The 140,783-nt window shown below is 38.3% G+C and overlaps 5 protein-coding genes across 7 annotated transcripts in view; 4 read left to right on the top strand and 1 right to left on the bottom strand.

Moving 5' to 3' along the window:
* cdon (cell adhesion associated, oncogene regulated) overlaps window positions 1-2,165 on the top strand; it is a 37,236-nt gene extending 35,071 nt beyond the window's left edge. The window contains exons 18-19 of the mRNA XM_043216789.1: window positions 996-1,258; window positions 1,459-2,165. Coding sequence (XP_043072724.1) covers window positions 996-1,258; window positions 1,459-1,613 — 418 coding nt within the window. The 3' untranslated portion in view covers window positions 1,614-2,165. The remainder of the gene's footprint in view (window positions 1-995; window positions 1,259-1,458) is intronic.
* Window positions 2,166-25,735: 23,570 nt separating this feature from the next.
* Window positions 25,736-66,800, top strand: bcl9l (bcl9 like). Of its 3 annotated transcripts, none has more exons than XM_043264213.1 (9): window positions 25,736-25,921; window positions 51,534-51,598; window positions 52,356-52,760; window positions 57,970-58,095; window positions 61,250-61,415; window positions 61,690-61,774; window positions 62,113-64,537; window positions 64,667-64,924; window positions 65,087-66,800. In XM_043264213.1, the coding sequence occupies exons 3-9, from the start codon at window positions 52,445-52,447 to the stop codon at window positions 66,316-66,318; spliced, it is 4,608 nt and encodes a 1,535-aa protein (XP_043120148.1). In that variant the 5' UTR covers window positions 25,736-25,921; window positions 51,534-51,598; window positions 52,356-52,444; the 3' UTR covers window positions 66,319-66,800. The 3 variants fall into 3 exon arrangements, with proteins under 3 accessions (XP_043120148.1, XP_043120149.1, XP_043120146.1); XM_043264214.1 differs by lacking the exon at window positions 25,736-25,921 and adding an exon at window positions 26,591-27,136 and having other exon boundaries at window positions 65,090-66,800; XM_043264211.1 differs by lacking the exon at window positions 25,736-25,921 and adding an exon at window positions 26,593-27,136.
* A 99-nt stretch (window positions 66,801-66,899) lies between these two features.
* On the bottom strand, window positions 66,900-70,222 carry LOC122362670 (C-X-C chemokine receptor type 5). The gene is made up of 2 exons (XM_043264215.1): window positions 68,817-70,222; window positions 66,900-68,254 (listed from the first exon to the last, which is right to left on the bottom strand). Exons 1-2 carry the CDS (start codon window positions 68,847-68,849, stop codon window positions 67,172-67,174), a joined length of 1,116 nt encoding a protein of 371 aa, XP_043120150.1. The 5' UTR covers window positions 68,850-70,222; the 3' UTR covers window positions 66,900-67,171.
* A 33-nt stretch (window positions 70,223-70,255) lies between these two features.
* On the top strand, window positions 70,256-78,923 carry ddx6 (DEAD (Asp-Glu-Ala-Asp) box helicase 6). The gene is made up of 14 exons (XM_043264216.1): window positions 70,256-70,649; window positions 73,138-73,775; window positions 73,859-73,922; window positions 74,016-74,120; window positions 76,283-76,412; window positions 76,525-76,671; window positions 76,767-76,861; window positions 76,952-77,074; window positions 77,621-77,749; window positions 77,874-77,990; window positions 78,198-78,261; window positions 78,346-78,447; window positions 78,565-78,749; window positions 78,832-78,923. The coding sequence occupies exons 2-13, from the start codon at window positions 73,573-73,575 to the stop codon at window positions 78,738-78,740; spliced, it is 1,455 nt and encodes a 484-aa protein (XP_043120151.1). The 5' UTR covers window positions 70,256-70,649; window positions 73,138-73,572; the 3' UTR covers window positions 78,741-78,749; window positions 78,832-78,923.
* A 3,941-nt stretch (window positions 78,924-82,864) lies between these two features.
* On the top strand, window positions 82,865-93,644 carry treh (trehalase (brush-border membrane glycoprotein)). The gene is made up of 15 exons (XM_043264210.1): window positions 82,865-83,015; window positions 83,476-83,576; window positions 83,673-83,820; window positions 83,997-84,084; window positions 84,159-84,259; window positions 87,000-87,092; window positions 87,227-87,343; window positions 87,455-87,577; window positions 87,729-87,778; window positions 88,544-88,744; window positions 89,536-89,753; window positions 90,183-90,294; window positions 91,458-91,570; window positions 92,346-92,399; window positions 92,827-93,644. Exons 1-15 carry the CDS (start codon window positions 82,936-82,938, stop codon window positions 92,968-92,970), a joined length of 1,743 nt encoding a protein of 580 aa, XP_043120145.1. The 5' UTR covers window positions 82,865-82,935; the 3' UTR covers window positions 92,971-93,644.
* Window positions 93,645-140,783: the final 47,139 nt, after the last annotated feature.

Below are 140,783 nucleotides of genomic sequence, written 5' to 3'. Positions count from 1 at the left end.
AATTCTACTATCGTTTACACACCCTTATATCCCTCTGTGACTTCCTTTTGGTAAAACACAAAAGCAGAAACTTTGAAGAATGTTCACGTTGCACAGTACACTAGAGGTAGATTGCGAGAAGGGATGTAAAGGTCACGCTTTATTTTAGGGTTCAGTTCCTGCTAATAACAAACCAATAACTGACTTTTTCATCTATAACCTCCTAATCTGCTGCTTATTTTTACTGCAGTATTTAAGTTTAGGTATTGGATAGGATTAGGGATGTAGAACATGATCATGTGAAATATTTAATTTATAATTACTAATAAAAAGTCAATATGTTCATAATAGGCATGCTAATAAGCAACTAGTGAGAATTGGTCACTATACTACTTACCCTTTGTGTTTCTAATAAATAATAAAACAAAAACGTTATAGATACGACCAGATGGACAAAAAATGACAATATAAAAGCACAAGCACAACATAAAAATAAAAAAAAATACACAAAGTATTACAAAATCTTTAACAAAAATAAAAATGGAAAATAGCAAAATAAACCTAATTTAAACTGTTGATAAAAACCGTAATAATATATTTGACACTGAAATAAGTAGTCTAGATTTAAAATACGTTCATAAGTTCATATATTTCATATGATAGATTGAAATATATTTATATGCCACAATTTTACAATGCTTTTTTGGTTGTTTTTTGTTTTCTGGAAAATGCTTAGTTGGTCACACTTTACAGTGTAAAGTTTTATTAGTTAACATTAGTTGACTACATTAGTTAACATGAACTAAGAATGAACAATACTTTTTATTTATTAATAGTGTGTGAACATGAACTAACAATGAATGACTGCATTTTAACATGAACAAATATTAATAAAGATTGTAATAAATGTAAATGTAACAAATGACAACTTAGTTTGAAATGTGGTTCAAAGATGTTTCAGCCTCGGCACGTGTGGCGGCCATTATTTACGTCCTGCGTTTGTGTTTTGCGAACAGGTGTTACACAAAAACCAATGGCACTTTCACGGGCGGCACTCTCCCTCTAATGCACCGCGTGGCAGCGCGCCAACCCGACGGGCTGGAAATGATGCCCCTCAACCCTGTTTTGTCTCGCTGCCATGGACGTGACAGCCCACAGCTCAACGGCTCCCAGGAGAGAGATCCAGCCGAAGAGGCTGAGGAGGGCAAGGCTCCACCCCTTTCCCAGAATTCCCCTTGTCTGCCAGTGGAAACAAAGTCCACCCTCGAGCAGCAGAGAGGTGAGAGAGTTTCAATTCTATAAAGAGCTCTCTGATTCACTCCGCACTCCCTCTGAATGAGGAAAGTCAGTGTTTCTTCTTGCTCTTCAGGAAATTACTGCATTGGCAAACTGTAAATTACCCATCATGCGATATTATTTTACCTGACTAGACTGCTGCATACTGGACTGCATAAATCTGTTTGTGCGTGTGTGCAACAGGGGTTCAGCCCATGCAGCTTGAAGACTCGGAGGGTCCTGTGGTGTGTTGGGAACGGCTGGGACTGCCCGATCTGGACTGTAAGGAAAAAACAGCCTGGATCTCTACTGGAAGCCTGACTGGAGATCTCATCCAGCCTAGCATACAAGAGATCTGAACACGTCTAAACCAGAAAACACTTCTGCATCAAATACACTTAACACAAGAAAGAGGACGTGAGCAATTGGGAATAGGAACATGAACAATAATAAAATCTGTAAAAACGAAACGGCCAGTGATGGATTGGTCAGAGACATTGCGTGACTTGAAATGGACACTAAACTGACTGCTTGCAGAGCTGGAGAAGACTGACAAGAGAAAGCAGAACGGAAGAGACTTTTAGGCAAAAATGATGGAAGACTCAAAGGCTGAAATGATCCCACTTGTGAGAGGACTTTTAAAAGTAAAAGCAAAAACTCTTTAGATTACTTATTTATTTTTTGTAGTAGTAAAATATTATTTCATATGAATGTATCTGTTGTAAGAAAAAAGTTTGTCTTTTATATTATTTATGCTTTTTTTTTTTTTTTGATGATGATGATGATGAGAAACTTTTTATTTTTTGTTGTTTATTTGACTTGTTTTTTTTTGTTTTTTTTCCACACAGTGTGGAGTTTAGCCATTGTATGTGTAAAGTTTTGTAATAATATAAAGAGAAGATTAAGTATTACACCTATCTATTTCCTCCTTTGAAGTTTTAATGCTATACCATACGCTCTCAAACTGCCAAATTTTGACAAATATTAACAGTTTCATATGGCCCCTCAACATGGTTTATTTCACCCATAAAACACATATGTTATCCACATCTGGAACTTGGGAAGCCTGCAAGCTCTCAACGTTTGGTTTTGTGGTCTTCACCTAGTCTAAAATTAGTTTGCTCCCACTATAATCAATAAAGCAGTCTGCACTGTCAGTGCCTGAGGGATATCAGAAATATCTGCTCAAGTATCCGGTAATTGCAACAGCTCTTTGAAGTTTCCCACAGTCAATCCCAGCAGCCTCCCAGCCACACCTCCTCGCTGCTCTCTACAACTCTTTGTTAACCATAAACAAACATTTGAGTGCTTGAATGACCTTTGACCTTCCCAGACTGCTTTGAAAGGCACTGGTCTTGTAGACACCACGTGAGTGTTTTTGTTTGTTGCTTAGTGGTCTGCTTATTCCAGTTTCAGATGTGGTTTGTACTCAAGCTGACTGTCTACATGAGCAGATTCACAAAGGGCGGATTGTGCATTGTCATTGTCACTTTAATGGCTGATTTCAGACTGGCCGGATTAAGAAGATGTGCTTTCATAATTTCATGGGATATGGCCGATGAAATTATGAAAACACATCCTCTTGATGTGCTATGGAAGCATACAGTAACTTTCAGACGCCAAACATCCTCCACCATCATCCATAAAGAGCATTTACTGATACCGGGCTTCAAAACTCCTGAACTTTTGCACTGATCACTGACAACTGCAGTGATGATAAAAATGAATGCTCCCTATTCAAACAGAGACTCCTGGCTACACCTTTCCTGTAAAAGCACATAGAAAGTCAAATGCTCTCCAAACACAGCTCTGATAGGTACAAACCCCATCTATAGCTCAACCAAAGCCAAGATTTAAAAGAAAACAGATAAGCTCATATTCCTGATATAAAATGCATCCACTAGCTATTTTTGGTTATTAAAGAAAACGCTTTCATGTCAACAGTACGAGTTAGAAGTTTTCAGTATTTCCACAAGGGGCAGTATAGAAGTGTAAATTATTTTATTTTCAGTTTTCACTGTTGTCATGGTGGAGAAACAGTCAGGGGAGAATCTTGCTAAACAAATTAAAGTCAGTGTTTATAGCCATGTTCCTAAATATTAATGCAGACTTTTGAATGCTATTTTATCGCACCCTAGAGTACTGAGGCTTGTTGCTGCCGAAATATGCAAAAATACAGAAAGTATTCTACGCTACACTCTAAAAGTTGTTTAGAATTTAATTGATTAAATGTTGTCATTATTTCTCTTATTTTAGCTTAAAAAAATAGTGAGGTTTATTGTACTTGGTCTAACTTGATATCCTTGAACTAAGCCTTTGTCATGTTATAACATTATAACTTGCTTAACCATGACTGGGATGTTGAACCTGTGTATATTTCTAAGTAAAGTAGGCTGGTTGGAGTAGATATTGGCTAACAGAGCTGTCAGCTTTTAGTCTCATAGTCCTCAGTAAACCCAGTCAGTGTCCTTCAATTATAGTGCCAGCACTGCCACCAGACACTCAGACCTGCTGGTTATTCCCTACAAACCCATTGACATCATGACACTTCCATCTGTCATTTTTGGTTGGAAAGAATAATGAAGATGGAACAAAGACAGCAGGTCTTGCTGTTGCCAGATTGTGGTGAACCGTTTAGCGCACAATCCAGGCCACTTCAAGGTAGTTTCCTGATTTCTGGCTGGGCTTACGGTGTCTGGATTTTAAAATTTCCCTTCTGTTCCACTGGGCTTCATTTGGAAAACCAAAGCCAGGATCTAAACAACAGGCAAAGGTAGGCTTAGAAACCTGAAGCATATCAGATCACACAATGATATCAAAGCTTATCCTCCCGGACCTGTGAATTTTGCTTCAGTATTGTGAAGATGACTTTTAGAGCGGTGACAAAGTATAGCTTTAGCCACAAAGGCATTCCTGTTGCTCAAATAATAGAGCAGGATTGTAGTAGCGCCAAGGTCAAGGGTTCAATTCCCAGGGAATGCTAAAACTGATCAAATGGATGCCTTAAATGAAGTGCTCTTAGGTTAAAAATGATCGCAAAATGAAAAAATGTGCCCAAGAGAATCAGAACTTTTTGGCAAGGTACTAAAGCCATTTAGATCAGGTGCTAAAACCATACTCTACTACCTGGATTGGCAACTTAGACAAAACTGCAGAGTTTAGTGCCCTAATACAACATACATGCCTGTAATTCTTTTTTTGTAATTATGAAAACATGAAAATGTACAAAAAAATGTACAAAATCAGTTACTGGTGTGGTACCTTTTAGGTACCAGTTAGGTGCAAATGTCTACCGTATAAAAGAAACTCTGGCAGTTATAATTTCTGCACCTTTATTTCTGAGAATGCAGGTAAGATTGTTGATTAGGTATGGAACTAAACTCTGTAGGTCAGTGGCCCTCCAGGACTAGAACTGCCAAACCCCTCTATTGAGAAAGAGTCCAGGAACAATAGATGGGAAAAGGATACTGAAAAAGAATAAAGTTACTGTGGCACAGAGAGAAAGAAGAGAGATGTTGACAGAGGTCTCAGGTCATTTGATGAAATGAAGATAAGGTTGTGGACCTCCTGATGAAGACCTGCTTCTGTATGAAGTTGCTCTCTACTTACCCAGCCTCAACCCTGTTCTTTAGCCTCCTGCGCAGCACTCAGACCCCTTATTAAGGGCACCATGGGAACAAATGTGCCCATTGTCCACCCCAAAAATTCCTCCTTCAGTCTCTGAGAGGACCTGTTAGCGCCCTTTCCAACCCCCTCCTCCGCCCACCATTCTTCGCCTGTCTCTTTGGCACACCCTGAATGAATGTAACACTCATGAATTAGGCCCTGATTCTTTCTTTTTTCTCGTCTCTTGTTCTGAGAGTGGCCTGATTTGACTTGGCTTCCAAGCCATTTATCCACGAGAGGTTACAAAACCGCATAAAGACTCTGGGACTCTGGCCCTCCCCCAGATTTCTATTATTTTAAGCAAATTTCAGCCCCATAATCAGTGTTGTACAAATAAACTACCATTTTCTTGACCAAGATCTCCACAGCCGACAGGAAATGTATGCAAGACTTAGCAGATCAGCTGATGATTGGGTTGTTATTCCATATGGGGTTTGAATTACGGATGGCTATCACTATATTTCTGTTGTGTGGAAGGGATAAAGGTCTCATAATGTTAATTTACAAGCTTTCTGTTATTCCTGAGGTCTGACCTGCGTTACGCTTCTGAGTTCCGTGTGTCTGTGTTTCTACTCATAATTAGACCAATGATGACAAGTCACTTAAACATGCTGACAGCACTAGCCCTTACCTCAGTCAACCTTCACAACATTTTCCAATCTCATTTGACGATGTGTGAAAATATTTTTTTTTTCTTGCCTTGTGGTGTGGGAGAAAGAGTGCAATGATTTTACAAGGTGTAATATAATTGTTTATCCTGGAACACTATTTCTATTAGACAATCATGAATTTCAAAACGTGATACTTCATTTCTTCTGTGGAAAAGACAAATTAATTAATATTTTGATGGGTCAAATCCATATAGTGGCAGGACATAAAGCACCTAGGAGCGTCAGGAAAGCTCAATGATCATTTTCAAGTGCTCCAACTGGTTTGGGTAAAATAACCCATTATTTAGCAGTAAAATTGTTGCAGCTACCATTGCTTTCCTGCGTGTTATTTAGTATCTCACACTGTAGTCCATTAGGTGGCAAAAATACAATCTTCATTCTGCATTTTTCTTACTTTTCTTCAGGTTGTTTGGCACCAAAACCTACTGGAGTAAGCCTATGTAAAATCATCGAGTACCATTGCAAGTACCATTTTGCTGACAAAGTTGAGTGCCTTTTTAAGAATCTCAGTGTACTGCCACTGTCCCGGATTTACCCAACCACATATTTTGGAAGAGTTTAGAATGACATGATGGTGAGTAAATGATAACATAATTATCATTTCTCGGCAAACTATCTAAGGCATATCAACCTATCATTTCCTCCTGATTGTGGGTTAAGGGTTGCGGTTTGCAATAGGGTTACTACATTTGCTGTTCCAGGACCATCTCCCACAGTACCTGCCAAAATCACAGTCATCAGTATAGTGAGTCATATCAGAAGTAGCAAAAATACTGAACAATTATCCCTAAATAAATTTGTTGTTCAGAATTTATCATGTTTGATGTGCTACAATTGTGGTGCAATCCTGTTGTCTGAGCATAGCGTTTGCCAAGACTGAATTTCCCATCATAAAAATAACTGAGTTATGTGACCAATATTTATATTGGTAGTTCTGGTTTTCTGACTGATCTATTGCAGTATAGAAGCCCAGACATGGTGGTTTATGGATCCATTACTCAAGGCCAAGAGCTGTTTATTTCCCACACTAAGGGATAGTTATGTTCCTGGTGGTAACTTACAAACAAAATATTTAACTACTCAGATATTCAGAGACAGATTGACTGTTAGTGGTGCCTCAGATGGAATAATAAAAAAACTTGGAATTAAAGATATTTTGAATTACAAAATCAAAGTGACCAACACAGCATTGAACAGCAGTTTATTTGTATTCAAAACTCATTTATTTAATTGTGAATATGTTGAATCGCAGTGAATTTACACAAATGTTGTACACTGCCACATTAACTGTTCATGATAGAATACCCTGTGATTAGTTACATTGCAGTTAATTAAACCACTGCTTAATCGCTGGATGGGGGTGGGGATCCTGACCCCAGGGATCTCTCTTCCTCATCCTGCAGATGCAGCTGGGTGTAGTAAAACCTAACCTTAGGCGGTTCTTCCATGTCGTATAAGGCCTGGCAGGTGTAGACCCCCTCGGCTTCATCCGAGACCCCCTCAATCACCAGAGTGGTTGTGTTAGCGAGCAGGGAAATCTCTCCCAGGGTGCTGGCTAAGGCCAGGAGCTTGGACCCCTGGCCGTAGTTGTAGGCCAGAGGCTCATTTCTCTCTGTCCCAGGCCTGGAGAAGACCCAAATGAACAATGTGGGCACATCGGATCCACAATGAAGGTGCACAGTGCTGTTTACTGTAGCCTCCATGTGTTGCCTGATGTACTCGATTTCATCAGGGTCTGGGATATCTAGACCTAAGCAAATACAATTTAACAGTAAATTTGTCATAAATTCCAGAAATCATATTCAAGTAACTTGTTCTGTGCTGCCATGACATAAAGATTCCAAGTTTTCTTCACTGAGAATCAATCCTTAATGGGGTTTACCAAATTAAAATAAAAATCAATAGCCATGTACAATGCTTTTACCTTAATAATCCCCTATTACCAGACAATTTCGTCTTCTGAATTAATTATAATCATTGCCAATTGCAACTTTGAAAAGGATATTTGTGTATTGCCATTGTTGAGCTGTTGTGATCCCACATTGTCTCTATTAAACACAAGCCTTGATGTATCGTACAGCAAAAAACCTTAAATCTTAAACTTATACAGAAAAGTACCAGTGCCAAACTTGATATTAAATGATAGACATAAGAAAACATTTGGTTTATTTTACCAGGTTTGCAAACTTTGCATTAACTTTATCCTATTAAGATACAAGAAGGGTCCCAAAACATTTGAACTAAACCCCTTAGTGTTCTCTTTGGCTTGGTTTGATTTAATCACGAGACCTGCGCTCCTCAAGTTAATATGACCAGATTAACAGCTCAAAGGCATAATCAAAACTTCCTATTCAGCATATCTCTACTTGCACCTCTCCTTCAAACATGAACTCTTTGTCTTTTTGCTTTATATTAAGAATGTTTCTGACACACTTCTGTCCAGAAACCTAAAACAGACATTATCCTTCATCGCTGCTCCTTACCTTCTACAAAAACCAAGAGGAAGCAACAGAGTAGAGGAAAGAACCGTGCGATCCCCATGGTGCCACAAACTTCAGGAAATGCTGAAAGCAGACCTATACACAACAGGCATTTGGACAGTTTCTCTTCTGTCCCATCTAAACCAGAACCTTCTGATGAAGAGACTACTGGGACTCAGGTAACAGACAGAGTACTCCATCTCAGTTACTTTAAATAATTTATTAGTGCCTTACAGTGCCCTGGTGTGCCTCGTATGGTTTCTTTCATTCTCTGAGGCAGAGGGAGGTATAGAGTATCTGGAGGTGACACTGCATCATTCATTATTGAGCAGGTTGAGGTACAGGACTTTTTGAAATCTCATATGATTGTTACCTGCTCAAATATGAAGAAGTTCATAGAAGTTCAATGAGAAGAACAAACACTGCTACATACTATTTACTTGGATTACTAGGTTACAATCTCTTCTGTGCACATGTATTACTGGAAGTGGAGTGTTGAAACCAAGGCCTAGTGGTGATGAACACATGCAAGTGACAGAAAGGAAGTAGAATTACAATGAATTCAAATTCCAATTCATATAATAAAATCCTAATCCTTCTTGAAAAGACTTGAAAGCTTAATGTTTATAATTTAATTCCACAGAATAAAGTTCCCCAGAAAAGAATAAAACCCTACAGGTTTGGAATAATGCAAGGGGGAATATTTTTTGACTAAACATATGCCTGAAAGTTGAGTCTTTAGATGTTTAAATAAATTTTGAAGTCGGTTGGTTCTCACATATTGCCTTGAACAGAATGTTCTTTGGCAGGAATGCCATAATTCTGCAAGTTCGCATGAAAAAAAAAAGACAAAAGCAACCCCTGCCATTTTATTACCGCAGATGCTGCATCACACAACGACAATGATGAAAGGTAGATAAAAGGCAGAGATTCCAAAGCAGAGTTGATTTGTGATGAGTAGGATGAGTGGGCCTGCTTTAGATGGGGCGGACTGGTCGACCAAATTCCTTACCGGTGAAACACATCCCTTATTAAAGCAGTCTGAGACTGCGGAGGCCAGACACATCTGCTCCGGCAGACCTACAGCCCTGGGAGGGAGGGAGGGAGCGAGGGAGGGAGGGACGCTGGAAAATGTGAGCAGTAGAAAAACAAAATGTTTTGGGGGTGTTTTTTTACGTAAGGAGGGGGTGGCGATGAGAGGAGATAGGATTGGAGAGATCGGAGTGGAAGGTATTACAAGTCTCCGAGTCTTATCTGGGGCCTGTTTGCTGGGTAAAAGCTTTCAGGTGTGGCGCCCTTTCAACACAAATCCGGCTGTGCCTGGCAGGGGGGTTGGCAGCACTTTAGAGTGAGGCCCGGATTGCTATGAAGAGCACAGGTCTGTTGGACCTGCTGTCCTTTTAGAGAGAAAAAAGTTTAAAGACACAGTGTGTACACACAGCTGTACAGCAGAGACAATAATCACTTTAAAAAATATTCAATAAATGCTTTTCCATTTCATTTCTCATTCTGTTTCATTATAAAAATCTCAATCATTTGATGGAATCAGTTTAATCATATGGTTTATTAACAGCTTGTTTTAAAAGCTTTTTTTCTGCCACTGAAAAAAAAAATCAGAATTGCATGATACAAACTGATACAATTTGAACTTATTTTTCAGAATTGTGAAATGTAAACTTGCAATTCCAAATTATAAAGTCAGAATTGCGAAACAAAATGGTGCAATTGCAAGAAAAATATAGAAAGTCGCAATAGTGAGAATTGTCACTTTATATCTCTGAATTCTGACTTTATAACTCACAATTGTGTGACATAAAGTAACAATTATAACTTTTTTCTCGAAATTGTGACTATATATCTTGCAATTCTGACCTTTTCTCAGAAATGTGATATATAAACTCAATTGCAAGTTAAAAAGATTCTGACTTCACAACTTGCAATTGCTAGTTTGTATCATGCAATTCTGAATTTATATCTTACAATTGTGTGTTTATTTTTATATAATTGTGTAGTAACCTGCAGCTATGATAAGATACTATGGTAAGGAAAAACTTTTTTTTGAGTTATTTGCCTTGATGGAATGTATTAAGGCATAAAGATAGCAAGATGGATAGTACAATCTCCGCCATTGATTTCCTTTTTCGGTGATCATCACATGACTGTATAATGAATTCAACGTCTGGCCTCGGCTAAAACGATTGCAGAAAATGATTGCATCAGGATCTGTGTTTACACTGACTGAAGAATGCCATATCCTGATCAGATGGTGTTTGTGCTGTAACTGTTAAGTATGTGCAGATAGTCTGTGTATCATTAATGTATCAGGCTAAGCTCTGTGTGTAGTTAATGTGCAGCGCTGCACAGACTCCCTCTGTGTTCTTAAATATGTAACCTGGCATGTCTTCCCCTAGCCGAGAGCTCCTCTACTTTTCTATGTTTCCCCCTTCTATCTTATGTACTTTCAGTTAGGGTGGCAGTCTGCATTCACACAAATGCACACGTTTTTGTCTCCTGGTGAAGAGGTCAGGTATGTTTCATTCAAGCTCACTTTGACTCTAGGTTTCCTCTGACACCATCTCTTCTTCTAAAATTGTATTAATTTATCCTGTATTATCCTTCTTTGTCTTGTTTGTATTTTTTTTAAGTTTTATTTCTCATTATTTCAACAAATTAGAATACTTCATAAGACCAATTAAAAAAAATGGTGAATTGTTGGCTTTCTGGAAAGTATGTTCATTTACTGTACGTGCTCAATACTTGGTAGGGGCTCCTTTTACTTTAATTACTGCCTCAGTTTGGTGTGGCATGGATGTGTTCAGTTTGTGGCACTGCTGAGATGGTGTAGAAGCCCTGGTTTCTTTGACAGTGGCTTTCATCTGCATTTTTTTGGTTTCTTGTTTCTCGTTTTTCTCTTGACAATACCCCATAGATTCTTTCTGGTGAGTTTGCTGGCCAGTCAAGCACTCCAACTTCATGGTCATTTAATCAACTTTTTGGTGCTTTTCACAGTGTAGGCAGGTGCCAAATTGTCCTGGGAAAATTAAATCAGCATCTTCAAAATGCTGGTCAGCAGAAGGAAGCATGAAGTGCTTCAAAATTTCTTGGTAAACGAGTGCAGTGACTTTGGTTTTCAAAGCAGATGACATTACACACCAAATCATTACAGACTGTGGAAACTTAACACTGGACTTCAAGCAACTTGGGCTATGAGCTTCTCCAGACTGTAGGACCTTGGTTTCTAAATGAAATACAAAACTTTCTCTCATCTGAAAAAGGCACTTTGGACCACTGGGCAGCAGTCCAATTCTTCTTCTCCTTAGCCCAGGTAAGACACCTCTAATGTTGTCTGTAGTTCAGGAGTGGCTTAACACGAGGAATACGACAACTGTAGCCAAATTCCTTGACAGGTCTGTGTGGTGGATCTTGATGCCTTAACCCCAGCCTTAGTCCATTCCTTGTGAAGTTCACTCAAATTTTTAAATCGATTTTGCTTGACAATCCTCATAAGGCTGTGGTTCTTTTGGTTGGTTGTGCATCTTTTTCATCCACTTTTTCCTTCCCCTTAACTTTCTGTTAACATGCTTGGATACAGCACTCTGTTTACAGCCAGCTTCTTTGGCAATGAATGTTTGTGGTTTACCCTCCTGGTGTCAATCGTTGTCTTCTGGACAGCTGCCAGATCAGCAGTCTTCCCTATGATTGTGTAGCCTAGTGAACCAAACTGAGATACCATTTTAAAGGCTCAGGAAACCTTTGCAGGTGTTTTGAGGCACGTACCTGATTGGCATGTCACCATATTCTAATTTGTTGAATTGGTGGGGTTTTGTTAAATGTGAGTCATAATCATCACAGTTAAAAGAACTAAAGACTTATACTACTTCAGTCTGTGCACATTTTCTACTTCAGTCTCAGTTCTTCTTTTCTCATCTTATTTACTCTCCTCTTGTCTCCTCCTTACATAATCTCACACTTGTCTCTCTTTTTACTCGTCACCTCTTAATTTATTTCACATGGTCTTGTCTTATATTGGCTGACCATATCTTGTAACCTCTCCCTCATCTCATTTTCATCTAATTTATTCTCCTTGTCTCATCTCAGTGTCCGCTGATTTGCATTGTCCCCATATTGTTTCTTGTGCTCTAACTTCTCATCGCTATTTCTCAACTAATGTTTTCTTCTTTTGTGTCTTCTTTCTAATCTATTCTCCTGTTTGCCCTTTTGTCTAAATGTTTTGTCTTAGTTTATTCTTGTCTTCCTCATTGCCTCATTTTGTTTGCATTGTCATCCTGACCGGAAAGGTTTTTTTTTCTCTTTCTCATTTATACTCATATGTTTCTTTTATTTCTCTAATGTTGACTTCGTTTCATATTGTTTTGTCTCCTTCTTTCTTTTCTTTTCATCTTATCTCCTTTTCTTTTTTCATTTATTGTCTTTGCTTAATATCTGCACCTCTATTCTCATATTGTCTAATCTCACCTTGCCTCCTTCTTCTCTCCTCAGATCTCATCTTATCTCATTCTGGTTTCCTCTGTTCCTGTGCACTTTCTTCTCATCTTGTATTGCCTCCTCATTTGTTTATTTTCTTCCCTTCTTCTCTCAACTCACTTTGTTCCATCTGTTCTCTTCTTGTCTCCTGTAATCATCTAATTTAGTCTTCTCTCATCTCATATTATTTTACCTCATCTCTTCTGGCGTAGTTACAGTTGTCGGCTCTGCATTGGTTTGATCATCTCGGCCCCTGCATTTGAGGTTAGAGACAGATGACAGAAATACAAGCATGATGAGAAAGGAGAGGACGGCAAAGGATAGCAAAAGTGGACAGCATGACAAAAACAGCCTATGGGAGAAAGAAAAAAACAGCACAAATTTTCATAACTTTCAGCCACAGTAGCATTACAGTGGAGTCTGATGCCCGATGGGACATTCCAGCAACATCAGATTTATCCTGACTGGCTTCAAGGAGGGTGGCTTATTCATTCCTAATTCTTTCATTACCGTAACTGCTGACAGCTTTGCATTTAGTTTGTACTGTACACACAAACCACATTTTCCCAGGCTCCATGTTCCGAGTTACAGTATGCTGTGTAATATCTTTGGCTGCCACACCAAGGGCAATACCGTAATGGCTTCTCACAGGCCCACTCAGACTCTTAATGATGGAGAGGGGCTTGTGGCCTGTCAACAAAGTGTGTCAGGCTCTGAACGGATGAGCTTAACTGCTTCTCAAAGCGCCGTGGATGTATTTGTGGCTCTGCCAAGCGGCGGACACACTAGAGTGAGTTTTACAGCTCGGCTGACCTGCCACGGAGGGAGCGAGAGACCCGTGACACGGCGAGACCGGCCTGTGTGAGTATACGCGCGAAACCACAAAACCCTGGAGAGGGTTTGCTTGCGTTTCGGTGGAGCGCTTGCAAGGCGGAACGCAGGTTCACGTCAGGGATGGCGAACGCCGGTGTGTATATAAGACAAGGGGGGCGGTCCAGCTGACCTGGAAAGAGCCAGATGGGAAAAAGGCACCACAGAGGCCTTCTGCAAACAACATGTGGAAAGGCTTTGGCCTCTAATGTAGCGTGGAGCGTTTATGTACTGCATGCAGACCGCTCTACTGTCCATCAGAGAGAAGAAGCTTCGGCGCTGACAATGACGCCCGCGGTCGAGTGGCCGCGACGACCTCATCTTCTGTTTCCTGTTTCCTCCTAATCTTACCGACCCCCAGTCGGAGTAAAAGACTCCCTCAGGGCCATTGCCTCAGTGGCACCGCGTCAGCTGTTCAGTGTGCGGAAGTGCTTACCCACAATCCTCCCTGAGCAGGTGGCCCTTAACAGGCCTCTTTGTTTTCCTGTGTCTTGCCAAAAGAAGCTGAAGGCAGAGAGAAGTAGAAGCTTGTGAAAATTAATTTCTTTTTTTTTCCTTTTCTTCCCCCTTTGGTTTCACATCTTGGCTCTTTGCTCTTGGCTCTAGCCGGCCCGAACGTATATGAAGCATTCACGGGCTCCAAAATAGGATTTCCTGCACTTGTGTGATGTCATATTTCTCAGGGTCCAAGGAAAAACAAGAAGCTCAATTTCACTCTGTGGAGAAACGCAAAGCGGGTCCGTAGGGACGTGGGTATAAGCGTTTTGTGAGTGTGGTCGGTTTGCTTAATCTTTTATACACTTTTCTCACATTATCAGTGACCCCTTTGTGATCCCACAAGATGGGAAGAGTTTTACAATTCCTCATTTGGCCAGTAGGAAAATACAGTATCTTTGGTAAATGCGGTAAATGACTTCCTGAACTCTCTGTGATGTCTATCTTGTATCTCCTCAGCTCAGTGCAACCGGCTCTGTTTTGCTCCCAGAGCTGCTCGTTTCGGTCTCCGAGCCAGTGAGCAATTATGTGCAATTAGCCTTTACAATCCAGTGTTGCTTCTGATGATCTCATGGATAAATGCCATGGGGATAAAGAGCGGAGATTAGGCTTCACATTGAAATCTGAAGGATAGCTGGACGGAAAAGGCTTCAAAGAGATCGAGGCTGGTGCTGTCCTCTCAACACCTGGCTAGATAACTGACAAAGGACACCATAAGGAGACATCAAGGACGGTGCTGAGAACAACTGGCACAGGACTGCGGCAACTGGCCTTGAACTACTAGCCAGTGTGCATTTTCCCAGGTTAAATAGAGCGTAAGCTGTTTTTATTTCAACTGTGGTAAAGTTTCATTAGTTGTGTAATTAGTAATTCATTATTGCGGTAAAGTTCGCAAGAACCTAAAACATACTGCAATGCATGCACAATTTAAGTCTATGGGACAAGTATACAGAAGTGTGAATTAACAGTCACTTTATGCTTTATTTAATAATAATTTTGTAGAATGTGTTTATGTTTGTTCATAGATTTTAACTACGCATTATATGAAATATATGTATTTTAAATTTCATATATTAAGTTTTTTAATAGGGTATTAATACTTGACCGAAAATAATTAATACTTATGTTTAATACTTTTGTACACATACCGTTCACTTAAATGTGCAACTTAAAATGCTGTTTCTAAGGCCACAACGATTATATGATTTTTACATACATAACTGTATTATGCAGGTGGATATCCCCTGTTTTATTTTTTTTTTTATTTAAATCTTCAAAACATCCTCACATAAACACATATGTAATGTCAAAATAAAATTGTACATTATTTACTGTAAAAGTATTCTGCAGTATAGATTGTTTGTAATACATTTTTAAAACACTACAGTATGAAGAAAATCCCACCAACAGAAATCAATATGGTAAGAAAGCAGGAGTTAGCATTTCCACTTCAGAATGACCATTGAGAAAGCATTTCAGCTCAAATATGAAGCCTTTACACTGAAGAATTAAAAAAAGACTTTCCGTCCTGCACCGCTTGCCCCATTCACTTACATTGTGGGTGCATCACAAATTTGTGCTTTTACAGACTTCTGCGGTAACTTATGACAGCATAAAGCTTGCTCCAGAATGTTCCTTTAATTTAAAATTGCACAATACTTCTTAAATAATTTATGTCATACTCTAATTTTGATTCTGAATGTAATAGGCTTTTTAAAACAACATTGTAATAGATTTCTTCATAGGATTTGGAACTTCGGAATGGCTTCTTGAGACAATGTACATCAGGAGATTTGTCTTGGGGTTTTTACCACATTTGCTTGCAATTGAGGAGCGAGATTTTCACATCAGCTTCTCAGGCTGCATACATGTCATCACACACACACACACACACACACACACACACACCCCAACGGAACTGCCCTGGAAAGCCACCATCGCAAAGTTTTCTCACTGAATGAAAACCAGACCACATCGCTAACCATGACAGTGTTTGAAATGTACAAGGATAATATGCTTTCTTAACACTTAGAAGAGCAAACAAACATTGGTGCGCAAACAAATAGACCAGTAAACAAATTATCCCCAGGAATGCCGCTCAAGAACACAGCCACGAAGCAAAAGGATATCTTATTTTCTCTCGCACGCTTTCGCTCGTCCCATCTGTCCGTGGCTAGAGGTGCTCGTTCACAGACCTGCTGCTTTGTGCAGCTTTTTGTGGGAGTCAAAGACATTATAGCATTACATTTTCTGAAAAACAAACTTGAACCCTGTTGTGCCTTCTCCATCTGGAAACGGTAGAGGGCTTGTCTGAAAGATAAAAACGATATGAATCGCTTCTGGCAAAGCGAACAGACAATCTGGGATCAATTACAGGGACAGCGTTCTGAAAGTAAAATGGAGGAGGGGGAAGGAACCGAGAACAGACTTAGTGCTGCAGTCTCGTCCAGACACACACACACACACACACACACACACACACACACACACTCAACTGCTAATTCTATCTGTGACCTGTAGCTTAAATAGTGTGTCTATAGAGTCTGGCTGTGGATTGGTTTTTCTGTGGTTTTTCTCCCTGCGACACCGGTCCTCATAATGATGTTCTCAGAGCTTCAGAGCCAGGCATCACAGGCCAGCTGCATTAGTTTGTGGGATCGTTCTCGCTATTTTTCGGTGTGTCATCATCCATTTAATAATACGTACGTCTATAATTAAAAACACAAATATGTGTCTGTAAACTTGCAGATGTTCGGCGTGTGCGAACGAAAATCATTAATGCTTCGTTGAAGCGCTCGCTTTCATGCCTAAAAATTTAAGAAAACACTTACTTGCACTGATCTAATATACACTGGTGCCACAAACTGTGAAACATCTGCCAGGCAGCCCCGGGAGCAGTGCATTGTGGGAGCGGCAGCGCTTAATGAAAGGAATATGAATAGCACAAAGTAAAAATAGAGGGGAAAGGAGGAAAAGAAGAAGAAAGGAGGAAGAGAAAGAGGGAGACAAAAGATTCTAATGCGGTCCAGATTGTTAGGAGCGCTCTTTCCAGATGAGGCATACGGCGACAGCTATGTTTATAAGCGTGAAACCTGGAAACACGGCGAAGTGTTTTCAAGCACATTTGGCGCCTTGACGAAGGTTTGGTGTTGCCATATTTATTTACACATTATTTTAAAATCCGCTGAACTCTAATTTAAAACAACCGACTTTTATTTTGTTCTCGTAGGGTGCAGTGGAGATAGGAGTGACCGTTTATATCAGTCAGTTAAGTTGCCCGTCACATCTGGAAAAGTGTCAAGAATATCTTCCAGAAATGTGGCACATTGCAGCTAATCAGCAGTCTGTCGAATCGTGCCGAACAGTGCATCTTAATAGCTTTCTTGTTCTGAAAAGGATTGAGCGGTTTTAGAAAGTCTCTAGCACCATCTAGTGATAACCTATTACGTACAGGCTTACAGTAATGCGCGGGTTTCTTCCAAGGGGGGTCAGCTATGCTGGAGAAAAGTCAGACGCATTATCAAGATGAACGGGCATATTATGTCTGCAGATAATACCTTTATTTTATCCGTCTATTTATTAATGCATTTATTCCTGCTTCAATAGAAAGACGCCCATTGTCTCGTACTTTGTGCGACATGTTGTGTGATTGTTGCGATAAAGTTTGTACGGTACAGGTAGTTTGTTTTAATTAGCGGTGTATGGCTGACCAAATAATTCATAATGATGCAAAATGCTGTTACACCTCAATAATGTTTGTCAGAAAAACGTCAAATCCGTCCGCTCCGGTGTTTGGAACACAGCAGATAGTAAATCAGTAATGTAAAATAAACTTCAACACTGATAACAAGGACTATTATTAATAATTAAGCAGCTACAATAACTGATCATCCAAGTCAGAATGTTAAATGATTTCTGAAAGATCATGTGACACGCCATGTGTCATCTTTGCCTCCCAAGAATAAGTTACATTGGTCTCACTTTATATTAGGTGGCTTTAACTACTATATGCTTACATATAAATAGTGTACATTTATGTTTTTACATATTTGAAAACACCTATGCGTAATTACATTTGTAGTTAATTACTGTAACTACATTTATAATTACCCCTTAACCCACCCTTAAACCTACCCATACCACCAAAACAGTTCCTAACCTTACCCGTATCCCACCTCAATATCAACAAATATGTTTCCAAATACAATATGAACCCAATAAGAACACTGTACACTTTTTCATGTAAGTGCATAGTAGTCAAGGCCACCTCGTATAAAGTGTGACCGTTTCATTTTACAGTATATTCAACTGGAAAACAGTTGCTTTAAATAATAATAAAATTTCACAATATTATTGCTTTTACTGTGTTAAATAGATGCAGCCTTAGAGCATAAGAGACTTCTTCCAAAAAACTTTGGTCTGGCAGAGTACCTACATGTATCCGAGGTATAATACATTTCAACATTTTTTGACAATCCTAAACAAATCCTAATGTATTATTCATTACTAAAATAGCAGGCTCAGAAACTATTATGTTATTCTAGTAAACACGCTCACACGCATACGCAGGTCTATCAGAACATCTTCCACCTCCAACAACATCGGCTGCTGTGAAGTTCATGAATTATTTAGTGCCTCATTAGCCCTGCAAAACCTTACATTATCCCAATTAACACTGCGGTGCACGAGCGTGAACGCGCCAATCAACAGGTAATTTTACCAGAGCCGGACAGAGGTGAAGAACGCGAGCCACCCGTATACCGTTCAGCGCACCTGCACAGTCCACGCATCTCGTTTAGATGTACGCCGTGCATTCTGATGCAGACAGAACTCGCAGATGCTTGAAAACGCAGTTTTGCCTTTAATGTGGCAGCGGACGAGAGCGGTAGCGGGCTAATGCGGAGTGCTTTCAGAAATGAGGGTCATTCATGGCGAGGAGCAGGTTAAGATGACTTACAGACACAATGGCAGGGGTATTGTTGTCACCACGGAAACCATTAGTTGCCAGGCAACTGACCTATCAAGGCAAGACTGTGAGCGTGTCAACTAATGATGGGATTCCAGCAGCTCAGAGTGTTAAAATACATCTGCGTGATGTTGAGTGTGTGAGAGAAAGAGCGAACGAATGAAAGAAAGGAAGAAAGAAAGGTGGGTGGCAAGCTGTGGGAAGAGTAAAGTATTGCTTTGAAAATGTGAAAAGATCAGAGATTGGAGGCATTGAAACTGGAAACATGCACAGAATGTGCTTTCAGTCATTGAGGAGAATGAATTTATGGGAAGTGACTCACTTTGCCTTTAGCAAGTGTGTTATGACTAAATGTCCATTAACACCAGGCTTTGTATGAAGTGTACCTGGCCTTGGAAGTGTTCCAGCCTTGAATGAACCCTCTATCATCAGTGACACGTCCTTCGCTATTTGAGGACAAACTGCAGCGAGTGGCTGCCATTTCTCATCAAAGAAACAACCGCAGAACAAAGACAGAGTGGAAAATGTGATTAAAGCTCTGCGCCGCTAATTGATCTATACAAAGTCTTTATGGGGTCTGTGGAGTCAACACGAAGTCCAAACGGATACTTTTTAAATGCATGGATATTAATTTGTTCCCTGATTTTTCCTCTGCGACATCAAAAGAAGTAGTGGAGATGAAAGCCCATTGTGTGTTGGATTGTATTTAGTTAAATGCACATGCACACGTCATAATTAAGAATGTGAAACTCTCTTTAAAACCAAGTTGAAGTTTCCAAGTTGTAGAAGTAAACATGTCAGATGCAAAGAATGTAATTCGTAAATAAATTAAAAAACTTTATAATAATCAGGCTTCAGAAGTAGAATTGAAGAATTAGCTGAAAAATGTAGAAATGGTGCTTCACCATCTTGCTCAGACCGAACGCACATGACGCCATAATTATGACTTCCAAATGTGTAAATATGAACTTCCCAGGAGGACTTGAATGCACCATCTCCGTTCATAACAGCAGGTGGTAGTAGTCTATATTCGTCATTCATACATCATCATTTTCTTGCACTCATTCAAAGAAATACAAGGAAACTAGTCGAACAACTAGGACCAAAAATATAATGCATAAGCAAAGCAGCAGTTTATTACAATTTTAAACATGGTTCACGTCATGGTTAAACATGCTTTCATCATCATTGCTGTTTTACAAGGATATTCACCCAAAAAACGATATTCTGTCATTAATTGCTCAACCTCATGTCGTTCCAAGCTGTAAGACCTCTGCTCTTCTTCAGGCTATACTGAAGTTATTTTTGATCAAATCTGAAAGCTAAGATCCTGCATAGACAGCGATGCAACTGACACATTCAAGGCCCAGAAAGGTAGGAAGGACACTGGTAAAACATTTTTGACGTAGATCCCAGATTCACCGTGTCTTGTTAACAAGCAGAGTAATGCACACATAAAGTCCTTCTTTTTCTTTGCGCACAAAAAGTATTTTCGTAACTTCATAAAATTAAGGTTTAACCACTGATATCACATGGACTATTTTAACAATATCCTTACTCTTAGAGTTCTTCAAAAATATCTTAACCTGTGTTCCAAAGATGAATGGAACGAACATGAGGTTTGGAACAAAATGACACTAAGGCTAACCGCTAATCATTTAAATTTTTTATTAAATTTTAATTGTCATGCACAGATTAAAGTTAACAGCTGGTCTATTTGGTAAATGCATCAGTCAGGATTGGTCAACAGTCATGGCTTTTAGGTAAATCATGTACTGTTAAATACGTTTGAATAATTCAAAGATCAAGTTGTTACAGGAATTAAGTCCAGAATATACTTCAGATTTTTATACAGGGGTCACCAGGTGGAGGGGCGGTTTCCTGCAGAATTTAGGTCCAGCCCTAATCAAACACACCTGAAGCAGCTAATCAAGGTCTTGGACCTTCCAGGAAGGTTTTGTTAAGGCAAGTCAGAGCTAAACTCTGCAGGACATCGGCCCTTCAGGATCAAGTTTGACGACCCCAAGTGTCCAAACTTGTTGCAGGAGGTTTGCAGGGTTTGGCTCCAACCATAATTAACCCAACTGAACCAGCTATTCAGGGTGTTTAGACTGACTAGAAACTTCCAGGCAAGTGTGTTTCTAGCTGGTCTGAGATAAACTCTGACGGACGCAACATCAAGGTACAACATGTGATGTTTAACGGCTAAGGTGAGAACTGACGCCCTCTCTTGGGAAAGTTGGGAAAAGAAATTAGTTGTTTTGGCTACATTGTAGATTTGTTTTAGTACCTGTCTTTTTCTTGCTTTAGCTTCCCATATGCCTAAATCCTACTTCATCTGTGATAACTTGACTCTTAACATTCATGTAGAATTGATGGAAGCCAGTGATAATAGTTTAAAAAGTTTTAAACAAGGATATCTTTCTTTAAAAAACATGAATGGCACGGAGTTGTATGGATTATCTTTATGATAGATGGATGAACTTTTTGGAGATTAAAAATCTAGGGCACCATTCACTATGGAATTATTTAACATAACTTTCAAATAAAAAAAAGCATATACACAGAAGATGGCTTCAGGGTGAGTAAATTATGGGACAATTGCTATTTCTTTAAATGATGAAAATGACTCTCTGTTGGTACAGACAGTTTTTTCCTCGTGTCCGATTCCAATTCCTGGTTCTGGAATCGATGAAATAGTTTTTGATTATTTTTCGATATTTTAATTGTGTCTGCTTTGCCCATGAAATTAGTCATAGCCCACAGCTCAGCAGGGACCTGCTTTTATACCATAAATTGAACAAGACATGAAGTGTCTAAAATAAATGTGCACAAGTTTAGTTGAATAATGAAGTTTACTTTGAATGCATGCTTTCAAAGCACAAAAACTGAATCCAAATAACCTGAACATTAACACGGACAGAGCTTGTGGTTGTGGTCAATATGCTGATCTGTGCTCGTGACGTTTCCTTTTAGTTTATTTTCATGAATTTAAATGTCTGTCGCCTTCATAGGATGCAGCCTTACATTTGAGAGGAATCCATAGAGAAGCTTTGTTGAACTGAAAAATGCTCTGAATGAGGAGTCCATTCCAATTGATGGGATCAATTCCAAACTTTGGAATCGACTCTCAAATCTCAACATCTAAGAATTGATTCTTTTTAGAATGGATTCAAGCCCTACTCAGAACATTCATAGTATTTCGTCATTGGCTGCCACCTTCACGGCAACATTTAGGGCCAATCACAGCTGAGTTGAAGCAACAACACGGCTGTCAATGCTACTAGCTTTTTATGTTGGTTTGGTGTGTCAGTTTTACAGAGCTGGAAAGAGAGCAACAACAACTCTAGGAGACACAGCGACAATAGATGCCAGCCCACTTGCATAAGGGGGTTAAGAGATACTTGCAAGCTTAAATAAGTACTTATTGGTAATTTCCGGAGAGAGAGAGCGCAGAAACTAGTCAAGAGTTTGGTTATGCTATCTGGTATATATGCTAAGTGTTTATTTCAAAACGGAAGTATACTTTAGACTTTACAGACCCTTGGATATCACAAACCCCTCTCCAGCATCCGGCCCTACATTTTGCCCATTGAACACCCTGTTTTAGACAGTAATATAGACTTCAAAAAGGGATGTGACTTCTGTGTCTCGACGCACGATCCCATATTTTGACATATTTCTGTAGAAACACAAATAAGAATGACTTGGTACATTGCACGCTAATAGTATTTGTGTGAAACCTAGAATGAATAGCCAAAGTGATGAAAAAGTTTTATCTTTAAATCTTATCATCCTCCAAATGTTGCCTGTGCCAATTTCGAGTAATACTAAAAAAACACACTGGCTGATACACATAATGGAGACGCCAAAATATTAGTCTGTAACTACTTTCAGATTTTCTATGCTTAATATCTTCAGCTTTCCGTTGGGACCCGTCCAACCTGCTCTCTCTCTTCCCGCCGGTGGCTGTGTGTGATGGAGTTATTTCATTTTTCTATAAAACACTGATGTGGGGGAAGCTCCAAGTCTCCGGAGAACTCCCCACCACTAACAAGCTAAATTAAACTCGTGAAAGACAAACAAGGCAACAAAGAAACACAGTTACTCACACACACAAGCTTCTCTTTAACCCACCTTAGTTCCTCCCAAGGCTAATTAAAAGCACTTCGTAATTACTTAAGTCACTGATTTGGCTGCATAATTAGATGCTTTTTCTTCCAATTGCTCCTGTTGCACCAGCTATTCTCCTATGATTTCATATATTGGTGGCTTGTGTTGTGCAGGTTTGATTATTTTAGGTTGATCTGATTAATATGTGACTTTGACAGTCGGAACCGTTTCCTTTCTGCCTCAATCATACATCGCTCTTCCTTTTTTATCATTCCCTCACTCTTTTCCTCTCCTCTTGTTATCCAATTCCATCAGACTCGCGGAGGGTAAACCAATTTACATTCTTGTTTTGGTCTTCAGATCCTTGCCAGTTTCCATGACAACACTGCTTTCGCACTCTTTCTCCCCCTTTCTCCTCCTCAGGATCTTTCATTCCCCACTGTTTTGCTCTCCTCCTTTACTCTTGACCTTCCTCTTCTGTCTCATTTTCGTTCTCTTTATATTCTGTTTGGTTCTCGCATCTAACTCTCATTTCCTTGCCTAATTGATGCGGTTGCTGTCGTGGCACGCAGCGGCTGACGGTAACGGTGAAGAAGCGAGATGGGCAGGAGGGAGACGCATCCCAAACGTCTGTATTAACACACATCACGCTCCCTGTGTGTTAAATGATCAGCGCCGGGAGGAAATGATTTGGGCGTCTCTCTGTCTCCGTTTCAAAAGGCTGTCTGGTCTCTGATGCTTTTATTTGCAGACCGGCGATCATTTTATACGGGCGATATAATTAAATAACTGCGTGAACGGTATTAATCATCACATTCATTGGGAACGGGCGTATAAACTACTCATTACTCAGGATTAAAACAATGTTCTGTTACTGTTCCAGAAACCTCTTTCCCTTCCAAATATTTTACTGTGCTTCCATGCATTTTCCAGAAATGTGACCATGTTTATCTAACATCATTGCTCGGCTCTCTTGGAGAACTTGATTCTGATTGGCCAATCATGCATTCTGCGGTCAAATATTTGGCTGCTAAACTATTTAATTGACCGTTGTCCCAAGCAACCAATTTCCTACACAGCTAGTTTCATGTCTCTGGTAACACGCTGTGGTCTCATTCTCACATTATACAATTATTTTAAATTAAATCGATATTTCATGTCAGTTTCTGTGTTTATTTGATAAGCAGCCACGCAACAGCAAGATGATGTCCATCCAGTTGGTCATTATTGGAAAATAAACCACTTAAAGATGACACGCAAGCACTCTGTTTGTGTTTAATTTATGATAATGTCTGACTGACTGGACATTATTCCCAGTAACGCCGTTTCTGTTTAGGGTCAGTTTATCCTCAGGAACACATTAGTTGCATCCCAATTCACATGCACTACTTCCATTTTATAGACGGAATAGAGCGAGTAGTGCGTTCACACTGAAAATTTCAGCAATGCTCGAATGATGCACTTATCTGACAGGAAAAAAACGCGTGGAATGCACTTCAAGCACTCAACAGTCACAGCTTTCCTTTTAAACCTTCTAATATTCATTCGCTAGAAGGCTGAGTACATCATAGTGTACAGTATGCCATTTTGGCCACAACTACATTTTTCTTTAGTCTTACAATTTTCTTCACCTTAATACCATTCCAAACCTGCACAGAAAAACCAGTTGACTAACTTATTGTATACACACGAAAAAAAAAAGTATTATATGCACAAGACAGACGGTTATTCAAGTTTGCGACACTAGGAGGGTGACTAAATTTTCATTTGATCATTTATCTACTATAAAGCATAATGCGTAATATTTAAAGCAAAAAAGAAACCTGTATGACTTTCTTTGTTGCTTGAAACGTAAGACAGAGAGAAAAAAAAAATTAAGAATGTTAGTAAACCATTGAACCAACCATTGAATTCCAATGCATTTTTCCTATTGATTTGCAAATAATCAATGGGGAAAAATACAACGGAATTCAAATGGAACCAATATTGTTTGGGGGCTTGAATATCTAAATTTTTCTACCTTTTTTATGTTCCACAAAAGGAGAAAACTCATGCAGTTTGCATAAGGGTAAGTAAATGATGGCAGCATTTTCATTTTTGGGTGGACCAGCATTTTAAAATGTGTTTTCAAGCAAGTAGAAGGGCCTCGGGGTCTATTGGATGCCAAACCGAGCATGAGGGTTAAATTCAACGATTTTTACACAAGTTTGTATCTCTACAAAGATTCTTACTGTCTTTATTTCATTCATCTCTCTCTCTCTTTCCCACTTTCTCCTCAAGGCTTGGCACTTGAGAGTGTAATACAACACCAGATTTGGGAGACAAAGAGAAAGAGCCCAGTTCTTTTCAGGAATACACTTTAGCCAGTGCAAAATAGAATTTTTTATTTTTATATAAACCACTTTGACCATTCAGCAGTGTTTACTACATAAATTGAACAGCACAATTAGAATCCTGAATTTCTCTAGGTTTCATCATGTATACGTGATTATAACGCATTGGTTCCTCGGGGTAAAAAAATATAAACACAACCAGCTCATAAAGGAGCTATTTGTATGCGCACAATTAGATTAGCTTGCGCTTCAGTTTAGGAGGGGTTGATTTCTCCGTGGTGCAACTTTTGGTGCATTTAGTGCAAGCCTGTCGGATATGAAACTGTGGTTAATTCACTTTGGAATGCACATTTACATAATCATACTTTTTGTTTTAGAAGATTTGTCTGCTTTGACAGCCTAACAGTAAAATGCTAAATTCATCAAGGCTTCACTAAAGGGACTTTTTGGACTTTTAACAGTTTCCTGCACCACCAGAGGGAGTGCTCACCTGTGAAATGATGGCTGAACACCCAGCAACGAGGGTCTAAACGTATCAGAGGGTATCATGCCTCCCGGGGAGAGAGCGCTGATCTTGGCATATGCCAGGTAAGGAGTGATCTAAGAGGGCTGATACATCTGATACCTCTGTTGTCAGGTCAGGTTATGTGTCTGATGTCTCAGACGAAGCAGACGTGAGCTTCATTCACCCAACCGCAATTGCATAACCTTGTTCCTCAGTCTTAGTGAACCAATAAAGGAAGATATTCTGATCGTGCCTAGTCATGAGTGGCTCCTGTGTTACTGTAGATCAAAAACATGCTTTTAATAGAAGTAAGGCCACATTTAATCCGTCTTTAAATGATCACAACTATTACCTGAAAGGTATGAATACGTGGGCATAAGTGATCACATAACAAATATATAGTAATGTTTTGTTTATTAATAATAATAATAATAATAATAAATAACGCTGCATTGAATATTTTCTTTTAATTTGTACACACACATACATTATATATTATATATATATATATATATATATATATATTATTAGTATTAATAGTACATACTGTGTTCTGTATTTTTATTTCATATATATATATATATATATATATATATATATATATATATATATATATATATATATATAAAATACTAATATTTATTACACACACACATATTAAGAAATATTAGTATTAATAATACATACAGACATTGTTTTTATATGTTTGTGTGTGTGTGTGTTCTGTATTTATTTTTTATTTATATACATACACACTGTATGTATGTGTGATTTCTAAAATGGTATGATGTCGTGAATAATGTCGACTATTTTAAAGTAAAAAATGTGTGCTAATTAGACGATGGTGTATAATTATGATCTAATATGAGAGGAGCTCATTGAAACAGCAGGAAACAGTCCTGATATAGCTCTGGGTGAGTGAGCGAGCGAGCGAGCGAGCGTGTGTGTCACTCATATGTGTGTACAGTGAGTTGAGTAATGAGCGCCAGAGCTGCTGTCTGTCTGAGCGCCTTCTGCTACCTCTACACTACGGGCTGGAATATGCAGACAGCGTCTCCAACAGCGGAGTCATGATCTGCCGTCTTCCCCGAGACTCGTCTTCCGCTCGGATCCCGAGCCAAACAGCGTTTTGAAGCGTCCGATATTCAACCAGCGGCTTTCCTCCGGGGCATCGCGTCGTGTCGCTTAACACCCAGCCGAGGAGGATCTTGCGCAGTGGCGGCGGACACTTTCGGGTGATGTCGGCCGGCCGTCACTCTTGACATCGGCCTCCGCTCGCAGACGCACGGCGGAATGGGGTAGGCAAGCTCCGCGCTCACGCACCCACACAAGCCCGCCGCGGAACGCGCGCGCGCTCAGCGCCGAAGCGTCGACCTGTCAGTCGCCCGCGTGTTATCGCGCCGCGTCTGTAGCGTAGCGCTCCGGCGCTGAACTCGCAGTCACAGCAGCAGCTGTAGGGGGATCCTGGAGTTAGCCTCGCCTGCTAACCGCCTCTCTTCAATGCAACGGATGCTAATGAGGCTCGGGAGTAACGTCGGGCCCGTCTCCATGTGACCGTAAAAAAAAAGCCAGGGAAGACTTGTAGCTGCCGCTTAAGAGCGAGTTAGGGCGTTTTGATCGTCGTTTGAAGGTCTGGGTTGAGGAAAACGAGCTAGGCTGTTACAATGTCGCGACTGATTGGCGGAGAGAGGCAGGCACTTGAAGAATGTGACGGCCGCTGCTCACCATCACGTTCGTGAAGTCAGTCGTCTCTAGCGATACCGTCAGCGTTAAAGATGGGCTTTTTACGGAGTGACAGGACGTCGGTTTCTCTTTGAATTTTTGAATATTGTGCAAATGAGCGTCGTGCGCACATTCAAAACGCTCGCATGTTTGAATGCCCTTGCATCACGCAGAAAATCCGAGAGGCATTTACTGTAAACAAAGATAGCAGAAGCACGGTTTGTAAGTAAAACAGCCCAGGAAGTGTGTTTTAATGATAGAATGCACTTCGGGATTAAGAACGTGCAGATGTCAAACATTAATGAAACGTGTTTCAGGCTAAATGGGAAGTTCGTTAGCTTCACATCACAAACCTGTAGCCTACACTTGCTTACGTTGAACGGAGAAGGAGAGTTTTTGAGGAATGTACGGGTTGCACTTTTTTTTTTTCGCAGTTGGTACTAACGGCATGGCTTTCAAACTTCAGAAAGGAGGCCAAAGTATCATAGAAGTGATTCGTGTGATATTCCAAAGCCATATCGCAGCTTAGCGCGAGGAGCGGACTGAAATTTAACTCCAATGAGCTGTTAACCCGCTCTGATCGGATCATTAAGTCGGTGAGCTGAAATCAAGGACCGTGTTAGTCAAATTATTGAATGAATCATTCAAACTGGTTGTATGAAACGGATCAACAGAATGGTGGAAAATATAACGATTTCATTCATAAATCAGACATTTTTTTCAAGTGAACTTTTGCGAACGTGCAGAGGAGCCAGGACGCTGTATTACGTTTTGTTAGCTGTCATATATGGTTTCAGAAGGCCTAGTTGTATGGGCCACTTTTACGGTATATAATATACAGCTTTTTAAACGTGTATACGTCTCTTGACCACCAAAGTACTAGTTTACATTAATCATACCGAAAAGAGTGGCTAGGGCATGTTTCGTGGAAGAAAGACAGTCACATGGGTTTCCAAACGTTACCAGAAATTTGTGTTTGTTCTTCTGCTAGGAGACCTGTGTGAACTTTGGGGGAACTTGGGAACTGTCTTTAATTTTCAGAAGTAGCAACGTGATTTAGTGAAGTATAGTTCTTGTTTCGCAACAACAATAATACACTGTGTCGAATTGAGTCTAATACAATTCATAAAAACAATAATCCTGCACACTGTTAGTTCATGGTAAATATGGAAAGTTATGCTCTAATGGAGTAAAATTGCAGAAGTGTTTTAAGGGGACAAGTGTTTTTTGGCATCACTGTAGCTCGGTACATTATCAGATATTGTTGTGGAAAATCACATTATTGATTTATTGGAGAATCTAAAACAATTTGGTGACCTTTTCAAAGAAGTAGTAGTCGTATTTATCTTGACTGCAAGCGCTTTTTTGATGTTGGCGTGACTTGACTTGAAGGAATAATTCAACCATTGTCAACTTTGGAACTCAATTATTCTGCAGAGATAGACGGGCCTGCTTCGCACCAAATACAGATTTATAAGACTGGTGCGCTACATCGCCTTTTGCTTTCCAGCTACGTTCCAATTCAGAAGCGATGTACAAAACGTCAAGATAAGGTTTATTAAACCCTCATTTACTTTCAATGTGTGGAAAATGTCTTCCGTTTTATGGAAGGGCCATTTTTTTCCCCATTGATACCATAGAAGAACCATTTTTGGTTCCCTAAAGAACCTTGAACAGTGAGCGGTTCTTAAAAGGAACATTTGTTTTTTTTAGTCTGAAGAACTAAAAAAAGAACCTTTTGTCCAATGAAAAGATTCCATGGCTGTTAAAAGCTCTTCGTGGAGCTTTATTTTTCAGATTGAAGACTGTCATGCAGGATTGGGTGAGCAGGCAAACACAAAAAATTAATTTTGGGGTTGAGATATTCCCGAGCAAAATGGGTTATTTGGTGAGAAAAGTGCACTGGGTCTTGATTTAATCTATTGTGGATTGATTGGATTGCGAAAGTGGGGCTTGATGACATCACGCAAAAAACGTAGCTTCAGAGGCAGAGCGCGATGATTTTTTTGACCATTTTTCCATTTTAAATAACGTGCGTTAAGAAATAAAATGGCTTTCGTTCTTCGTATGGGTTCAAACCCGCTCGCTGAAGGGTGCTACCCATGTTCCCCTAATTCTCTTTTTCCTGTCAGATCTCCAGGGCCTCTGTGACGCAAGCTGATTAAGTTAGCGGTGTGCGTGATAGAGGCGGAGATAGCGATACTATGAGCTGACCCCGGATCGGTCGGAGCTGATAATCTTGCGGTTTCTCCTGATAGTTTTGGCACAGAGGTCTGTTTAAATTAAACGCGTCTTTTCCCGATTTTTTTTCCTCCATCATAAGAACCCGACAGACCGTCAGTAGTAGTCAGCAGTGTGAGCGGTGAGAGAGAATGTGTGAAGTGTATTCTGGCAGTGTTTGGCTGCTCTTTAGCCCACTGGCCACACAGGCCATTAGCTAGTGCTGTGAGCGTGATATCCTACCACGCTATTTTTAGAAGCTCACAGAGTTTGCAACTTGATCTGAATTGTCTTTGAGGCTCAAGGCTCACAGCGTGCTCTGCCCCACATTGGCTCAACACCTCGTAGACATCAGCGAGTGTTTCAGAGCGAAGCGCTCGAGGGATCTGGCTTTAAAATGATCTAGATAATCTATAGCGTTAAAGCTTCGGTTGTAACGTCACGGAGATGGGGGGGTAATGTGACGTCAAGCTCGAATCGAGGTGATGGTGTGCTGGTTTTGTTTAGGAAATTCGCCCACCTATGTGCGACCCTTCATCCTGCCGCCTTTGCATAGTCACAGTGCGTTGGTAGGTGTTTACTCGACATAATTCGATTTGAGACACCAGTCCTCATTTACAAATAATTCTGCAGTTACGTGACACCAATTACATCTCATTTATCCTGCAAAAATGCACACAGTGACTTGAATACACTTCATTTAAATTCGTTTTTTGATCACTTTTGAGAGCCAAAATTGTCAGGGTGGTACGACCGTCCTGATACCGTAATAAGAAAAAAAACCTTATTACAAAAAGAAAACTGTAGTAGTACCTTCATAGATGCATTTATTATTTCTTAAATGTATCACGATGTATAAATCAGGAAAGAACGCAAGGAGAACATCTGTTAAGGAGTTGCTCATTTAAGGCGGGGGAATTTAATTGTAAAATGTCATGTGGTGCAACTTGCTAAAAAAACACATACAGTATTTGATACTTTTTGAACAAATTTTCGTAAAATATATTTAAATAATATTTACAGCCTTGATTAAAATGTACGCACCCATATTATGGCAGTGTATATATTATATAATTTTTTGTAAACAAATAAAAGTATAGTAAAATGATAGGAATGCAACAGTATGTTTTAAGAGCTTAGCAAATGATAAAAAAATACATATAATTTTATATATATATATATATATATATATATATATATATATATATATATATATATATATATATATATATATAATATATATATATATAAATAATAATAATTTAATTATTGTGAACACTCCTATACAGCATGTTGCTGTCTTTGTTTCTCATGCAAACATTCGAGTGTGTATGCAAGCAAATGTTTTTCTACTACAAGCTGTGAAATCTGGATTGTACTTAATAAGAGAGGGTGTGCATACAGTTACTTAATTAGCATAACGCACGCCCATACCATTTCCACATAAGGGCTTTTTTTCGCATGACCTCTTTTGTACAGTCGCTCTGAAAAGTCTCCGCAAACAGGTTTCTGAACACTCCCCGCCTCTGTCATTGGTTAAACAAGCAGATAGTCCACTCGAACTCACACCACTGATGCAGTCAATGTTGCTGTGTCAGGCTAGTTGGGATTCTTAGATAAACAGAGCAGTGTTTACACATTTTTACAGAGCAATCGACTTAATAATTCCATATTTATAGTTGTCTTTAAGGATGAGATTAATTATTTTCAGACTCACACACACACACACACACACACACACGTATATGTATATATATATATATGTATATGTAATATGTATATGTAATATGTATATATATGTATGTGTGTATATAGTAGTATATTAGTTAACATTAGAAGTGGATCAAACCTTTCATCAATGTTCATCAAAAACAAAGCAATACCTGTTCTTGTCTTAGGACAACTTGGATCAACTTTTTTGATGTACTTCAATTGCTGACTTGTGTGTGTGTGTGTGTGTATATATATATCTCATCTCTATGAAACTTAGAAGGCTATAAATTTAGAAGGCTTTAGGCCCTGGTTTGTGTGTTACAGAAAAACGTTCTTCCTGGACACTCGTTGCTGAGGAACTGAGTGTGGTTAGAATGACCTGAGTTGACCTCAAGTTCAAACCTACAATTCAGTTCTGCTTCTGTGGAAACAGTACAGGATAAACAACTGCTTTAAGGAACTAGACCAGACTGCGTTGTGATGTCACATTTTAGCCAGAAGGAACATTTATCCGATAAAGCGCTTGAATTCTTCAGATTCTTTTTGACCATGATTTATAGAGATGAGTGGGGAAACGATGGGGGGTGTGCAGGAAGTGAGATCACTGACTGACACGAGCTGGATACTGATCGAGCACCACAAACACTAGAAAGGGGCATAGGAAAACCCAAAAAAGTAGGTGGGGAGACATTATAAATCTGAATTTACTAGTGTGACACAGATGGAAATGTCTGGTTGCCTTGGTTACTCACGTGACATATCATTTCAGAAAGGTCAGTCGCTCAACATTTTTGTAAAATGTTGAAAAATGTAATGCTACTTCTAATTATAGTCAATTATGTACACTTAATTCCATTATAATTTTAGTTTTATATCTAATTTTATATTTAATGTATAATTTAAATATGAAGAACTTTTTAATGTATAAAGGCACAGCTTTCGTTTCTAAAAATGGAAGTCATATGTGGAATATTTTGAGAGGCGAGTGTTAAAAGTATGATTTCCATGTGCTGCATACACGCAACCAGACCAACCTGTTGACAGAGATCTGATTGTTCAGCGACGCATTAAGTGCTTCTGTGTTTAACATGCTTTATGAGCTTGATGGATGCGTGTTGGTTAACGTTAATGAATGAGCCGAGGGATTAATCTTCCGAGTCTGTACGGATTGCCTTTGTGAACTTTGGATTGCGTGAGCTTTCGATGAATGGTCAGGAAACGGATTCCAGTAAAAACAAATCTTCATTCGAGAGCTTTCGTAGAGCTGGAAATCACAGTTTCGAAGTTATTGTTTCAAAGCATGCAGCCTTTCACTTCACAAGATGTTGCTGAGTGATGAACTGGGGTCGTGTGGATCGCTTGTAGATTATTGGGATGTTTTTATCAGCTGTTTTGGCTCTCATTCTGACGGCACCCATTCACTGCAGAGTGATGTAATTCTCCAAATCGTTTACATTGAAACATACTCTTCATCTAAATCTTGTATGTCCTGAGAGTAGCAGATGTTCAGATCATTTTTACAGTAAAGATTTTGGGGAAAATCTGTTTAAGTGTTAAAGTTATATGTAATAATATATAATTTTGACTTGGAAAATAGAGACCGGGTGTTCATCCACGAATGGACTTTTTGCTAATAGCACATATTTTCCTCCACTGCAGAACCGAAGCGGACCTCTTAGTTCTGGCCCGTGCAAACGCTTCACAGCCTAACATATGGCCTCTCACCTGAGACCGCGTGATGCCACACTTCAGATCACCTCTGCTAAGGGACGCCGTTTGTCCCTGTGCTACCATCTGCTTTCATGTTGTTTGAGGAGCAGCGCATCCTCTCAGGGACGCAGACAGGCGTCCAGGGAAAGTATATTTACATCGAGCACACTAAAAACATGAACCACCGCAGCTCCGCGTTACGTCACAGAACCACGAACGCACCACCACAGCATCACCTGGTCAGAAAAAAACAACGGTTTTACGAGGCAGTGACGTAATCCGTCTGATCACTGGTCGGGCAGCAGGAAAGTGAAATGTTTCATCAATCGTAGATCTGTGTTTTGGGCCGTTTGTAGCGCGTTGGAAGGACCGTAAGCTCCAGTGTTTGGAACAAAGTGTTTGTTATCTGCTCAGGTGATCTGAGCTTCCAGATGAGTTACAAGTCGCGGCGCTAAGGTGAGCTATGAAAGAATAATGTGATATCGAGAAGCTTTCAGCACGCCGAAAACAACAGCACCCAGCTGTGAGGCTCGGAACACTCCGCAGTCAACACAACAAGCCTTTTTTTTTTTTCCTTTAGTGCAAACTCTTTGGCTGGATCGAGCTAGAACTTTGCCCTACATTTAAGGTGGAATGGAAATTACTGTGTGTGTGTGTGTGTGTGTACAAGATTCCTGTTGAGTTTGCTCCTCCAGTGCTGCAATTGGCTGGAGTGCGTGTATACTGGTTTAATTTAAAACTTAAATATTTAACTTCACGGGCCAGCGATAAAGTGCAGTTTCTCTCTTAAGAGACAATTTATCGTATTCGTTCCCCTGCAATGATGATTGTCGGCACTCGCGGTGTTAAGTTAGATTCACAGGGACCTGGAATTGTGCAGCAGTTAAAAGTCTTGGTGTGCGCAATGCAACAACAACATGGGAAAACATTCATTTCAAAGCCCTTTCAAATATCAGTTTTCTTGTAAAAATAGTGAAAAACTAAATATTACTAATAATAAAATTGTCAAAGGCTTTTTGATATTGGGTCAGAGACATGACACTCTATTTTTCTTGGTATTTATTCATTTGTATTTAAAAATGCATAAAAAAACTACACCCTCAGTGACTTGAATAAACCTTTTTTTTATGATAAGCATATTTTTAATTGGCTAAAATATTGTTTTAGTTTTTTAGGCATAAACTCTGAAAACCTCGATAAGAATTTCTTTAGAAAAAAGGGTGTTATATAAACGTTTTTTGTTTGCGTAATATATCTGTGTGTATTGTGCATATTTATTATGTGTATATATACACACACATACAGCATATATTTTGAGAATATTTACATGTATATATTTATCTTCCTATAATTGACATCATATACAAATATAATTAACGTATAAACATAACGTATTTTTCTTAAATATATACATGCATGTGTATATACAAGTGATTAACCAAATCCAAAATAAAAATTTTTGTGTGCATAATATGAGTGTGTACTGTGTATTTATGTATATATAAATACACACAAATGTATGTATATATTTTTGTTTATATTTTAGATTTTATGTTTGTATATTTAATATATATATATATATATATATATATATATATATATATATATATATATATATATATATATATATATATATATATATATATGTATATACATTTATATTATTGTATATATATGGAAATAATTTCAAAATATATACTGTGTGTATACCTACATATACATAATAAATAAACACTGTTCACACACACATAATGTAAACGAAACATTTATTTTGGAAGCGATTCATCACAATTATTACTTTAACGGCACTAGTTAAAATATGAAATATTTGAATATTTAAAAATATTTATATCGTAGAGAGGACCACCTAAAATATCCGAAAATTTGACCTTTTATGTTGTAAAATGTTACATAGTTCTTTCTTTAGTTATTGACCTGATTACAGGTTTTTTTGGAGATTGAAACAAACTATTTATTTAGCATATTAGCAAACCAGAATATCATAAAAAACAGAAACATCCTGGCACTGTGGCAGTGACGTTCTTCTTCAGAGATGAACAAATCTAGTTTTCACTTGCATGTCTCGTTTTTCTCTCTCTCTCTCTCTCTCTCTGTCTCTCTCTCTTTCTCTTTCTCTCTGTCTCTCTCTTGGTCTCTCTCTCTCTCTCTGTCTCTGTGTCTCTCTGTTTCTGTCTCTCTCTCTCTCTCTCTGTCGCTCTCTTTCTCTCTCTCTCTCTCTCTCTCTCTCTCTGTCTCTATCTCTGTTTCTCTCTCTCTCTGTCTCTCTCTCTCTCTCTCTCTCTCTCTCTCTCTCTCTGTGTCTCTGTCTCTCTCTCTCTCTCTCTCTCTCTCTCTCTCTCTCTCTCTCTCTCTCTGTCTCTCTCTCTCTCTCTCTCTCTCTCTCTCTCTCTCTCTCTCTCTGTGTCTCTGTCTGTCTCTCTCTCTCTCTGTCTCTGTCTCTCTCTGTGTCTCTGTCTCTACTAGATCTACAGCACAGAGACTGTACCTCCACGTCTCTCTCTCTCTCTCTCCCCATCTCACCATCTCCTGTCTGTTTGTGCTGCCGCTGCAATTTGCTCTTTTTTTCCTTGCTCTAGTTGGCTGATGGCCCAGAGTGTGTTGGAAAAGATACAACCCTTGACCCCCGTGCGAAGCGAGCCGAGCTCTTCCCTGTCTTCACAGAGAGAGAATGAAATAGAGAAAGAGACTGCAGAGCTCACCGAGGGACTGCAGCCTCAGTCACTGCACACACTGTTCTGTGGCCATGACAATCTGTTTATGCTGTATGTACTGCCCGCCCTCTCTCGCTCTCTCTCTCTCTCCCAGCCAGTGGATCTGTTCATCCGTCCAGTAACAGACAGGGGGAGCGTTTGGTGCTCATGCGAACATTATATGAAAAAAAATTGACAATTCCGTTTGGTGTCGTTAGGGAAAGGACACTTAATACTTTACAGAGCTGTAAAATAATCCATTTATGTTTTCCGCAGAATTAACAAAAGAACTAATGCAACATTTTAATGCACGCGCACTAATATACATAAAATGACATTATTACTTATGCACATGTTTTTAAGACTATGCAAATAATGTGCACGGAAATGCATGTTATAATGCACAGTAATCTTAACAGACTTAAAATATCTTTATTATTTTATGTTTTTGGAAATATAATTAAAATGTTTCACTTGTAAACTGTCATGTCTAGTACTTAATTCACGCATACACTTGGATAGTTTCTACCATCACTGTAAACTTAAATCTTATTGCAGTAGGTTACTGTAATTTAACAGTAATTTTACGTTTTTGGTTCATTTTATCCTGCTGATTGACATTGCAAATGTAATTTATTTTGCTTGCTGGGTTTGACAAATTTCTGCTTACAAGAAACCTATTTGCTCACCTAATGCCCACATGCAGTGCCGCTCAAAGATATCGGAGCCTTGGTAAATATGATCAAAGAAGGCTGTAAAAATTAATCTGCACCGATAGTCCTATTGAATTTTTGTTATTTAGAAAAAAAAAAAATGCAGTGGTGTTTTGCAGGTGTGGAACAGTAATAGAAAATAATAAACACTTAAAAAGCCATGAAACTCTTAATAATAATATACATAACACATGTTCCAAAAAAAAAAAAAAACAAAAAATTGTTTGAATCTTTTTTTTTTTTTTTTTTTTTTTTCTTTTATGCCAATTCTTTTTAACGAATTAGTTTCGAAATGAATTCCAATGCTTTATTGTGAGAATTTGAATAATTAAAAAAAAAAAAAGAATCGGAATAAAGGACAGAATAAAAATAAAAATTCAAACCCTTTTTTCTAGTCTTCCGAGGAATACAAAAGCCGCTTCAAGATATTTAATACAAAAACATCAAAAAAACAAGTCTATAATGTACATTATAAAATATGCATATAAACCAAAATATGGTGCAGTTAGATGTGTTAAGCCAGCTGAGACATCGGATTTTGTTCTTGAGACATGCAATAAAAAAAAAAAAAATATATATATATATATATATATTATGCTATTGTTGAATATATGTGTCTCTTAAAACATGATCCTTTTATATTTCACAAGAAAATCAAGAAGCATACAGGTGTGTAAGTGACAACAAAATTTCATTTTGGATCAAACTATTCCTTGAACAGTTTCTCAGGCCGTATCTGTGAGGGTGTGTGTATTGGCTTCTTTGCCTTTGATTGCTTCACTCCTCCTCCTTTGTTTCCCTTCTTCAGTCTGCTGCAGTCTGTCCTCCCTCCCTTTTAAATAAACAGTATTCTTTCACTCTGTCGTGGCATTGTTTCTTGGCGCAGGGGCATGGCCAGTGTTTTCAAACAAGCCCGGCTGCGAGATAATTTCCCCCTGACTGCGTCCGTTCTCGGTCTCTGTGTTTGTTGTTGTGTCCTCGTCATCCAGCCCGCTTTAGGCCTCGCGTTCTTCACTCTTCTCTCACGTTGCTTTCATTTGCCAAGACCCGTGTCCTGCGTAGTTGCCACAGCAACCTGCCTAAACCCCCAACAGGCCGATTTTTATTTTTTATTTGGCTTTCACCTGCGCGAAGTCCCACAATGCACTGCACCTAGAACAAGTGCGCGTCTCTTAAGTTATGTTCATTTCGCTCTAAAGTGTCTTTTGGATCTCCTTTCTTTTTTTTTTTTTGTTTTGTAAATGCCAATCATGTTTATTACAACATGATTACGATTAGTTTGCATTTGCAAATATCCTGGCATGAGGTGCACATTTCCAGCTGATTCTCAAGAAACTGGAAGAGAAGCTTTCGGTAATTAAAGATAATTACCAAATTGGCTTTTGAGAAAAGTAATCACCTGACGCTGAATAAGAAGTTTGAAAGTGATTATAATTTGTCGTGAGCTGTTGTTGATTATGTTATTTATCGTAGTTGTTCAGCAGGGTGTCTCGGATGTTCAGTGTATACTTGGAGTCTCCTCGAAGGCCAGAAGCATACTTTGTGCTGATGCAGATGTTGGACCGAGTAGTTTCATAGGATCTATCTCACTTTCTCCCTTATACTTTCAATAAACCACAAAAATGATTATTTGCTCAAATTCGACCCACTCTCAGACTATCCGAAATCATCCGAAATCAATTAGAACTAGTGTATGAATGTAGCATTGCGTCACTTGCTCACCAATAGATCCTCTGCAGTGAATGGGTGCCGTCAGAATGAGAGTCCAGCGCATGAAAACATCACACCGATCCACTAGGTATTCACTCAACAATCAACTTTTTTTTAAGCAAAAAGCTGCATGTTTGTAATAAATGCATCATTAAGAAATGTAATCTTCTGGCTTTACTTTCTGGCTGAGATATGAGTCCTCTATCCGTAGCGCATATTACTTTGTCAAGTGAACAAGTCGCATCTTCTGAATCAGGAGATAAAAAGATGCACAGATCGAGCGAAAACTGCTTTTAACAAATATGTGGAGGGATGTTGATGTGATATCAGCTGTTTGCACTCTCATTCTGACGGCACCCATTCACTGCAGTGGATTCATTGGTGAGCAAGTCATGCTGTGCTCGATTTCTCCAAATCTTTAAAGTGACTGCACCGTGTTGATGTAGTATTTGTTCACGGTCGTGATGTCACGATATCTTAGTCTAAAGCGATTGTTCTTTAAATCTTTCAGAGCATATGTCTGTGCATCAGGTTCCTTTATTTCAAAAGAACAAGGAGAATTCTTTTTCAAGAGAATAAACATTTTAATGTGCATCTATTCACATTCAGATACGTGACTGACAGATTTTGTCCCCATGGCTTCTCTATTTTAGAGCTTTTCCTTTCTTTTTAGACAGGAAGATGATCATTTTATGGCGAAACAAATCTTCTTGTCACCTTTTTATTTATTCATGCTTTTATTTATTCAAAGACATTATAAATGTTTAATGTAACACATAAATCCTAGTACCTAACACTTTTTTGGACAGCTGTTTGACTTTGACATGTTATAAACTATTTTGAGTTGAAAAGTGAATCCCAAAATGTCAATATCAAATATTGTACATGCAGTCAAAGAGCATTTTTGGAGCTGGCCTATACTGACACAGCTGTAAAATATATTTAATTTAATTTAATTTAATTTAAAATTATTTTTAAATTAATTTTAATGTATTTTAATTTTAATATATTTAATAAAAATTTTTTATTTAATTTAATTTAATTCATTTTATTTTATTTTATAGTTCACCAAAAAAAAAAAAAAAATGTAATTACTGACCATCATTTCATACGTTTACTTTTGTTCTTCTCCATAACACAATTTATTATATTCCTGAAATATTCAGGGCGAGCGATTCAAGACTTTTCAATTTCGAGTGAACGATGATTGGAAAAGCCACCGGAATTTTTTGGTCTGTATCATCAAAAAAAAAAATTACGCTGATTAGCGTCTTCAAGATGGCTTTCTGTGACGCAAGGCTTCGGACGGTGAAACATTCAGAAGATAATTAGATCAGTGCAAACGAGAGAGCTGTTGACGCACACAGCCCGCGGTTGGCGTCCTAAAGTCTCAGCGCTTCCGAAATGCACCAAGCGTCTCCTGGAGGACGGGAGAATAAAGTCTTCTAATGAAGTCGCACGCTCTCTCACCTGGCGAACTGTAGCAGCCTTCTTGCGCATACGGTGGCTGCACTCTCGTGACCTTTTGTTCTGCTCCAAACTGCGCCGCGCTCACTCCCACGACAACAGGCGACTGAAAAACAAACGGCCCGTTGCAGCCGTGGAACAATGGACTGACTGAAGAGGGAAGGCACACGGCTGGACAGAGAGAGAAAATTACTAGATAGAAACTTCCCACTGTCGGTGTCTAGGTAAACCCTCTATTGTGACGAAAACCCCTTTTTTGCTAAAGGCTGGACTGGGAGTGTTTCGGCTCTATCGCGTTAGGCTAGTTACGCAACATTTATGTTCGAGGCATCTAAGACGCATTGCGTTCGGACGCGATTCAGCAGGAGAGAGAATTCTGTGACCTTCTGACCTCTAGCCCAGGTTTCCTCGGTGAAGGTGCTGCGCTGCTGCTTCTTCCCGGAAACTTTTCAGCTCTCCCAGCAGCTTTTCAAGGGTGTTGCTGGGAGTTTCATCCGCTTCCTTAAGCCTGGAACAGACTACGCGATTTTACAACAAGTTTTGTCATGCGTCTCCTAGCAACAAGGCGCAAGTTTGTTGAGCTTTAAAGTCTGATGGTGTCGGTACACGGTAAACGGCCTAGCGTTTTAAAAACCTTTCCGATTTTGTAAGTGTAGTGTATTCTAGCTTTGAGATGCTCAAACTTTGCAGTTAACGATCGATTGAAGGCAAATCAGACGCTAAACGTATGTAAAACTAAAGACTAAATGAATTTAACAGCAATATTTAGCTGTTATTTTCATCTGTGATCAGCATGGGGTAACACATCCTACCTGCAGAAGTCGATTGATGCAGAGATTCGGTTGAAAACGCACTCAATCCAGTGAGCCGCCCATGTTTTGTGGCTGACAGGCCGCAAAATGCCTGCAAATCGAACAGCCGAGCAAGGCTTTTTCCCGCCTCCAATAACAGTCTTTTCTAGAATGGGGCGATGATGCATTTCCATTGGCTGTTACATGGTTTTACATCACAATGAATGACAACAGAGTGGATTTAAGACTAAATGCAAATATCCTTTTTTTTTTATTTTTATTTTGGTTCTTTTCTGTTGTTGATTCGTTATCTCATTTTATTTTCTTATTGTTTTTATTTATTTCCTTTTTTTTTTTAATAGGCTTGTTCCATTCAGTTATGAATCCGATCAATAAGAAATGGTTCACGGAACTTGTTTAAATAATTAATTCACGACTTTTCTGTTTTATTTGGTTTGGTTTTATCAAACGGTTCACAGAACTTGTTTAAATTATTCATTCACATTTTTTTTACCTAATCAGATGGTTCACAGAACTTGTTTAAAAGATTCATTCACAATTTTTCATTTTTATTTAATCAGTATCAAATGGTTGACAGCACTGGTTTAAATGATTCATTCGGTTTTATTTAATTTAAATTTGTTTTGTTATTTAATTTCGTTATTTTAGTCATCAGTATGACATGATTAACATAACTCATTCATAAAAAAATTATTCACCCACTATTTTATTTTTTATTTTATTTTATTTATTAATATGAAATGGCTCCCATAACTAGTTTAAATGATTCATTCGCGATTTTAGTTTATATTATTAATGTGAAATGGTTCACAGAACTTGTTTAAACGACTCATTTATATTTTATTTTAACGTTTGCCTTTTCCTTTTTTTGAATTTTAAAATCTAAAATATTACAGACGACTTTGTTCATGAAACAAAGAATAAATCTCAAACATCGCACTGCTGAAGCTAAATGAAACTGAACTGTATTTACAAATTAATTTTGATCGAAAAATCTAAATGAAAGGAACAGTTCAACCAAAAATGAAAATTCTGTCATCATGTACTCACCCTGAAGTAGTTTCGAACCTGTATAAATTTCTTTATTCTGCCGAACGCAAATGAAGATATTAAAAAAAAAAGAAAAAAAAAAAGGAGGGGTCACCATTGACTTCCATAGTATTTTTATTTTTTTATGTACTATGGTTACAAAATGTCTTCAAAATGTCTTCCTTTTTGTGTTTGCCAGAACAAATACATTCATACAAATTTGGAACTACTTGACAAAATGGCAGAATTTTCACTTCTGGGCGAATTATTCCTTTAACTTGAGGAATTCCTAGATATGTTATGCCAGTTTCTTTGTCCCGACTCCAGTCGCTCTTCTCAACGGGCCGTACTATTACGAAGTTTAATACATAGAGTTCAGCTTTTGACGAAACCCTAAACCCTAAGTATGAGCAATAGTAATTGTAATGCTCGCCTCAGCAAGCCCCGCCAACAAGTCCTTTGTGTATCATTTATAGAGCTGTCAAACATAATTGATGCTCAGTCAAATGTCAAATGCGATCCTACAGGCAGCATGAATAATGGGTTTGAACATGGTTTAAAACGTGTTTAATGGCTCCCTCTTCACACACTTCATTAGGGAACGAGCGGAACACATACCGAGACAGAAATAGAGAGCGACGGGGAGGGGGAGCGGTCCCCTCCGCGGAGGAAGGGAAGAAATTAAGGAAAGCGAGAAAGTGTGTTAGTCACCGTTTGTGCGAGAGAGAGAGAGAGAGTGACCGCGTTAGTCAGGCGCAGAATGAAAAGCACGTTTGAGTCGGGTGCTTTCGGCTGACGTGTGGGAAATCGGGTTTCGGCTCGGCAAGTTTCATGTTCAAACAAGACACGATCCCGACTTCGAACAATTATACCTCTAAGTCTTTCTCTCGTTCTGATGAGTCGCTGTTCTGGCGAGCGCTGAGTCATCGGTTGTAATCTGGGTGTGGGGCGAGATTTTACACCGTAGCGCTATTAGCGTGCTCAATCCTGACTAATTCAGTTACTGGCGTTTTTTTTCTCGTTTTTTCTCAAAGTGAAGCTAATCGTCACTCAGTTTGTTCTAATTCAATTGTTTTAAATCACCTACATGTTTCCAGTTGTTCACGTTGATTTCGTCTGTGTAGAGTACGAAAGGAGATATTTAGAAATTTGTAATTATTCCTAATTGTTTGAATGAATTCATTATTTGGTTTTGAACGGGTTCGGGATGTGAAAGCGTGATTTAAAAGCATCACAAAAGTTTCTTTGTTCATCATTTTTGTATATATTTTTCTTCTCTAGTACAGTATTATAATATTACTTTTTCCTCTGTATTAAAAAGGAGACATTTTGTAAAATGAGTTTTTTTTTTTTTTTTTTTTTTTGTGGCTTTAGGATGCAAAAGCTTTTTTTGTGCATGTTATGTATTTCTTCAGAATCTCTAAGATAACTCTATGCAAGAAACACCAAATTTTGTGTTAAGTACATTGAAATAAAAATGCTATATAATATTTTTTTTAATTAAATGAAGCTAAAGTACATCGATTGCAATGACTTGCCTTTAAAAAATGTAAACATATGTAAACAAAAACTTTTGTTATGTAAGTGATTAATGCGCTATTTTTTGCACATTCCTAAACATCTAAAATGAATGTGTTAATGAAATGAATACTAATCTCAAACCAGCTGACTCGGTCACTGACAAGCGTACTAGTCAGTAAACTAAACATTTATTCATTTATTAATATTTAATCGAAGAAAGTGAGTTATAAAGGTTTCTTGACAGCATTTTGCAACAAATATCCGCACCCGAATTCTGAAATAATTTGATGTGACCTTTGCGCAAAACAGGTCAGCGATGACAATAATAATCCTATTTGTTTTTCTAATTAAAGATCAGATCACATTTCTAGGCTGTAAAAGGCCTGATTGGCGGCGGTGAACGCTCACTTGTGCCTGGACGCCGGTAAATGCCGGTAGCAGGTGAATGATTAGAGCTTTCAGCGTGGCCGTCGGATCGAGCGTGTTTAACTTTCCTTTATAGCACTCGTTAGCATGAGCAAAGGTCTCGCCATCAGGCGATGGAGTGGGATTAAAAGCACAGTGAGCGCTGACCATTTGAACTCTGAGCCAAATAGGAGACGGTTGACGTCGTGCATGCATGTAAACGTTCATCACATGAAGTGTGTGAGTGACAGCTCTGACGGAGTGCGTTTATTTGCACAAAACCTGCAGTTTATTTGCGGGAAGCGTAATAGTTGGCAGAAGTTGGTCAAGAACGTTTACCGGAAAATCGTGGCTTTGTTTGTTTTTCAACAGCCTTGTTAATGCCTGAAAACATTTTATGCTCCATATTTCATTTGTGCATTTTTTTTAAAGTTTAGATGACCATAAAGTATAATAATTTGCTCATTTATAAATAGAGCACAGATTTTTGTAGTAGATTTTTTTTTTATAGTAAAAATTTGTGAAACATTCTAGCAGTTTCTGAGTCTAAATAGTTTTGCGTCAAATGTATTTGTGTATAACACATGCGTGTTCATAATACTGCCACCTCGTCTTAACGTACGCTATTTATTGTCATATCGCAAAACCCGTATTATAAAGTTTATATGATTGTTGAATTGAGCTGGCGTCAAAAACTGCTTTATTGCATTTGTTTTCAAAACCCTTACCTATAATAGTATATAACAGATCGAAATGTTCAGTCATGCGTCCATACGCATGTTTTGGCGTGATCAGAAATGACGAATAATAGTGTATTTTATGACACCGTTATTTCGCATGACTGAACGTTTATAACTTTTTAACGATTGAACGGTTTCCGATCAAGTCCCATCCGTCTTTTTCAGTTGCTGAACATTACGTTTCACTCGTAAATATCGTCCCATTGCCGAAAATGTGACGCAAATGCAATTTTAAGACCGACCAAACGCGTTGTTAAAATTTGTGGTGTCACATGAGGATCTGCTCTCTAGACGTTGTTTCAATAAACACTGAAAAGAACGTCATCATCGTAGGCCCCAATCCACGCAAGCTTGTCATCCGTCTGGAGAACAACTCTCATCTCTCGCCATTTTCTCGACCGAATTAAATCCGGGCAGCGCCGTTGACGAGGTTAAGATGCGAAAGTCAAAGAGCTTGTTGTTTCGGAAACGAACAATTTGGTCCGCCGGAGAGAGCGAGTCTAAGTGGACAGCCCGGGACAGAGACGGCCGTCAGACCCTTTCATTCTTCATCTCTCTCTCCCTCTTTTTTTTTCACCCCTCCCCACATTTCCACTGGCGCCGCGCTCAAATGTAGTTTGTTAAGCCGGGGCCGATGTCATAAAGCCTTCACTGTGTGTGTCTCTGTGTGTGTGTTGTTAACGTTTAACTCCTCTGTCACACACTTTGGTCACAGTATTGACCCTGTATTGCCTACAGTACGTCTCTGTGTGCATGTGTGCGAGAGATTTATGTGTTTACGCAAGTATAAGAGGGCGAGAGGTGTGTGTGTGTCTTAGGAGAGGGCCTAGAATTTTCCTATTACTTTTCTCCTGCTCTCCTTTGGGCATTTGGAGCTATAAATATACCTCAGCATGCTAAAAATGTGCAACAGTGTAAGTTGTGTGTGTGTGTGTTGGAGACTTGCTCCTAGATTTCAAAACTACATGGGCAAGAGCGTGGGGGTTAGCATTAGGGTTTTTTTCTCTTGGTTTACGTCTGTATTCTTTTACATATGTGGAGGGAAAAGTGTATCAGGTCATAGGACACCTTTTGGGAGTTTTTGCCAAAATTTTTACCCGATTTCTTAGTAAAAATATGATCATGACAGTGGCCGCTTCTTTTATTAAGCAGAAAAGTCAAGATTTTTTTCTGAAATGGTAGCAATTCATGAAATAATCAGCAGCTGCTCATTTTTGAGAATTTAAAAAAACATGTCACACAAAGCTAATATTTGTCTCTTGACGATATTTCGAGGTCAGTTGGCCTGTGCAAGAGATTCTTCTTGTAGTCCATAGCCTCGGGGCATCTTTTTAATTTTTTTCCTACTATTATTACATTTTTGTCGTCGTTGAAAAGTTTCACTATTAAAGGTTACTCCACCCAAAAATGACAATTTTTTGCATTGATCAAAAGTTGCAAACCCGTTAAAGCTTTGTTCGTCTTCGGAACACAATTTATTTGTTGTATTTTTGATGAATAAAATTTAAACAAATTTTTACAACAAAGTCATGGTTAATTTTAAGATTTTTCCCCAAATTATGGCTAATTTGGCACACACACAAACACTTGGAAACATCCGTTCTGACTCTCATCATGTTAGCCGCCTGGGCTTTATATGTCGGTGGTCTTCTAATGACATCAGCCCCCGTCTCTTTTGTGAGAGCATCAAACACGTGCTTCAAACCCCCTCCCCAAAAAAATCAATCGTCTCAGACATTCATTTTGCTTCTTTCAAACACAAACTTGAATCTCTGGAAAGTTTCTGTAGCTGACGTCAGTTTCATGTTCTCAATCCAAATGCCATTTGTGAGAGACAAACTCCCATTTTGAGCTCTTGTTTTCTCAGATCAGTCTCTTTCTGATTTGTTCTGGACTCTGTAAATGGGATCAAAGTGCCAAGCGGTAATAGCTGAGTTTTGAGAAGAAGTGGTTGGAAAAAAAAAATCGCTCTTTTCACAGGGTTCTCTGGGTCATTCTCTTAAGATGTTGTCTGTTGTTTTTCTCTGTTTGCTTTCTCCCACATCTCACTTTCTCTCTCTCTTACTAATCTCTCTCTCTTTCACAAGCGCAGTTCATTGCTCTAAGAGGTGTGTGTTTGTGTTTTCCAAGACGGTTATTCAGATGCTCTGATGTAATGACTGCTCTGTAGACTCCATGGTTTAACACACACACAATTTGGCGAATGTAACAAAAAACGCTAAACAGGAAGTTTAGGCGGGACACACAAACGGCTCATTCCTTTTAATATTTAACAGGCGTGAAGAGTTGAGTACTCAGCCGAGTTGACTACTAGATTGCAGGTTTCGATATAAATACATCCACTGTCGAGCGTAAAGTTAACACCCGTCAAATACGGTTAAAATCAGAAGTTGTAAGTCAAGTGCAAATACTGCACTCGTGAGACATCGTGATATATTACATACAGCCTAATTTCGTAGCATATATAGCTTACTTGAACATGGCTAACCTTGACCCATCACTAACAGAGTTTCTTTTTTTTTTGGCTAGAAGAAATTATGAACGGCTGGTAACCTTAAAAGTCTAGTAGCCAAATTGGCTGGTGAGTAAAAAAAGTTGATTTCCAATCCTGATGGTAACTATAGTTAAACCATGGTAACCACTAATCTTCTGTGATTTTGCTACATCAATCATAGTTTAACCGTGGTATTTGTAGTAAAACTCCTGGTTATAAAAATGGTAATCAACGTGCCAAAAACTGGTTACTACACTTTATTATAGTAAAGTATTTTTTGGGTGGAGAGAGACGTTCTCATTTTAGAGAGCATTTGATTGGACAAAATGAATCAGTACTTCATTTTGGGGGAATCTTTAACATCTAAAAAACATGAAACACGATTTTAATTGATGTTTTTTTCAGTTGCACGTTGACGTTTACGATTGAAGTTAATTTTTATTAAAATAGGAACTCGATTAAATGCATGCTAAAGCGTAATTGTTTTTAGCTAGGGACGAGATGTATAATCATCGCTGTCGCTGGCACCAGCCATTAAAAAACCATATTGGTCAACCTCTAATGCTAATGACCATAGTTAGCTCAGTCGACCTGACCTGGCCATGCTAAATGATGAGCGCAAGGGCTGCTGCGATGCATTATCATGAGAGAATTTTCTTTGGGGGTTAATGAGTGATGAGCACTGTGTGTCTTTTAGTTAATGACTAATTGGGGTCCAGCAGGTTGTGTGTGTGAGAACTTCTCTGAAATGTCAATTTAAAGAGAAATTGTGTATTGTCTTTCTCTTCCTCTCCCTTGTCCCACATAATTTGTGCTAAAAACATAAGTAATATATATATATATATATATATATATATATACATATATATATATATACACTCAACACACCAGAAGAACACATACAATGCATAAATACTTTTTACGACTGATATATCCGACTACACCTAGAAACGGCACAATACATAAAACCCCCCCAAAACAAAACACCTTGGCAACAGCACAACAATGTCTAAAAGTAGCCCAGAACACCTTGGCAACCACATGGCATTGCATAAATTTTTTTTCCCACCAATTATGAAAACTAAAATGCTAACTAAGTTTGATAATTCTATTCGTTTTATGAAAATAGGGAAACCAACACCGCGGGTACAAGACGACCATAAAACGGCAAGTCACTGGAATCACTTTCAGAATCTTAAAGGAGTAGTTCACCCAAAAATGAAAATTATCCAATATTTCACTCACCGAAGCCACCCTAGGTTTATATGACTTTCTTTTTTCAGACGGACACAGTTTTTAAAAAAAATGTATTCTGGCTCTTCCAAGTTTGTTAATGCTGGTGGGTAGTGGCCTTTATTTTGAAACTCTTAGATAAATTAGATATATCTGTCGTAAAACTAACCTACACGTCTCGGGGGCTTACGTCATACATTGAGTCACAGGTCAGTTATCATTTTTAAAAATAGAAATAATTTGTTGCAAGAACCCATCGATCTGCTTCAGAAGATACGCGTTAACCCCTCAGAGATGCATAGGTTAGATTTAATGACCGATGTATCTGATTTATGGAGCTTCAAAATAAGGGCCCCAGCAAGCTCGGAAGAGCCAGGATACGTTTTTAAAAAAATTGATTACGTTCGTCAGAAATAAGGAAGTCATAGGATGGCTTGGGAGTGTGTAAATTAAGGGGTTATTAAAAGTTTTGGGTGAACTATTCCTTTAAAACACTTACACGCATGATAAAAACATAGACCGCCTATCAGAATCGGCAGCTTTAAAGAACTCGAGCATTTAAAGGGGCAGCAAACTGCGGCATGCGTTTGTTATCCACAGACTATTATTGTCTGTTGTGTGAACGCTAACTAAGAGTGAAGTGACTGTAAAGGTGTATTATTAACCGTAAATCACCCTCAGGCCATTTTTTTTGTTTTACTTGAGTAGAGATTTTTAGCTGAAACTGTGGTTCTGGTGATGCATACAGTCAAACAGACAAAATACCTAAATTAATACCTAAAGCTTTCCCGATGATATGTTGAGGTCTTACGAAGCGAAAAGATCCGGATGGCTTGGGGTTGAGTTAATAATGGCGCATTTTCATTTTGGGTGACCTATCCCTTTAACAGCCGTACCATCACAGCGCCGAGTTTCGCACAGGTAAACACCAACCCACGTGTTTTTCAGAAAATGTAGAAATCGAACTATTTTCGCATATCCGTTTGGTGCCGCTGTGGCACAGAAACGACACGCAGAGAAGGAGAAGGGGAAAGAGTCTGTTATTTATGACGGAGGGGAAGAAAGGGCGCAAATAACTTTGAGGAAGGAGAGGGTGTTTGTGAACGGCAGCAAGCGGAAAAAAAAAAAAAAGTTCCCCGTTGAGGAGACGGAGAGTGTGATGGAGGGGCAGAGGTGTGCTGGTGAGGGACCGATAATGTGTGTTTTTTGTTTTTGAGGTCAATAGCTTGAATGCTTCTGGGATGGAAATATGTGTGGGACACCGACACCGACACGCTTTACGTCTGACTGGAAGTGTTTATGACAATTTTAGATTTAATTGTATTGTAAAGCACAAGCTTTTAAGCCTTCGAGAATAAAACGGAATAGCGGTGTGATGAGAGATTTGATTTAATTACATAAATGTATTAGTAATTGTAATGCAAAATAAATATTGTTATTTTAATAATAAGATAATAAATGTTGTATATGTGTACTGTCAAAATGAGTAATTACTATTCATTGCATCCAAAATAAAAGCTTTTGTTTACATAATATATCGGTGTGTACTGTGTATATTCATGTATATAAAAATACATACATATATGTAAACAAACTTTTATTTTATTTTTTATATTATCTGGATTTTTTCCCAATTTATTCTGCCCTGCTAGGTTTAAGAATATGAAAAGTAAGGCCTTTTTATCATTTGCATGAACGGTGTCATTGGGTTTGTGTGCGTGCGTGCGTGCGTGCGTGCGTGCGTGCGTGCGTGCGTGTGTGTGTGTGTGTGTGTGAGAACGTCTCTTGTGCAACAGGTGTCACGGTGTCCTGTTCAGACCTGTATGTATGACATGTAACACATGCCTCTCCCACACAGTCTACATGACAGACCTGCAATGACAGCATGGGAACTCCCTCAACACACACACACACACACACACACGCACATGCAGGAGAGCTCTGCAGGTTATGGACAAAGGCAGGTGGCTGTTGGGATTGTGTGTAGTTCCTCTTCCATTCACATGAGAGAAACCCAATCCTTCGCACATTTCAGTCTTGGCAGCTGTGCCGAGGTGTGTGTGTGTGTGTGTGTGTGTGCGTGTGTTAGTTCTGGATCTACGGTAACTCTTGGAATGCGATCAGTTGGTGTCCATTGTAAATGTAGCTTCAAGAGCCCCTGAAGTGGTTTGGTGACTGGTTTTTTTCGTTCTTGTCTCGATGTTAGGGCTGCGTGATTCATCAAAATTCCATCAATGCAATTGCGTAATAGTGCGATTTATCAAAACGTCTGCGATTTAAATGTGTGCCGCATGTTTTAGACTGGAGCGCGGTACTGCGTTCGTTTACGTGTGAACAGCTTATGTTCCACCGCAGCGTCTCAGAACTCCATGTCTGCATCTGCTAAGAGTTTGGGTTACTAACGTGCATTTAGAAACTCAGCATGCACCTAGACTTGTAGTGAGAGACTCCAAAAAGCTGTAAGGGCTACTTGCAGTTGTCTTTCAAAATAAAAGTGTTGTGTAAGGAATAAAAAAGACAGACAATGTAAAATAATGTTGTTGTTGTTGTTATTATTTTATAACTTAAACTTAATTTAAAAAAACATTGTTACTGAATGAAATGTATCAATAACAAGTTATTATGATTATTATTAATAACAATAATAATTAATAATAATAATAATAACAAGTCAGCTAATCATACAATTTTGGCTTAATTGTGCAGTTTTGGCTTAATTTAAATTTATTTATTTTTAGAATTATTTTTAGAAAATTCGATTTTTTTTTAAAAATGGTAGCGTACAAAAGGGCTTCTTTTGCATTTAGTGTCTGTTTGCTTTTTTAAATATTAGATTTTAAAAAAATATTTAAAATATTTGAATATCGTGTAAATTGTTATTATAGGGAGGGATTTTTTAGACTAGAAAGCGTTTGATTGGATAAAACTGGACATGCCTCTGCATGCAAGCTGAGTCATCAGCCCGCTCTCAGAAGTGAAAGACTACATGTTAAAAGGGTTTATGCTAAAGGTTAATTTAGTCAAGAGTCCACCAGCACGTAGATGAAATCAGAGCTTGAGGAAATATGTAAATTTGCAAATATTAATAGTAGATTCAAAAATATGTAAATACCTTTTACTCATTTGCAGACACCGATATGTTTGTGACTGTATAAGCAAGAAGAAGAGGGAGTGGGAAATGATAAAGAGATAGATAGATAGATAGAGAGGAAAATAAGAACTGTGATGAAAAATGGATATTATTATTGAAGTTGGGGAGTTTTTGCGGTTTCTGCTCAATCTGGGTGGAGCAAATTAAACAGGAAACTCACTTCTGGGCATCATTTGCAGCCTCCTTCTTAAAGGGACAGTTACACCTCTAAAAGTCTCTCTGGCTCTTTTAAAGGCTTTCCAGTCATGCTAAAACGTCTCGATATTTTGAATGTTTTTGTGTGATAATGGGTCATAATGGAATGAAACGAAAGCATAGTTAAGCCTGTGTGGTGTGTGTTACAGATCGGTGCGCGTGCAGTGAGGAGACGTCGGAATGCACTTGCTTGTTGGACCTTCATCTCAGTGAGGTGCGTAAATCCACAGCAAACCTGCGGCACCCCCTTCAAACGATCCTTCAGTGTCCTGAGATTGGGTCTGGTATAAACGCGTACAAGGCCATTTACAGTTTAATAAATAAATGAATCTCCTGATGCGCTGGCTAGTTTCTCACAGTGAGTGACAGTCTTACAATCATACGGTCAGAATTATATCTATATATTTACAATTTGCATTTATAAAAATATATTCATATTTACTTGTAGACAAATGTTTATTATTTGCATTTATGCATGAAGAGTTTATTAGCAAAAAAACGATGAATGCCACTTAAAAAACGGCTTATTGCCGCGCGTTATTCTCCACATATACAGCATCCTGAGCCTTAGACACGTTTTGTCAAATGGCGATAATGCTGATTAAAATAGAAACTCCTATAACTATGATTGTCTGTAAACTTTCTATACTTAGCACTCCCAGAAACTGAAAGTGCTTTTTCTTGGTCACTTGTAATTGTCTTGCATGTTTTGAAGCTATATTTAGACCTACCTTTTGAATTCTTAACAATAATTTATTAATTATAATATAAATATATAATTTGAATCATTAACACTTTATATTAAGATTTATAGCAAAACATTCCGACTTGTAGTTATATATTCATATATCTTTGAAATACAGTTTGTTAAAAGATCAATTGGATTTGTATCATCTCTATTATGAGGTAAGAGAGTTACTGTTGGCAGTGACTTTTCAATCTCTTTCAATCACTTTTCATTCTCTTTTCAGCTGTCTGTTTGCAGTCTCACTGACAGACGGACACAACATATCGCTGCAACCCAACCCCCTCAGTTTCCTCTCCATCACCAGCCAATCAAATGCACTCTGAAAATAAACTATCCAATCATGGCAAGCAAGTGACAAGCGGGGCCCAGTCGCAGCTCCCCAATGTAAACCAAGCGCAGCAGCAAGGACCTGCTGGCAACCAAGGGTCAAAGGGCAGTGGGTCTGGGAACCATGGAGTCAAATCCAACCAGATTTCTCCTGGCAACCCTGGACTGAAGAGCCTCAACCAATCAGGCGGTGGAGTTGGTGGGATAATGAAGACCAAGGCAAAGAGGGAAAGGAGCGTCTCCATGGACACGGGAGACCAAAGAGAGTCACTCACCCCTGTTTTGGAGCCAGATGCCAAAGGTAGGCGTAATGCCGCACTCATGCTTTGACCGATTGTCCACGGGCCGCCCACAGTCTGACGCTTTAAACACAAAGTAGCATGGGCTTTCTGGAAACATCAGATCCAATCTGACTAGCTTTACAGATTACACACATCAGTAACGTATTCTGACTTCTTCGTTACTTTGAGATTCTAAGAAAATATTTCCATTCTTTGTCATCAACATTTCCCAAACCGGGAAACACCTTCGGGAGTCTGTGAGGCGATGACAAAATTAATACAGTTATTAAAATGACAAATTAACTTAATCGCAGTTACAGCTGACCGGTGTGTGCAAGACTTTTTGTATTAAAATAAGCGGTAGGACTAAACAAAAAAAAACCTTATTAATAATTTACTGCCATTGTGTAAATAATACATGACCAAGTATAAAAAGTAACTGATGTCATCTGATTATAAGCATTTTAAAATATAATTACTTACAATATAGCATTATTATAATTTTTTTTAAGTACAGTAGTGGTCAAAAAGCTGCATTTACTTGAATTGGCTTGCGTTGGTGCAAGCTGTTAGTAAATCCGGCCTAAATGTTTCTGGAGTAGCATTTAATAATGATTTTTGACGGTTCATGTGACACTTGAGACTGGACACTTCATTTCTAGCAATTATTGTCTATTTGATCGCACAGATATTATTGAAACTGAACCGAGCTAGACATTGACGTATCTGAACTCATTAATAAAATGCTTTTAACTGAAAATTGAGTGATTAATCTCGACATTATACGTTACTGACACTATATTCTCCAAATTGTTAAGTACTTTAAGTGCTTCGACACGATCTGTATTGTTAAAGTGCTTTATAAATAAAGGTGACTTGACTTGATTGGAGTATTTGTGCTGAAAATTCATGAGGACCGCATTTTATGCCAATAATTTCAAGTCAGGCTATGGGAGACACACACACACACACACACACACACATAGACATAGACATATATTCAATAGGTAGTTCACAACCAAACTCATTTTACTTATGTATCACTGTATCTCTCTATCAACATTCTCAAAAAGGCCACACTTTTGGAATTCCCCTTTTAACTGGAAACACAGTAAAGATGAAACTGGCTGTTTTCAGCAACCCGAAATGCCCTGACCTTTCTGAGCACATGTGTGTGTGTGTGTGTGTGCACGCGCATGCTTATATGCGTGTATCAGATGTTATGCTACTGGAACGGTGCCATATGCGCAAGTGCTTGTGTTTTCCTGTTGGTTGTCCTGTTGTTTGTGTGTGTGTGCGTGCGTGCGTGCGTGTGTGTGTCACTCACTAATTGAGCGAGGGTGGAGAGAGGCTCTGCGCTCAGACAGGAAGTAGAATAGAGCGTGGTGGAGAGACTGAGGGGGAGGGAGACTCAATGCAACAAGTTCCTGAATGTCAACAGGTCCCTTGCTGCGCACACACACTCACACACAAGTTCCCTTATGTGGTTTAGTGATTCTGACAAAAACATGTCCGTGTCATATTTAACACCAGCACCAAAATAAAAAAACCCAATATGTCCATTATTTTGTACAGAAATAACTTTAAGACCACTGAGATTTTATAGCTGGATGGGTTAAATGAGGATCACAAAATTCCTAGAATGGGACAAAATAATTGACTGTACACAGTAGTTTTTTTCTTTGCATTATACTAATGAAAATTAGACTTCAAAACCTAAAAAATATAAATATAAAAAAATATTAAAGAAATAAATACACTATACACGCATATTTTAAAATGTGTATTTTATATATATATATATATATATATATATATATATATATATATATGTATATATGTATATGTATATATATATATATATATGTATATGTGTATATGTATATATGTGTATATATATATGTATATATATATATATATATATATATATATATATATATATATATATATATATATATATATATATATATATATATATATGTATATGTATATGTATATGTGTATATATATATATGTATATATATATATATATATATATATATATATATATATGTATATATATATATTATAAAGAAAAAGTATATATATATAAAAGTAATAATATATATGATATATATATATAACTCACGTATATATATATGTGACCAATGTATATGTGTCCATATAGTGTCTATATATTGGGCCTATATATATGGCTCCATATCACTATGTATATATATATATATATATATATATGTATATATATATATTTAAGATCCATGGGACTGTAGCCAACCTCCTGGACGTATATATATATATATGGTAACAAAAGAGCCTATTCTAAAGAGATTCAAGTATATGTCAGATATATGGATACATATTGTATATATATGGAATATATATATGTATATGAGACATATATATGATATATGTGAAGCACATATCTGTTATATATATCTGTGCAGGGTACAATGATATATATTCTAGAGAGAAATGTATATATATATATATATATAATGGCTATTGGACTATTGTATATGAGCCCTGATATATATATATATATATATATATATATATTACAGGAAGCGTATATGATTGCCTATATATATATATATATGTATAATATATATATGTATATATATTTTTCTTTCATATATATATGTATATATATATATATATATATATATATATATATATATATATATATGTGTGTATATATATATATGTGTGTATATATATATATGTGTGTATATATATATATGTATATATATATATATATATATATATATATATATATATATATATATATACATATATACATTTTAAAATAATAGAAGTAATTGAGGTGTTGGAGTACAATTATTTAGTAGGTCTATTATTAGATTTTATTGTTGGAAAAATAAAATGACCAAAATAAAAATGTCATCACTGAAGCCCTGTTCACATCACCAATGGCATTTTTCTGCTGCGTGTCAGCAGTTGCTATACAGATCGGATGTTAGTCTGCGTTTCTAGTTCTGGTTGCCCTAGTAACAGTTCTGAATGCCACCACCGATAGGATGCTGTTCAGTGTCAGCCCATGTTAACCAGGTTTCACGCCACTAAAAATGATCATTCTGGAAGGAGAAAGTTAGATATACAATGCAGCAGTGAATAATATCTTTGTATCATCAAAGAGCTCATCTTTCTTGGAATTATGATTGTCACTGACTTGAATGTGTGCAAGTGAATGAGACTAGTGCCAATAAATTACAATAACGACAGCTGTTTGTGTTGAAATTGTCATAAAAATGCATATTATTATTATTATTATTTATGCAAAACCTTCTCGTTCTTTCTTTTGATTTGGGTTGAAATGCGACCAGAGTCAGCGTTGCTGACAGGTCTCGTGAGATTCAGCCAAACCGCTTCTGTCCAATATAAAAAGCAATAACGGGTCTTCTCTTCCTGGATATGCGGAGGCGTGTTTTTCTTTTCACTGTGTGTGTGCGCGCGCCATTTCTTTTTGTTTGGTTCATTGTGCAGTTCTTATTTTATTTCCATTTTCCTGGTGCTTTGTGTATGTCATGCGTGTATTAGAGACAGAGATCAGGGGAAATAACAGGGCAATAGAGTGATTTTGAGAAACTGAGTCATCTGGGCTTCCTGTAATAGCACTGAAGCTCTTTTGTGTGTGAATACACACTCTCACTCTTTCACTCAAACACGCACACCTGTCTGGAAGGTAGAAGGTGGGGTTATTACAGTTGAAAACAGAATTGGTCTTTTTTTTTTATAATTGATTTGCAACAAAAAAAAAAAAGTAAATAACTTTTAATTTATGTTTTAATTATTTTGGAAATTGAAATATTTATTGGAGTACACTATAATTACGCTGTAACCTATCCCTCGAAATATTTTCGAGCAGAGCAGAAAGTCTTACATTCGTAAAAAGTCATAAAGTTAATGTTGCATGCCTTTCAAAAATATTCACACCTCAGTATATTTTGTTTTCTAGTACAAATATCTACAGTAACTTCCTTAAGGCAAGATACATTTTACCTGAGATGCAAGATATGAAGTCTTGTTTTTCTGTGAAATGTATGTAAATGAGTTTATGCTTTAAACGAGAACAAATCTGCTAACAGGATCATAAAAATGAACGAATTATCCCATTGGTATATATTTGTTCCCGTTTTAAACATCATCTCGCTTCATTTTGATGCGTCCCCTTTTTAATTTTAATCTTAATGGACTTAAATGTACGTTCACAAAATCTTCAGTATATAATACTATATATAAAATAATAATATAAAATAAAAACAATCCAAAATATAAAAATTGTATTTACCATAATAGAAATATTAATAATTATATATATATATAAAAAAAGCATTCTTAGTATTACTGTTTATTTATATATATATATATATATATATATATATATATATATATATATATATTTTTTTTTATATGTATAAAATTTTATATATATTTATATATATATATATATTTTTTTATATATTTTTTTATATATATATATATATATTTATATATATATTATATATATATATATATATATATATATATATATATATATATATATATAAAAAAAATAATGGTAGAGCGGATCAGAAATGGGGAAGTGAGAACATTATCGTCTCCATCCAGCTGTTTTTCAGGAAAACTTTCCTTTCTCTTGTCTCCCTTTCTCTGCATATATTGTTCACCCGATAGAAAAGCAAACAGAAAGGCATTCAAATGAAATGCAAGTCACCCATCCACTTCAGACCACTCGACTGCCACACCTGGAAAGGGCCAATGATTAAAGAGAAAGTAGACCAGAGAGAGAGAGCTGACTCACTCATTTACGTAAACTGATGTCTGCTGGGAACAAAAGAGGATGCAGAAAAGGTCAGCTCTTTATCTCTGGCCGCCGCCGACACGGCGTGCGCAGGCCGAGGACACCACAACCACAACGCTCTCTCTTCCTCTCATTTTCACTCTCTCTCCCTCTCCCTTGTTTTCTGCGTATTCAAGGTTATGGGACGTTTGAAGGCTTCGTAGGCCTTGCGTGTCCACTTACATGCCAAAACATTTCTGGAGCACTCCGTGTGTGCTCTCCGTATTAAATCTGCTTTTGGAGACGGATTTCGGGAGTTAGCTTATATCAGTGCGGATAGAAGCCGCCCTGTCTTATATAAATACGCGTAATTGATTCTAAATATGTTTACGTGTCTGTGCCTTCGTGTTTTTCCCAACGCTTTCCAGTAGAGGGAGTGATGCGCAGCAAACGCCGGTGTGTGCTGGAGAGAAAACAGCCGTACAGCGGTGATGAATGGTGCTCAGGGGCCGAAACGGAGGAAGAGGATGAGAAACCCCTTTCTGCCGCTCACCGTGAGTTCATTCATACACACACACACACGGCCTGCCAGTCTGAACCTGCACATAAATACTGTCTTATAAACCGTAATGAATGTTTCTTCCTGTAGACTGTTTACGCAAACGTCTGGTTGACGTCGTTGTCGTGAAAAACACACAGCGCTGTTGACCCAGCGGAAACAAAAAAAAAAAAAGAGTTGCAATTCAGCTTGCATTCATATATCAGAAATACAAATACAAGATTGAACAATAATATACAAAATAAAAAAAAATATTTTATGCTGCCATTACATACAAAAAATGGCTAACGGGTGTTATATATAAATACAAAAGCTACAAACCGGTCATCTTTCTCTCTTCTGACCAACAGAATCAATTCATTTTTTGTATCAAATAAATATATTTTCAATTCCCACTATTGACATGCATGCATATTGCTAATAATATCTTACTTTTAAAGCGCAAATTAATATATTGCCATATTTTGCCTCATTCTGCATAAGCATATTTTAGATCCCTTATTCTTATTATATATACGAATTAGCTGCAGATGGAATGGAAGTCAATTGGAAACAATTAACGATTTGGTTGTAATGGCACAAAAGTGTTAGTTATTAAAAGAATAGTTCACCCAAAAATGAAAATTCTGTCATCATTTACTCACTCTCGAGTGGTTCCAAATCTGTATGAGGTTCTTTGTTCTGATATCGTGAAGAAAGTTTGTAACCAAGCTGTTTTGAGTCAAAAAAAAAAAATACTATTGAAGTCAGCGGTGACCCAAAACAGCCTGGTTACAAACTTTCTTCAAAACATCTTCCTCTTTTGAGTGAACTATTCCTTTAAATAATACCTTTTTTTCAGATCTATTTTTTTTCTAGTCCACATTGGACAAATACACATATCAATATTCGACATAAAATAAACACGCAGTTAATCATTTTCAAAAATTAGATCAGTTTATCTCGAATCTGTTCTAATGAAATTCCACTCACAATTTCTACGAATTAGTGTGCAGGCAATTTCTAAATATACTAAAGTGAGTTCTGTCGCTGTCTGTGGTCGAGAGCACACTTAAAGGTGGGTAGGATCGTCTTATCCCAGGGGGGCTTCTTGCTCCATCTTACAACATTTGTTGTAGTTTCTGTTCACAACTGTAACAGTTTACTCGACCATGATGACTTCCACTTCTGAGAAACCTGGAAATGTGAAAAGAGACCACTGTGAATATAGGCAAGTTAAGAAAAGAAGAATGTTGAAATAGAAATATGAATCACGCACATTGGCGCACACGAAGTATAAATACACAACTAGATAAAAAGTTCATCAAGACATACATGACGTTGATGAGAAAAACTAGTTTTATTAGCTTAAAGTTTGAATGTATAGATAGAAAAGCCAGCAAAACGTCTTGTATAAATGAGATCTTGGCTAACCATCAGATGTCAAAACAGTCATTCATCTTCCACCGTAACACTTCGCACATACGCTCTATTAGAATGCTTAAGTGTCATCTTCAAAGCATGCGTGTTTGTGTCTGAATGCATGGTTGTACATCTCGGTTGCTGACTGCAATTCTGGAGTGTATGCGCCCTGCGCTACCTCCTATTCCGTACCAGAGAGAACCTGAGAAAGAAGCATTTGAGGACCTGTTTGCATAGCAAACAAAAAATAGATAGAAACACAAACAGCCCTACTAACGGTTATGAACCGAACCGCTGCTTCCTTATCATTCCATGTAAACATCGGTTTTTATGGCGTTTAAAAAAAGACATTCTAAAAGAAATAAAGACGCGTGCATAAAATGCTGCGTAATGCATCATCTTGAAGATGTAGGATTCAACACTCGCTGAGTTTATCTGTGCTGACAGCACTTAAATTTCATTGGTTCTCGTGTGTATCGTCAGCGTGGTTGAATGCGTCGAAGTGTATGAAACTACCGCTGCATTACCATGAAGAGAATTGAGGTGGTGTGAATGTGCTTAATTGTCATAAAAACATATATCATTTGGAAGGAAGTTTAATTTTGGTTTAGATTTGCATAGACAAAAAAAGAAAAGGGAAAAAAAAAAAAAAAAAAAAAAAACGATTTTGTCTTCATTTTAAGTTACGTGTCTACCCAAACCCTGTATGACTTTATTTTGTGCAACACAAAAAAGGTGTTTCTGATCGTCAGCCTTAGTTACAATTAATCTTCGCGGTACAGTATGTGGATGCAATAAAAATGAATGGTAACTGAGGATGCCTAAACCTCCATCAGCAGTAAATAATCAAAGAATGGACATTAACTACAACTTATATTGTCATTTGTATATGAAAGTATTTGACTGTGAACTTGCCATTTAATGGTATTAGAGTTATTGTAGGAAAGTTCATACACACACACACATAGTAGAGAAGGCATAATGTTCCTTCAGTTATGACATTGAGCTTTAAAGCTATTGTCCCCTCTTGTGAAGTAAGCTCAGCCTTCCTTATCTGTTTATTGACACATGACTGAAGGTGTGTCGTGAAACATTACCTGCACAAGCGCAACACAACACCCCCAACAAACTCTGCATTGCCCTTTAAGGAAAATGTCTCACTCCGTAACCTTGAATCGGCGTGAGTCATATCAAAGTTATCTTTAAAATAATTGAGATTAATAAACGTTTCAACAATTCATTTTGTGTGACATTCATGAGACAGAACACGGCATGTTTGTTTTTCATTTTGTACAAATCTTCAGTGTTTCATATCTGCCCACATAAATTCATGACGTAAATGCTAAGCCATTAGACATTCATAATGGAACTGAAGGTCTGGGAAGTTTTCTGTGGGATTTAGCTCCTCCTTGTGGTTTTCCGGAAGATTTTATGGTAGTAAACAAGCATTTATGTTATTAGAGTGATATTTCATAATGATTATAATGTTCTGACAGTTTTTAATATTAATGATTAATATTTAAATAAGAATGAATAATATTTCATATGTATTTTGTTGCTTTTTACCTTCTCTTTAAAGGATGATTGGGCGTACATGTTTACAAGAATCACAAAAAAAACTAAACCAGAAAAAAAAAAACACTCGATATATGTCATCAAATGACTTATGTAAATTCTTTATGTAAACAGATATATTTTCTGCCATTACAAATATTTTATCACTCATTCACTTTTTTATCTTCTCACAGGTGAGCATGTGATGTGTGCTAGTCAGGGCCACTCTGGTTCATCTGCCACAGGCCATGTTAGTGATCCTGGAGGTCCGGCACTAGTTGGACCTGGCATTCGCACAGATCTGCACCCTCGTCCTCCTCAGCAAGTAGTGTATGTCTTCACCACAAGCCTTGCCAACAGGTCAGTACAGATCTCTGGAGCTTGACAGGCTGTTTTGATCAAATGGGATATGTAGCATACAGGCGGAAATTTCTGTGAAAACCACAACAAAGGAGTTGATTTATTTGCATGTGTCATCTTAGCAGCCAGTTTTCTACCACACTCTTTTAACAGGTGTAGGAGTGTTTTTGCAAGCCGCTTGACTGAATAGAAAACTATTAAAATCATAAAAAAAAAATTTCGCCCCTAATTTCTTTGTTGTTAAGTAGATTTAACAACGCTTTTATTTGTGCAGTGCTGCAGAAGCAGTGATGCATGGCCACACGGACTCCATCCTCTTGTATCACCAGCAGAATGTCCCTCGTACCAAGCTGGAACAGGTCTGTATGTACAGACACGTGGACACATAATTTGGTGAATTACATGGGTTTGTTTATGTTTGTAATTATAATATGTTTGTATGTTCTTTAAATACAAAAGTGGAGTGGAAAAATTGTCACAGCATCCACACTGCAGGTGCTTGGTGGTGTGAGGCACTGTATTTGTTTAAATGCTATTTAAATCATAATGCTTATCTTTGTTCCTGTTTCTGTTTTGATGAGAAACAGTATAGTCCTTAGTGATGTATTGAACTTAGATTAATAATGAAATTAACAGCTCCCTTTCTTTCTTTCTTTCTTTCTTTCTTTCTTTTCTTTTTTTGTATCTGTCTGAGCAGTCTTCTGGCATTGGAAAACTCTCCAACCTGACAGAGCAGATCAGTTCTAGTCACAGTCCGCCCATTGGCACACCCAAATCCCAAAGTGGTACACCCCGGCCAGCTTCTGTTGGAGTCGTTGGAGGACACCTTCCAGGCACCAGTACTCCTCCTTCTACAGGCCATCCAGATGGTGAGTCAGCCCAATCCCTCCGAGCAGGAGTAACGTCAAACAGCAACAGCCGCTCTGCAGTTCATTCAATGGGCCAAGGAAGTTCTGGTCCACAGTCTGTGGGCGTTTCAGGACCAGATGGAGTGGACAGGCCAGGTACAATTGCCCACCATGGTGCAGGTGTATCTCCTTCTTCAAGCCCCTCTGCTTTATCTGCACACCGTCAGAGCGAACAGGGCCAACGTGGAGCGCCTGGAAACACAGATGGCCTCTCTAAGGAGCAGTTGGAACATCGTGAACGCTCTTTACAGACTCTTCGAGACATTGAGAGGTTACTTCTCCGTAGTGGAGCCGGTGCAGGCCATGAGGAACCAAGAGGTCCTAATGGCAATCCTAACGGCACTAATGTTAATAACAATAATAGTAATGACGGAGGTAGAGGTTTGGAAGATGGTGAGAATGGTGGGGGGAATACTGGTAATTGCCACAGCAACAATGCTGGTATGCCTGGTATGCCCTCTGTTGGTGGAATGAAAAAGTACGAGGAGCCATTACAGTCCATCATATCACAGACACAGAATCTTGGTGGACCTGGATTGGATGACTCATTGATGGGCCCGCACCATGTTATGCCACCACATTCCCACCACCTCTCCTCACCCTCAGGTTTAGACATGGGGCCCCTTCTGGGACCCGAAGGTGTAACACCAGAGCAGCTAGCTTGGAGGAAGCTGCAAGAAGAGTACTACCAGGAGAAAAGGAGACAACATGAGATGAACCCCCACCAACATCCCCAGCATTTCCGCATGATGCCAGAGATGGGCATGCCTGGGGGGCCTCAAATGCTGATCAGGGGACCCCCACCACCATATCATAGTAAACCTGGGGATCAGCAGTGGGGGCCAGGGCCAATGGTAGGGGGAGGAATGGGAGGGAATTCACGACTAAAAGACATGCATCAGGAAGGTCCTCGAGGGCCAAGGTTTCTTGGACAGATGCGAGGTCCTTCAGGGGGTTGGGGTTACCCAGAAAGTCCTGGAGGAATTCTAAGTATGGAGGGGTTGGGGCCTCAAAGACCTCCAAGGCCAGGCATGGGCTGGCTAGATGAGATTCCTCCAAACATGGGCGGTGGAGGCCCATTTCATGGGTGCTATCCTCCAGGGGGGCCTGGTGGACCTCCCCAGCCCTTTCAGGGTGATTTGGATCGCTCTATAACACGGGAAGAGATGTTCCGCAGACTTCATAGATTGGACTTGCAGCAAATGTCCAGACAGCAACAGCAGGCAGGGCTTGGAGGTCCTAGGATGATGGATAATACTGGGGGACCAGGCTTCCCCAATCCTGGAATTGGAGGAGGCCCGCCCTCCCGTGGTGATCCAATGGACTTTCCTGGTTCTCGGACTATAATGGGCTCTCCTATTGGGGGAGTAGGCAGTGATGGTGGCCCCACAATGAGAGACATAGTTGACTCTCCTTTAGGGGGTAATCTCAGTATGAATATGGGCATGAATATAAATCCACAGGGCCAGCAGTTGTTGGTTCAGAAGCTGAGGGGGGGTCCAGGAATTGGCGGGCCGCTTGGGGAGATGTTGAGCCCTGATGACATCTCCCGCATAAGGGCTTCACAGAATGGTCGGGGTGGTGCTAACAAAGGAATGATCCCTGGCCCAGATGGACCTCTTCAGTTTCCCAACCAGAGCAACTTTCCTGGTAGTCAGGGTGATGGCTCATATATGCAGCAGCCAGGCCCTGATATGTTTGGGCCAGACCAGCCAGGTCCTCCCCACATGAGCAACACCTCAAGACTTAGCCACATTCCCATGAACCCTGGCTCAAGAGGCACAGAACTTGGTGCCCGGCACCCTCCTGATCTGCCCATTAGTGTTAACCCAATGGGTTCCCCAGCTATACCCCCATCTCACCAGCTCAAATCGCCCTCTCTAAGTCAGGAGCCATCACCCCTCATGCCTTCACCCTCAGCAGCAGGCCTGAAATCACCCAGCCAACTACCACAAAGTGGTCCAACTCACCCTCCTCTACCAGCAGCCTCTGGTGCTGGAACACCCTCTTCGACATCTATTAAATCCCCCCAAGTAATAGGCCCTTCTCTTGGTCTTCGTTCACCATCTGGCTCCCCAGGACACCTTAAATCTCCAACCATGCCTGTTGCTTCACCTGGCTGGAATGCCTCACCCAAGACTACTATGCCTAGCCCTGGGGGGCCTCCTAGTGTCAAGGTTGCAGGCAATGGAGGTAGCAGCTCCACTGATACAGGTAAAGTTACAGGTACTCACTGATATAGGTGTTCACTGAAATTTGAAAACCTTTTTGGATTTTCAGGGTTTTGTGTACATTACATGTTTTTTTTTTTTTTGTTTGTTTGTCATTTTTTGTTCATGTTAGGTATGTCCCTGCCACCTAGGAGTTCCAACTCAACACCCATCAGTCAACCTTCCAACTCTATCAATCCTAGTATGCCTTTCACATCCTCGCCAGATGCCCCTCCCTCCCAGAATCCTTTATCCTTAATAATGTCTCAGATGTCAAAGTATGCCATGCCCAGCTCCACTCCGCTGTACCATGATGCCATCAAGACAATTGCCACATCAGATGACGAGATGCTACCCGATAGACCCCTCCTACCTGGAATCAACATGTCAGGTACAGATTTTACATTCCATTGATCACCTGTTTTAGAACTAACATTGCATTGTTTTCTACTTCAGATCGTCATTTGATCCCCTGTTACACTATTTTATCTTATTGTCTTTGTCTTAAAGAGATGTTTCATTAAAATCATTACATGTACCCTTTTTTTTCCAGTAGGCAACATGGGAAATCACCAGTCTACGCAGATGCTTCTCACCTCGCAGGGTTCAATGGGACCTCACAGTGGTCCGCAAAGTCCAATGGGAATGGTTCTCCAAGGAGGTCCACAGCTATCCCACGATCCTTCTGGACCTATGCTCCCATCCCCTAACCCTATGGTAATGCCAGGAATGACCTCAGCAATAATGGGAGGTGGAGGGGGACCTCCAGATGGAATAGGGCCTTGTAATGTTTCCCCAATGCATCCCCAAAACCAGATGGGAGGATTCCCTCGCATGCAGGGACCTCTTCACTCCCCTATTGGTGGAATGGGGCAGCAGTACCCCCAGCGCCCCGAAGAGGTCTTGCCACCCCAACAGATGCACCTTTTAAGCAAAGGCATGTCTCACCAGCGGCCTCCTCACCAACCAGACACTTTTCCATCCATGCCCATGAGTGATGGTCCAGACCTGAGTGAGGTCATCAGGCCTACACATACAGGCATTCCAGAGTTTGATCTTTCACGTATCATTCCCGCGGACAAGCCCAGCAGCACCCTGCAGTACTTCCCCAAAAGTGAAGCCATGTCCCAGCCACAGCAAAATCCACACCAGGGCCAGCTGCCCCCACAGGCTTCCTCTGCTCATCTTCTTAAACAGCTCTCTTCATCTGGACCTCCCCATAGCAGCGTCCCCTCCTCCAACCCCCATATTGCGAACCTACAGAACATGATGGCTGAGCAACAGCTGCCTCTACACCCCTCGCATTCGCATTGTGGGATGCGTCCAGGTATGGGCATGCCTCAGATTGGCTCTAGGGGCATGGGATCAGGAGGTGGGATGGGGCCCATATGCCACCCTGGGCACATGATGGGCAGGACAGGCATGTCTCCACAACAACAGCTCCAGCAACAACATCACCATCAGCAGCAGCAGGCCATGATGGCCAACAACCTCTTACAACACCCATCCCACCCTCCCCGTGGCATGCTGTCTCCACAGCAGCACCCTCATAATCTTATGGCCCAGCAGAATCTAATGATGATGCAGGCTAAGCAGAGGGGCATGGCTCTCCCTGGGGAACACTTTGGCCAGCAGGGCGCCCTCATGTCCCCTCAGGGGCCTATGATGGGACCTCCACATTCACAGTCAGGCATGATGGGCCCCCAGAGTCTTAGACAACGAAGCATGTCCCTGGACAGCCCACTGGGCTATGGGCCTGGAAGTATGGCCAACATGCCCTTTTAATCTGGCTTCTCTGTAAAACTGTAAAAACCTTGTTTCGTAATGGCTATTTCTCATTTGGACATGTTTTTTAATTGCCACTGACTAACTTTGGCAATCAGATGCTAAAAAATACAGTTTTAGTAATAAATGGTTTTAGTAATAATTTCTTGATGCTGAAGTTATCTTTTGATCAAAAGAAAACTGTTGAGGGTTATCATTACAGTTAAGTACCACAACCTGAAGCCATTTTTTAAGATAATTGTAAAATATGTATATTTCAGATCAATGTGTTTGATTGCAAAGGCATAAGGAAAAAAGCCTCTGGGTTTCTATGTTCTAATTACATTCTGGCTACCAAACTGTTGTGGAAGGTAATATATAAATATCTATATATAAATATAATATATATATAGTTGCTGTAAATAAGATGCAATTTGTGCTTGTTTGCAACTGTTCTGTATACTGTGTTTTATTAGAAATCTAATAACAAATATGAAAAAGAACCTGTTCACTTGCTTTTTGTTGACCTTGTTTGATGTGAGTGAGGGTACATACATTTTTCATTTTTGACTGATGATATTAGATGCACAAAAAACAGGACATAAGATTATATCACTTTTTTATTGTAAATTGAATCACTTTTTACATGCAAAGCACTACAACATTTCGTTTACTGTGCCTAGTTTTGCTTATTAATGAAATTCATTGTTGGACTAACAGATTGTCGAAATGTATATGATTTCAAGTGCTTACATTATGTGCATTCAGTCATTTGCAGCGATTGGCTCAGGATGCAGGTAAAGCTGTAAATCACAGATCGTTAGCGAAATAAAGATGAAAAACAAAAAATATGTACAAAAATGTCTAGCTGCTATTAGATGTATTGGTTACTTGTTGTAGTAGTAACAGCCTCTGAGACCGATACCCTGTGAAAAGTCTTTGTGCGCCCACCTGACAGGCATACACGCAGACACTTTATCTTTGCGAGCAACTGCATGAGGTCTCTTCGGAAACGAACCCCAATGAAGGCATACAAGATTGGATTCAGACAACAATGGGAAAAGCCAATGCTCTCTGTGACTATTATCACTTGTTTCAGTGTGTCACGAGCATGACAGTTCTCCTCCGACACAGCACCAAACACCACCAGGGTATCCATAAAAATGGTGATGTTATACGGTAACCAGCACAGGCAGAAAACCAGTGTAACCAGTAGGGCCAGTCGAATTGCTCCCTGTTTCTCCAGACTCCTCTGGCTTTGGCAAAGGGTGATGATTACAGAAGTGTAGCAGTACCCCATAATCGCCAGAGGCAGGAAGAAGCATAGCAGGTGTGTGATGAAGCGACTGGTCAGCATCCAGTTGTTCGCATGGATGGCATGGATGTTATAGGAACATAATAATCTGGAAGTGTTGTTCTTCTCTTTCTCCACAGACAGGAACACCGTGTTTGGAATGGTCACAAATAAACACAGGAGCCAGAGCACTGCACAGGTGAGGTGAACGGTCTTAGGCCGACGGGTTTGGAGACTGGGGATAGCGTGCACGATGGCGAGGTAGCGATCGAAGCCGATGCATGCCAAAAGCAGACTCCCACACACCAGATTTAGGCGATTCAGAAGGCCCAAAATCTTGCACAGGAAGTTTCCGAAAAACCATCCGGCTACCCCTTCGGTAACCGCAAACGGTAAGGTGAAGAGCAGGAGCAGATCAGCCAGTGCCAGATGTAGCAGGTAGATTTCTGTGATGCGCAGGTTCCTCCGCCGTTTAAGCAGAACGGTCAAGAGTAGACCATTTCCTGTTAGGCCAACCAGAAAAACCACACCGTATACAAGAGGCTGAAACACGGTGTGAAACAGATGCAGTTGGCTACTGTCATTTTTGCAGGTGTACGTTATTTCATTGGTAGGCCCGTCTGTTACATTCTTCAAGTCTTCAAAATCGTAACCTGAAAAATCCTGAGAGTAGATAGGAGTTAGATCAACAGTTGACTTCTTTTCTAGACACGATATTTACAATATATGCCAATTTTCAATAAAAAATAAATTTTTATTATCAATATCTTGTTTATAATTTGCATCCTTGAATCTTATTGTTTAATCATTTGCTATTTGTTTAATAACCTGGAAGAGTTGCATACAAAAGTTGTATATACACGTGTTGCATTTACAGGAAGTGATTTAAAGGAAATCTCACTTCCTGCTTTTTTTTTTTTAGGTATTTAAAATTAAAATAATGATTAAATAATACAATTAATTAATTAATTATTATTAACAACAACAATATAGCAAACCGATTACGAAAAAATAATTTACAAGAAACGATCTAAACGTATATAAAGTGGGCTATATTTTTACTGTTGCTTTTAAAATGTACAATTTGATATTTTTTCTCTATCGATTTATTACAGGATGCAAATTAAATCAATGATGACTACCGGTTCACAGGAAACATCTAACCATAAATGATCATAAATAAAACCAAAAAAAAAAAAAAAAAAAAGAGTTCAGAAATACTTACTTCAATAACGAAGTTTTCTGATAAATCACTCATATTTGTGTTGATAACGATGCTATTGTCTTAGAAGTATTATGCCCTCCACTCCGGGCTAAAAGGAATGCAGTGTCTCAATGATAAAACCCCTCTGAACAACCAACCCATAATTTACGCTCAAGACTGAAATCTCAAGACACGCCTTTTTTAAAATATACCTCCTCAAGGACACGCACTTACCATATTTGAATTCTTTACAAAAACAATGAGAGAAACCCACGCATTTCCTTTACAGAACAAAAACATTCCCCTCCTGCAGTTCAGATTTATAAACCGCTAATTTGAACATTTGCATTAAACTCTTGATCTTAATAGAGCTGGTCTTTGTTTCTTTGTTTTCGAGGCTGCAGTAGTTTAACACCTGGCTGACAAAATCTTAGCACCTCTGATTTCTCGGCAGTCAGGCTTGGTTACAGAAACCTAGAATTAATTTACAACTAAATTATATTAGTTTTAGTTTTATTTTATTATTATTATTTTTATCGTGTGTGTGAAACATTATTGCACGTTGTCCGATCCATAATTCACATATTTGTTTTGTAACTTCATCATTATCCAGACGTCTTCTAAAATTATTAAATAAAAAATTACAAAATAAATATGGGAAGTTAATAAATATGGAAGTTAACGCTATGTTGGTTATTTTTAATATAGCATTGACATCTGAAAAAGTGGGATGTGTATGGTTCCCAATTCAAATTATTAAATAAATATTATAAATCTGGACTCTACATAACATCTGATAAGTAGGCTATAGGTATCTGAGGCAAGTATTACTTTCACTATTACTCATATTTGAGTCTTAGCTGTACCTTATATGTTGCACTTCAACATATAAACCTCAATAACCACCTACAACACTGCAAGTTTAGCACCGACAAGCAATGCACCTGTTTTTTTTTTTATTATTTTTTTATTATTAAAACCTAGCTGTAAAAAAAAAATTACTGCTACAACCACGAACACTTTAGGAGAGCTTGAAGCTTGTTGGAGTGTCTCCAGTTTACCATCTAGGAAAAAACAATCTTGATTTCTGCTAATAATGTAGCTTTTAGGTACGATCAAACTATAAAATACTATTAATTTTCCAATAGCTTGTCATGTGAAGTTAAAACCCAAAGTCAGTTCATTGTGTAAATACACATCAGTCTAATTGATAAGTAAGAGTCATTTAACTACTTAAGGCAATTAATTAACTATCTCTGAACCCTACAGGTGTCTCTATCAACCGATTCCTACTTTGTGCACACCAAACCTCTTCAACTCCTATGAAATAAGTAACAATAATAATAAAAAAAAGGTACGTTTGTAGGCATCCAAATTAATGTCAGACTGCTTTAAATCACAAACATCACCATCAATCAGTCAAGCACAAACATGTTAACCAGTTAAATGACTCACATGTCAGGTTTCTGCCAAAAGCCGGGATAAAACAAGGTCAGGTAAAAATTAAACTCTGTTGCAATGTAATTGTGATATTTTTAATGAAGTGTAATTGCGACGATCTCATACGCCTACAAAGGACGCGAGCAAATAAAATTCGCTGCATGTAACGTTTGTTTTAAAAACGTAAAATACGTAGCGCATATTTAACACGAAAGCAGCCGTTCCAAGATCATTTTAATACGCGTGGTGTTTTTGTGGATTACATGGGGCTCTCATGTGACTGATTATGGGAGGGTTTAAAGATGACTGGAAGCCATCTTACACACTCGCTTTACACCCCTAAATATATGTCACAACTCTACACCTATAATTCACAAACACAAACACACAGAAAGATATTCTCAGCCACATCTGGTAAGTTTACAGAAAGTCGCGTTCATGTTGTACACGGTGTGATTTTGGATCGCTTTTATGGTTTCGTTGTAGCCGAGTGTTTACATGTAACGCTACTGTTGTGTCTTTTACATTTTCTGCTCAGTTACGGCGTTCGTGTAATTGTTTTAGTAAGAAGTGAATCTTTCCTATGAACTTTCATTGTCGTTTTCAAAAATAAGCGTTTAGTCGTTTAGACCGTTAAATGGGAATTTGTGAGGTAAATTCGAGTGCGGCCTGTTTGTGTACGCAAAAGCTAACAAGCTCGCGCACAGTGCTGGTGTATTCTCACACTTTTCAAATATTACATTTTACCGACAACAAAAGCAGCGCATTGAGGTGATATTATTATATATGTTTTTCCAAAGTAAAGCCGCATTCCGCTGTTAAAATCTACTGAAATGAAGCCGTCGGCGGTAGCTGCGTAGCTAAATATTAGCATTAGCTGCGTGACAGCGAGTTTCACGTTGTGTGGAGTCAAGACGGTTGAAATTGAAGTGTTTACCGAATACCGAATCGTTACATTGAGTTTACTTTGGTTTACGGTGTTCGGTACGCGAGTTTCGTGAACTGTGGACTTTTGGTTAACTTCATCTTTAGAGCTAAAAGAGTATTTGCGTTGTCTCTAATTTTAACCGGATTCCACAGCTGTTTTAACCAAAGTGCCACTGCACCTGTTTTATAAACGCAACATTAGCGAAGACGCGCTATTAATGTTTATAAAACCTGCGAATATTTTTTTCATAAGCGAGGCTGTTTAAAAATGAGGCCTATCTTGTTGACTTCGTGCCAGGTGCTGCTGCCATTATTGAGGTTTGATTTGACATGGTTTGTGGTTTAGTTCATATGCGCTGACCTGGACTGCTGTCCCCTTTAAGTCCATTCACAATTTGATTTACAAAAGAGATTTGATTTGACAGACTTACTGTGCCACAGAGCTTTTCTTTCTGTATAATTATTTATTTTGTTGTTGCTTCAACATTACCATTTAGTAAAAATGTGCAGCTTTAATCACACAATGATTGGTTAACACGCACATTGTTCTGTATTAGTGTTAGTTATAATAATTAGGACACATTTGACCACTTTAAGATCAATAGTTCAACCTTTTTAAAGCGCTACCTGGTGTAACAGTGACCAGCTATGTGGGGGATATTTTATTGTCCATTATAAATATTTTAAATGTTAAGGTTCAAAAATCACAACTTTTTGGTCATTTTTGGGTTGCTACTGGTCTAATCGGATTCAATGATCTATGCTAAGCTATGCTAAATGTGATCTGAGACTCGGAGATCGGCTGAATAGATTCAAAAACGGTAAAAATCAATGTCTTAATTAACAATTAGCAATACATTTATTACCCTTTTAACGTTAGTTGATAGTTAAACTTGTTAGCTCAGCTTTTAAATTTTATGATGTAGGCTAAATACGAAATTTTATTTTGAACCATTGTAAGTTGGCTGTTATGAAATGGAATCTATTAACAGCTTTAACTTGATCTTACAGATACACCTGTTGTTTATTAGCATGCATATTACTAGAATTAACCATTTATTAGTGTTAATTAAGCACATATTACTGAGATTGGCGTTTTGGCGGCGATACCGGTGTTAAGCCACAACACATGCTTCTGTGGCACCGCCCCCCTACTGTTATTTAGATTTGTTTTTATTGTTTTTTTATTTTATTTTTTTTACTACAGTTAAAACGGAACACAGATCAGATTTTATCACGCGAGGTGAAAAGGGCAAAATGATAGGAGAGTTTCGAAATGAAATGCAAAGGCACTTATTAAATTGTATTTTGAAAAGCCTGTTCTGCCATAAATCTAATTGATTAATGGAAGTAAAAGTAATTTTTTCTTAATTGTTTTGCTAATAAATGTTTGTTTTTTTTTAGTAGGCATATAGCGTAGTTTTTGTTTTTTTGTTTTTGTTTTTTCTTCCCCAAGTTCTATGTTGTATTGTTTTCTAATTGTTGCTAATGTAAAAGTGAAAGTATGTGTGTTTTTAAAAAAAAAAAAAATAATAAAAATAAAAAATAGCTTTCAGGCTATTCAAAACCGAAGGAAAACAAAAAGGAGACTGAAAACTCAAATGACCCACCACCATTGTACCGCATTACTGGTGTTATGCGTCGATTAATCGCTAAGGAAATGTCCTTACTGTCACAACCCTAGCAAACACAAATGCCTTTTTCTACATCCCTTATCCTAACCAATACATAATGTTAACTATCGTGCTAACTATTAAGCAGTAAATTAGAAATTTATTAAACTCTTAGCCTAGTCAATTTTACAAGCGTTACCCTTTATACATATTGGGGGTTGAGGATCCTTGCAATGTCTGAGTCTGGGTGCAGGTTTGGGAAACCCCCATCACATTTAATGGGTATCAGTGTTGACTGAATTTTGACTTGTGGTTTTGTTTGACATTTCATATTATGTACATATTATGGTGTTCTTTTGCAGGTTGAAAACCTTTGAAATCATTGTTGACTAATTGGAGGGAAAGGAATGGACAGAATAATTGAAAAGACTAACACTGGCTTCCTGGCCCCTGGTCAGTAAGAATTTCCTTTTGCATTGGAGGGATTCGCTCATTCATGGAAGGATAATTGAAGCTAATCTTCCTGCTTATAATATCTGTGACCTGTTGCTTGAGTGACACTGATATTGAGATGTTCCACAAGAGACTTGCATATTGAGGAACAAGGAACTGGTGAAAAATATTGCTTTAACTTTTTTTTTTTTGTGCGCTTTGGACACTTCGAAAGCTGTGGGAAGGACAACTTGCAATTTTTTATTTTTATTTTTTTTTTATTTTTTGCAAGCCAGTTAAGATTAAGTATTATCTCCACTGTTGTTTATTGTCGCTCACTGTTCGGAAGAGAGAATATTTAAGTCATGAGTACAGCCAGAATGGAGAATCCAGTGATTCTTGGACTGTCGAATCAAAATGGCCAAATGCGAGGCTCGGTGAAGCCAGCAGGTGGTCCAGGAGGAGGTGGAGGGGGGTCCCAAACAACGCAGCCAGCCCAGGTCAAACCCTCCAGCACAGTCAACAACGGCAACTCCCAGCCTGCACCCACAGCCAACACTATCATCAAGTAAGTCCTTGAGGGAAGTTGCGAGTGCTGATTTTAGTATGGCGACGATCGGGATTTGATGCCTTTTTGCTTCTTCTTATCAGGCCTGGGGATGACTGGAAGAAGAATCTAAAGCTTCCTCCAAAGGATTTGCGCATGAAAACTTCAGTAAGTCCATCTCTGACTCCTTTTTATCTCTTAAAGTATCCTCTGAACCAGAATCTTTCTCTAATGTGCTGCTTGTGGTCCTGAAATTGGCAGGATGTGACTGCGACCAAGGGAAACGAGTTTGAGGATTACTGCCTGAAACGGGAACTGCTTATGGGCATCTTTGAAATGGGCTGGGAGAAACCGTCACCCATACAGGTAAAAAATAAAATAACACTGGGGGTTGGGGGGAAATCTGATGGTAGCTGTTGCAAATTTGAATCGGTCTTAGCCAATTCCCATGGACCCGTTCTTCATACGTCACTAACTCGTTTAACAAATGGATTTGATTAACAATTTGGCATGATCTTGGGTTCTTCGAATCTCATCCCTGGACTTGCTGTCATAGTAATAGGTCTGTAAGTTTAAACCCTGTTCTGAGGAGCAGGGTTTATTTAATGTGCATAGGATTAAATTGCATCTTAAGCGGAACTGATATTTCTGTCCCAGCCACTGCAGCTTTATTACATGGTTATCCTACTGATCCAGGAACAGTAACTTAAACGTTTTAATGTGTAGTCTATAATATTGTAGGCAGTATTACTCCCTGAAAGACTTCATAATTGTGTTAGTCTTACAATCATACTATATAGAGTATTATTTTAAATGATGGATTAGCTTGATAGAGTGCAGAACATGCAGAAGACTTGCTGTCATGTAATGAAACTGCTTTAAAGAGAAATTGAATTAATTGCTGATTACTACATCTAAATAAATGTAAAACCTGTACATTTTTTATATTCACCTTTAGTTATTTGGGGGAATAAAGTAATTTTTTTTTTTGGCTGTTTCAAGTCCAGGAACTTGTTTTATTTTTATATATATTTGAGCATGTGTGATCTCTTTAGTACTTGTGGCCAGTACTGCTAGAATAAAGTTCACACTAGACGACACTGCACGACTATCTGGGGTAACGTTCACATTGCGTGGTCATGGACTTGACAACAGGAAGAATCGCTGAAACCTGTCTGCTCCCCAAACTACAGCCAAACACAACTGAGAAGTGATAATGAAGTAACACAAGATCACACTGATGTGTATATATAATAACAAATATGACTTGTTAAATGCATTCTTTTGTAAAAAATGTATATACACAAAGTAGCCTACTTAAATGTGGAGTTAATGTATTTCTTAAAGCCTATGAAATTCCTCAAAGTGCTGAAATGCACTTATTTTTTTTTTTCGTGTATAGAATATTATTTACACACAAAACCAGAGCCCCTTCATCTACACGTAGCCTATGTCTTGTCAATATTCAAAACTGGTTCATACTTTCCAGTGCTGTTTTCTGTCATACCAGTGATATTGCCTGAGCAGTTGAAGGCTGTGCATTTATTGAATGGATAGGGAAAAACAATGTTGATGTCTAAAAGCAGTGTTTTTGTTTTTTTTTTTTTTTTTTCCTTAAATGATGAATTACTTTTTAATGTTGTTCAACTAAATGTATGAAGGATACATGCATAAATCGTGAAAGTTGCATTCATCATTAAAACGCATTTTAAGTTTGATACCAAGTAACACTATAATTGTGTAGTTGGGTAGTATTCCAGCAAAAATCATTCTTGAATTGAAACCTTATGAATCATGAATCCAACCACTTTGCTGTTTACTTAAAGATTTACAGCCCTAAAAATTTTTTTTTTAATTTCTCAGGATTTTTTTTTTTTAATTTTCAATTGTAATAAATTTGTATGTCTTAATTTGTTGCAACTATAGTACATATAATTAAACAACAGTTTAGTAGAATTTAATAGAGCCCTATGAAGTCTTAATTATTTTTTTGGTAGTCATGCAATTTTATTAAAGTGGTAATCAATTGTGTACATGAGCAAGTAGGTGCTCGACAGGATCACTGTTAGAATTTAAAACATGGAAACTGATTTTAATTGAATTTTATTAAATTTTTATTTTTAGAGTAATTTTGATGTACAAGTTGTTTCTGTGAGAATTTTTTAAAATAGTATAAATAGAATGCTTGTAAAGAGAATTCTCAGAGGCTCTGTAGAGGAAGTTCACGTGTTCATATCCTCATATTGCTTAAGCATGTGTAGTAGACAAAACCCCTGCATGCATTCACACAGATGTGCAGAACATGCATTTCATATCCTCAATCGCAGTCGAAGTCTGATTTCTTATAATTGTTTAAACTGTCACTTTAACTGAAGGTTCTCTTACAGAAACTGGCTTCAGATTGTTTAGGCTCTTTAAAATTTTTATCTATTAGAGACCATACAATTTCCATCCACTGTTAAGGCAAGAGAAGATTGGATTTAATCGAACCCATCTGCTCATTAGTGTGTTTTCCCTCATTCCTGCAGGAGGAGAGCATTCCCATTGCGTTGTCTGGGAGGGACATTCTGGCCAGAGCCAAGAACGGCACAGGAAAAAGTGGCGCCTACCTCATTCCCTTACTTGAACGCATTGACCTGAAGAAAGACAGCATACAAGGTCTGTGACTGTCTTGGTTGTGGCACCTTTGTTAGGTTTCACAATTATAAGCTTTATGCATGATTTCTCAAATTGCTTTCGAATGACGCCATGCTTTAAATGTTTTTTACAGCGTTGGTTATAGTGCCCACTAGAGAACTGGCTCTACAAGTAAGCCAGATATGTATTCAGGTCAGCAAACACATGGGCGGGGTCAAGGTCATGGCAACTACAGGTGGAACCAACCTCCGTGATGACATCTTGAGACTTGACGAAACAGGCAAGTGCTCACAATCTGGTGGAAAATGTTAGGAATCGTTTGAACTACTACATACACACTTTAGTAAACGCTGGATTTAACTTTTCCCTTGGCAGTGCACGTTGTCATTGCCACTCCAGGAAGAATTTTAGACCTCATCAAAAAGGGAGTGGCCAAAGTCAATCAAGTGCAGATGATAGTGTTGGATGAGGTATGTGAATAAGAGATTTTAACTAGTTGACTTAATTGCCGTACCGTAATTCTCATCTCTTTTGTATGTTTTGTCTGTTTTACCGAGTAGGCAGACAAGCTCCTGTCACAGGACTTTGTACAGATGATGGAGGAGATTCTGAGCTATTTGCCCAAACAAAGGCAAATTTTGCTGTACTCTGCCACCTTCCCACTGAGTGTGCAGAAGTTCATGGTAGGCCTGCTGATTTGTAAACAAAAGATTGCTTTCAAAATGTTTTCATTGAATCATGTATTTTTTTTTTTTTTTTTTTTTTTTTTTTTACTGTGAGCATGCCACATTTAGTTTAAACATGGGCAGTAATTTACTTAGGAATCCTGCTGAATTGAAGTGAATTTTAATGACCTTTTATTATACATGTGTATATATAATTTGAAATATTTTAAGCAATAATCATGTAACACAAACTACACTATTTAGGCCGTAAGCACACCGCTCTGGAGCTATGGTTTTGTAACAAATTGAAACAAAGATCCCTGCAAAGATCCTCTCAATTGTGATTATATTCCCCGGTGGCTTCACTGTTTATTTTTGTTTGTGTACATGCAATAGAATGGCATGCCGCCTTTGCTGCCAGACATTGCAGAAAACACTGATCTGTAGTTAATTGTACATTTGCTGCATTTTAAGTCCAAATAATACATTAATCATTGCATGAAATTGTTCAAAGACTATCATTATGCTTCAGGAAGTATTAATTTACCCTGTTTTTGTGAACAGAACAACCATCTGCAGAAGCCCTATGAGATAAACCTGATGGAGGAGCTGACCCTGAAGGGGGTTACTCAGTATTACGCCTATGTAACTGAAAGGCAGAAAGTCCATTGCCTTAATACTCTGTTCTCCAGGGTAAAAACCTTATGATCCTTGTGCATCCCACACTTCATCTAAGATATGGAAATTAGCATCACCATCCTCCTGACTGTTGGAGGACGTTCAGAGATCCTTTTTAATGTTTGTTTTTGTTTTTCAGCTCCAGATCAATCAGTCTATAATCTTCTGCAATTCATCACAGCGAGTGGAGCTCCTGGCAAAGAAGATCTCTCAGCTTGGATACTCCTGTTTCTACATTCACGCCAAGATGAGACAGGTGGGGATGTAGAGGGCGTGCGGCGTTACTGCACTGCTGTTGGCAGACTTTCGAAATGGTGCAAGTGTTGATGTAATGAATTCTGAAGCATGTGCAGCATTTTATCATTTAAATTAGTTTGGCTTTATAAACAAGCCATGCCGGTGATATTTGTAAATTGTGTCCTGGTTAACGTTATGCTAATACAAGTTTTAATTTTTCGTTTAGGAACACAGAAACCGTGTGTTCCATGATTTCAGAAATGGCCTGTGTCGAAATCTCGTCTGCACTGGTAAGTACAGTTGAAAATATGGACGTCGGTCAAATTTATTTAACCTAGAACTCGCTTTGGCTTTAATGACTACCCTTTGTTTAGATCTCTTCACAAGAGGAATTGATATACAAGCTGTGAATGTGGTGATCAACTTCGATTTCCCCAAACTTGGGGAGACGTACCTCCATCGTATTGGCAGATCTGGTGAGTACTTAATCTCGGAGCAGAAGGCGAACAAGACTGTAATGTTTTGGGAAATCACTATTTGGCAAGTGAGGGTCAGTGTCACTTAACCACTACTACCATTTTGTTTCTCCACAGGCCGATTTGGACACTTGGGTCTCGCCATTAATTTGATCACTTACGACGACCGCTTTAACCTGAAGGGTATTGAAGAGCAGCTGGGTACTGAAATCAAGCCCATTCCCAGTAGTATTGATAAGAGTCTATATGTGGCCGAGTACCACAGTGAGAGTGGAGAGGAGGTTAAACTGTGAGCAGGAGAGGTAAGTTCAATGTCACTCTAGAGCTTACGATATGCATGCATGTTTGATTTTTAACAAGGGTTTTCTTTTCTACCCCCTCCAGATCATCAATCCTTTGTCCCCTGTCCCCACCTTTTTTTCCTTCCCTACTGTGTCTAGGGAATAGGGGATCTTTTTTTTTTTTTTTTTTTTTTTTTTTTTTTTTTTTTTCCCGTTTAAACTATATCTTCCGTCTGTCTTCCTTTTTTTTCTCTCCCCAATTTCTTTTCTTGCTTGTTTGGTGCCACCACAAGGAATGTGATGTTGCGACGGCCCAATAATCGGGAAGGACTCATGGCCTAATAAAAAGGACTGCTGCACCGATATTTTCATCCTGAAGACTTCAAATCACTAGAGGAGGGAAAGAGGGGATGTGAGGATTTATCACCCAAGGAAAAAAAATGACTACTCGTCGCCTGCAAGCACATTATCACCCCGCTCTCTATGTTCCTCTGCTCATCTTCATCTTTCTAGTCATTTGAAACAAGTGCCTTAACAAGCAGTCTAACTTGTTCAAAAAGTAATAACCTGAGTTGTTTTTGTTTTTTTTCCTCCCTTCATAACTCATTTGAAGACATGGTCCTATTATTTTTCTGGCTTTTGGCATTGCTTGTCTGCCCCCCTCCCGTTTGACATCAGAAGAATAATTTAGCATTTGCCACCTGTAGATTTTCGGGGCGATGAAGAATAGGATTTCACAGTGGGAGAGAGGATGGGGCGGCATGTGCGATTTTGCGCAGTCTCTGGTGTATTTGACTATGTGAAGAAGCCCCCTTGAGAACTGAGATGATATCAGTGGGCATAAAGACAATGATGGGGCTAACGTTCCTGTGGCAAGCTTTCAAAAGTCCCACAAGGCTCCCAATGGCTTTTTCCTTCATCTGTTCATGGAGCATACCACACCTCTAGAGACCCATAACTCTTTTCCCTCTCTGTCTTCAGTGGGCAAACACTAAGAGACTTGACCAGACTCAGACCAGCCTTTCTCCTTGGCCATGAGGACTCCTGCTTTTGAGACTAATGTGGACTTCTTCTTTGTCTTTTTTTTTTTTTTTTTTTTTTCTCCCTCTCCCCCTTCCTCCTGATTGCAGTGCAGATTGCATTGTTATTGGGTAGGCACTCTGTCCTAAATGTGCCATTTATACAGATCTGGCACGTTGTAAACATTTTGTAAATACTTACTTTTTTTTTTTTTTTTTTTTTTTTTTTTTTTTTTTTTTTAAATGGATTGTTTTAAAACAAGTTAAAAGGCTGGATGACCATTTGAGGAGAATGTTAAAAAAAAAAAAGAGAAATTTTAAAGATCAGGATTCTGTCAGCACTGGGCGGCACTTATTTAGTTTATGCCCTTTTCCCGTCGACGGGAAATGAGTTTAGCAGAGTTTAAACCTTTCCAGGCCATGCACCACCCTTATGTTTATATATAATTTTTTTTTTTTAATCCAAAAAAAAAATACTTTGTTCAGAGTTTTGAGTGCAACTTTCTAAGCGTTTCAGCAGGTGGTGCAATTGTTCAGATTTGCACTTGTTCACTCTAAATTATTAACTCTCATCCATTTACCCAGTGTTGACAAAAGTTCCTGACATGGGTTGCTCAAACAAATGGCCTCATTTAAGGGTTGTGAAAAACATGAGGCTTATTTCCTTTCCAGCCTTTTGCTTGTAACACTGACTTATGAGGCACTCGGTAGAGTCCCCTAGCCTGGGTGACTCTAAACATAGAGATAATTTAATATTATTATCATCATGTAATAGTGCTACTCGCTGCAGTGCAGCTCAAATTGGCAACGTGCAAAAAAAAGTTGAATTTATAAGCGAGATGTGTAGCTGTTACATGGGTCTGTGTTTTTCTGCCACTGGCACTAGGACATGACTTTAAACAGACCGTTTGGGGTGGGAGGATTGAAAGGCTTGGATGTTCACATTGGAAAAAGGAAAAATGGACAAAAAAAAACCACAACTGGATGCCAAGACTTCTAAACGAATGGACTGACATAATGTAGCGGCAGAGACATGCAGTGCATCGTGAGTCAGCAGGCTTTTTGTAACAAGACCATGTTCTTGAGATGCTGCACAGACTTAACAGAAGAATCTAAACCTTTGCAGTGGTGGGCTGCACTTAAGTTTGAACTTTAGTTCAAGGGTTGGGCAATAATACGGGCTGCACGTGATTTTTGGGAGCACTTCCTCGGTTAGGGCAGAGGTGTACAGACCTAAAGGGATATTTTAGTTTTTTGGTTTTGAGGAAGTATTGTGATTGGGACAAGGGTATTTAACATGGGTCTGGGTATTTCATGGGTGCTGATAACCAAATGATTTAATTTTCTTCGCAGCAGAATATATATCCCCCTTCCCCCCAAACACTAATAGCTTTTTTTTTTTTCTTTTTTTTTTTATAAATTTCTCCTGTTTTGGGGGATTGATAGGGGCTTGCTTGAGACACTTTAGCCCTTCTGCTGCTTTTTTTTTTTTTGAATAAGTTATGTTTTGACCCGGGATGTTTTGAGGGTTCCAACTTTATGGGGTGGGTGGTTGGGAGGGATACAGTTCTGCCTATTTTGTGATTTATTGGCACAGGATTTTTTTTTTTTTTTTTAACCGTTGGATGTTAACATCACCAACGTTCCAATTTTAAAAAGGTAAAATACAGGTGAGATGTTTATAACTGATAAGCTTTGTCTACTGCGGTATGGGGCTGTTAGTTTTCCCTAATGCAATTTGTTCTAACTGTATGGTTAGTTGCCAAATTCTGAGCAAAGGCTATTTATCCCATATTGTAGAAAATGTAACCCTATTCCCAGTGGCATTGCTTAATTCCTAGCTTGTATTCTCTTCTCTATAGTACATGCCCCATGGTGCAAACATCACCGGTTTAATTTTATTTTGGGGGATTTTAAACATCTGCCCATAGAGAAGAGTATATGAGTTACTGGGCTCTTTGGCAGCAGCCCAGTGTTTTTCAATAACCGCTTGCGGTGAAAATCACAGTTCGTTTCTGAGATGCTGTAAAGCAGCATGTGATTGGATGTGCTGTGGTCTTTGCCATGGGTGGTTGGGATTTTGATTTTAATTAAGTTTTGTTTTTTTTTTTTTTTTTTCCTTTGGAAGAATTGGGTGGAGAACATCTCACCTGTTTAAAAAGGTTTTTTCTGAAGCGAACACAATTGACATCTTTAATATCCACTCATTCTTCAGTGTTGTTGGGTTTATTTTTTATTTTTTTTTATTTTTTTTTTTTTCCTCTTATTTGGGTGGGTGGGAAGGTGTTTTTTTTATTTTATTATTATTTTTTTTTTTGTATGCTGCCTGATGTATCTCTTCTTGACTAACACTTTACCTTATCCATCTGTTCAGTGTTGGGAGTACATGAATACATCAGTCTGGGTTAGTGGGAGGGAGGTAAATGGAGAATTGGTTTGATCTGATAAACTAAAATCTGAAACAATTTGTGAATTTAGGGTAAGGAAAATTTGATCTGTAAACTTTGCCCTTTAAAATTGGTCTTTTTTTTTTTTTTTTTTTTTTTTTTCTTTTTCTTTTTGTCTTAAATTTTGGCTACTGCAGATTAAAATGACCAAATTTACGAAATCAAGTTTGTTTGTTTTGGGGTTTTTTTCTTTTTCAATTTGACATTTCAATTGGCATTTTCTCAGTGATGCGAACATTTTAAGGATTTGAGATGTGTGAAAATGCAATGGTTAACATCTGTGATGGTTTTTGTTTGAAAATAAAGCTCACTGAAGTTCCATATGTGTCTCTTTTCTCTCTTTATTGGGGTTGTCAAGAAACAAAACCCACGTTGTGTTTCTGCATGAATGTAATGTAAAGCTTTACACTAAGACCACTTCTAGTATCGGTTCATGGTTTTATTAGTCTATATCTCAGTCCAGTTCTACTTTATTTCATTAGATGTCAGTTTTTTTCACTTTACATTTTTAACTAGATACTGCTTGTGTAATACCCTTACTCTGTTGCTAATAGCTGTCAGATATCAGTATATAGACTAAGTGCAGGCTCCTCTTATGCAATGTTGAAACTGATTAATTACTTCGGTATGATTTATAGACCAACCCCTCCCCTGGTCATTGATTAAACAGGGTTCAGAGTTTTAAAACTCAAGAAGCAGTTGACTGTCGGTTCACTTCTACTAATAAATTAGCTCACCAAGATGCATTGGTTAATTCCGGTGGTCCTTTTATTTATTTGTCATTTCTCATCTGGGGACACGCTCCTGGCACCTTGTGACAGGTTAGTTCCTACAAGTAGTTCTTGATTGAGGCTTCTTTATTCAAATCTGAGCAGCTTTTCTGTATTATCCAATGCGATGGCTGTATTTAATATTGAGATTAGCCTATTGGAGACAAATGCATCTGCAAATCAAGTCTTTGTAATTGGGTTATGTGCAATGCTTTGTGAATCTTTATGTAATGAGCTTTGAGGATTCTCCTTGCCATATTATGAAAGACTTCAAGAGCCGCCAGATGGTATTGTCGTTATGGCTGAACTTTGAGTCAACGACGAAGCAGGTGGAGCGCTAAATGCAGAGAAGCTGAGCTTTGAACCGTCATCAAAGAAGAGCGGTAGAAAGAAAGTTATTGATCTAGGTTTTTACGAGCTTAACCTGTGAGTGCCAGACAAGAAGTGGGCAGACAAACAAACTGCCCTGTTGTTCTGTGCATCAGATGCCTGATGTGTTTGTTGCCACCAGTAAGATCTACTGCACTGGAGAAGTCCTGCGACAGGTCCAGATGGCCAAACTGTTTGATGATGACAAGTACTTTGTAGATATGAAGTTGACTACTGCTCCTGGTGAGTCGAGCATGTTTGATTTGTTCTGATGCCTATTTGAAAGGCTCTTGGCCTGTGATTTCTTGTTCTCTCTGCTATTTCCCTGTTTACCCATAGAGGTCGTTGTGGAGGCTTTTGCCAATCTGAGCTCAGGGTTCCCAAACAAGACCGTCCCGTCCTCTGAGCTACAGAGATTCCTGCAAACATACTTTGAAGAGCCGGGTAAGGAGTTTGAGCAGTGGACTCCTCCTGACTGGCATTCAAAGTAAGAACATTTTTTGTGGAAGTAATTTACTGACCATCATGTTGATTCTTGCTCCAAAAAGCCATACTGGAACTGTATGACTTGAGAATGTGTAAACGGTAACAGAATTTTCATTTCTGTTTTTTTTAATTTGAATGTTAATAAAACTACAACCATCTTTGTTCCTTCTTCCGTAGACCAAAATTCTTGTCCAGGGTGTCTGACTCCAAATATCGAAGTTGGGCTGAAGAACTGCACAGTTTATGGAAGTCACTTGGTCGAAAGGTAAATGTTGGTTTTCAAGAATGTATGGGGCTGTGTACCGCTAACTAATATTTATCTAAATATATACATGGCAGATTCGGGATGACGTCAGAGACCACCCAGAGCTCTACTCACAGATTTACACCCCACACCCAGTCGTCGTGCCTGGTGGCCGCTTTAGGGAACTCTATTATTGGTTAGTCTCTCCCTTTATTGCATACAATGCCTTGCGAAAGTATTCATACCCCCTTAATGCTTGAAATTTTATGTTGGTTTACTTTTTTTTTTTTTTTTTTTTTCTTTCATCAGTCTACATTCCATACAGCACAAAGACAGGGTTTTAACTTTGCAAATATATATATATATATATATATATATATATATATATATATATATATATATATATAAATCTTGATTTCACTGCATAAATATTCATACCCTTATCTGGGACAGTTTAAATTTAGCTCAGGAGCATTCATATAGCTTATAGATGTCAATGCACATAGGGTGACGTGAACCTGTGGCAAATTCAAATGAATGGGTGCGATTTGGAAAGGCAAACACGTCTTAATGAAATATCTAACAGCTGACGATACATATCAGAGCATGCATTGATGTCAAAAGGAACTCCCTGAAAAGCTTAGAAACAGGTTTGTGCTAATCTACACGTCTGTGGAATTGTTCAGAAAAAAACTCTGCTTCACTAAAGGGTCACAGAAGCATGTAGTCTCTAGATCTAGCCTCCTGGCCAAACTGAGCAACTGATGGGGAAGGGCTTTGGTTTCTGTGGTGACCGAGAAACTGATGGTCACTCTAGTTGAGCTCCATGATCATATGTGGAGACAGAAGACATGTACAGAAGGACAAACATCACTGCAACGCTTCATCAGTTTGGGCTTTATGATGGTATGGCAAGATTCAATCCTCTCCTCAGTTAAGATGCATGAAAACACTTGGAATTTGCAAAAAAATAAAGCACCTAAAGGACCGTCAGGTTCTGAGAAACCATATTCTCTGGTCTGATGAACCTCAATTGTAAACATCATCACCTGCAGAGTACCATCCCAAAAGTAAAGTGTGCTGGTAGCAGCCTCATGCTGTGGGGCTGTTTTTCAGCAACACTGACTGAGGGACTCATCAGAGAAGCAGCAACGTTCAGTACAGCAAAATACAGAGACCCAGTCCAGAGTATTCAGAGTGAACCCAGAACAAAGAACAAAGTGAACCCAGAAATGTTAGATTGGAAAAACCCGAACATGTGCATCTGCCCCCATCTAACCTGACACAGCTTGAGAGATGAAGAGGTGAGAAGAATGGCAGAGAATTGTCAAATTGCTGATGAGCAAAGCTTGTCACATGAAACAAAAAAGACTGCAAAGATGCTTCAGCTAAATATTCAGTTAAAGGTATGCATACTTATGCAATAGAATAATTTTGGTTTTCTGTTTTTAATGAATTTGCAAAGACATTAAAAAACCTATTTTGCTGCACAGTTATTCCAAACCTTTTTTAAAATAGTTGTTAAAAAGTGGAATTAATGGTAAAAAAACACATTACCCGTGATGTTGGGCAGAAAGTTTCAACAATCAGGCACTGGCAACTTCAATTAAGCAAATATATTACATACACGTATGTTGTGGAGTAACTAGTTATATGCAATGACATAATATAATGATAACAAAATTAGTTACTGGAAAAAAAATACAATAATTCAATTAGTTACTTATGAATGTTAACAATTACAAAGAGGATAAAGTAAATATTTGTGGTGGCTGTGCTTTAAAATTGTATTATTTTAATCTTAATCCTAAATCCTAAAGTGATGGATTCTATTAATGTTGAATAACATTGAATGAATAACTGCCTGGATTTGATGTTTGAAAATGATTAACCGTTTCAAATTTCTAACAAATGTTTTCATTATTTTATTAAAGTAATTAAAATTGTACTTATACTACTTGTTACATTTTTATTAGGTAATGTAATAATTACAAATTTCCAAACCATCCCAAAACTGTCTTATATATATATATATTATATATTAATTATATATATATATATATATATATATATATATATATATATATATATATATATATATATATTTTTTTTTTTTTTTTTTTTTTTTTTTTTTTTTTTGGTATGATTAATGAGTAGCTTTATATTTCACAATTGTGTTGTGTTCTATATTTCTTTAAGATAAATTTTTTTTACATTTTTTTTAATTTATATAGTTGCAATAAATATACATTTATATGGCTGCTTGACTTGGTTTACAATACTTTTGTTTTAAAATCCCTATTGCAGAAGAAGGAAAAAACACTTCTGTAAAAAGCATTGCTGAAAAATTGGATAAGCACTAATGCTTTTTTTTTATTTTGGAAAAACAAATATATGTAATGCTGCATCCACACCACTAGGTGTCAGTGTATGCCCACGGTCGTCGTGATTTTGCCAAGTAAGACATGATTCTGGATCAACATCTTTGGTTGGTCCTGGATCAACATTACTAACCAAAAATATACACTTATGCCAATCCCTACCCCAAATTTCGTCCTTAAAATCTGGGGTAAATGATAGCTGATTAACAATAGTGTAGAAGCAACTGACCCTTATCATAAGCCTAAAATGGATGTGTCCTGAGAAATTATCCCTCTAATCTGATAGGTCGATTGGAATTTTGATCCAGAAACGTCTTGTACTTGGTGAGATCACGCTCACCGTACGTCCACAGCCAGCTTTCGTGCTGGTGCACACATCATGCGCAGTTAAATATAATCAGTATTGTCAATCTGATTTCACAGTGACTTTAATAAACACCCAGCAGCACCCTGACAACTAACCACAACACAATAGCATCATAAACATTTGTTCTGCACTGCCAAAACCCACTCGCATTTCTTCAGAAACTCTAACAATGGTGTCTTTCTATTCAGGGACTCGTATTGGGTAATAAATGGTCTCCTTTTGTCAGAGATGACAGAGACAGCTCGAGGAATGATTCTGAACTTTGTGCACCTGGTGAAAAGGTGCACTTATTTCTCATTTTTCACATTACGCTAAATAACAGATATTCGACTCAAAGGATTAAACTAAGAAATGCACGAACTCTTTTCATTTAATAAAACGAAAGAACCTAAAAACGCTCTTCTCTTCAATTCAGATACGGCTTCGTCCCAAACGGTGGTCGGGTTTATTACGAGCGGCGTAGTCAGCCTCCCTTCCTTCCGTCGATGGTGGAAAGCTTCTATGAGGTCAGCGGAGACAAAGACTTCCTCGGGTAACCTTTCAGACTAAACTGCCCTCCTGCGGGTTTGTTGAATATTGAGGCGTTGTGCTGAAGCGCTCTGAACAACACCTCGGCGCCGCATGCGTTCTTGTGTGTGTTTAGGCAGGTTTTGCCAGCCCTGGAAACAGAGTACAGCTTTTGGATGCAGAATCGCTCTCTTGCTGTGGAGATGAGTGGACTGACTCACATTATGAATCGATATAACGTACCGGTGGACTGGCCGAGGTGAGACAATTCATTAACGCTGTGCATTTTAAGAACATGCCAGGGTCACCAACCAACATAAGCTTTAGGAATCTAAAGTTGCTTTCTCAATACTGCATTAAAGTAACGCATCTGGATGCTTTCCAGAATTTAAATCTGTGACTTTTTGCAGACCCGAGTCGTACAGTGATGATGTAGAACTTGCTGAGGGCCTGTCAGCAGGTATGAATAGAAATATTTTGACTCCATTGGAAACTTTTTGACTCCATTTACCTGCTAAAGTAGTTCACCCAAAAATCTCAATTTTCTGAAAATGTATTCACCCTCAAATCATTCCAGATGTAGAGAAGTTTGTTCATCAGACCAGATATTGCGAAATATGTCAGAAATGGATCAACTGCAGTGAATGGGTGCCGTCAGAATGAGAGTCCAAACAGCTGGTAAAAAGGTCGCTGTAATATACAAGTGATCCACTCCAGTCCATGAGTTAATATCGTCAAATGAAAAGTTTTAATTTTTGATTTCATGCTGTTGCTTGGCCAAAGTATTCTATCCATAAAAAAAGAGTAATAAAGCAAAAATGTTGAATTTTGATGTGCGAGGATAGCAGGAGATGGACTTTTTTTATCACTTGATGAAGGACTGGTATTTTAATCAGAAGCGCCAGTTTAAAGTTAAAATTCCTATCAATGTCTTTGTTTCTTACAAACTAGATTTTTGGCTTTATGCTCTCAATCTGATGGCACCCATTCACTTCAAGTAGGTGATGTAATGTCTATATTTCTCCAAATTTGTTCCAATGAAGAACAAACTCATCTGCATCTTGGATGGCCTGAAGATGACTACATTTTCCAACAAATTTTTGTTTTGGGTAACTGTTCATTTTAATATTTTGATGCTTACATGTACCACAAGAAGATCATTGAAGGAGTCACGTTGAAAGATATTTTCTTTGTTTATGTGCATGAATGTGCCTGTGCATTACAGAGGCTCAGAAGAAACTTTGGATAGAACTGACATCTGGTGCGGAGTCGGGCTGGGATTTCTCTTCTCGCTGGTATATAGACGGCACAGGCAGGAACAACGGCACCCTGAGCAACACACAGACAAGCTCCATCCTGCCTGCTGACCTCAATGCCATTATGTGCCGCAATGAGCGTCTGCTGGCCTCCTTCCACAGGATTCTGGGTAAAAGAGTAAAATCACACTTCTGTGTATTTACACACACACACACTACTGATATAATTGGCATATATTTACAATGGAAATCACATCATATGACCCCTTTAAACCCCTTTAATTTCAGAATTTAAAATCTGGAACTTACAAACTTTTTCTGTTATGGTGCACTCTATTTTTTTATTATTATTTTTTTTTTTAGTTTGAATTCTGAGTAAACAATTTGATTCTCTGAAATGCTGCATCCTTTCAAACCAGTAATGCACGCTCAGTGTTTCCAATTTCCTTGTTTTCCTGCAATCTTTGTATCTCACTGATTTCCTTCAGTGACTCATCATTCATAATTAGTCACCTTATTTTTGTCGTTAATAATATTCAAGTCAGCAATAATATCACTTACAGGAAATTAGAGAGATAAACCACTTGGCATTTAAGTTAAGGCAGACGATTTTGCACAGAGGAAATTATACTTTGTTTGTTCCAAAAATGTGGCTATCACTTGTAGTTAACGTATCCACCTGATCAGCTGATGCCATTTAATTTAATAACTTCATTAGGCTACTACTTAAAGGATGACTGATGGTCATCTGTCGTCTTTGGGCGCTGAAATGAGACATTTATTTTATGGATGAACAAAACAAAGGAATAAAAATATTGTGTAGCTATATATAAAAACCCTGATCCTCAAATATTTGAACAGTAGTAGAGTATAGTTCCCTTGGGTATGATAATAAGGCGGCTGAGTGAACTGCGTGGTTTGTGTGTTATATTAAAAGCACTCTTGACATCTTTTCCTGTAGGTAATGAAGAGAAGGCAGTGGAATATGAGAAGGCACTTTCTGCTAGAATTAAAGCAGTTGAAAGTCTACTGTGGGATGCAGAAAGAGGAGCCTGGTTTGATTTCAGCCTGTTAAATGAGACCCGGCATCTGTCCTTCTACCCATCTAACCTGGTGCCCCTCTGGGCGCAGTGTTACTCTAACCCAGAAATGGCCAGTCGGGCTGTGCAGTACCTGACGGTGAGCCTGTCACTTTACAAAGACTTATTTTAATTACTGACCTTTGGAAAGTGTGCCGTATCATAGGCAGGCGGCGGACGGTGTGTACAACATGTGCGATGCTTCCTTCCTGCAGTCAAGCTCTCCTCTGATATAACGCTGATTTAAATAGACCCTCTTACAGCAAATTAATATTATTTCTTTGTATCAAATATATTCCCACTTGAATAGCGCTACAGCTCACTTCCCATTATTCGTCTTATTAATTTGTCTTAAATCCAAGAGAAAAGTATTTTTAGGTTTCGCAGGAAAAAGTGAGATCTCAAGCAGTGGGTGGTTGCGTTTCCCTGAAGCAAACTCTGCGATGTCGACAGCAGATGGCACTCTTTGCACAATGCCGCATTTCTGCTTTTCGCAAACCTGCTTTTCCCTGTGTCTTTCTCTGTTTAGGGTAGTGGAGGTCTGGACTATCCTAACGGGGTTCCCACCTCTCTTAGGGAAAGTGGGCAGCAGTGGGACATGCCCAACGCCTGGCCTCCGCTTCAGCACATGATTATAGAGGGTATGTGCTCATTTAATCTTGCAACAGTTACCATATGAAATAATGCACAATGATTAAAAGAAGGTCTTTACAGAAGGCTGCAGCGTTAATGTTTAAGCAGCCACATACAGCAATGTAGAGCTGTAATCTAGATAATATAGTTTCAACTATCAAGCTCCATCCATCATCTTATACTGACCTCATATCGACAGTTATTAAATACATGTTCTTGGTCCAGTTGTGCATAATTCAACAGCATATTTGTCCGCGTTCTGTGATATTTTGACACCTTTTTGATATCAACTAGGCTTAAAGTGACCAGGACGGTCACTGTTTTTCAAGCCGTGGTCTTTAGTCGATTGCTACAAATAAACATTTTAAGCTGGCATCACTGATTCCCACTTTTACTCTCATGGAAAAGCCAGCAGCAGTGTGATGTGTAGCCTTATGCAATGAGAGTGGGTGGGCTGCGCAGTTCTTTGACCTATTAATAGAGCAAAAAAAAGCGTTAAATAAAGAGCTGCATCTGTTGGGCCGAACACTTTGCAACATCCAGGCTAATTGTAAGATTCTGGTCACACTTCAGGGACTGAGAATATGGAGGGTTTTATAATGTTAAGTGGTAGCCAAATCGCTCTCTGGACCAGTAATCATATTTTACTTTAGACACAGAGCGTTGAATCAACGCAGTATGTTATTACAGTTGTACGATTTTCTTTCTTTTAACAATTTATTTTTTGAGAATGGGGGACTACCATGCATCTTTATTGCCATTTGTCATTTTTTTTTGTTTTACTGGGAACCAAACGTTCAGCAGAGAACATGCGCGGAACACTGATTCTATAGACAACAGAACGTTTCGGTTTTTCCATCCTCAGTTCTGACAGCAAGTGACTGCTTACCGAAGGCGCAGGCTGCTTGTAATACACGAGCATCAAACATACATTTTGCAGATCAGCCACTTCAGTTATAACTTGAAGCAGTGTGCCTGAGGAATCTTTAGTCTGTTCGATGTGTGAACTAAATCACATTATTCCCTTCAAAATTCAATTTACCTGCTGTCACATCTTGTCTGTGAGTTTGGGAAGTGACTATTAAGATATGATTAATGATGCTCAGTAGTTGGTGAATTTGCCATTTAAATCACCCACCCACTTCTCACCCCATCCATCACGTCTTTGCAGGTCTCTCTGGGCTCGATTCAGCCCACGCTAAAGAGCTCGCCTTCAGTTTGTCCCAACGGTGGATTCAGACCAACTGGCGGGCGTACGTCAAATATGAGGCCATGTTTGAGAAGGTAAAGTCTCCTGAATTCACTCTAGGCTATGAAATCGCGCACACTCAGTATATCAGTGGAGTAACAGTAACAGTCCTTTTACCTTACTTCCTCAATGTCTCCTTAGCGATTTCCTTGTTAATTTTTAGAAACCCCTCCTTTGTGTGACGCTAATCTGCTGTGATTGAGCCAACTGGTCTCCTTTTTGTTTCATCTTAATGGCTGATAAAGCAGAGTTTGTGTACAACGTTAGCGGAGAAATCCAAGAAAAGTGGATCAGCATTTTCATTCAGACCAATGTAAAAAGACCAACAAGTGGACGATCGATATGCTAATGTTTCATGTTGATGTCAAGATGAAATAGCTTGGGATTTGTTTAAAAAAAAGACTCTTTTCGATGGTTCAGAGACCATAACTTAGCAAAAATGCATTTATGAAGACTTAATAAGCAAAAAGCTTTTTTTTGAAAAGTTGGTTGAATTTTGCACAGCATTATGGGTGATGAAGTTTTTCTTTACAAAATATGATTGCATTATTTTAACTTAAAAATGGTGACATTTAACACATCAAAAGTGTATGCCACATATTAACAACCTTGATGCTCGCAACAGGTCTTTAAAAAAATCTATTTTCCCATGGAGAATGTGAATGACATTTTTAATGTAAATGCTGCTTATAAAAATACATTTAAAAATAAAATATTGCTTATATAAGCAATATATATATATTAGCAACTTCCTCACTGTCTCTCTCTTTTTTCCCTGAAATTCTCTTCACCCCCTTGTCCTTGTTACAGTACGATGTCAACGGTGATGGAAAGCCCGGAGGAGGTGGCGAGTATGAAGTTCAGGTATTAATGGTCTGTCCATATTTACATATTCAAATTCATAAATCTTCTTCGGAGCTGGGCACAGTGCTTCGGAGACATTTTAATCTCTGGAGGAATTAGGGGTAAATTAGAGTTCTTCAGCCCAGCAGAACCATTCTTGAAATGTAGAATCTCATTTTCTCTTGGTCCCTGAGGACCAATAGAGCGTCTAGAGAAGGAACGGCAAATTAATAGAAGCTCAGATCACCGATTTCAAAGTTCATAGAGTAAATTTCAAAAGATGTATCATGAAAAGTCTTTATATCAGACATTGACATTAGTATTGCAAGCTTTAGTACTGCTATTGCCGAACCCAAACCGAATTAAACTATGGCTAATGGCTCATCCTGCGAGGTTTATGCAACTGTGAATGATAACCTAAACCCTCCATCTTGTTTCTTTGTCGCAGTTGGGATTCGGATGGACCAATGGGGCCGCTCTGCAGCTGCTTAACCAGTATGGTGACAGGCTGAGCTCTGGAGGGAGTGGCTTGAGTGCCAGCATTCTGATCGGACTCGTCTATCCTATCTTAAAATCTCTGTTCTGTTCCTGATCCGTGATGTCTGGAGTACCGAAGCTGAAATGATTCTGTCTGACTTGCATGCTTTATTAGATTGAAGATGGAACCCAAAAAGGTTTTTACAGTGAAGGTTCATAAGGTTTGTAAACATTAGTAACTGCTTTTTTTAGCATTAGTTCATGTTAACTAGTCTTCGTAAATTCTATTACTATGTGGTGACATTTTGTTAAACTCATCTATTAAGTAACATTTATTAGACCTGACAAAATACAGCCTACTAACTTTATTATCCTAGTGTTTTTTGGCACATGTATACATTTTTTTTTAACCATACAGTGCATTTTTAGCTATTGCTACAAATATAACCATGCACACTCACCTGAAGACTGCGTATTTTAGTGATATACCCAAAAGTAACTAGGGTAAAATAATAACGCAGTCTGCAAGGCTGTGATATGAACGTGTAGCTGATACAATCCAATGGAAAATTGTAGACATCATGTTATATTTTTTCAGGTTCATTGTCTTAGGTAGTAATTAATGTCTCTGCAGTGGCAGGATCAGAAGATTATCATCATGACTAAAACTGAGCTGACATTACAAATGGTAATTTGCACTAATCCAATTAGAAGGCTTATTGCTGATCGGAACTTTGCACATGCTGTGTACGAGGAATATGATCATTAAAAGCGTTCGTTTGACTCACAGCCTGTATGTATGAGTGTGAGCGTGTATTTTTGGTGTGTGTGTTGGTTGACATTTGCTTTCACTTTTAGTCGCTGGGTTCTATAGTTACCTTTTTCTTCTAGGTAGTGCGTGTGAAGGTCACAGGCCATATCTGAAGAATGGGCGACCTGTCAGTTTTTTTTTTTTTTTTTTAATCAAGAAAAGCATTTCCGAGAATAACAGAAGAAAGAAAGTGAGAAGATGAAGTGATTGTGATTCTGCAGGGATTGCTCATCGTCATAGCAGTGGGAACACAATGGTGGCTGAAGTGTTTTCATTTATCTCATTACCTATTTATTCTTAGTGATTTGAAATTGCACAGATAGTTCGATAAACCATGAAACATCCAGAGCTGCCTGCTACTATTGTGGATTTTTAAATCATGAGGCATAAAATCTCATTCATATTTAAATATAATGGATAAAAACAAACAGTTTTAGTGACAGAACCTTTTAGTTTGTTTACTTTTAACAGAATTTTATTTAGTTGAATGTGAAGTGAGAACAAAATGCTCTTAAAAAAAAATGCATGTGTGCATTTATAAAATGTATATAGATGTGCTAATTTGTGTTTATGCTTCCTATCCTTTTAGTCATTTGTAAAAAAAAAAAAAAAAATTGAGTATTTTGCTCAAGGGCAAAGTGCCGGTAGTTCATTGTTCTTTCAAACACTGACCTTTTAGTTACCAGCTTGGATGAGTTTGATTTATAAAAATTTATTCCTGTGAAAATACTCCTATTTCAGTTTAAAGTGTAGAGACAAACTTAACCACTCATTGGTAAATTTAAAAAAAAAAAAAAAAAAAAAAAAAACCATAGACTTGCATTGAAGTTTTGTTGGGATCAACTTGAACTAGCCACAAATGACGTGGCTACGGATACTGAACACCTTTAGCAGCAGCCTACAACACAATATCGTCATCACAACCATATTTTCACTCACAATCGCCAAGTTTCTATTCCAAAATCAAATTATATATATATAAACAATTCCATTTGGTTCCACTATATATATAATACACCCCTACGTAAATATATATAATAAATATTATGCTATATATATATATATAGGTATATATAGTAGTTCACAAGCCCAACATTCCACAACTGAGGACTATTATATATATATATATATATAATATATATATATATATATATATATATATATATATATAAAACTTATATATATATATATGGCATATATATTATATATATATATATATATAACCATATGCTACAGGGGAGGAAACAAACAATTAAACACACACAATATTATAATATAAATATTTGGTTTAACAAAAGTTTTTAAACAAACCACAAATTCCACCAACAAAATTATCCTAACTACAAACCCACAAATTAAATCAAACAGTTGAAAATGTCCATGATCTCCCCATCCGCTACCTGTAGGGGACCAAGAGGTCAAGGCAAATAGTAGTTCACAAGCCCAACATTCCACAACTGAGGACTTTATTGATATTTAAAAATCTAGGAAAAACGAGCCATGAGGTGACAAACCAACCCATAACTAAATCAAATGAGTAAAACTTAACAGATCAGGCGCACATTCATAAGTGGCATGGTAAATTCGGCTTATAAAGAAGCAGGTAAAACCATTGCTACAGGGGAGGAAACAAACAATTAAACTTAACCAAACCAATATTATAATATAAATAAGTGGTTTAACAAAAACATTTTTAAACAAACCAAATAAACCACCAACAAAATTATCCTAATGAAACAAGCACAAATTAAATCAAACATTAAGAGAGTCCATTTCAGATCTCCCCAGGTCCGCTCCGTAGTTGGTTTGGTCAGGTGGAACCAAAATCAAATAAGGTAACGTCACCCGCCCGGACTCAGATCTTTGACTATAAAATCCAGTCATACCCAAGAATTACCTCAATTCCTTGCGGGTTTGTGGCACTGAGCACTTCTGGAGTGCTTGAACCTTGCTCAGTTGGGGGTTGGGGAGGGTCGCACCATTCCTTGACCAATAAGGTGTCCCAGGTATTCAGTCTCCTCCATTGCTATGGTGCACTTCTTTGGATTGACCGTTAGGCCTGCCTCCTGGAGTCGTCTCAGTACCTCTTGAAGGTGTGATTGCAAGTGCTTTCTCCCAGGTGTCGCTGTCACACAACAATATCAACAAATGTAAGCAGCTGAAAATCTCAAATCATGCAGCACTCTGTCCATCAATCTCTGGCCATTTAAGTCGCTCCAGCCCCATGAAGGCCAAAGCCCCCTTTCTCTAGCAGGACCTTACCAATGGTCTAGAGCCCTCCCGGTGTCTGCTAGAAAGCAGTCAGGGGTCTAGAAGCAACATAGTCAATTGGATCTGCCAGTATCCTTTAGAGCAAGAGCCATAGTTTAGCTGTTATATACTGTGAAGGGCGAAAACGATCAATCAAATCACTTATAAAAGGTAGGGTGGGATGATAATCAAACTGAATTCAAGTACCTGAAGTCTATGTCAAAATCGGATGCTCCCATCATTTTCTTGGGCACCAGGACTACTGGGTGACACCACTCAACTATAAGATGGCCTCAATGATCTCATTTGGAAATCCAGACTTAACAGCAAGTCCACCTCCTTCTTCAGGCTCTCTCGGGAGACTCTCTGGCACCCTGTGGCATAGTCTGTTCCACCATGCCTCGGCTTACAACACCACCCCATGCTGGATAAATTTGAATGAATCATAGGTGGTAGAAAATTTCTTATTCACAAGAGGCTCTCACCCATTTTGTTGCCGTTCTGTCAGATGGTCCTGCTCAAGCTTCCCAGATTGACGCTTCAGGCAAGTACTGCTTTTCTGATTCATCTGCCACTGGACAAACCATCAGACAGATTGCACTTGACTTTCATTCCACAGGTGTCCACTCTTTCAACAAATACGACATGCATAATCCTACTGACTGGTTTCTCCTCTTCCTTCTGCATGGTAACTCTCATGACGTTGTTCTCCAATTCTTCTTTGACCTCATCTGGTCCTTGCCATTTAGCCAGCAACTTCACTTTCTCCAGTCTTGCTCAGCATAACAAGCACCCACAGCACCTTATTGACCAACCTGCAGCCCACTCACCTCCTCTCTGTTTTCTGTGGATCATACCATGAACAACTCCTTCAGTTGGCTATACAGCCCTTTGCTTTCAGCTGGAAGTACAGTTTGGGAGCAAAATCTCTGGCGGTAAGTCTCAACATTTATATCAAACTTCAACAGAATAGCAGCTTTCACCTTCTCAAAATCAGTAGACTCAGCTACATCCATGTTAACATAGGCTCTCGGGCCTTGCCAGTCAGTAAATGAGAGATGCCACACACAATCTGCTCCATTTCATCTACTGCAATCAAAAATGTGACCAGAAAGTGCTCCACATCCATTTCTTCCAGCTTGGGCATTTGTGTGAGGGGCAAACTCACCGGTCCCTCTGCCTGGTCAGGACTTCTGTGAATCCTTGACACTTCAGCCATATCAGTGGGGTTGGCTTCTGGCCATCCAGTGTCCTCCCAAACTTCTCAGCCATGTTGAAAAGGAGCCAGAGTGGTGCGTGCTTGGACCTCCATCTGCAACAATCCAAACTGGTGCTGGAGAGCCTTGAAGCGCAGTTCCTGCACCACCTGCTCCTTTTGTCTCTCAGCCTCCTGGCCTTCCATCCTCGCCATGTGAGCTCTGAGCACATCTGCCAGCTCTGCCACCAACATGTCCACTTCAGGTGCTGCCACTCCTCCATCAACATCATGCCTTACACTCACAGCTTCTCCAACACATTCCTCCTCTGGCTGTAAGAGTTCACAGTACAACTCACTCAGAAAAATAAACAGCCACAAGGGGCAAAATAACAAAAAAAAAATATAGAATAGGCTTGTACCTCTCAATCGCTGGATGTAGAACCTCCCACCGCTGCCACCATATGTAAGGGACCAAGAGATCAAGGCAAATAGTAGTTCACAAGCCCAACATTCCACAACTGAGGACTTTATTGATATCCAGAGGAAAACAAACCATAACTAAATCAACTGAATAAACCACAACAGACCAGACGCACACATTCATCATCAGTGGCATGGTAGAGACTGCATTCACTCAAGTAAATTCGGCTTATAAAGAAGCAGGTAAAACCATTGCTAATTACACAGGGGAGGAAACAAACAATTAAACTTAACCAAACCAATATTATAATATAAATAAGTGGTTTAACAAATAAACATTTTTAAACAAACCACAAATAAACTCAACCAACAAAATTATCCTAACGAAACAAGCACAAATTAAATCAAACAGAAAAATAGTCCATTTCAGATCTCCCCAGGTCCGCTCCGTAGTTGGTTTGGTCAGGCGGAACCAAAATCAAATAAGTTAACGTCACCCGCCCGGACTCAGATCTTTGACGGACCGGATCGCGCTCCCCCAGCAGTCTCATCTCCCGGTAAACTCAACACAAAGAAACGTTTGTTAACAAAAGATAAAAATGGGAAAAGGTGTGCACTGTAACTAATTTATGGGCCCTATAAATCAGTGACACATGCAAAATAAACTAAATAAAAAAATTAAATGCCGTGTGTGTGATTATTACAACTAAACCAGTGTAAAAAGTGCCTAAAACGTGAATGAATATATATGGGTATGTGTGTGAGCATTTGAGCTACAAATGCGCGCTAATGTTGTTTGTTTGCGCTCAAATACCCACACTTGTGCGGCCGACGCCTCAGGCCGTCACACTACCACAAGGGTCAGCAGGCCAATGAGTGGTCCATTTGAGATTATAAGGGTGTATCTGTATCTGTGTTATTAAATGAGGATCCTGAAGCCCCACGGTTGCAGTTACGTTTCAATACACCAGTAGTCTTCGGCGTTCGCTTTGAGTCAACTCGTGATAAGTCACACATTATAGTGTCTTCAGCACAAGGAAAACCTAATCAGAGCGTTGAGAGGAGGCGGATCCATTTGTAAGGGAGGGGGGACAGTTTTTCTTTGTGGGAACCTTATTAGAGTAACAAATCCCTGATATGTGGGGTGAATACGAATAGAGCTGCCTGTGAAGCACCATAATGCTTTAATGTGACGAGTTCAAACCATGTCTGAACATACTGGTGTGTATTTGATTTCCAAATGGATCCTTTTATCAAAGACGGCTGCATGCTGTTCTTACACAACAAAGACCTTGATGTCAGCCATTTTCGGCTGTTTAGATTACAGACACATAATGCCAAAACTAGACTAACATCTCCACTGTGAAAAAGAAATGTGCTCAGTTGTATTGAATAGTGTATTTCAAATCTTAAAAATTTACTTTGTAAATTTTTTGAAAAATAAACACATTTCTCTTGAAAAACTCCTAATGTGACGCATATTAATAGTTAGTAGGTAGCGGTTATGTAAAACATGATCCATGAGGTCCATAATAAGCATTGATGTGTTATTTAATCAGTGATCTATTAATATGCATACTAATGAGTTGACTAACTTACTAAAGCACGTGTAAAATGCTATTGTATACTGTACTACATTTTAAATTCAATTTGCAACTTACAAATGTTTAATTAATGTTTAATTACGTAATGTACAACTGCCAACAGGTGTTACATCAAAGCACATTTTTAGTTGTGACCGCATACTTTCATCATTTTCAAAGACAACAAAAGCAATTCTGAAATTAAAAAAATTAAAACGAATAGTTGTTACAAACCTAGGAGCATTTTTTTTCTTTTTTTGAACATAAAAGCAGATATTAAGAAAAATATCGGTAACCAGGCAGCTGGTTAACCGTATCCCACCCCAAAAGTGTTTAATTTGTGATTAATTTAAATGTAAGTACATAGTAGACAGGACCACCTGATATAAAGTGAGAACAAAAATTTTAACTAGAATGCTTTTTAACTGAAATGTATGCGACATGCAATTACATATCCAAAAGCATTACTCTTTTAAATTATACTGTTTTCTGAATTTGTCAAAACGCACAATAAAGTGTACTTATTTTTTAAAAATACTGTATGTTTGATTTATGTCTCTCTTTGAACACATCATAGTTAAAACTGTAACAGTTGGCTTCACAGATTGCACAATTTATCAAAGTACCCTACACAGTAAAAAGAAGGGAACCTGAACCTGAAGATTTATGCTACTTTAACACTTAAGAATTCATATTTCTGAGCTTTTATAATAATAATAACCTGCCAGTGGTATTGAGAGCTCATGAACCAAAAGATTTCCAGGTGATCCTTTACGGTGACTGTGAGGCGCTGTGAGAACTAAGAGTCTAGAGCTGTGAACATTCACGATTCCTGATTGAGAAGGTTGAGAAGGTCTCCTGGTTCTGACCTCTCTCTGCTTTTATAATCTCCTCTGTGTTCTCCCACATCCACATGGACCTCATTACGTCCAGCGATGGCTCAAGGTTCTGCTACAGGAAGAAATCCCTCCCTCACCCCACCGCCTCTCCCACTCAGCAGACCACACAAAAAGAGAGAGGAGCTGAGAAGGAGATGGCTTATCAGGACAAACCAATCGCTGCGTTCCTCCACAGGCTAATCTGATCAATAGCTCTCTCTTTAAGCATGAATACGCGAAAGCTATGGCACATATTCAGCTTACTACGGTCCTGTGTAAACACACTTGTGCACGGCCGATCATTTGATCACTGACTTTCCCTAAAGTGCTTTGACCTCAGATGCGTTTGAATAAACCTCACTGGCACAGAAAGATCAGGCAGAGCCGCATCGATTGGCAGTGGTCTCTGGACCATTTGGTATTCATTACAATGGAAGAATTAGAGGGAAGATAATGGCTGAAAAAGTAGATTCTGAAAACCAATTTTAATCTAAATACACGCACTAAATAAAGCCACATCGATCTGAAAAATAATTTGACTCTTTCAGATCGCTTTTCATCTGCATCTCTTCACCCGAGGACCAGTGTTCTAAGTTTGTTATCGCATTCATCATGTATTAGTTCAGTTTTGGAATATCAATATGTTTGTGTTGTGGGCATTGACATGCATGGTGGCTGTTTTCGACTTGCTTTTCTCTTTTTGAGGCTTTTAAGTTGACTCTGAATTGGAAGCATTGATATTCCAAAGGCCACTTCGCCTCAGCTATTGCTTCATGTTGGATGAGCGAAACGCTGAGGTTGCGCGCCAATAATTGGATTGAATTGGGAATTTCATTCTTGAACTTCAAATGAATGTTCATTTAAGGTAGAAAACAGGATGTAAAATGATCATTTCTCATATTCCAATGTGGAATTTTAGAAACTACAGATGTTAGATATTAGATTTTAGATATTATTTTGCAGCTTGCATCTAAAGCAATGCACCGGTGTTGAGTGTAACACATTACAAGTAAAGGGAGTTATGTAATTAAATTACTTATTTTCAAGTAACTAAAAGCAATAGATTACTTTTTTACATTTAAAAACAAAGAAGGTTTCTCACTTTGTAGTGGCCTTAACTTCTACGTAAATGTCAAACTAAAATATTTTAAGCAGAAACCTGTTTGTTTAGTGTTCGGTGCAGGTTACGTTTGAAATAGTTTCTGCTGCGCGTGTTGTTCATTTCAGTTAACAATATCTGTGCTAATGTCAGAGCAGTGACGTTGTTAACATAAAATATGTGTTGTATTTGCATACAAATTTGAATTTTTTTGTGGTACCATAACTGAGCATTAAACATTAGCAGCAACAAAGTTTCACTAAACCTGTATTTCTAAATTAAAGGTCATTTTCCAATTCATATTTCATTACACTGGGCTATCAAAATATTAAAACATTAATAAATTATAAATAATAAAATAACTTAATCGATCATGGTAAAACACCCACATTTATGTCAACATCTGCAGCTACTTAAGAAATATCACATGAATTAATAACATTAACTATTTAACTCGTGAGCTTGTTTTGGAGGTATCTTCTGAGTGTGTTGATGTTCTTTGAATGGCCTGTTTAATTCAAATTCACAATCACGAATCGAAATGAAGTAAATTATGCATTTTGCACAACCCTTCAGAACAACTTTGGGCTTAAAATGGTTGACCGACTGCTACTTTTGCAGCTCCATAGTCTTTCTGAGAACATTATGTGCTTATAATTTAGGACATTTCCATTGCCAATCACATAAGTGATTTGGCCATTATTTAACTTGAGTTGTTCATTCTGCCCGGGATGACGATTTTCTCCATTATCAGTATAAACATCACTTTCAAGGCGAAATGGTCTTCAGTTTATTTTTGCCGCTTGCTGTGTTTTGCAGATAGAAAACCACCGTGCTGAAATGCCACATTTAACAAGCCTTTTAAGTTTAAGGCTAAATTCTAAGCACAAAGTGAACATTTTTTGGTTTTCTTGGAAAAGCATTCGCCTCTTTAGCCTTAACGCCTTTAATGACCCATGTTAGGGCCACTCAGCATGACCAGCAGTGCTGCCAGTCAGTGTTTGCCCTTTGGTATGGTCAAAACTTTTTTAACAATCCAAGCTCTCGAAGTTCCAACAAACCTCATTTTTACCTGTCTTTGGGTTCAGTATTGACGCGTTGTGATTAGCACATCTTTATTTGTCATTACAGCACTCATGTATTGCTGTGTCATGAAAGGATTTATGTTGTTTCTTCTGCTTTTTATGGGGCACACTTCTCGAGCTGATAAAACAGGTTTATTGATGAGTTGGATTGAGCTGCGTAATCTTGTGCGATTCCCATTCAGCGGAAGGTGACTGTGATTTATAGCTGTCTTTACCCGTTTATATAGGTTTGTAAAAGAGGGCATTGTGTGCTGGAAAAGCTTCACTGTAGCATGACAGACAGCTTCGTTTTCAAGTTAACATGCTTTTTCTACTGAAAATATACTTAATTTTATTTGAAATACATTTCTTTCATGCTAAATATGCTGCAAATACATATTTACTTAAATAAATGCTCTTTAATTGTGCTTTTAGTACTGCGTGTATACTAAACAGGTATACTTACAGTCTGCTATATTGGAACAAACTATTTTGTAGTGCTGAAGTACAATTAAAGGGTTACTCCATGCCAAAATTTTTACATTAATCTCTTACCTCCATGTCGTTCTAATTTCACACACAATTTAAAATATTTTGGATGAAACCTAGGAGGCCTTTGACTGGCTCATTGACTGCCATTCATACTTTTCTAGACTACGGTTTTAATTGTTTGGCAATGTCAGAATAGTCCATCTGCTATCAACCTCAACGTTATGAAGCTATGAGAATACTTTTTTTACAGAATAAAGCGTAAATAAACGTAGAAGACACAGCTGGCACAGAACAGTGTACGCAAAATGTCACTACAGTGCCGAATTGTTGAATAAAGTCATAATTTTGGTTTTATTTTATAGAAAAAGCAGTCTCATGGCTTCATAATGTTACAGCTGAACCACTGATGGCAGATGGACTATTTTGATAATATCGGCTCATGATGAATTTTGTAATATTTACATTAGTTTACCATAAATATCTATTAAAATGTTTGACAATATTATATTTCAAAACAAGTAATATATATATATATATATATATATATATATATATATATATATATATATATATGTAAATTACCTATAAAGGTACATTTGTGTCACTTTTACATGGATAAATAACTATTAATTTCAAATAACTGCAATTCAAATAAAGTTGAACTATAACACATTTACTGTATATATATATATATATTTTTCCTTAATGAAAATAAATAGATATTTATATTAAGACAAAGATACACTGAAGAACTGATTCAGATTCTATCACCGTGATGTTTGGAAACATCCCAAATTCAAACTGCTGGGGCCACTTCGGCATCACAAAATGGCTTGTTTCATATGCCATCACTGCTGCATAGTGCTTTGTCATTGTGTGGAAAATACCATGTCAGAACCGGTTCTTTTGTATTGAAGCAACTTGGACTGCGGACGTATTGCGGTGTCTAATAGCAGCGTGTCCGTCTCTGACAAAAGCACACCCATCTCACTGCAGAAGACAAGTGTTGTCGAATCATACAGTAGTGGAAGATGCGTCAGTCGAACGGGAACGCAGTGGCGTCAGGCTCCGGAAGGCTTTATGAAATAAAAGTGTCTGGGAAAAGTGTCGTGCCGCCGGGAAAGGGTCTGGAGGAAAGAGACCGGTCTCCCGAGGAGAGACGCGGTCAGGTATTTAACGGCGACGGTGACAAGGCTAATCCTTCAGGTGCGCCTCTCGTCACACGCCGCCAGACCTGACCGATACCACGCCCCTCCTCTCGAACACACCCACTCCGTCGGGAGCCTGGTGAAGGGCGACAGGGAGGAGACAGAAAGCACTGCACTTATCACAGCTGCACAGATGGTGCGGCAGATGAGATGGGAGTGGAAGATGGACAGATAAGGAGGGATAGCAAGAGAGGGGTGAGATACGGCAAAATAACGTGTGTGTGTGACATCGTACTTAAAGAATGGTGTTTTAAAGCTCCTCTGACTATATTTTTGTGAAAAATATACCGTACTCACTGCAGTTTCCAGCTGGAGCGACCACTAGGGGTAGTAAAACACCAACTTGCAAATTATGATTGCACTGGCAGATTAATGCAGTTAAAGATTGATTTTTGTGCAGTTACTCTCACGAGCTCAAAACACTTTTTCCCTATAGCGCATAAAAGGACACATTTGTGCATGTTCACAATATAACCAGCTACATACCGTATGTTTGGCTTTTCTGAAATGTAAACTTGCTCGGCAGCTCACCTAGTACAGCCACACAACTCTAAGGTGGGGTCTAAACAGAGGACAAAAATAATAAACAAAAGCGAAGTGTATAATTTCTGCATTACTAGCACCAAATATAATCCAAAGCATAGGGATGACATTTTTTAAAATAAGCAATAAACCTAATAAACCCAGAAATAAATTCCAGTTCCACTGTCCTGACTTTTTGAAAGGGTAATAAGGTCTGTGGATAACACAAGCTTACTTTCACGTCGATTCTAAAGACATACTTTCCTCAGCGATACCTCTTGTGATTAAATTTTTTTTTGTACTTGTCTTCGAAATGGTGTTTGTGTGGCTGAATGTTGTGTTCATAAAATACACCCTATTAGTTGAGCCAGAACTTCAGATGTTCCATCAGAGCAATGATTTGAAAACACTGTGATCACACTCCTTTAGAAGTCAACCTGCAAGCTTACTCATCAGCTGTCTCTTCAAATTAAACCTAATAAAACACACACACACACACACACACTTTACCTTTAAGCTGATGAGAATGATTTAACAGAACTTAAGCCAAGATCCCGACACTTTAATGCAGATAAGCGCAGATGGGAAGCAACATATGACAGAGTTTAAGCAGATACGTTCAGAATAATTCAAAGTAATAAATGGAGCAACTAAGAATAGTCTGAAACATGATCTAGATCAGCAGGGGCTCTCTTGTATGAGAAACAGAATAAACGTACTGAGCTGAAACGCTTGTGTTCTGCCATTGTACTGGTTTAACTGTGCTCAGCCTTATAACCTCCTCCAGAGGACCAATACAATACAATAGCTATGTTTTCATCATCCTATTTTGATGCACATCATATGAGAAACAAGTAAGGAAAATGGCAAATTTAGATAAAAAATCCCTTAATTCGGAAAAACGTTTTTTACGCGCACGTGAGGTGGTTTTTGAATTGTGCGAAAACAGGTTAATGTGAATAAAGGGAGAAGGAAATGCTTTTTGCATCAAAAAATCATTTGACCTTGCACTATGAGACGAGATAACTTGACACTATCTGAAATGCTGTTGTGGTCGTTCTGAAATGCCTGAGCAAAGGCTGTCTTCAAAGTATTTCTGTATAATTGTCTTACACAACTGCATTCCCATACAGCATCCACCTCCGAAATTACAGCATTTATTGTGTTTCATCTGCTTTTTCTTAGGCGCAAGTAACTTATCATATATGAAAAATACCAGGATGTGATGATTTTGTTCTCTTTGACACATTGGATGGAAATGGTGATTGTTTAATTCTATATTCCAATTTTGCACATAAGTGTAAATTTGCAGCTTTGGATGGAAACTCTGCCAGTGTGTGAAAAATAGCGCACTAAAATGTCTAAAGACGTAACTCAGGGGAGAAGAATAGATGAGTAAATTGTTATTCTTGTTTTCTTTGCACAAAAAAGTATTCTTATGTCATCGCAAAGCAATGTTTTACCAATGTATTTACTACGTTTCTGGACCTGGGAACATTTCAGTTGTGTTGCTGTCTATGGAAGATCAGAGAGCTCTCCAGTTTCATCAAAAAATATATTAAGTTGTGCTCTTAAAATGGATAAAGGTCTTACGGGTTTGGAACAACATGAGGGTGAGTAATTAATGATGAAATTTTCATTTTGGGTTGAACTAACCCTTTAATCATTGGGCTAAGCACTTAATTGAATTCTCTAACCTTGAAGGTTTTATTCAAGGTTTAATTCATTAAAAACAAAAAATGGTTTGACGTAATTGTTTTAGTGTCGTGTTAGCTTGGACGTACCTGAAAACTCTTTTGTGTTTCATGGCAGAAAGCAAGGATGAGAAAGTGGCGAAAATAAATTACGTTTTTTTTTTTTGGGTGAACTGCTTCAAGAGCAGTTATTGGCCACACTAAAGCACCAGCAAGCACTGCTAATTAAGCCCTAAATAATTATTGGAAGATTGCACAAGAATAATTTAAATGACAGAAATATCCCTAGCCCTCTCTTTTTTCCTTAATGGTTCTCATTTCTAATGCAGAGTGCCTCAGCAGTGAGCTAAAAGTGGTGAGTCGAGCAGCTCCAACTGTCAGAGACCTGCCGTGTCCTCTTGGGTTTGATTAACATGATGGCAAAGTTGTCTCGTCAACGCTACACAGCATATGAATCCCCAAGTGTCTTCTTAGCATCATCCAAATGATGAGCACCAGAGAGACGAAAGTGACAAAAAGACGAAGGGCTCACCCACCTTGCTCTTTGATTATGTTTTAATCAGTGCTGTCCAAGTGATAATCTCCTCGTCTTTCTACAAGGAGCCCTCCTCCTTTCCAAATCTCTTGAGCTTCATTAATTGGAGGTCTTAGCCTTGATGGATGAACGGCGAAGGGGAAACCGCATGTATTAGTCTCTCTGATTGAAATCATTCCTTTGGCCTTCATTGTATAAGTCGGTATACTCCAAGGCCTCGTTTCCTAAAAATTCTTGCCTCTAGCTTACATCTCTAAGTAACTGGATGTAATACCTAGTCGGAGAGTTTGAGATCGCTATGTTCAGAATGTTTACACTCAGTCCGGCTTGCTTTAATTGGCCATATCAGATGTAATTTTCTGTTTCCCAAAGATATTCAGGAGCCAACCAAGATTTTACTAATTAAATTGAGATTTTGCCGTTAAATGCGGTATTGTTTCAGGTGATGCTGCCAAAATCCAACTTGTCTCAGCGCCAGCGGATACAGTGTGTCTGCAGTCTGCCAGCATGCAGAACCGCTTGAATCAGCCTTGTCGGAGCTGAAACTAGTGGATTTTCTATCTGCCTCTAATTTAATGGTGGAGACAGTGCCTGCCTGAGGACTAGAGCAACTGCTTTTTCCTCTGCTGCTTATGAGTTCTTTTCTCAGGGTGTCTCTTCGGATGGTGTTCCACCAGTGTAATGGATTGGGATAGAAATGGTAATGTTTTCCCGGCATCGACTCTGACTTTAAAGTAGGAGGATATCCCTCCCTTAGCTAGGTTATTGAGAGAAAGCTTTGGGCAGGACGGATTTTCTGGCATTCTGGCAGGGGTCCTTGCCTCAGGGGTTGATTGACTTGAGACTACTAATGTTTGGAACCACTGAATCATGCTTCATAGCATCCATGGGAAACTCAAGACAACTGTGGCTGGTACGAAGAGATGCTGGAAGTCCCCTCAGGGTACGTAAAGGTTGACTAATACCAGAATAGCGCAGTGTGACGGTAGCTGGCAGTGCTGCAGTGATATTCTAGCAAGAACAAAATGTTTAACAGCATTTCGCTTTGGTAGCAGTTTCATTACACAGTATGAGAATCTACAGAAGGCCATGCATTATTGTTTTTAAAAAAAAAATACAATTTAATTCAGAACATATTTCCAAATTAAATTGAATATTGAAAAATTGGGGCTGCTTCTTTTCCTTTAATACTACCACCTACTGCATAACACCAGCATAACACCAGTAAAATAAAGGTTCGGGATTAGGAAAGCCAGGACAATCAGTTTAAAAAAATGCTTAGATCCATGCTTGGGACATCCCTGCTCTACAACAATCATTTTTCAGTCACTTGTGTTGGCTGTCCAAATGTTCAGAATCATTACAGTGTCTACGAAGATAGAGTAGAGCCCAAAAGTTGTTGGACACTGATTTGTAAGGGATCTATCACTGACAAACACAGACCTTTCACTTTAAGTTGGTTCCTGAATAAAAACAAGCCAACTCATTTTTGATGCAGCAAGCATATGCCGCACTTAGAAATGCATTGTGGTACCTCAAGAAACAAGAAAACAAATTGAGATCTCAAGAAAACAACTTTTGCTCTGTGGGGATCACAAAAAATGTATGACAATAAAACACGACAGGCTCTTAGGAAAACATTTTAAATAATTATCTGTACGTAACATTTAGTGAAAACATCAATATATAACTTGACCACAGTACAAAGTTATCAACTACTGCTACTGCTACAGTATGTTAAATCGTTTTGAGCAAAACGTTTTAAATGGGCACATGAAAAACAGACGTAGAAGTGGATTCTTACGTTTTATCATATTTTTGTTCTTACAAATGCCAAATTAAGTTTGAAATGATGGTCTAAAATAAAAATAAATTAAAATGTTTGGTGGAACATGTGTCAGTGTAGAATGGTGAGAAAAGGACTGATGGGTAAAGTTCATACCTCACTTGAGCATGAATGCTAGAACATTAAGCTCCAGAAGAGCAGCGAGCTTGGCGTGGGCTCACATTCACACGTAGGTAGGAATGACAGGGTAGGGGAAAAAACAAAATACAAAAATACAGCTTAAGTAGGTTATGAGTGAAACTAAAAAAAAAGGAGATAGTGCTACTGGAGAAGTTGTGCAAAAACTTTTGAGCAGGCTGTCAAAAGTAAGTGAATATCCAACCGCAGGTGAAGCGCGTTTTGCTCGGAGCTCACCTCTCAGGGGAATCTGTGATGTGCTGTGCCAGGTGACAGCTCTACATTTACCGTCTGTCTTATTTCATTCAGGTAAATTAAGGTGAGCTTGAGGGCAAACATGTCTATCTGTGTGGGTGATGTGGTTCTTGCTTTGGTGTTGTGTAGTGTTCCGATAACAAGGATGAGCAGCTGTTGTCTGAGTCAAAGCTAAGGAGGGCCATATTACCTGGAGAAATGTGTGTGTAAATAATCTGTCACTGATAAAACATCTACTCCACTGCAACCTGCAACGTCAGAATACATGGCAGTTTTTCAATGGCCGAATGGAAAATTGTGATTTTGGCTGCAAAATGTTATGAGCAGCAAGGGCTGACTGACCCATGTTAAACAGAGAAACCTTGACCCTATGGTCCAGTCTTCTGTCTAGATTAACTATATGAATCAGGATGAAGAGGTCTATGGGGAGCCGAGTGGAAGCTCAGGGTCACTCTGGACTATACTAGTCATAAAGTTGAATTAATCACTCTTAATGAGGTTACACTCCACAGAAAAAATTAACCTCAATGCCCCCCATGTCTGACTGAATCTGGAGATTTTACACAAACACAAATGATTACATTTCGGTGGTGGATTTCAACATACACGCTACATACTATGTTTTTAATCTTCTGTACATGGCAGGCGGCAGATTTAAGCTTTACTACCTGCGTATAATGTCACAACCATGGATTTTACTCGTCTGGGTCGAGTTTCTAAGCCACTGCATGCCATAATCCAGCCGCAAGAACAGCTTCTTCTTTGATATTCCTTGAATATGTTAAAATATCGTCAGTTTATCTGTGTAATTAAAAAAAGATTTTCACACTGTTAATGCGAGAAACTTTGGGTTAACTTTTTATTCCTATCCTTGTTTAGCCCATTTGCTAACCTTCAACTACACTGCCGGAGGCGCAATGGTTGTTTAACATCAAACAGCCAATCATAAACTGTCTCAGAGCTCAGCCTATCAAATATTCATGTGTTGTTTTTTTTTTTTTACAATCCTAGTAACTCTTACAAACCGTGTTCTGATGAAAGTTAAAAATTCTAACTGTGACAGGATATAAATACTAGGAACTTCCAAGAAAATGTGTCAAACTCTGCATGATGCTGGCCCTTCAGGAACAAGATTGGACACCCCTACCATAGAAAATAAACTTTCATCAATAGTGATATTAATACACATTGTAGGCTTACAAATAATTCATTCACATGTAGTACTATAAAATTTGTATTGTGGTTTTGGGAGCGACATGCTTGCAAGGTAAAAAAAAAACACTTTCATTTTCTTACAATATGCATTTATTTTTTACCTTATTTGTTCACTGACTACCAGCGGTTCATTTTTTTAAACCCCTGTGGTAATTGGTTGATTTAATTTAAAGTGTTTGTGAGCTTTTATCGCTCCAAAAGCTGCAACCAAATAGCAAGCAATTAATTTGCATGTTCATTCAGACCAATGCGAAAAGACCAACAAGTGGACAGGCGATATGTTAATGTTTCATGTTGACATCAACATGAAACGACTTGGGACTAGTTTTAAAAAAGACAGGTTTCAATAGTTCAGAACTGACTTTTTCTTTTGAGAGACAATGAGCCTCATTTACTAAATGAACGTGCAACAGAAAATTATACAATTGAATTGTATATATTATATTATCAATTATTATATATAAAAAATAAATCAACTCAGTTGTGTATTTCAAATGATCAAGAGCTTGGGACATTCAAGTTTAGCTTATTGCAAGGACTCCATCAGCAGTGGGCGCTCATGTAGTGTAATCAATGACGTACATGCAAGTCAACAAGAATGAGGAAAATTTAGTGAGGCAAAAAAAAAAGAAGAACTGGAATGCAGCCCCTGACTACCCACGCTTAGTGCTCGAGTATACTTAAAATTCCACTCCATGCTCTGTTTTAGTATGAACAGTGTGAAACAATCATATAGAACAAGATCACACCTAGCAATGACCCTGTATTAGCCATTTCATGAGGGAAAAGTAAACAGATTGAAACAAGATTAAAAACAGCACTGCTAGTTGAATCACTTGTCAGCACACAATCTGCACAGGTACCACAAAAAGTAAGAACACACAGCAGTACATGCTCAAGCAGGTGTGTGACGGTAATCACACATGGAAACAGTGTTTCTCTCCACTGTTTCAGAGTGTCATGTCCTCATATTTGTACCAACGCTGTGTACCCTCATTTCTCATTAAACTATCTGCTCCAGTGGAGTGTGTCTCTACAGCGGGTGGAGCACAGGGTTGTAGGGAAGCATACATTACACAAGTACAGTAGAGCATCTCTTTATAGCACTCTCAAGACGAGAGCTCTGTTGCGTATCAAGCCTTCTGATCTCTGGCAGATGGTTTTTAACACGCTGAGAGGAAAAGCGCCATTTACCTCTTATATTCCCACCTCACTGGTGTGGCTCATTGAGAACATTGTCTTGGATAATAAATGTCAAAGGCTCAAGGATTATGATGTGGTATATGACGATCTGTCTGCGCTTTAATTCATTTTCCGATTCTTGCCTTTATGGCGCGTTCAGGAGACTGTGGAAAAGGCCTCTATGAAGAAGTTATTGTTCTGCCATCATTTACTCAATCTCACGTCATTCAAATCTGTATTGAATATATATGAAACACGAAAGAATGTTAATGATGCTGTATTTCATACAATGAAAGTGAATGGATTTAGCATCTCTATGTATAAATAATCTCCATTTCTGTGTGACAAACAGACTTAATTTGGTTTCCACCATAGCTCTTCTTCATTAGTTTGAAGACATGTGACAACCAAGTGTTAATATTATATAATATATTATTGTTGAGTGTTATTGTTGAACCTGCACATGAACCTTTGCTCAACTGGTTTACACAAAGAAAGAAGGCAGGGCTATTATTCTCGCTGTAGTGTTGTTGCAGGTGCCATGTTCTGGAGATGCTGTGTTTTGTTGTGAAATGAGGGCACGGCTAGAAATCAGTGATTAACAATAGAACAGTTCAACTCGAATATTAGAGTGAACTGATTGCTAAAACCTGCAGAGTAGCCTATGCTGGCTGTGTGCAGAGACTATAAAGTGAGGCAATTCTAACGCTACAAGAACAGTGTGGCACTTCTGACTCACAACTTTTAAGTAAGTTATTATTAAGTAAGTTTTCTTATTAAAATAATCTGTTACTTTTAACGTGAGTTTTAAACAGTGAAGGGTAGTGCTTGTTGTTTGTCATTTCTCTGATGACGAAAGCAAACATGGCGTTATGTTACGATGTGCGATGCAACGCGACGCATAAAAAGACAGTACTAAATCATTATAATCAGTAATTATGTCCCCACTAGATGCAACAAATGCTTCATTTGTAATGGTTTTTATTATTTTATTAGCGCAGGGATACAGCATCACGTTATGATCCGTAACATTTCCGCCACATGCTTGCAGTATTTGGCTAATCACATTGCACTGGATAGGCTGGCCAATCAAAACGCACCTTGCTTTTTAGAATTTAGAGCTTTGCACAAATCGACCGGTTTCATGAAGGTGGGGAAACAATAATGTATAGGTATATGAAAAAGAATGTTTTTTGAAACTTTGCACAAAATAATGTCTTTTTAGCAACATCATATTACCCCTTTAATACAGATTTGAAAAAACGTTTAGCTTCAATTTAGTTTCTTGTCTTGACATTTCCATAGAAAAAATAGGTAAAACCATAGCTTATTGAAAGGACTTTCACAGCAGGTGCTGTGACACGGTGTCCTCAACCCGCATGCAGAACACCCAAAGCGAACCGTACATTCATAAGCACACAGTGTTCTTGTTGTCAGAATGTGCTCAATACATGCTGAACCTGCCTCATTCACCATCTGTATTAGTATGCTCATGTAAACCCGTGCTCAACTGTGTTTCTGCCATGTGCTTTCCTAAGAATCACAGAACAGGCGATCGCACACACACCTTACCATCTGCACACAGCAGGAGAGACATACCGCCAACCCCCCCATTCGCTGCTCATCAGAGTGCTGACAGCTCCCTAAGAGAGCGCTGGGGATGAGGCGAAATAGGTTGGTGGATAACGGCGGGGAAAGTGAATTGCGTTATTGATTTAAATGTAGTCACATGGTCTCGTTCGCAGCTGGAGAAGGTATGATAAAGAGCACAGGGGCTGCACATAAATGTCGGTCTGCTGGTTTCAGATTCTCTACTCGTATAATGTGCAGCAGAACATTTTGGCTGGATGCCGATGTGGGAAATGAGCCACAAATTACACCTAGACTTCGGTTTGATGAAGTGCCTATGAAGTGCTGCCTTAAATGTTTTGCTAAAGTTTGGAGTCTCGTGTCCTGGATGGAATATTCGAAAAGAAACTTGTGACGAATATGTTCTTTCATTGCCGTATAAAGTTAGCTGTTTGTTCTTTATACGGTAGAAGCTGAATGTAAAAGGTGTTTCATTATTGAACCTGACCTTTTCGCTAGCACAAGGTCGGAGTTATTGTAGACTCATTATGTTACTTGGTGTTTTATTATTTCAAGCTGCATATGAGAATGCAAGGCAACAGGGACTCCATGTTTTATTACAAAACTTAACTAAGACAGAGGTTCAGATCTGGGGGCTTCAACATTAAAGCTTTTGTCTTGGTTTGATTTGTTTGTATGAAACTGTTATTGCAAACTCAACTGATGTAAGGTTCTTATAGTTCCTAGTTAAATCAGCCTAGAAAAACACAGTTTACTTTGGCCTTAGTACACGATATTACTATAGAAGAGTCAAGTAAAAAAATAGAAACATTTCAAAACTCTTTGGTCGTTCTAATCAGATTCAATGATCAATGCTAGATTGGCTGAATGGATTAAAAAATAAAAACTCAATTGTTTAACGCTAGGGGGGTTGTACAATGAGCCCGTTTTCCAAAAAGTGGCATGTTCCTTTACAACTAACAGATAGTTGCAATGTAAGCAAACATGAGTAAAACACATAGGCTGACTTGTACCTTTCAAGCGCAAAATTTTATTAACTTTACAAAACAAGAAAAGTCATATGGGGATGGTTATGTCATGCAATCATAAAAATGTTTAGTTTAGCATGCACTGTTGTGAAAGTGTTTTGAGGGCGTTATAGCAGGTTTTTGGATGTTTTCAAAAATGTAAGTAGAGCTACATTTTTCTGCTTAGCCTATGTACAGTGTGAACCGAGAACGACGACAGTGGAAGGGAATCAAACTTGGGGTTTGATTAATCAAATTCATCTGAGAGAGTGAAAGCACCCTCAAGGGGACACTTTGTGCCACTATGAGAGACAGCAGAGGAGAAAGCCATAGACCTGCCAGCAGTTTGTCTCCTCGTCTGTCTATGTCCTGGAGCAATGGCGTGGTGAGACTGGCGCTTCTTGTGCAAGAGAGGCAGAATCAGCATCAGCCCTTCTGCTGGTCTGTCAGCAGTCTTCAGTCAAATCATCTCACCAGCTGGCCCCACAGGTGTCTGGGAAATTAACCAGGAGAAAAGAGGCATACTGCAACAGTTCCCTTTCCTGTTTACACCACATCAGTTCCACTTCCTCATAAAAAAGCACCATCATGATTGCCGTCAGACTTTTTTATTTTATTTAAACTAAAACAAAACGGCCTTTTCAAAATAGCAAGTAGGAGGCCAGGGCAGTATGTCTCCTTGACTATTGTCCAAATAAATTATTATCGATGTGCACACTTTATTTGATTACTTTTGGACTGTAAAAAAACACCCAACTATTCCCATTGTAAAGCTTGCCAGAGCTAGGTTAATTTTTAATATAACTCCGATTGGATTCATCTGAAAGAAGAAAGTCATATACACCTAGGATGCTTTGTGTTCTAAAAATTCAGTGAAGGTCTTACAAGTTTGGAAATGCACAAGAATAATTAATGACAGACTTTTGGGTGAACTAACCCAGTCTGCCATACAATAACCACCTTACAGTCATATTTTCCAATTCTGCGGTTGATATCCCCTTCGTTTAGTCAGTTACACAGATCACATCCCAGCATGATTGAGTCTTATCTGAAACTCCCAACCTCAATGTGCCCTTAATGAAAATATCACTTCTTCTGAAAGTTCAGGAATGGTGATCTATCTAGCCTCTAGGTCAGGACACGGATACTTACAAACTCTGGCAAGTTTGGCCATACACACATACACGCACTACATTTGCAAGTTAATACAGAGCCCGGGGTATAAAATCTCAGTAGGAGTTAATGAAGGACTATGAAAAGTGTCTGTGCTTCTGTCTCTATATAATAGCAGCAATTGATGCTCTCCATGTCTACCCGTCTCACAGTGTGGTAATAAAAGTGTTTCACAGGAAACATAGTTACATTTAAACATCTTTAATTTGTAATATTATGGTCAACCATGTATTAAATAGTTTGTCATGGAGTGGCTGATGCACTCCGAACAAAGAAATGGTGAGAAGACTGATTACTGATGATTTCACTAATGGTGATGATGACTCAGCACTGCTGCTCACACACTTCTTCACAGAAGTCTTTTTTTTTTTTCTTTTCTTTTCTTTTCTTTTCTTTTCTTTTCTTTTCTTTTCTTTTCTTTTCTTGTTGAATTGAATTCAAGCTTAAGTTCTAACTAGTATAATGCCAAGATTGGTACAAAGAGAAAGTCAAAGCAAAGAGTTGAAGTGGATAAGTAGCCTAGGAAGTGCACACATATGTTTGATCTCTGGCCAGTGAAGAGAATGAAGAGTGGGAGTTTAATAAATGCTGAACGTATCCATGGGGGAATAACCTACTTGATACTCTTCTCACCTCTTTACTTCTCCTTTCACATCATCCCTCTTTCCTCTTTCCAACTTTCGTCTCATCCTCCAGCCCTCAAATGGAGTTAAGATTGATCTTTATTTTGGTTGTTTGATCTCAGTTTATTCATCTTCTCACTTCCCTTCATATAGAGCATCTAACATCAGAGTTAACTGAGCGATCTCACTAGTGAAGGTCTTATGATGCCAAACCAGCTGAGCAACCAAAATCTTTTCTTTGAGTTTTCCTATCAAGAAAGATAGCTATAACGGTAATTATATTAGTGTGTATAACATTGCTAACCTTATGTATTCAAAGCATGTGCTGCAGTCTGTCATCTGCTGCTTCAAAGTCATTTTGGCTGTCACTTTCATAGTTCGACAATGTTCTGAAAGTGATTTCAATGATATTGTTACTTCATCTAGTTACTGTTAGTATTAGTTGACATTTTTGATGAGAATAGGTCTTTATATGTATCTTTATGATAGAAGTGGTTTAATTTTAGACAGGAGGGCTCTGTCTGTCAAAGAGTGAAGTGTTAGCATGCCAAAATACATTTGTTTTGTTTTGACATGTCGTTGCATATTGTCACATATCGTCACATATTGCCATGGTCAGGACCATTTTTCTTCATTTTTTAATGCACAGGGTTCCCCCTTAGCATAATTTTTTGGTGTGAAAGTCATGTGTTGTCTTCAATTGTTTGTCTTAATTTAATGATTTGCGCGCATTTGTTAAATTTTTTTTATAAAAAAATAAATGTATACTTTTATTGGAGCACCTAACCACATCGCTACCCTAAACCTACCCACTTCTGACTGATATTAAACACTCACAGGCATATGGGAGAGCAGTCACAGGTATTTATTGCAAAAGCTGACCGTATTAAACAGTAAAAAAGCTTTACAAACAAGTCATGTTGCATTCCAAGTCCTTCTGAAGCCATGCGATGTGAAGAAGAGAATAAAACTCAAGGTTGTAACACAAGGAAGAACGGCGGACGGAGAGGGTGATAACGTCTGTTCTTCTCACAAATCAATCCTTTTGCCTTAGAATACTTGGAATATTAATCATTTTGAATAAATAATGATGGTAGTTGCATCTGCCTCTTATATTGTGTGTTTTATCGACAAATGGTAGGTTTGGGGTCAGGGGTTGGGTATGTGCTTATAAATTTGTAAATAATGTAATATAAATAAAACTGTTGTGACTTTTTACGATGAAAAATCACACCTCAACACATACGAAATAATGGCAATACCATCATCCAATATCATTACCCAAGGGTTTCTTATTTAAAGCAATGTAGGATCCTACATGTTGAAAAATGACTTTAAATGGGTACCCTGCGCATCAAAAAGTGGTCCTTGACCAATGTGACGAGTAGGGAGTGAGATTGTGTTGGCCATTTAAGTTTATTGAAATAGTAATGTAACAAGAGACAGGGGTAAAAAATGCTTGCGATACATTCAAATAATTGCATAGAAGTATCAATAAGTGAATGTTCAGTGGACAGTCCATTGTTCTTGTTTCTTCATGACGACACAACCACATCTACTCCTTCTTTAGATCTCAGATATTATTTAATAGCTGAATGTGCTCATGTTTGTAATGAGAGCTGGCAACCCAAGTCACTCATCCACTCTCCGCACACCAAAAAAATCACCAAACCCAGCATAATCATCTCAGCACCACATTCAAGAATAAAATATGCTGTTTACCATCTAAAGTAGCGCCAATGTGCCAGAGAACAAGCTCAACATGACATCTCAATTATTATTTTGCATAAACAGCAGCCTGTGCCAGCGATTTGTGCAAGCATGCCCAAATGAGACCGTTGATGAGATCGCTGTTCTGTGTGTTGGGTTAAGCTGTGGGCTGCACGTATCGAACAAGCTGGAAACCCACTTAATCACACCCGGCCAATGCTCCACATCGTCTACGAAATCGAGTCAGCCGTGAAATTAAATTGGTTTATTCAAAATAAAACATTCAGTCAAATGAGCAGTAGAGGCCACATCATTCACAAAGGGCTTAGATACTTTTGATTTACTCTTATTGTTTGTCTTAAAGGAATAGTTCATCCAAAAGTGAAATTTAAATATGATAGTCCACTTTAGACATGCTAATAACTATATGTTAGCATCTACAAGCCATCAAAGATGTTTGTTTCTTCATCGGAACAGATTTGGAGAAAGTTAGTTTTTCATCAAGCTTTCTCATCAATGGATCCTCTGAAGTGAATGGGTGCCGTTAGAGTTGATAAAAACATCACAATAATCCACAAGTAATTCATGCTAATTTAATCAATTAATGTGAATCGAAAATGAATGTGTTTGTAAAATGCTAACTCATTTTTTTAGGCTTTTAGATTCTGTCCAAAATTCTAGTCTATAATAGGTTTACGGCAGTAAAAAGGTCAATCCTTTCACATCAAAATTAAACATAATATTTGTTTAGAGCTGTTTTCAGTGAGTATAGTACTTGAGATGTCCATATCCCTCTCCTGTTTCAGACAATGCATTTGTCACTGCAGAAAGCAATTTTATGTAGAGAGCACTTGGATTAAACTTTTCACTTTACAAGTTGTTAATTGATGTTCTAGAGTCATGTGGATTATTAAGTTTTATCATCTGTGCGCACTCACCCATTCACTGTTAGAGCATCTATTGATGAGCAAATGATGTAATGCTAAATTTCTTCAAATCACGAATCTGTGAATTCATTAAAAATCTCAGTTGCAATAACGCTGTTTTGTTTAAATACATTATGTGTGGTTTTGACAAAAAGAAACAATTTAGCTAGATGCAAAAGTTCAGTGCGTATGGTTTAAGTATTTTAAATTACCTGCATACATGAATATCTTGGTCTTTTGATAAAGAGTATTTTCATGCATAACCTTTCCAGAGGAAAGCCAATCTCATCCAGGCTTGGTTGAGCGTTGTTTATTTGTGCTGTTAGCAGTAAAATGTCAGCATATAGCCATCTCTCGGCAGCCACTGTAGTTACTGACCCCAATTTATGAGAGACGCAGAAGAGGTGCATGATGTTGGAATCTGTTTTTGCGACGTATTCAACGTTTTGTAAATCTTATGTTAGCTGATGATGTATTTAAAATTATAATTTTGGCATTCATTATACACATCTGAGCCTTAGGGATGCTTTTTTTGTTGTTTTTCCCTTCCGTGACATAAAATAAGAGAATATTTTGGAGTAAATTCATTGCCAGTTGTGTTACTGCATGTCTCCATTGTACTGTTATTATGAAAAGGGGTTTTGCTAGATTCATGTTATTAAGATAAGTTTCTCATGCCTTACAGTTTTAAAGTCGTATTGTTGGGTGGGTGGCGACTTGGAATGAATTTACCTAAAGTCACAGATTTTACAATTGTGAAAAAAACGTATTTTCTGCATAAATATACATACTGTAAAGGAAACTGCAATCCTGCTCTATACAATTTCTAGCTTGTACCTTTAACCACACATAAGTTCTATCCAAACTCATGAATATGTGTAAAAATAGTATGCTACTTTTGGTTTTGGTGTGTTTGTGCTACACAAAATTGGTGTGTTTATGCTGCACAAAGGATGTAATTATTGTTGTTGGGTAGATGCATATCATATGTACGTGAAAACTGTGTAACATATGCACGCCAAATACATGCATGTCATATAAACGCCAACATTTTGTGTAAGTTTTAGTTTTCATTTGCCATACTATTTATATGCATTTTCACGAGACCAGCCTGCATAAATTATATCTCTTAGCAATATTCATTTTCACTTCACCAGTCCATCACGTGTTAATAATGAAGCAATGATTTGATTCCAAATGCGATACTTCATCTTTAGAGTTCCCTGCTCCCTGAGACAGGGAGAGAGAGAACCGCGGCAAAGTCTAATGAGACGCATGCTGAGACATTTACATCTATCATCATGTTTATGAGACTAATTATGTATCCAGATTCCTTTAAAAATGTCTCTATTCATTCTGCAGCAATAATGATAATGCATTATGGAAACACTAAGCATAAAAAAATAAAGCCAGGGGAAATATTGCCCATTCATTGGCAGAGTTGAAGTTGAAATGATCAATTATTTGAACTGAATGAATCAGTTTTTGCTCTAAGGAATTAGAGGAAAGAAGTGGCTAATCGTTTGATTTTTAAATGCATCGAAGGGCTTGCATCGATCCGTTAAAAGTCGTGTCCTTTCATACGAATTATAACAACGTTTAATGAGGTGTTAGAATGTATAGCTCTGTTTTAAGCCACGTGAATGGTTTACATTCTGCGGTTATTTTCTGCCGACCTCCCATGCAGACTATCTCAGAGGAGTAAGCCTTCTCTCTCTATCTGTGATTTCAAATGAAGCCTATCTTTCTCTCCAGGCCCCACTGCACCATTACTTCGCTGATATTGTGAAGATACGTCTCAGTATCTCTCGGCTAAGCAAGGCAAATAGCAGAGCGGGTCTGTGGCGCGTCACTCTAATGGTGCTTTCTGTCACTCTGACACCACTTCATGTCTAATCTTTATTGAGTTTTATTTTCAACTGCCATTAAAGTGGGGACATGTCAGCGGCAGCCAAAAAAACACCAGCTGGATTGAATCTTTTTTACATGGGAGAAAAGCCAGAAGATGTGAAGTGGGAAAAAATGGCCAGAAGTATCGAAAACAGCTAAATGTGTTGTGTACGGATGGCAGTCATTTTGAACCTTGATAGTCACCATACTTTTGCCTATGAATATCAAATATGAACACTCCAGCTGCACTGCACACATCTTCAGCCATTACTTCAGAATAATACAGACGTTAGCTTTCTTCCTCGCTCGGCCCTAGCGCTGAAGATAAATCTTTCCCGATCGTATAAAATAATTTACCAACATAATTTGAAACGATGAATTATTCAGTAGCCATTCGCGGGAATTGCCTCACCATTCAGAGATTCACAAGTCAACTGAAGTAATGACCTCGGTGTGGATGGTGTGGGAAAGTGTGACTCTTCACGGCAAGTGTCGTGTCAGGTGTATACGTTATAGGTCAATACCACTCATTATTTCCTTGGTTAAATGCCATGAATAATACAGTCTTCCCATGTTATATTTAAATCTTTCCAGACAGCTGTTAGAGAGTGTTTCGGAATTCGTGCAGAAATAAGGTGCTGCTATTTCCATTCTCGTAGTTATCCGAGATGTTATTTCCAAAAACATCTTTCCTGGAAACATCACGCACTTCTTTGATAAGACAGGAAAAAACAGTCTGCATGTCATTCAAACTGCCTATTTCGAAAAGCTTCATACAAAAACAATATTGAGAAGTGTTGAAAGACACCCTTATGTACAGAAACACCTTTCTCACACAGGTGTTGATGTTCAGTAAAAATAAAAAAAAACAGGACACTTATAAAGACCTCAACGATTGGCTCAGTGGTTGGGTTATTTATAAAAGAGACAGATTTTTGATTACAGTAAATATATGGATTTTTTTTAATACGCCATAAATCAACAACAAGACGGCACAAGTTAATGTTTTTAACCACGGAAATATTGTCATGGAGTGCCTAAAACTTCTTTAATCTTGGTAAATTCAATGTGACACATTGCCTGAAGTTGCTCATTACATAATACAGTCTCAAAACATTTTTGCAGCTGCTGAGGTGGGATAAGGTTAAAATTTGGGTCAGGTTTTGTGGTATGGCCAAATCTAATAGTGTGTTTAAGGTTGGAAATAGTGTGCTGTACCTCTAACCTTATATATATATATATATATATATATATATATATATATATATATATATATATATATAGGTTACCCCCCCAGGAGTTGAGTTTTACCATTTTTTAATCCATGCAGGCAATCTCCATTTCTGACGATAGCACTTTTAGCATAGCATTGAATTTGATTAGACCAGAAGCAAAAACGTTCAATATTTTTCCTTTTTAAAACTTCTTCTTTAGTTACATAATGTTCTAAGCCCGACGGAAAATGAAAACTTGCATTTTTCTAATCGACTGAACAGATTCATTAACACAACAGCAACGTATTAAAAACAGAAAGGTTTGCTTTTTTTTTATATTATGTTTCATGTACAGACTACAACATTGTCAAAACGGTCCCTGTTCACATGGATCAATGAAAACAATTAAAGTGCCCCTATTATGGATTTTTGAAAATCACCTTTCATGCGGCGTGTAAGTGAATGAAAACATTCTGCAAAGCTCTGAAAGTGCACTGTATAATTCTTTTTTTTTTTCGAACGAAAGAGGCGACTCTGAATCACTGTAGTTGGTGATGTCTTGTGTGAAGAAACACTATTTATCAATCTAGCGTAGAAACTTAATGACAAGTTCAAGTGTGATTCATGAAAAATTTGTACGCAGCCAGTTTCATCATACGAATGATCGCACGCTGATAAATGTGGCAGTAGAAAACTATTGTTATTTGAATATCAAACCCCTTAAAACAAACTGATCTCACTCTAAGAAAAACTCAACCATGTAATAGCAAACAATTACGCTACATTAATTTATGTAATTTATATTAATTTATATAGTAAATATAAACGTTAAAGCCTCTTTCTGTCACTCTTACAAATATAAAATGTAGCTTTAAATATTTTATTTAGAACAGAACAAGAATGATAAATATATTGTTAGAAATTTCTATATTAAACTATAAAATAAAACAAATTAGGCTATTTGGCATTTATTATAAACAGCAAGGCTTTATACTTCACACGTGTTCTACATGTTCTTCACACATGGCCCTCAAAAAAAATTCAGCTTAGGGCCCCTTAAAGGCTTGGGCCGGCCCTGCAGGCTTGAGATATGACTAGCCACCGCTCACGTCAGTATTAATAAATTCCAAGTTTTGCGGAGAAACGGCCGTGTGCCTCATTTTCTGTCATACGCTCATTTAGTAAATGAAGACCTGTGTGCTCATGCATATAGACATGCATAGACATTGAAATACACATGTACATGATGTCAAGTTTTTTTGGAGTGTGGAAGTTGGCTATAATCTGATAGCAAACTCCAATATGGCCAATCAAATAGTTTTTTTCCTTTTCAGTTCTCCTCGATTGTGTTTGAAGGTTCTGACCTGGTTTAAGATGTTTTGGCCATCAGGATTTAAAGGAGAACCGGTGCTTTGATCATGTAGAGGTGACTTGAGTGCCCACAGGTGTAACCGTGAGTGCTTCAATCTGTTAAAGTGCTCACACCTCACAACTTTTACCTTTCTCTCTCTCCATCTCGTTCTTTTTATCCCCTTCTATTTCCCTATTTTCTGGCCTTCCCCAGGCGTCCTATTACCTCAGAATAAAACCATGAGGTGTCAACACAGGGAAAGCTCAAATCTGTTTTAAAGCGCTAACTTGCACAAGTAGAGGACTGTGAGAGTAATACTAGCTTGAGGCTCGCACGCTCTCTCTTTTTCTCTCTCCTTCTCTTTCCATCACTGTATTGCTCCCTGGAAGCACCTCCCATTCCCAGACCTAATGGGGTCCTCTGCTAGAAACAAAAATCTTTGATTGAGTTATACTTTTATTTAAAGGAATAACTCATATTAAAAAGTACATTCTATCAGATGTATTGGTCACTATCTTCCATGAAATTACATTCAGTGATGACTGGAGCTTCCACATGTCCAAAAGACCATAAATCACCATAAAAGCAGTCAGTATGTGCTGATATATTGTTCAATAGATAATCTTCTCCTCCAGTGAGCTCTTACCTGTGACTGGATCACTGAATCAGGAACACATTGTAACGATTCCTAAATTCGAATTGGTTTTGAGAACTGAATCGATTGATTTATGAAAATCAATCCATTTCATAAGAATGATTCATATGATCATTCTGGACAGAAGTTAGGATTGTAGTGTACTTCAGATTAAAGCAGTATTAAAACAAACTTTAATAATTTAACATTTAACTTAAAGCGAGAATAATTTGTAATAGTTCTACAGCACAGTCATTGAATCTGACATATGGTACATAATCGCAACATGGCTTGGTAACCCGTCAGTTAAATTTAGGTCACAACTTCAAATGTGGTTAGAAGAGCTGAAAAATAATTGACATGTTGCTCCCATTTTCTCTTCACGAGATATTTGGAACAACTCAAGAAGCAGAGACTTAAGAATCGTTGTTGATTCCAAGCATGTTCTTCATAAAGAGTATGAGCTGATGCCCTCGGGCTGGAGGTATTAGCTGAAGGTTGAATATAGGTACAGGTTTTCTATAGTCCCAATTAATCATCAATTATCAAAGAAATTATTGGACAAAAATATATATGACAGCTATGTGCAAGATATTGTCTATTTATATTTTCTACAGCATTAAATGTAATTGGAAAAGAGTGACTTCAAAATGTCTACTTTTGTGTTTCAGAAAGAAATCTGAGTGAACAGCGACAGTTTCTTTTTAAATTTCATTAATGACTCATATGACTTAGAAAAGCAAACGTTCTTTTATTTTTGGCATTTATCTTGCTTTAAATTGTAAATGTGTATAGAAGACACTTATCACACCCACTGCTGACATGGTAAAACAGACTAAAGAGCGGACCATCAGTGTGAAATTATAGTGAAAGGTCATAAAAAGACTTTTATCGTTCATTAGGCAAAAGACTATAGAGCACTTTAAGAATACATCAAGAAAATAGCTTTTTTTTCAGATGATAGATGCTTTGCAAATATACTTTTTGCTGTCATTTTGCAATGATACGTTTGTTTAGATAGTGTAGTGGATGTACATTAGTTGCTTTAGCGGTGATGTGCAGTATCAGCATGATGCCAAAATGCTTTCTGCTGCAACAGCTGAGAGTGTCTGTCAGTGTGGAAATCTGCTTGTGTACATCATCTTGCGGCAATGCTGAATGTGTGAGAGCAAAAACGACCAGTGTTGGAGGTAATACACTGCAAGTAATGCAAGTAACGAGATTATTTTTTTCCCAACTGAAAATCCAAGTTACTTTTTTAAATAAGTAATGGCAGTTACTGCCAGAGGCATTAGGTGTGTTGTGTAAACAATGTGAAATACTGTAGTTTTGGACTGGTGGCCATAGCAGAAGGTACACAGTAACCTTTTAGTTTGTCCATTTGACTGAGGATGTTAGCCTGGGGAGAGGCTTACGGTAAACCTAGGAGTGAGAAAAAGAATCTCCATACCCATGAGATGGTCCCCGGTCCCCGTTCTGACACTATGTCCTCTGGGATTCCATGATATCTGAATTCTTGGTTGAACAGGAGTTCAGTAGTTTCCATGGCAGTGGGAAGTCCCTTCAAAGGAAGCAGACCACAGAACTTGGAGAATCTATCCATAATAACAAGAACACATCCCTGGACGTACCTTCTCATATCCCCAGCCATATCAGGCCACCAGAAGTGATCGGATAGCAGCAAGAGGGTTGTGCTGACCCCTGGGTGGCCAGTGCCCAAAGAGGTGTGAGTGGCATGAATGAGAGGACTGTGTTGTGTCTAGGGTACATACTCATGGTCAGGGGTGCAGCCCGGCGCAGCAACAGGAGCTGGCTCGGAGATAACTGGCAGAGAGGATCACTGGATGGTATTCACATACATTTTAGAAGGCAGTACATTCACAGTTTCATCAAAGAACTTCATCAGAGGCATACAGACGAGACAATGCATCAGCCTTGACATTCTTTGATCAAGGTCTATATGAAATAGTGAAATCAAACCTTGTGAAGAATAGTGCCCAGCGGGCTTGGCATTGGTTCAGCTTCTTGGCATCACAAAGGCACTTGTCTTGTGATCAGTAAGTACCTGGAATGGATGTAAAGCTCCCTCAAACCAGTGTCTCCATTCCCCTAGGGTGAGCTTGAAGCTCACTGTTGCCGATGTCATAGTTCTTCTCTGCCGGGATGAGCTTCCGGGAGAAGTAAGCACATGGAGGGAGGTATGGAGATTTTCCCTGCTGCTGGGAAAGGACTGTATTTGAGGCACCCAACCTCGACAACGAAGGGCAAATCTGGGTCAGAATGCACCAGGAGAGGAGCACTGGTGAAGGTTTCTTTAGCATGGCAAAGGCTTTGGTGGCTTCCAGGGTCCAGGACAGAGACTTGGGCTTGTTTTTGAGCAATCTCTGAATAACCGCAGTGTCCAATTGTCCTAAACGAGTTCACAACCATAGACATACATAAATATAAGGGTTAAAAAAACAATATAAATACTGTTCACTTTCTTGCACTGACAGACCGTTTTATGTCTTTAGACCTCAGTTTAATATCATGGTCCCCATGGTTTAATTAGTTTTTATCTGTGTTTTTTTTATTTACTTTTGTAATACATTGTAATATTACTATTGGAATACATTGCTTTTGAAAGTAACTTTCTCCAACACTGTAAGTGACTGGGATTTTCAAGCATATAGAGTCTAAAATGTGTTCACTCATTACAGACCACATATGGATGTGATTGGCATTTATGGGATTGACTTTTGCGCTTTGCAAAAAGCTGAAGTTTGAAAAATGACAAAAATCTATTTTTTTGCCTGTCTCAACAATACTTCCGTGTAATGTTTACATACTCTGAGCGGTTTGTTTGGCCATCACCTTCCCTTCATCTGTCTGTTGTTTTCATCAGTGTTTACAGTACAGTCTATCCCTAAAGCGCTTCATCTTGAGTGATGGAGTGATAATGTTCGCACAGTGAGAAATGGTAAGTCATGTTCAGAGTTATAATGGGGCTCTTCTCTGCATCAGAGCCGTTAATCATTAGCACTTTGTGCATTCAAAGTATTCATCAAATGTGATATTTTAATGAGGTCATATAGTAAAAGACACTCCAATATCTCTGGCTTTTTAAGGCGCTCTTACAAGAGATTGCTGATTGTCATGGTAATTACCGCCACACAGATTCACAGTTTGTGATGATTTCTTCTTGGCACCAGCCATCCACGACTTGGGCTCTTGACAACATGTTAATACAAAGCCCAATCAAGGCATAAACAGAAGCTCAGAGCTATCAAATCAAAAAGCTTTCATAAACCTTTATGTGGCTCTTGGCGCCGCCATCCGCAGTCCAATAGTGTCCTCATAACAAAGATGAAAGGAAAATCAAATTATAAACAAGGCTTTCAGATACAGCAATAAAAGATAAAATGATTTGTACTGACATCTCAAAAAGTCTCTGGCATGAAAAACCCAGCGTGCAGCTTGATTAAGTTTGCACTTTAAATGCTAAAACATCTGATGTAATGGCCAGGCCTGACATATGTGCCAGTGTGGTCATGGCACTAAAACAAGCTAAAAGGAACCAAACAATGTTTACTGTACATTTTTGACTTTTCAGTCATTTTTTAATCTTACATTTTACGTCTTTCGATTTTGTTGAATGCTGAATGGGTACACAATAGCGGTGAGTTAATACTTGCGTGTATTTTTCTGATCAGCTAAATAAAAATTCACGAGCGTTGTTTATGAAAACATAATCCAGGGCTTAAGCATAGTCCTAGATTCAAATGTAAGTCTTAGCTATTTGCTAAACTTGCACTGACTGATCTCAAAATACATCAGTGCTTTTGTTCTGTCTCAAGATCCACCCCAGTAATATTTTTTGTTCTTTGTTTGAACTAATCTGCGCTTAGTCTGAGCCCTGTCTGTAAAACCGGGTCTTTGTGTTATACTATAATGCCTATATGTAGGCTATGTGTCATGCTATAAAAAAAAAAAAATAATAATAATTATTATTATTCAAATCAGTATATTTCTGAATGATCACATGACACTGAAGACTAGAGGAATGAATCTGACTATTCTATTGTTCAGGAATAAATTAGTGTATTGAATAAATTGAATTTGAATCAAATTTGACATAGCTGAACAACAAGACATAGTCTAAAGGCAGGAGGCCTGCAGTCGTGCCCTCACAGTTAGTTTATTAGTCTGGTGGAGTTGTTGAGTGGTCTCTGCTGAATCCATCTCCCTCTGATTAAGTACACAGGCTGTAGGGGATAATAGCAGTGTCCTTTAGAGAGTGGTTACCACAGCAAAGTCTATAGGGGAATAATTATCATAGTTAGAACAGTGTCTTAAGTTTCTTTATCTGCCCATCTCTTGCTCTTTCTTCTCCTTTGCCGCCCACTCTCAGTCCTTCTTTTCACACTTTTCTCTTATTCTTTTGTTCCTTCTCAACTCTTTCTCCCGTCAAAACTGAATACTTTGCTTAAGATGACTAATTGCTTCTTTAATTAAGTTTGGTGTTATATGACAGCTTGATGAGGGAGATCTACCGCATATTCAGCTGCCTACTACATGAAGTTTTTGAAGGAAGAATTTCAGAACAAAGTCTAGTTTCAAATTCTTTTCATTTTCTTATGACTTTAGTAATGTCGTGTAAATATAATGTATGGTAACATTGCAGAATAGGGAACACTTGTTCATAGTTTGTAAGGTAATTAGTTCTGTTTAGTAATATGCATGCTAATAAGCAAGTAGTTAAGAGAACCTAAAATAAAGTGTTTGCACATATACATACACATATATATATATATATATAGTTAGGTATTGCAATACCCATACTAATTAGTACTAATAAACAGCCAATTTGTTAATAACAGACATGCTATTTAAATTGGTTTCTGAGAAATCAAACAAACTTTTGTGAGTTTTGGCTTGAACAAAGAACCAACCTCTGTCAATGGCAAAACTTATTTCATATTTAAATGATAATGATTTGGTGCAGAGCTTTCCCAACCTTAAACCCTATCTTTAAATTAATAAAAAATAATGGAGATTCATTCGAAATGGAACATGCAGCTCACCTTGTTCCCAAAAAACGTCTTACATTTACCTTCGCAAAGCATGCAGAGGCCCTGTGTATGTCCATGACGTAAATTACAAAAATCCCAAAGTGCTTTGATATTTTAAGAGGCATATCAACCTTGACACACAGTCACGATGGTCTGCAGGGGTCCTGATGATGATCATTTCTGCCGTTTGAAAATTTTTCAAACATTACCAGGTACTGAAAAATGTTTAAGTACATTTTTTGGTATTAAAATAAAACACTTTATTTTAAGGACCAGTTCTCACTATTAAGTAAATTGCCTATTTGCATGCATATTATGCATATTAGCAAAGCTGTTTATTAGCAGCTTGCTTAGAAAGCACAAATTAATGCCTTATTTTGCATGTCCATTTTTTTCCTTTAATCCTACTCTATAAATTAGCAACTGCCTTTCAAATGACAAATAATGCAATGTAGCAGCAATGTAGGAGTTTGAGGCAAAAGTTGATATTAGTTAGTTAATAATGAGAAAGGCGAGACAAGACAAGATAACCGATGCCCAGTAAACAGCTGTAAAGTCCCGGAATTAAGAAAGAAAGAGTGTTAACACAGTGGTTTAAACAGTGATCACTATAAATCACTTTAACTTTGTACTTGAAGAGGAAGTTAATTGCGGGCGATGGAGGTAGTTGTAATTTGTGATGGACAGCCGGTCTCTCTGGGCCTGTCGGAGCAGACAGAGGTGCCTCAGGCAAACTGGGCTGGACTTTGGGAAGTCGATAGCAGTTGAGAGCGTACCAGCGGGAGGCTACTTCCGTATCAGCGTCACACATGGATAAGTGGGTAAAGCAGCTCTTTAATCCAGTGCCCTCGGTTGAAGTGGCCCTATCAAAGGCTCCTGATGCTGTTTGCCACAGTAGCTGTTTACTCCCCACTATATTTGTCGCACCTTTCAGCCGGCCTCATTATTAGGTCGTCGCCTACCAGCGCCGGGACTCCCAGACAAAGTGCTCTGCATTAACAAAGTAATACCCACAGCCCCGGTCCCTCATGGTCCCAGCCAATTAATCCTAATATAATTAGAAAGTAGTGAGAAGCAAAGGGTCAGGTATTTATATCAAAATCTCGGGCTCCACTCCAGTCTCTCCCCAAAGCAGCCAGAGAGCTCTTCTCCAGGCTCCTTTAAATACAAAACGTACACTACTGTTTGGCTCCTGTTCAAGGATACGTCCTCAGCCCCTGCAGGGGTCCAACAAGGTTGGACAGAAATTAGTTGGCTGTGGTAGGAGCTGTGCATGACGGTCCCCTTCCTCAGCGGAGGAAAAAAAAAAAAAAGTTTATTTACGGACACACATTTAGCAAAGCACTCGGGTGGCATGTTGTACGAGTTAATGTTAAATGATGATATGAAATATTTACAGTGTTCGAGCCCAGATGCGCGGATGTATGAATAGCAAAATAAATTAACAGCCGAATAGCGCGTGGCATGAATTTATATGCCGATCGAGTTGCACAGGTGGAATTACCCAAGCCCGGCACTTGTACAGTCAGCACATAATTTATATTCCAGAATCCCATCTACCGCTCGAAAATTACACTGCTTCATTTAAAATGTACCTTTTATTCATTGTGGAAGCGGGATGATTTATATGCTGCTGATATTTGAGAGCTGTGCTGACTCTGTGTGGATTCAATTTATATTGACAGCGAGGAGAGAATATACTCAGGTGTGACTGACCGGGCTGGATGGGGCCATTTTGATACCTCTTGTCCATCATGATGGTGCTAGTGCTGCTCTGCCAGTTGAACCGTTATAATACTGTATAATGACCAAAATGAGCACGCTGCCTCCCACTCGTTGTTTACAAGTGTTGCGAGTTTTGAGAACATATTTTAACATTCAAAGTAACCTGATAAATTCATTTTGGTCTTTTTTTTAAAGTAAATACTTTCATCGGAACACTGGATGAAGGTAGCTTCTAGGATTTACTCTTATTATCAATCAATATGTGATAAAATAAACGGTCAACAATCCAGATGAACATTTTTACCATGCATTTAGGGATAAATTGTTATGGAAATCAGGATTGATATATGAACAAAAATGTAAAAAATGTTGTTATTTTTGCTTTGTTTGTGCACAAAAAGTATTCTCGCTGCTTCATAAAGCTACAGCGAAACCACTAATATCATATCACATATCACATGAGTTATTTTAGCAATCTCCTCGCTACTTTGTATTATTATTTATATATAATATAATATTATATAATGTATATATTTTTCAATCAAAGTTGCCCTAACACAAGAGCACATTTTATGTGACTTTGATATATGTTTTTGAACCACTTCAAATGCTGACTATACTGTATACAGTATGCAGTCTTATTTCTCACATTTTTTGTATTATTTATCATTTATTTTGTAATACATTTAAATTCCACTGACTACAGATATCCTGATTTTGGATCCTTGCATTTTTGGATTCAAAACCGCCTATTCTGTTGTGAAAACGTGTTGAATGCCTTCAGATTTGGCACCAGCTCCAGCATCCCTTTGGCGTAAAATGCATCTACAGTAGGAGCTCGATCAGAATCGTGGAGCCATATCTCTGCAAGCGCACCCTGACAACGTACCATGTTGAAACAAGCTGTGTGAACTGGCCTTTCTCATTCACCCTCTATCAGTTCCTCTGTTTGTCCATCTGTTGTGGGTTGCATGTGTGCGGGCGGCGATTCCTGCACGGCGCTGGGTGTGTTAAAGACCGCAGGGGAGGCCCTTTCACAAAAGGGCCATGGTGACATCTGTTGCCCCTCGTTCCGGACCAGCTAACCCTCACTGGTACATGCTGCCACTCATGTTCTGCAGATAAGTGTAATGCAGCAAATCTTATTCCTTCAGTCCTCCTGTCCTGATTGGTCAATCACCTGCACCTCAGCCCCTCCCCAAGTCTCTCATTAGCTCAAAGTCTCATGTCCCAAAAGTCATTAATCATGCTGTTTGGACACCTTCCTCCCCCTCCTCTCCCCTGGCAAAAGCATGATTTCCAATTAAATCTCCTAACTGCAAGGTTAAAAGCCAATTTCATGCACCTTACTCTTGATAAATGGGTGATGGACTCAGTCTTTCATTCGCTCTTCTTCCGTGGGTTACCTCTTGACATTGCAGAGTTGAAAGACAATGACCAAATGTGATGTATTGTTTAGTTTCAGATTTTGGTCGTCCGAAAGCTCCCTCCCTTTCTCTGTTTTCCTTGTCTATTATTTCTGTCTTTTTTTCGCCCTTATCCTCTTCCAATAAAAAAAATGACTGAGAGCATTAGTAATTGGGCTCATGCCATTATTTGCTGTTCATAATTCGAAGCATGCTATCTGGCTTTCTAATTATGATTCTCTAAGAAGAATATTTAAATAACCACAAAATACGGGATGCAAGGTAATTGTTATGAAAATTATTAAAATAATATTTATTTTTTCACTGAATTTTTAAATGAATATCTCCCTAGCTGGGCACACCAAAATATTGGCAATTAAAGTGTTTAGTAATCCACAGAATATAATTATACTCTCTGCAGGCAGCACAGTATACCTTCAAATATAAAAAGGCCACTAACAACCATAAATGCAAAATTGTTTCTTTTGTAGCTTTTTTAGTTTATGTTTGTATGGTTTCGAGACTGTCTATATGCAAATGTGCTATTAAATTACAAAATGTACTTTTAGAAGATATACACATTTAAAATGTAAAAGCCTTTATCTTAAGAAATACAGATGAAAAAAAGTGTTTTTCTGAGAAACATCCATAATAATTTCCAGTAATTAAAACGTCCTTCCCTTAGTCATGTGGAGCATTTTATGGTGCGATTTTATTATAATTATTGTTTAAATTTGTAAAGTTTAAAAAATGTGGTCATTATTAATCGTAATGTTATATAATGAGTTGAAAGTCTTTTTTATAACCTTTTTGTGTCCCACGATAAAATAAAATAGAATTTAAACAAACAAACAAACAAACTAACAGGTTTGGAATGATATTATGGTTAGCAAATGCTTTATATGTTAATTTAAATGAATAGGTTGTTTTGGGGTCACCATTGTCTTACTACTATAGAAGTCAACGGTGACCCAAACAGCTGGGTTACAAACTTTTTTTCAAAATATCATATACATTTGTACAATGTAAACTCGCTTATTACCAATTAGTAAAATAGTTGTTAGTATTAAGGAATTTAAAACATGGTCATGCAGAATAGGGCATTAATATGTGCTTTATAAGTACTAATGAACAGTCAATAAAAATGCTAATAAGCAACTAGTTAATAGTGAAAAGTTGTCCCTAAAAAGTAAGCTTTAAGGTCCATCCCTAAACCATAGCTGTTAGTGTGAGCTCTAAAAAAATCTTACAAAAAATTTATACATGAGATGAACCAGAATTTCACCAAAACAGTTACAAATCGCCCTGAGATTGTGTTGCTAAATGACAGAATTTCCTTTTTAAGCGAACTATCCCTTCAAGCCATTTCAAGGGGTGTTAAAACCAGGCTCAGTAAACCTGTCTATGTGTGCCAGTAATTAAATTTCACAAGTTTTATTTTAAAACAGGAAACGGATGAGTAGCGTAGTGCGGTCCTTGTGTCCCAAGAGCAGTGGCGGTGCCTCAGAGCTTTCCGAAACGAATGATTCATTACTTTCCTTCACCTGGAAAACGAAACATTGATCTTAGCATGTGACAAAGCGGAGAAGATTAACAACGTCAGCATCCATTGATTTATGAGGACTGTCCATGCTGAGAAAAAAAGCGAAAAAACTAAAGTTTGTTTCTCTCTGACACTTTGCCAGTCATTCTGCTCTAGGGATGGAGCTGGTATTTATGGTTCACTAGGCTCTCTATCGGCCCAGCCAGTGTTCAAGCATGCAAAAGGGCACAAGATCCACAAGGAATTATTCTGCCAATGGAAAATTATGGGTGCCAAGAAATCACTGTGGTGGAACAAGGCCTCAACTAACCTAGTGTCCCCTTCAGGCTTGCGGCCGTTTTAACAAGCGGCAAATAGCAAAGAAAGAACATGATTGTCTTTAAAAGCACACTGAAAAGATCACATATGGAATTAATTTATTTCCCAGCTGACTTGACCACCCTGTCGACTTCACAGACTTAGGGAAGTCTTTACTGTTAAACTCAACTCAGACATGGTTCTAATTGGAAGCCAACCGTTTTTCTGTCCTTCATGAAAGCGAAATGCTCCAGAAAGCAAAAAATGACATCAGATCTGAACTTTTTTCATATGTAGTATACAGCATGTGCTGTATCAAATCTGTTGGCTTTTTTTTTGTCTCGTGACAAAACGTGACACAAAAACTTGCTAAATGTGCTGAAATAGCACTGCACCGCATTTAAACTACTGTAAAGTCATTTCATTCTGTTCAGTGCAAACACACCTCTTTTTTTGTGTAAATTACTCTTAAAAAAAGTTTCCAAAAGTTTTTAGTGATTAAAAGAACCATTATTTTCTGGGTTTATTTACAGAACCTGTTCCACTACAAAGAACCTTCACAGCAGTGGAAAAATAATGGAACCATTGATGCCAATAATATAATACAAAACATAACATAAAATAAAATTTTCCACATACTATGCATTATTGTTACTCCTCTATGCTCTGCCATTCTGATATGTGAGACGTGCTCTGATTGGCCAGCTATTCAGGGCGTTGTGATTGGCTGATTACCTCATGTTACACCCCTTACTATAATGTGATGCTTTGTCCCGGTGTGATGACAATAAACACATTACAAACGAGGCATTTGTTGCATCCATTGGGGACGTAATTACCAATTATAATGACAAGATAATTATAATGCATCGCACCACGTAAATATAACACCATGGGCCCTATTTTGACGATTTAAATGCAAATTTGAAATGGGTTGTCCCTGTTCTCTAAATAAGTAATGTTTTTGGGGGGCGTAACATGCAATAAACCAATCAAAGTAAAACCTCCCATTCCCTTTAAGAGCGAGTTGCGCTCGCACGATAGCGGATCGCTATTTACATCACAGAATTTGTTGGCGGAAAAGCAGAATGCTTCTCAAGACCCTCTGCCTCCTCCATCTTTCGAACGGGTTCTCCATTTGGCTGAACAATTCGAAAATACGCAACATCATAAAATACACAAATTAAACTACAATGTATTTATCGTGTTCATATTGTATTGCAAAACACTTTTGCTGCTATTGAGGTGGGATACGGGTAAGGTTAGGGAAAGAGGCATCTCTTTGGATATGTACATACAACATGTAACACTCCAAAGAGAAAATAATATCGTATGACCTCTTCAGGAGTCTCATTATTGCGTCATATTCACAAAACCTAGCACTATTTCCTTGCCGCAATTAATGGCGTGCTGTTAAAAGAGAAGATGTTTGTGTACATTCCGTATTGATTATTACGAAAGTTATTCATTAAATGACGGTGAAGAGCATTTTGATTGGGCACGCATCCAGATGCACCATGCGGCCGCTGTCAGCATTTTTAAGAGCCAAATCACGTGCCTAGATTGCAGTGGCGATGTTGTGAATTTATTTCACCCTTCAGACTAACAAGGAAAATTTGCAATTTATCCGCGGTTATGACACTGTGTTAACGAGAAATATAGACTCAAAAAGCGAAAGTTTTTGTCGTTCCTAATTTACTTCCAAAGTTGTCACATTATGGCCTATTTCATCCATATTTAAATGAATGATTCAGGATATTCTGTGAAGAGACAGATGGTAATGTGGGGCGTGAAATGCATAAATAGTTTTCTGAGCCAATTAACCAGCGCCAGCATAAAAATCTATGTGATGAGACTAACTCAGTAGAGCAACACATTTCGCAGCTAACTCGAGAAAAAAAAAATTAAATAAAAATTTGTGCCAGTGTTTGCTGCTGGTGTATTCTCGCCAATTCTGCAGGCTTTTGTGCGCTGAGGTAACGTGTATAAATTTACTTGGCGTTCAAAATTGCCCTTCTGTTGATATAAATATATTTCTACCTTAATTACTGTTTGGTTTTGAGACTTCACGTCGCACAAAAAATATATTTTAGCTGAAAACCGTGTTTAAATATGATGCAATGTTGAATATTTTAAACGAAATGTCTCGCTGAAAACTGGAAACGTATTCAAAGGAATTCAAGTACATTAAGCGCTGGGAGCGAAACAAGTGTTCCTAGAGATACTGTTTGGGATTTGTGAGGTAAAAGTCAGGCAAATTTGCTTTTTGAGTTCTCCATGTGGCTGACACTAGCCGTTTTTATGTCCAACTGAATTTTATCTGCGCGCCCAGCTATTTGCTGATCATTAACCGTGGAGCTCAAGCCCCTGGATTGCCACGAGACCTGCTTCGGCCTTCACTCCAGTTTGTTTACTCATTCATTTATTTATGCAATTCATATCTTCGCCCCGTCACTGTTCATTTGGGGTGCTAACAAACTGGTTCAAGGTTGCTGAACCGGGACGTCAAGTGCTAGTGCGGCATACTGCGCCAGCTTGCTTAATTTCCAGGATTTTGGCATTCCCGATCTCCCCTAGTATCCTCAATCTACTTGTGCGTAAAATGTTCATAACATTGTGGAAATTGGAAATTGCTCGCCTGCCAAATGCGGGCCAAAAAGGCAACTTGGGAAGTGGGTTGCACTGATGAACCGGAGAGAGTCACTGCAGCTGGATCCGTACGCCAGTGCCAGGGAGTCTGTGCCAAGAACAGCCCTCCACTTAGCGCGACTTCTGTCGACACTCGCAGATCTAACAATGGCAAAAGCCCTTCCAATTTGTTTTTGGACTGCAGAGCTCCACTTCTCTGCATAATGAGCCATTATAACCAGTGCTTTATAATGAAGATGTCTTTGCTAAGTGGGTATACAGTGGGTAATTGAAAACGGAGATCATAATTTAGAGCTCCGCACTAACGAAAAAAAAGAAAAAAAAAATGGGGTATGTCGCTACCGTGTTATAAACCAACGATAATCACTCTGCATACCAGGATATTTATATTGTTTTTGGCTAAAAAAGCTATTTTTTTAATTATGTGATGTGTCAAAAACAAGCAGTAATTAACGCAGAAATATATTTATACCAACAGAAGGGCTCTTCAAATGCCAAGTAAATTAATACACATTACAGCGGCACACAAAAACCTGCAGAACTGGCAAGCTTTCACAAGCAGAAAATGTTTCTTTCTTTACTTCTTTTTGAGTTAGCTATCAAGCCACTGTGTGTATCGTACCTATCTTTTAGCTTTTATACACATTTTCTGCACAGATTCGTACCTATCTATCTATCTATCTATCTATCTATCTATCTATCTATCTATCTATCTATCTATCTATCTATCTATCTATCTATCTATCTATCTATCTATCACGCACACTGAACAAAACATATTCAAGTAACATTGAAAACTCATGTTAATACCAGGCGCAAACAGGGCCTAAGTGTGCCATTTGCATTTGGAAGCTCATGCTCTGAACCACATAATGAAGTCAAAGGAGCTCTCAATGAACAGAAACAGAATTGTTAGGCTTCAAAAACAGCAGGAAAAGAACGCTCTCATAAGATCAAGGACATAAAAAGGCCACGGTAAGGAACACTCTCCAGGAGGAAGAGGTGTCACTGTCAAAGTCTATAATCAAGAGGAGACCCAAAAGACCCAAATACAGAGGGTTTACCACAAGATGCAAACAAGGCCAGATTAGACTTTGCCAAAACAATATCTAAAAAAGCCAGACCACTACTGGAAACGTATTCTTTAGACGGCTGAAATTAAAATCAACCTTTACCAAGTGTTGGAAAGAATAAAGTATGGAGAACAGCTCACGGACCAAAGCATACAGCATCATCTGTGAAACATGGCGGAGCGGTGTGATGCATGAGCGCGGCTTCCAGTGCCACTGTTACTGGTGTTTAGCAGCAAAGCTGATCGGGTAGCGCTTATAGTACAGATGGACAGTGACAGCAAAAGCAATAATAAGTTATTTATTTAATATATATATATATATATATATATATATATATATATATATATATATATATATATATATATATATATATATATATATATATAAAAAATAATAATAATAATAATAATAAAATATATATATATATATATATATATATATATATATATATATATATATATATATATATATACATACACTAAAAGAAATAATAAATAATAATAAAAGATTTGAGATTTTAGAATAATTTTGATTTTAATAATGTATTATTAAATGATTACATTAAAATGAGTTAATGCTTAAAAAAGGAATACAGTTTTGGACAGTGAGAAAATGTACCCATAGATGAATTATACATCTACACCTAGGAAATAATGTATCTCTAAAATACATGCCCTTTTTTTGACTGCGGTTTGCTTTGTTCCCAGTATTCAAGAATCAGTGACTGAGCCCATTAGCAGTTGGAGATTCATTGAAATTGTGCCGTCTTCTTCAGAAAGTCCTATTAATGATTAATGCATCTTCTCATAATACGGCTGATCGATTGCTCCTTTGCCAGCTTTAAAGAATCACACCCAGCCGAGCTCCCATCTGTGACAGATCAAGCCTGGGGTGGGAGCCGACTCAGACGCAGTGCTGCCGCTGACCACAGGAAGGCGCTAGTGTGCCGCTCTCATTTCTCCTGCCAGTCAACGCAGTTCATGTACAGTAGTCAAAGGAATGTTGCCGCAGCGCTCGTGGCATAATGATGATCAGCACTGAAAATAATCGCGTCTTGTCCCTCACACGTTAACAGTTACAGTGAGACTATTAATGCAAAAGTATAGAGAACCGGACCGTTCAAATGCATTAAAATTCAAGCTATTTGAAAGCAAAAATATAAGAGGAAGCCTAATGCAATTTGGCATGAGACCGGTGTGATGTAATTAGCCACAATCTTTATCTGAGTAAAGTATATGCAATCTGCAGCTTTGTTGTCATGACAACATGATTGAATATCAGAGAGCACCAGAAAGGGACCTACCATTCTCATCTAAAAAACCATTGTAGAAAAGAAACGTTTCATTGTATTAAATCTTTTTTACATTTTTTTTTAACTGTACTTGCAATATATTAATATCTTAGCTAAAAGGCCACTTAAGTGTACATTTTCTTGACTATGCATTGTACAGTAAAATTGCACTTTGTAACAATGTCAAATTATGTTTTATGTTTTTTAATAATCATTTGTGCAGCTTTAAAGGTATACTTTACTTTTGACGCGTTGACTAAAACACATCCTTAAAAGGTCCTTAATAGCCGTTGGTAATCATTTTAACGGTAGTGTGTTTTAAATGCACTAAAATGATTGTGAAGTGATTCAGTATATATTTAAACACACGACATACACGTTTCAATAGAAATAACATAGTTGACAAAGTTTTAGTTTGCCATAAATGCTTCACGTTATCTATATTTCAAAGACAACATAAGTAATACTTATAATATATCATATAAAGAAGTCCTTATTAAGTAAAAAAAGATACTCGTGAGTGTAATTAATATAAATTTAAACTGGAATACATTTTACAATGGTGGCTAAACAGTTCGGGTCACACTTAAGTATATATTTTAAAGTGTATTATTTATGGAATAAGGACTCTTTTGAATAGTATGTTAAATCACTGTTACATAAGGTTACATTAAAAGGCATTATTATGTAACAAAATCGGCATCATTTTAATTTTAAATGACTTGCTTTGCATACTGGAAGTCGTGTTTTTTTTTTGTAATTCAGTTTTATTTCTTTTCAAAATCGCTTAGGTCACATAAGACAAGAAAATACATGAGACAGCCTCACCCTCAGCCAACCCACTGAGCATCAGGAATTTAAGAAAAGAGAAAAAAAATATGCAGATGAATAATGACAGAAAAACAGAAATGGCATTAAATGACCAAAATCTCATTAACTGGAAAAAAATAAATAAATTCTTCCACATAGAATTCTACATAGGTTTAGCATTAGTGGTCCGTGCTGATGACAGTTCCAAGTATAGTATCTCAAGTGCTTGATAGAAATGTCGCGAGCAGGTTTCCATCGTTGAACTAAAAGTTTCTTTGGAGCAGTCGAGGCAGCCGACCGGCGTTTCCAGTCGTTCTCTTTTAGAGGAAATTGAGAATTGTCATTCAACAAAAATAAAACAGGGTGGCAATTGTGTTTTGTACGTTTCAGATACCAGTTTTTCACTGCAAACCGATATTTGACCTCATGTTCTTTTAAGACGGACTGAGAGGGAGCGAGAAAAAAAGAGTGGGTGGTAAAAAGCGTCTGTCTCCTCTGACTTCTCCTCCTCACCCGTCTCCCATGACAAGGTAGCTGATTCTAATTGCCCTGACGGATTCTTCTCCTCATTGGACCTCTTGACCTTGCCAGTGTGTGATAAGGATAGGTCATTGTGGATTACAAGCAAGTGCTAAAGTCCCATTCAAGTCCCTCCATAGAAAATCATGCCTGTCTTTGCTAGATGTTAAAGTGGTTCAGCCATAAATGTTCCAAACCTGTTTGACTTTCTCTCTTCGGTGAAACACGTTGTGTAATTCCCATGCAATTACACAATGAACAAGAACGGTTCTTCAAAATATTTTTCTTTTGCGTTCCACAGAAGAACGACGTTCATATTGGTTTGGACTGATATGAAGGAGAATTAAATGATGGCAGAATTTTTATTTTGGAGGGAATTATCTCTTTAACCAGAACAACAACAAAAAAGCCAGATCTACTCACTTCCAAATGCAAATATGCTTCCTTCTGTTTGGATTTCCTCACCTTTCCTCTGCTGCCATGTTTCATTTGCATTTCTTGCTTCAGCATCCAACTATATACCTCCGAGCTCCTAAAGGGACACCGCGATGGAAAAAAAAAGAATTTTGTCGTTCTTTCAAGGACATTTGCTTTGCATCACTTTTTTTTTTTTTTGCACAGAACTATTGTTTTGTGTAGCACAGTGTTTACGTTCTCCTGAGAAACTGCGTTCGCTCACAAAAGCGCTAACCTTTGAGTTCGATCACAAAACGTTTGTTCTCCCCAAAACACATTTGTGTTCACTCATAAAAAAATCTCTCGCAAAACATTTGCATTCTCCAGAGAAAATGTGCGATCGCTGACAAAATGTTGCACAAAGTTCCTGTGCCGCTACCATTAATGCTCCATCGTGTCGGAAATATTGCAAAAGGAATGTAAAAAATGTTTTCACTAATGCAGCCGTGCTATTTTAACTTCCTTACGCTGATTTGAGCCGTTTCGTTGAAACCGATTTACACGGGATTCAAACCGAGGCTGCGTCATTGTAACACGTGAGCTGTACCGAGTAAACCTACTGGACTAGAAAACGTATATGAACGAAGCTGCATATACGACGACAAAGTTCAAAAGGGCGTT

Source organism: Puntigrus tetrazona, chromosome 18 (assembly GCF_018831695.1).
Source record: "Puntigrus tetrazona isolate hp1 chromosome 18, ASM1883169v1, whole genome shotgun sequence".
NCBI classification, from domain to species: domain Eukaryota; kingdom Metazoa; phylum Chordata; class Actinopteri; order Cypriniformes; family Cyprinidae; genus Puntigrus; species Puntigrus tetrazona.
Note: the sequence above shows the minus strand (reverse complement) of the source record. Positions and strands in the feature narration are given on the sequence as shown.

Excerpts from the sequence above, each read along its gene's own strand:
- bcl9l (XM_043264213.1), top strand. The coding sequence starts at position 52,445 with ATGCACTCTGAAAATAAACTATCCAATCATGGCAAGCAAGTGACAAGC. Across the intron at positions 58,096-61,249 it reads ACCCCTTTCTGCCGCTCACC|GTGAGCATGTGATGTGTGCT; the intron begins GTGAGTTCATTC and ends ATCTTCTCACAG. Across the intron at positions 64,538-64,666 it reads TAGCAGCTCCACTGATACAG|GTATGTCCCTGCCACCTAGG; the intron begins GTAAAGTTACAG and ends TGTTCATGTTAG.
- LOC122362670 (XM_043264215.1), bottom strand. The coding sequence starts at position 68,849 with ATGAGTGATTTATCAGAAAACTTCGTTATTGAA. Across the intron at positions 68,255-68,816 it reads CAGAAAACTTCGTTATTGAA|GATTTTTCAGGTTACGATTT; the intron begins GTAAGTATTTCT and ends ATCTACTCTCAG.
- ddx6 (XM_043264216.1), top strand. The coding sequence starts at position 73,573 with ATGAGTACAGCCAGAATGGAGAATCCAGTGATTCTTGGACTGTCGAAT. Across the intron at positions 73,776-73,858 it reads ACAGCCAACACTATCATCAA|GCCTGGGGATGACTGGAAGA; the intron begins GTAAGTCCTTGA and ends TCTTCTTATCAG. Across the intron at positions 77,075-77,620 it reads TGAGTGTGCAGAAGTTCATG|AACAACCATCTGCAGAAGCC; the intron begins GTAGGCCTGCTG and ends TTTTGTGAACAG.
- treh (XM_043264210.1), top strand. The coding sequence starts at position 82,936 with ATGCATTGGTTAATTCCGGTGGTCCTTTTATTTATTTGTCATTTCTCA. Across the intron at positions 83,821-83,996 it reads CCTCCTGACTGGCATTCAAA|ACCAAAATTCTTGTCCAGGG; the intron begins GTAAGAACATTT and ends CTTCTTCCGTAG. Across the intron at positions 89,754-90,182 it reads GGGCTGTGCAGTACCTGACG|GGTAGTGGAGGTCTGGACTA; the intron begins GTGAGCCTGTCA and ends TTCTCTGTTTAG.